Source organism: Amblyraja radiata, chromosome 13, assembly GCF_010909765.2.
Source record: "Amblyraja radiata isolate CabotCenter1 chromosome 13, sAmbRad1.1.pri, whole genome shotgun sequence".
NCBI classification, from domain to species: Eukaryota; Metazoa; Chordata; class Chondrichthyes; order Rajiformes; family Rajidae; genus Amblyraja; species Amblyraja radiata.
Genome location: NC_045968.1, coordinates 18,111,563 through 18,231,815, shown reverse-complemented (window position 1 = coordinate 18,231,815; position 120,253 = coordinate 18,111,563). Strand labels below are relative to the sequence as shown.

General features: G+C 44.5%; 1 protein-coding gene across 2 annotated transcripts; it reads left to right on the top strand.

Annotated features, from left to right (window-relative positions):
• Positions 1-7,798: 7,798 nt before the first annotated feature.
• On the top strand, positions 7,799-113,002 carry LOC116979668 (solute carrier family 12 member 9-like). Of its 2 annotated transcripts, none has more exons than XM_033031341.1 (13): positions 7,799-8,033; positions 10,548-10,661; positions 15,500-15,637; positions 16,922-17,221; positions 18,364-18,471; positions 19,169-19,280; positions 50,737-50,894; positions 55,938-56,020; positions 73,293-73,417; positions 104,581-104,773; positions 105,788-105,962; positions 111,265-111,411; positions 111,545-113,002. In XM_033031341.1, the coding sequence occupies exons 1-13, from the start codon at positions 7,871-7,873 to the stop codon at positions 112,384-112,386; spliced, it is 2,658 nt and encodes an 885-aa protein (XP_032887232.1). In that variant the 5' UTR covers positions 7,799-7,870; the 3' UTR covers positions 112,387-113,002. The 2 variants fall into 2 exon arrangements, with proteins under 2 accessions (XP_032887232.1, XP_032887231.1); XM_033031340.1 differs by having other exon boundaries at positions 7,802-8,033; positions 10,527-10,661.
• The last annotated feature ends 7,251 nt before the right edge of the window (positions 113,003-120,253 follow it).

The following is a 120,253-nucleotide window of genomic DNA, read 5'->3' as shown; positions in this document are numbered from 1 at the left end:
TTAATTTTCTTTTTAAATGTTTTTTAAAACCTTTCTTTTTAATGGCTCATGTGCTATGTATGAGTTGATTTTGTATTACACTTGCACTGTAATTCATTCATTTAATCATACTGTTCACAACTTCAGTATTTGGGAAATGAATAGCAATATGAAGATTCCAGTTGCTCTACCCTTGGAATGTTTCTTAACGTTTTTGTGTCTATGCAGTTGTTTCTCAACAATAAAATGGGTCTGGTCTTCCCAATAGCCAGAGTGGAATGAGATCTGTCGGTAATGGTGGGGTTATCTAAATTAAGTTTTTCACAAAATTATTTTTTTTTTTAGCAAGATTTACAAATGATGTATAACTTAAGGATGGTTTTATTCAGCGAGCATACAACTGCTTAGATTGTGCTGGAAAGAACACACATACATGAGTGTGATATAATATAGAAACATAGAAAATAGGTGCAGGAGGAGGCCATTCGGCCCTTCGAGCCAGCACCGCCATTCATTGTGATCATGGCTGATCGTCCCCTATCAATAACCCGTGATATGCATATAATAATATAACACATTTCCATTTCTTCCGATTTTTATATCCAATGATGAACTTTATTTCAGACTAGACAAGGGACAACATTAAATAAAAAAACATTGTAAACCTCCCTGCAACTTCACTCTGGTGTCTCAGCGGTGCTGATCCGAGCCAGACTCCCCGCACGCTGTGGAAGGAACATCTTTCCGCTTTTATTGTGATTTATTTCTCTTTTTAACACTGAATATCTGATAATGACACATTAGCAGCATATGGCACCAATATTGCACCAACCCACTCAATTTTAATAATTCATAATAGAAATCCATTAACATGGTTAACACTTTATTTCTGACATGTATAGTAAGATTTACATAATTCACATTATTCTGTGCATGAGATATACAGGGTTGCAGTGTTCAGCATATCAGCTAACCAGTGAAAGTGATGTACAATTCAACGTATGTAACACAATGGTAGCCCCACCCCTGCTTACACCAAAGAGCAAAAAGTCCAATGTAGATACAATAATAAATAAATCGGCATTTGCATTGTTTTGTGCAGTTAACAAATCACAATTTCAATGTACATAAGACGGCAGTTATTTGACAAATACTTCGCAGTTCGGTGTAGGAGATCATGTCGGCGAGTATTCTGGACCCACTGTCGACATCTGAAATTACAGAAAATATCATGCAGTCAATATGTTCTTATTCTGCATTAAATAACAGAGAGGTAGAAAGAAAATGCTCTTGAGAAGATTTTTACAAGGATGTTGCCATGAGGCCTCGACTGTATCTGAGACAAAGGGGAGCACCCAGCTCTAAGATCTGAACTAAAGTGAAAGTTCGGGCAGACTTAATAAAATTCTCAGTACAAAACAGAGTCAATATATTCTTATTCTGCATTAAATAACAGAGAGGTAGAAAGAAAATGCTCTTGAGGAGAAGATTTTTACAAGGATGTTGCCATGAGGACTCGACTATCTGAGCTCAATGATCTAACTACAGTGAGAAATTGAACAGGCTAAATAAAATTTTCAATATGCTACAGAAGTAATAAGTGTTTTCTTACTTTTCCTCCTTAATGGGGAACCTGAAGAAAGACAAGTCGCATTGCCTACATTGCCGATTGTTTTTCGCAGGAGTGGTCCATCTTGCTCCGTTATAGGATCTTTGGATACGAGTGCGGAGGCGGAAGCAAAGATCCTATCTTTGGGCGGAAGCAAGATGGACGGAAGCTGGTTACGGAAATGGGTCCTATAATTACCCATGAATCTGCCCATGACTACGTGTTTTTTGCAGGAGTGATCCATCTTGCTCCGCTATAACAACGTTCAACGTAAAGTGTCGCAGTGCTGCCCCTCAGCCCGGGAGGGAAGGGAGAGCGGTACTAGCCCCTTCACGATGGGGGGGCTCGATACTAGCCCCATCATGAGGGGGGGGAGAGAGAGCGGTACTGGCCCCTTCATGGGGGGGACCGATACTAGCCCCTTCATGAGGGAGGGAGAGAGAGCGGTACTAGCCCCTTCATGAGGGAGGGAGAGCGGTACTAGCCCCTTCATGAGGGGGGGAGCAGTACTAGCCCCTTCATGAGGGGGTGAGAGAGAGCGGTACTAGCCCCTTCATGAGGGGATGAGAGAGCAGTACTAGCCCCTTCATGAGGGGGAAGTGGTACTAGCCCCTTCATGGGGGGGAGTGGTACTAGCCCCTTCATGAGGGGGGAATGGTACTAGCCCCTTCATGAGGGGGGGGGAGCAGTACTAGCCCCTTCATGAGGGGGGGAGAGAGAGCGGTACTAGCCCCATCATGAGGGGGGAGAGAGAGCGGTACTACCCCTGCATGAGGGGGTGAGAGAGAGAGCGGTATTACCCCTGCATGAGGGGGGGGAGAGAGAGCGGTACTAGCCCCATCATGAGGGGGTGAGAGAGAGAGCGGTATTACCCCTGCATGAGGGGGTGAGAGAGCGGTACTAGCCCCATCATGAGGGGGGGGGGGAGAGAGAGCGGTACTAGCCCCTTCATGGGGGAGAGAGAGCGGTACTGGCTCCTTCATGAGGGGGCGAGAGAGAGTGGTACTACCCCTTCATGAGGGGGCGACATAGAGCGGTACTACCCCTTCATGAGGTGGGGAGAGAGTGTGGTACTAGCCCGGTCATGAGGGGGGGGGAGAGAGAGAGTGGTACTAGCCCCTTCATGAGGGGGGGGGGAAAGAGAGAGAGCGGTACTAGCCCCTTCATGAGGGGGGGGAGAGCGGTACTAGCCCCTTCATGGGGGGGGGAGAGCGGTACTAGCCCCTTCATGAGGGGGGGGGAGCGGTACTAGCGCCTTCATGAGGGGGGGGGAAAGAGAGAGAGCGGTACTAGCCCCTTCATGAGGGGGGGAGAGCGGTACTAGCCCCTTCATGGGGGGGAGAGCAGTACTAGCCCCTTCATGAGGGGGGGAGAGAGAGCGGTACTAGCGCCTTCATGAGGGGGGAGAGCAGTATTGTCACGTGACAAGGCAGTGAAATTCTTTGCTTGCATACCCGTTATGCAAATAGCATCCACCTACGGTTCTGACAAAATTGCAAAAGTACCACCCCCCTCACGGTGGTTACCCCCCCCCCCCCTCATCAACCAGAGATCGATCCGCAAGGCTTCCCCATCACCGCGAGGCTCCACCATGCCGAGGCCCCACCACCGCCAGGGAGAGTTAGCTGGCAGGATAGAGAATTGGAAGCACGTAGAGGGTGGTGGTGGACAGTTGCTTATCGGACTAAAACCCAATGACTAGCGATGTGCTTTAATGATCAGTGCTGGGCTATTTATCCATTGCTATTTGTAGCTTATAGTTATGATTTAGAGGAGACTGTATAAGGTATGATCAGTAAGTTTGCAGATGATATTAAAGTGGTATCATAAACGATGAAGATGGTTATAAATAATTACAGCAAGATGTTGATCAGCAGCGCGTGAGCCGAGGAATAGATAACAGAGTTTAATGCAGGTAAGTGTGAGATGTTACATTTTGGGAAGTCAAACCAGGGCAGGGCCATTCAAGGTGAATGGTCTGGGTCTGGAGAGTGTTGTAGAGCAGAGGGATTTTGGATTACAGGTACATAGTTTCAGGCAATCGCCTCCCTCTGCGTGGGGAAAATGGACTTTGTCCCACACGTCCCCATTAAACTTTGCACCTCTCACGTTGTCCTTCATTGTCTGGAAGTTGAAAGCTTATAGTTGTACAAGACGTTTGTGAGGCCACATTTTGAGTATTGTGTCCCATTTTGAGTATAGGTCACGCAGTTATAAGAAGTATATCGTTAAGCTGGAATGAGTGCCGAGAAGATTTTCAAGGATTGTGCCAGGACTTAAGAGCCTGAGCTATAGGGAGAGATTTGGCTGGCTAGGACTTAATTCCTCAGAGCGCAGGAGGCTGAGGAATGATCTCATAAAATGTGTAGGAAACAACTGCAGATGCTGGTTTCGAAGGTAGACACAAAAGGTCTGAGGAAGGGTGTCGACCCGAAACGTCACTCATTCCTTCTCTCCAGAGATGCTGCCTGACCCACTGAGTTTCTCCAGCATTTCGCATCTACCGATGATCTTAGACAAAGATGTATAAAATCATGAGGGGAATAGAGAGGATGAATGCAGAATCTTTTACCCAGAGTTTCTTCAGTGTATGTGACTTTAAGAATAATAAATTGGTATGTTCAAGATATCCAACATTATTGATAATTCTTATTGCTCCTTTTTGTAATGTGCATAATGGCTATAGGTTGGTTTTGTAGGTCTTACCCCATATCTCCACACAGTAACTCAGATATGGCAATATGAGTGTATTATACAGAGTATGTAATGATTTGTGGTCCAGAATGTGTCCTGATTTTCCCAATATTGCTATAGACTTTGCCAGTTTTGCTTTGCCATGGTTTATATGTGGTTTCCAGCAGTTTAGGAAGAAACTGCAGATGCTGGTTTAAACCGAAGATAGACACAAAAAAACTGGAGTAAGGTCTGAAGAATGGTCTCGACCCGAAACGTCACCCATTTCTTCTCTCCAGAGATGCTTCCTGTCCCGTTTTGTGTCTATCTTATGGTTAAATGTTAACCGCCACCTCATTCAGGAGTGACTTTGAATATACAATATTGGCTTTACCAGTAACATCAACGTCCCTTGAATTAATACATGGAGAAAATGGTGATGGAGCAGGAATGCTGTATATCTTTTTCCATTTTATGCATAAACGTAAGAGCTTGTATAAACAGTACCTGAGTGATCAACATGCCTCAAAATGCTTTGTAGCCTTGATTCCCTTGTAAGCAATTGCAGGATCAAAATTGCACCCAATATCTTATAAGATGAAGTCCAAAACTGTACAATGGAGTTCATCATAAGTCTTGTTCGGTTGTATATTACCTTGTGGCATTTATGTACTGGTCCTTTTATAAAAAATCTAAAATTCCATTATTTTTGTTAATACAATCTCATCAATTTGAGATGGTGCCTCCAACCTTTTGTGAACATATATCCCCAAATCAGTCTTCTCTTTCCCAACAGAGCCTGTTTCCACAGCCAATACAGTTACTGCTGGCTTCCAATTATCAACATGCATTCCATCTAGGTCTGTTTCTAAATGGTCAATCTGCACGAAGAATGTAATCTGAGATGTTATCACCATTTACCAATCACACCAATGAATACAAGTAATCATTGTTTGTAATCCCTGCAATCAATATTTAATATAGTTTCCTATTCCCAATTCTATATCTTTGTTTGAAAACTCTTGTTCAAATAATTCTATTCCCATTTCCAATTAACTCCCAGTTCCAATCAACAACTAAAATCTTCCAGAAAGATCATTTCTTGAAAGTATCCAGAGAACTTTCCACCACCGCCCTCTGAGGCAGAGAATTCCTCTCTGTGTGAAAAAGGAGGAATCACAGAGAGAGTTCACAGTGCCACCCAGCTTTGTGTCATCTGCAAATTTGCTAATGTTACTTTGAATCCCTTCATCTATCAAGAGTCAAGTCAAGAGTTTATTGTCATGTGTCCCTGATAGGACAATGAAATTCTTGCTTTGCTTCAGCACAACAGAACATAGTAGGCATGAATACAGAACAGATCAGTTTGTCCATATACCATTATATAAATATATACACACATGAAAAAATAAACTGATAAATTGTAAATAAACAGATAATGGGCTATTAATGTTCAGAGTTTTGTCCGAGCCGAGTTTAATAGCCTGATGGCTGTGGGGAAGTGCTATTCCTGAACCTGGTCGTTGCAGTCTTCAGGCTCCTGTATCTTCTACCTAAGGGTAGCAAGGAGATGAGTGTGTGGCCAGGATGGTGTGGATCCTTGATGATGATGTTTTATTATGAACCTGAAGGGCAACATTTTCCACTCAGAGAGTGGTGAATATATGGAACGAGATACCACAAGAGGTTGTTAGGGAAGATAATATTAAGGCATTTAAAAGACATAGATACATGGATATGAAAGGTTCAGAAGGATATGGGCCAAAGATGGCCAAACCTTTGTCAGCATGGATGTGTTGGGCCAAAGGACCTGTTTCCCTGTTGTGTGACATCTAACATCAAACCATAAGAGTAGTTGCGTCGACATGGAACAAAGTGTCTTGTGCAGAGCTACAGCAAAAGAACCTGAAAAGACGTAGCTAGTATTACTCACCCCGAGAAAACCAAAGTGGATATGAAGCAGAATTTACCTCAAAGCATTATTGCAATAGCCAGGTTTCGCCATACGCTTGTGCTCTGTCTGCCATGGCTTGCTTGAGCTCCCAGCTGCTGTCATTTTTAACTCTTCATTCCCACAATTACCTTTCTGTTCTGGGTCTCCTCCATCGCCAAAGTGAGGTCACACAAACTGAAGGATTCTGTTTGGATAGACATAGAAACATAGAAAATAAGTGCAGGAGTAGGCCATTCGGCCCTTCGAGCCTGCACCACCATTCAATATGATCATGGCTGATCATCCAACTCAGTATCCCGTACCTGCCTTCTCTCCATACCCCCTGATCCCTTTAGCCACAAGGGCCACATCTAACTCCCTCTTAAATATAGCCAATGAACTGGCCTCAACTACCTTCTGTGGCAGAGAATTCCACAGATTCACCACTCTCTGTGTGAAAAATGTTTTTCTCATCTCGGTCCTAAAAGATTTCCCACTTATCCTTAAACTGTGGCCCCTTGTCCTGGACCTCCCCAACATCAGGAACAGGGTCTTGACCCGAAATATAATCTATACCTTTTCTCCAGAGATGCTGCCTGACCGCTGAGTTACTCCAGCACTCTGTGAAACGCCACCTATCCATATTCTCCAGAGATGCTGCCTGACCCACTGAGTTACTCCAGCACTCTGAGAAACGTCACCTATCCATGTTCTCCACAGATGCTGCCTGACCCACTGAGTTACTCCAGCACTTTTGTGTCTATTTTCCCTTCACCCATCTGCCCAAGCCCACCCTCCCCCCTCCTTTCCTATGTTCCTTTCCACCCATAAACCTCTCTCTGCCTTTACATTTCACTCCTCTTTCAAATCTGCTCTACTTATCGACATGCATTTTTCTTCTTAACTTTTTAGTCATAGAGTGTGGTGTGGAAACGCGCCCTTCAGCCCAACTTGCCCACACCGACCAACATGTCCCATCTACACTAATCCCACTCACACGCGTTTGGCCCATATCCATCTAAACCTGTCGTATCCATGTACGTGTCCAAATGTCTCTTAAACATTAGGATAGTCCCAGCCTTAATGACCTCCTCTGGCAGTTCGTTCCATCCACCCACCACTTTTTGTGCGAAAAAGCTACCTCTCAGATTCCTGTTAATTTCTGAAATATTGGTCATAAATTTGCTGCAAAAATGCTCCAAAATAAGGCTCAGAATGCAGCAGAGAGCATCTAAACCCCAGAACTTCCAGGACCCGCTTAAGGGCCCTGGACCCCGGCATCGAGGGACTTCACGCAGCGTGCACATTATTTCACATTAACATTTTTGTAATCCTGTCAAGCCACCCCCTTTTTGAAAAGCTTCGTGCGGGCCTGCCTTGTCCTGCTCTGCTCTGCTGTCTGTTCCTCCACAGACGCCGGCTGGCCCGCTGAGTTCCCACCGCACTAGAGTCTGTGTTTTGCTCCGTATTCCGCAGTTCCCTGTAACTCCGGTTAAACGCATCAAACTGCCGGTGTTGGTTGGCGGCCGGGCGCCGGTGTGAGAGGCCGGGACGGGGCGTGTGCGAGTGCGGGGAGTGACCGCTGGGGGCGACACCGGATGGGGCGGGGCTGGGGGGGGGTCACATGACAGGTCACATGACACGGCGTGGAGCGGGCTAGTCTGCAGGACGCCGCCATGGCCGAGCGGTCGCCGTTGCTCAACTACCGGCTGTTCGCGGCGCCTGAACCGGCCGGTAGCGGCCGGAGAAAAGCCTCGCCCCCCAAACTCTCCACCTTCCTCGGCGTCGTGGTGCCCACCCTGCTCTCCATGTTCAGTGTGGTGCTCTTCCTGCGCATCGGTGAGTGAGGGAGTGAGCCCGGCCCGGGAACCCCCAATCCCACCGCCCCCTCGCCGCCCCCACCCCCGGCCCGGGAACCCGCCTCCCGGTGACCAAACCCCTCCAAGGGCCGGGACCTTCCCCCGACCCGTCTGCTGGGGGTTCCCGTTGGGCGACGCCGCCCGGCTGCTGCACGAGTCCCTGTCAGTTTCTCTTCTTGTTCTTGTTCCGGGATTTTAATACTAACTCAAATACTCTCTCTTTTCGGGTAAAAGTTTACCTTTAAAAACTGTACGCCTTAAATATAAATAATTACCGAACCGTTGGCAGTTGTTTTAATATTCGGTCACGGTCCTGTCCACGTTGCTCCCGGTTATTCATTTAAAATGTCACTGGTCTCGTCCACAGCGCCAGTCTCTCCCTTGTCCTCGCCACTCTGTGTTCTTCAGCAGTCTGCGAGTTCACGTTACTTCACTCCTAGACCTACCCCCCGTTAAATCAATGTTACTATAAAATTTATCTGAGCTCTCTTACAGTAGCTCAACAACCAAAATAATAGTTTATTAAACAGTGTGTCCCTGGACTATTATGTTTACAACTACCCCATGTAAACAAAACAAAGAACAATTTCCTTAAACTTACTTGCAGTGATGGAAAGGAAATGTTAGTTTGCAGGCGGTGAACAATGAATGTCCTTTCCCCCATAATGATGTCAGTCCTTGAGCGTTATTGTCCATGCAGCGATTTATTTCAATCTTGCGGCCTGGGGAATATGCTGAATGTGTGTCTTTTGAGTAAATGTCAACCATAACAGACACAACGTCATTTTTGAATGCTGTATCCAATCCGATATTCTCTGGATACAGAGATGTGTCAGAATTTAGAATTATGCTTTTTGTCCCAGAGTTCCCTATTTTCTAAATGTCGGGCGGGTGCGAATAAATACAGAGGAAATGTTGCCTTAGCACAGATGCAATTAGTGGCCCACGTCTACTTTATGATTTGTTCAAGGACACAATTTTGAGTAGAAAGATGCAAATGCTGGTTTACACTGAAGACAGACACAAAATGCTGCAGTAACTCAGCATAAACGTCACCCACTTTCTCCCTCCAGAGATCCCAGTTTTGTGTATGAATTTGAGGGGGAGGGGAAAGAATTGTGCAGATGTTTAGTCATTGGCCTTATGACAGGTAAGCAAGTTATTTTAAGATTCTGCTTTGACTGGCAGCACTTCCTTGTTGAGAGGTGAAGTTGTGGGTTGAATTCCAACACAACATTAGCAGACATTTCAAGGTAATGTCATGGGGCCATTGCATCGTCAAGTTTAGACAGGTTGTCTGCCCTTGGAGCATTCCACAAAGCTGGAGACCCACCTGGTGATGGTCTACTTATGTTTTAGCGTTAAGTCAAGGATCCACATGGTGAGTGAGAGAATGTCACTCACTCATTGAAACATTTGTGACCAGGGACTTCCCTTCCCTTTAACCAGCCAGAATTTCCCCTTTCAATAAACTTCCCAAATCAAATGTTTTTGGTAATTTGTCAACAGTCGCTCATCTAACTTAGAAATATAGAAACATAGAAAATAGGTGCAGGAGGAGGCCATTCGGCCCTTCGAGCCAGCACCGCCATTCATTGCGATCATGGCTGATTGTCCCCAATCAATAACCCGTGTCTGCCTTCTCCCCATATCCCTTGATTCCACTAGCCTCTAGAGCTCTATCTAACTCTCTCTTAAATCCATCCAGTGATTTGGCCTCCACTGCCCTCTGTGGCAGGGAATTCCACAAATTCACAACTCTGGGTGGAAAAGTTTTTTCTCACTTCAGTCTTAAATGGCCTCCCATTTATTCTAAGACTGTGGCCCCTGGTTCTGGACTGGCCCACCATTGGGAACATTTTTCCTGCATCTAGCTTGTCCAGTTCTTTTATGATTTTATATGTTTCTATAAGATATCCCCTCATCCTTCTAAATTCCAGTGAATACAAGCCTAGTCTTTTCAATCTTTCCTCATATGACAGTCCTGCCATCCCAGGGATCAATCTCGTGAACCTACGCTGCACTGCCTCAATCACAAGGATGTCCTTCCTCAAATTAGGAGACCAAAACTGTACGCAATACTCCAGATGTGGTCTTACCAGAGCCTCTCCGTCTCTCTCCGCCTCCGTCCCTGTCCCTCTCCCTGTCCCTCTCCCTGGTGCTGGGACATAAGGGGAAATGAGCCGCCCCTGCGCAGTTGGGGGCTATGGGTGAGTGATGGAATATTGCGTTGGGGGAACGGGCTGTATTGGGGCCCAGGCCTCCAATGTGACAGGGACCCAACGGGTCCCACTTGGTGTAGTCTCCATTAAACTTTCCCCCTCTGGCCTTATAGTTATGCCCTCCAGTGTTGGACATTTCCACCCAGGGGAAAGGGTTCTGACTGTCTACCCTGTCTATGCCATATAATCAGGATGTTCATCTTAATAGTACATGTATTTTCTTGTTTAATAACTCAACTTTCTCATTGAAGGTTTCGTTGTTGGTCAAGCAGGACTGTACCAAACGATCCTTATGTTCATCGTGGCATATCTGATCATCAGCATGACGGTGCTGTCTGTGTGTGCCATCTCCACAAATGGTGCTCTGGACGCTGGTGGAGCCTACTGTATCTTTTGGTGTGATATTTGTAAATTAACATTGAATACTGATGTTTAATAATTTAACAAAATTATATTTTCATCTACATTTAGGAGGTTCAGTTGTGTCAACATTTAAAATAGAGAAATCAAATGTAATAATTATTTCAGAATTGATTAATGTTTACCAGCAACTATTAAATTTATACCAGTGACTTTTTCTGTTGCTTGTGTTAGCACTTATTTAGTGAGACTAATGAATTGTTGAATCTTTTTATTTTCCTGTTGTTTCACATCTACTCTGTCTCATCACCTACGACCTCTCTGTGCACTTGGAGAAACAGAAACGTTTAGAATTGGTAGAAAATTTGCCAATGAGAGAGGAGATTGCTACTGGGTCTTCTTCTCTTACAATACAATCAGTTTTATTCGTCACTTGCACATAAAGTGCAAGTGAAATGAATTTGCCAGCAGCGGTACAATGAAAAAGAACACACAAAAACACAATAAACATTTTAACACAAACATCCACCACAGCATTTATCACTGTGGTGGAAGGCACAAAATTTGGCCAGTCCTCCTCCATTCCCCCCCGTGGTCGGGACCTCAACCCTCTGCAGCCACCGCTGCAGGCATCCAGATGAGTGAAAGTCCCCGCTTCAGTTGGGGATGGCCGCAGGCCGGCGGTCAAAGATTTAAAGTTCCCGCCGCAACCAGAAGCACCACAGACTGCTGGGCTGGCGGTCGAAGCTCCCCTCCAGGGGGTCCCCGGCGAGGGACCCTGCTCCCGATGGTAAGTTGCCGCTGCGCCCGCGGTAGAAATAGACCGCGGGCCGGCGGTGGTGGCTTCTTCTTCTTCCGGGTCCCCAACGAGGGATCCCAGGCTGCGGACGCCACGCTAGCTGGAGCTCTGCGGACCGTGGCTTCAGGCTGCCGCGGGCTAGCGAAACGGAGCGCTCCCCTCCGGCGAACCCCGTAGAGGGCTCGCCCGCTCCACGCCAAGAGTCCGCGCTGCGCCCGCGGCTGAAGCCCCAGAGTGTCTCCGGGAAAGGCTGCACCGATCCTCGATGTTAGGCCACGGGGGAGGCGACATGGACAAAGTCGCCTCTCCGTGGAGGAGGCGACCGAAGCGGCTTCCCCCTTACCCCACACCACCCCCCACACAAGACACACAAAGAAACATTAAAAACATACATTAAAACATACTAAAAAAAACAGACACGCTGCTGACAGGGCTGCCAGCTTGCAGTGCCTCCGCCGTCTTGCAGCGCCCCCAACTGTCTTCTTGCGTATGGCGTGCACAGCCTAAAGTTGTAGGACGACCTGTTCTATTTGATCTTATTTGATTGTGCACATCAGGTTGATTGCATTCGTCGAAACAGGGCGGACCACGTGAAGGTTGCAATCTCCCACCCCACTGGGATTGGTGTAAATCTATATTACTAAATCTCTGATCTTGACAGCTTTTGGCCTACTGTGCTGCGATTTCCGACAGAACGCCACCACCTACGGCTGTCATTTTTGGCCACCTCGCCCAGAGCCCCCCTCCGCCTTACGGGTGCGGAGGATTTTTCCCATCAATGACAAATCAGAGCGATATTAATGTTTTTAAAAAATTCACCATTCTCTCTGCTGCCCCTGCTGAAGGGAGGGGGAGGGACTATAAAGCCAGGAAGTGGTGTGCCTCACTCAGTCTCTGCAAGATGGATGAAGCCAAGGGTCACGTCTCTCTGAGCTCTGAATAACACTGAACAAATGTCTACACAACTGTGAGTACCCTTAATGTGGTTTGAAAATGAAAATATGGTTTGTTTGAAGTAAAAACGCACTGCCTGCAAATGGTTGTTTGGATGCTTTGGCTTGAAGTTGAAAGGCACTACTTACTGCAAATGGTGGCATGAAGTTGAAAGGCACTACTTACTGCAAATGGTGGCTTGGGTGCTTTGGCTTGAAGTTGAAATCCACTATTTACTGCAAATGGTGGCTTGGGAGCTTTGGTTTAAAGTTCAAAAGGCACGACTTACTGCAAATGGTGGCTTGGGTGCTTTGGCTTGAATTTTAAAAAAATCACCATTCTCTCTGCTGCACCTGCTGGAGGGAGGGGGAGGGACTATAAAACCAGGAAGTGGTGTGCCTCACTCATTCTCTGCAAGATGGATGAAGCCATGGGTCACGTCTCTGAGCTCTGAATGACACTGAACAAATGTCTACACAACTGTGAGTACCCTTAATGTGGTTTGTTTGAAGTAAAAAGGCACTGCCTGCAAATGGTGGTTTGGGTGCTTTGGCTTGAAGTTGAAAGGTACTACTTACTGCAAATGGTGGCATGAGGTTGAAAGGCACTACTTACTGCAAATGGTGGCTTGGGTGCTTTGGCTTGAAGTTGAAATGCACTATTTACTGCAAATGGTGGCTTGGGAGTTTTGGTTTAAAGTTGAAAGGCACTACTTACTGCAAATGGTGGCTTGGGAGCTTTGGCTTGAAGTTGAAAGGCACTACTTACTGCAAATGGTGGCATGAGGTTGAAAGGCACTACTTACTGCAAATGGTGGCTTGGGTGCTTTGGCTTGAAGTTGAAATGCACTATTTACTGCAAATGGTGGCTTGGGAGCTTTGGTTTAAAGTTCAAAAGGCACTACTCACTGCAAATGGTGGCTTGGGAGCTTTGGTTTAAAGTTGAAAGGCACTACTTACTGCAAATGGTGGCTTGAGAGCTTTGGCTTGAAGTTGAAAGGCACCACTTACTGCAAATGGTGGCTTGGGTGCTTTGGTTTGAAGTTTTAAAAAAATCACAATTCTCTCTGCTGCCCCTGCTGGAGGGAGGGGGAGGGACTATAAAACCAGGAAGTGGTGTGCCTCACTCACTCTCTGCAAGATGGATGAAGCCAAGGGTCACGTCTCTTTGAGCTCTGAATAACACTGAACAAATGTCTACACAACTGTGAGTACCCTTAATGTGGTTTGAAAATGAAAATATGGTTTGTTTGAAGTAAAAAGGCATTACTGCAAATGGTGGCTTGGGTGCTTTGACTTGAGGTTGAAAGGCACTTGTTACTGCAATTGGTGGCTTGGGTGCTTTGGCTTGAAGTTAAAAGGCACTACTGCAAATGCACTTACTTCCTGTTTGCACTGTATATTGATTTTAGATAAAACGCTACACTTACGGCTGTGATTTTTGGCCATCTTACTCAGTCCCCCCTCCGCTGAGCAGATGCAGAGAATTCTTCCCATCAATGAAAAATAAAAGTGTTAGTAGTGTTTTAAAAATGTTGAGAATCTCTCTCCTGTCAATCATGCCCTGAAAGCCACACCTTTTCCGGTGGGAGGGGGAGGGGTTGTAAAACCCGGAAGTGTGGGTGTGGCTCAGTCTCTGCATGATGGGGGAGGGAGAGGTCATGACTGTCTGAGCTGTGAATCAACTGAACACACTGAATGTCTACTGAACTGTGAGTTTGGTGTGGTTTTATGGTGGTTTCACCCTGCATGAAATGGTATGAAGCTGCATTTGAATTTGGTGGCCTTGGACCCTGCTTGAAGTGGAATAAAACTGCACTGAATTTGGTGGCCTTGCATCCTGCTGAAAGTGGTATGAAACTGCACTTGAATTTGGTGGCCTTGCACCCTGCTTGAAGTGGTTGGAAACTGCACTTGAATTCGGTGGCCTTGCATCCTGCTTGAAGTGGTTGGAAACTGCACTTGAATTCGGTGGCCTTGCACCCTGCATGAAGTGGTTGGAAACTGCACTTGAATTCGGTGGCCTTGCATCCTGCTTGAAGTGGTTGGAAACTGCACTTGAATTCGGTGGCCTTGCACCCTGCTCATAGTGGTAAGAAACTGCACTTGAATTTGGTGGCCTTGAACCCTGCTTGAAATGGAATTTCAAGGAATAGTCATGAGTCAACTGCCAGCCCACCAGCCATGAGTGAGCTGGCAGCAGATCAGGCTTGAGCGACTGAGCTGCCACCCCAAGAACCCATACCAGCGCTCCAGAAAGCCCCCCCCCACTGGCCACCAATATTGGTGGAGAGGTGGAATATTGCGTCGGGGGACCAGCCCTCCCGTGTGAACATGGGACCCAACGGGTCCCACTTAGTCTAATATTTCAATAGAATGGGACTGTTCTTTCCTTTAAATGTGCGCTTATCATAAATGTGCGCTTATCATAAATGTCATAAAAATTGTGAAAGAGAATTATTTATTTCCTCTCTCTTTTGTGTGAAAAATGTATTTTTTCCCCCTCCTGAATGGACTGGCTGCAATTTTGAAATTGTGCCTCAACAGAGGAAATGGCAGGCTCTGCGTTTCCCCCTCCAGGCACAGGTAGGTCAGTATTTCACAGGACCAGGTCATGTTCCCCAGGGTGGGGGGGGGGGTCTGTCATCCCCAGGGTGGGGGGTCTGTGTTCCCCAGGTGTAGATAGAATAGAATAGAATAGCCTTTTATTGTCATCCAGACCGAAGTCTGAACGAAATTTAAGCAGTCATACATACAATACAATACAATAAAAAACAACAATAAACACATATTAACATCCACCACAGTGAGTCCACCCAACATCTCCTCACTGTGATGGAGGCAAAAGTCTTAGGGCTGCAGTCTCTTCCCTCCTCTTCTCCTTCTGCGCTGAGGCGATACCCCCCGGGCGATGTTAAAACCTGTCCTGCGGCTCAAACACCGCGGCCCGGGGTAGTCGAAGCTGCCTGGGGGAAGGTGGGCCCGGTGGCACGGGGTTCTGCAGGGGCAGGGAGGTGACCACATCCAACATTATCCAACCAGCCTTTTATCAATATAAATGCAAACTAGATTGCAAATAATGACTTTGTTTTAAAATGATTTAAAGTTTTCTTTCACGGATGCTTGTTGGCAGATATGATCAGTCGAGCCCTGGGACCGGAGTTTGGAGGCAGCCTTGGAGTATTGTTCTTCTTTGCAAATGTGTGCGGGAGTGCTCTCTATGTCCTGGGTCTTGTTGAATCCATAGTTGACACTTTTGGTTTGCCGCCAGGTAAAGTGATTGGAGGAATTCTGCAATTTTACATGTTTGCAAATGTTGTATTAATTTTTGGGGATGGTTATTCACTTCATTTGGCAGAAAAAGCAAACTGAAGAAGAGCAAGGGTAGGTGAACTGGTGTAAATGGAATGTACATTTAATGTGTTCACAAAACAACATGACAGTTTGATCAGGTCCATTGTACATCCGGCCGTCCGTAGCGGCGACTGTGGAGGTTATGGCCCTGACCATGGGGGAAAATGGAGGAGTACTGACTATACTTTGTCCCTTCCACCACAGTGAAAAATGCTGTGGTGGATGTTTGTGCTAAATCTTATTGTCTATTGTGTGTTCTTTTTCTTTGATTGTACCGCTGCTGGCAAATTCATTTCACTGCACTTATATGTGTATGTGATGAATAAAACTGATTGATTGATTGATTGATTGATTGATTGATTGATTGGTTGGTTGGTTGGTATATCAGGAGAGCTTGGTTCTTTGTGGCGATTGTCCCCACAAAACTGGCAAAAGGCAAAGCATGGGAATAAAGAGAGCCTTTTCTGGTTGGCTGCTGGTGATTAGTGGTGTTCCGCAGGGGTCAGTGTTGGGGCCCGCTACTTTTCACGTTATATATTAATGATGGAATTGATGGCTCTGTAATTCTAAGGTTTTAAAAGGTGCTGGTCAGGCCAGATTTGGAATATTGTGAGCAGTTTTGGGCCCTATATCTGAAGAAGGATGTACTGGCATTGGAGAGGGTCTAGAAGAGGTTTATGAGAATGATCCTGGGGATGATTGGGTTAATATAAGAGCGTTTGAAGGCTCTGAGTCTGTCCTTGCTGAAGTTTAGAATGATGATGGGAGGATCTCATTGAAACCTACTGAATAATGAAAGGCCTAGATAGAACGGATGTGGCGAGGATGTTTCCAGTAGTGGGAGAGTCTAGGAGCAGAGGCCACAGCCTCAGAATAAAAGGATGTCCCTTTAGAATGGAGATGAGGAGGAATTTCTAATTCTGCTCCCATATCTTATAGTCTTATTTAATGTCTTGAGGACAACTTTTTTTCCTGTACAAAAACAAAAGGCCTACAAGAGGAGTCGCACTCAATCATAGCAAGTGATCAATAATAACGAGAGAGAGAAATACTTTATCATGGACCTGGCATTGAGATTGACAGTGAAATAGAAATAAAATACTTAACAAAATGGAAGACTGTTGCAGTTGTACATTTCATACTTAAAATATGTTTGCTTTTGTGGAAAGATGTTTGCTAATTGAAGCACTGTTCTTTGCAGGGCAAACCACGAGCAGTGGCATTCAAGTCCTCCCACACTCCTACTGGTATGAAATTCTCTATGGCACCGTGATTCTCATCATCTGCCTCCTTGTCTGCTTGGTTGGAGCTGACATCTACGCCAAAGCCACCTTCATAATTTTTATCATCGTTATTGTGGTCATCAGCACAATATTTATCAGCTTCTTTGTAGTATCACCAAAATCTATTAATATTACAGTGACATCGGGGAATAATACGGAATTTCGAGAGGGCCTATATACTGGATTTAACCTGTCAACCCTAAAGAGCAATCTTCCATGTAAGTCGATCCGACAATTACCCACAATGTACATTCATAAAATATCTATAAGACAATGTTGAGAGGATCTCTGGATAGAAGGAATAGGTGAAGTTTCAGGTCGAGACACTTCTTCAGACTGAGAGTTAGTGGAGAAGGCAGGAGAATGGGGTTAGGTGGGAGAGATAGATCAGGCATGATTGAATGGCGGAGTAGACTTGGTGGGCCGAGTGGCCTAATTCTACTCCTATCATTATGACCCGAAACGTCACCCATTCCTTCTCTCCAGAGATGCTGCCTGTCCCAATGAATTACTCCAGCATTTTGTGCCTATCTTCGGTGTAAACCAGCATCTGCAGTTCTTTCCTACACAACGTTGAGAGGATATTTGATAAACAAATATGAATTACTACTTAATTGTATTGAATTTATTTATTGATATTAATTTTTAAATTGATCATTTAATAATCCATTGTTACAGAAACATTTTAATGAAGATAATTAATTCTCATTCAGGAAAGTTGGGGGTACAAGCTCATTATCATTTGCTGTTACCCTGATGTTTTTGTTCTTGCTCAGTCATGACACCACTTCCATGCAGTTGGGTCAATGTTACAAGGAAATCTTACTCTGTGGGGAAAGATTGCAGGAAATAGAATGCCAAGACAGACGATTCTTGTTCCACATACCCCAAACTCCAATTCACGTTCATGTGATTGGAGCAGAATTAGGCCATTTGGCCCATCAAGTCTACTCCGCCATTCAATCATGGCTGATCTATCTTTCCCTCCTAACCCCATTCTCCTGTCTTCTCCCCATGACCCCTGACAACCTTACAAATGAAGAGTCTTAACTAGCTCTGCCTTAAAAATATCTATTGACTTGGCCTCCACAGCCTTCCGAGGCAATGAATTCCACAGATTCACCACCTTCTGACCAAAGATGTTCCGCCTCATCTTCCTAAATGAATGTCTTTTTATTCTGAGGCTGTGACCTCTGGTCCTAGACTCTCCCACTAATGGAAACATCCTCTCCACATCCACTCTATCCAGGTCTTTCACTATTCAGTACGACCCCCTCATTGCTTTAAAGAGTTTATTTTCACACTATATCATCATTTTTTAAAACTGACTAGCTTTGTGTTTGTTTGTTTCTCTTTGCAGCTAAGTATGTTGCCGACTACACGACTGGCGTGGTGATGGATTTTGCTGCTGTTTTTGCCGTCATGTTCAATGGGTGCACTGGTATTATGGCTGGATCCAATATGTCAGGTAAACTCAACAGCAAATATCTGATGGATAAACCACATCCATAAAGTTAATAGTAATCCAATCATTGCCTTTGATTTCTGTTACGAGATAATATGCACATGCTTGTTACTATTGCTTGCACTATAGACAATAGGTGCAGGAGTAGGCCACTCGGCCCTTCGAGCCAGCACCGCCATTCAATGTGATCATGGCTGATCATCCCCAATCAGTACCCCGTTCCAGCCTTCTCCCCATATCCCCTGACTCTGCTATCTTTAAGAGCCCTATCTAGCTCTCTCTTGAAAGTATCCAGAGAACCGGCCTCCACCGCCCTCTGAGGCAGAGAATTCCACAGACTCACAACTCTCTGTGAGAAAAAGTGTTTCCTCGTCTCCATTCTAAATGGCTTACTCCTTATTCTTAAACTGTGGCCCCTGGTTCTGGACTCCCCCCAACATTGGGAACACTGATGCTTGCATTATGATATCAGTGAGATTTATGACATGATAGATTAACGACCAGTGTGTGTTTATTGGTATTAACACTGTAATCAACAAATTGTCATGTCTGTTGATAAATTATATTGTTTAATACAGTTTAGTTCAAATTATATTGGTTGTAAAAATCATTTTGTTGATGCATCTTGCAAGATTCAATGAAGTTTAGGGTGCAAAAAGTTAACTAAAATCACGAATCCTTGCCTTTCTATCGTTACCAGGTGATTTAAAGAACCCCAGCTATTCCATTCCCAGAGGCACTATAACAGCTGTAATTTTTACATACATCGTATACAATATTTTATCTCTCATGATCAGCTGTACATGTGACAGGTGAGTCTATCTTCCTTGTGTCCAATCTTGACAACTCCATCTGGTCACTTCCGCTTTTTGTATGATTACAAAAGGAACTTGTTGATCATGTGCTCATTTCAGTTCTGCTTCTCTGCATTTAGAAGTTGCATTAATTGCACTTTTCAATGCAATGCTTGCTTTCAGTGATATATAAATTACGTCAGGCATGTGAATTACTATTTCATTTTCACTGTGTTAATTCCCTCGGAGTTTAGTTGAAATTATTCCTCAGCAACAATCTCACATTAAATTTTAAAACAAAAATATTTCTCAACAAAAGAGTAAAGAAATGTGTCATGAATACAAATTGCCAATTGATAAATACTTGTGTTACAGATAACGTAACATGTTCACAAACACCTTGTGTTATTGGTGATGTTATTGTAATCAGAAACTGCAATGCAAGCAGTACTAATCAATGAGTTGTAATTAAACTTCTGTGAAGCACATGTCAAGGATGGCTTCTGCGCTCTGATCACAATGTAATGCTGTTTTGTAACCACTAAATGGTTTTCATTGAAATGTTACTCTTCAGATGAAGTTATTTTTATTAACTGCCTGCTACAATAATTTACTTTATTAATAAGCAGTTCAGGATGCAAAGTGCAAGGATCTAGTGGGAGGGGGGAACTGAAGGGAATCCACATTAGTCAGGTGTTAGGTAAACTGTTGGGACTGAAGGCAGATGGGTCCCCAGGGCCTGATAGTCTGCATCCCAGAGAACTCAAGGAGGTGGCCCTAGAAATCGTGGATGCATTGGCGATCATTTTCCAATGTTCTCTCGACTCTGGATCACTTCCTGTGGACTGGAGGATAGCCAATGTAACTCCACTTTTTAAGAAAGGAGGGAGATAGAAAACTGGGAATTATAGACCAGTTAGCCTTACATCGGTAGTTAGGAAGATCTGGAGTTGGTTATTAAAGATGTTATAGCAGCGCATTTGGAAAGCAGTGATGGGATAGGTCAAAGTCAGCATGGGTTTATGAAGGGGAAATCATGCGTGACTAATCTTCTGGAATTTTTTGAAGATGTAACAAGTAGAATGGATAAGGGAGAGCCAGTGGTTGTGGTGTATCTGGACTTACAGAAAGCCTATGACAAGGTCCCACACAAGAGATTAGTGTGCAAAATTAGAGCACATGGTATTGGGGGTCGGGTATTGACATGGATAGAGAACTGGTTGGCAGACAGGAAGCAAAGTGCAGGAATTAACAGGTCCTTTTCAGAATGGCAGACAGTGACTAGTGGGGTGCCACAAGGCTCGGTGCTGGAACCCCAATTATTTACAATATATATTAACGATTTAGACGAGGGAATTAAATGTTACCTCTCCAGGTTTGCAGATGACACAAAGCTGGGTGGCAATGTGGGCTGCAATGAGGATGCTATGAGGCTGCAGAGTGATTTGGATAGGTTGGGCGAGTGGGCAGATGTATGGCAGATACAGTTTAATGTGGATAAATGTGAGGATATCCACTTTGGTGGCAAGAACAGGAAGGCAGATTATTATCTGAATGGTGTCAGATTAGGAGAAGGGGAGGTACAACGAGACCTGGATTTGCTTGTACATCAGTCACTGAAAGTAAGCATGCAAGTACAGCAGGTAGTGAAGAAAGCTAATGGCATGTTGGCCTTCATTGCATGAGGATATGTTTAGGAGCAAGTAGGTCCTACTGCAGTTGTACAGGGTGCTGGTGAGACTACACCTGGAGTATTGTGTGCAATTTTGGTCTCCTAATTTGAGAAAGGACATTATTGCTATTGAGGGAGTGCAGCGCAGGTTCACCAGGTTAATTCCCGGGGTGGCGGGACTGACATATGATGAAAGAAGGGGTCAACTGGGCTTGTATTCACTGGAATTTAGGATGAGAGGCTATCTTATAGAAACACATGAAATTCTTAAGGGATTGGACAGGCTAGATGCGGGAAGATGTTCGCGATGTTGGGAGTCCAGAACCAGAGGTCACAGTTTAAGAATAAGGGGTAGGCCATTTAGGACTGAGATGAGGAAAAACTTCTTCACCCAGAGAGTTGAGAATCTGGAATTCGCTGCCACAGTAGGCAGTGGTGGCCAACTCGCTGGATGATTTCAAGAGAGAGTTAGATTTAGTTCCCAGGGCTAAAGGAATCAAGGGATATGGGGGAAAAAGCAGGAACGGGGTACTGATTTTAGATGAACAGCCATGATCATATTGAATGGCGGTGCTGGCTCAAAGGGCCGAATGGCCCACTCCTGGACCTATTTTCTATGTTTCTATGAAAGGCATTTCTCAAACATTAAGAAAAACTTGTTAATAAGATGGGCTTTTTTCAGAGGTTTTCAAGGCAGAGATCTCCTTGCCTCAGTTCTACAACCCCCCCCCCCCCTCCACTCTGCTGCCTCCCCTCCCCACCACTGTCCCCTCACTGCCCCCCCGCTGTCCCCCCCCCTCCCCACTGTGTCCCTCCTCAGCAACTCTACTGCTGCGCCACCGTGCCGCGCTTCCGTCACGCCGGGTTCCCATACCAGGGCTCTCGCTAAACTTTTTTTCCCTGTTGCCAGCCGGGCAACCTTGGCAGCTTTTTAGGTTGCCAAATGACAGCTTAGGTGGTCATTTCAGACGGTTTGCATGACACGTGCGATAATGTGCTCGGACGAAGTGAGTAGTTACCAGTCGGAATTATACTCAATGAAGCATTCACATATTATTTCTGCTTCAAATAAAGTCACAAACTAAACATATTCACCAATCAAGACATGATATATCCCACAATGACATGCAGCAAAATTACAATACAGTATCTCAACTCTTTTTACACATTGCAATTAATGCAATCTCTATTAGTTCTTTCCACTTCCAAACTAAAATGTGGTTGGTTTATTCAGCGTAAGATCAACCTGTGTCAATAAATCCTGGACCATGGTAACATATATGCTTAACCATGCACACTACAGATTGATGCAAGCATGTTTTCTGTGAAGGACCGAAAGTTACCATAACATGGCCATAGCATGGGCCGTTATTGCTATTGGTACAGAAACACTCTCGCTTCCCACATAATTTATCCACAACAAAATATACAGGTTGCAAGGAAGTTTCTATAGGCATTTTATGATAATAGCTGTTAAAACCGACTATACCCATCTGACAGGTTAAACATTACACTAACTGACAAGAGATGGCCAAAGGGCATAACTGCAGCAAATGTTCTTTTGGTAATATATTTAAAGGTGTCAAGACGCCACATTACTAGACATTCAGATTAGATGTACGTGTTGTGAACAGCAATGAAGATACCCAGTTTGTAAGCACCAGATTTAAATAAAATTATTGATAAACGCTTTTTCCATCATTCCCACTTCAGAATTAACGTTAAAATTTCAACTGAAATATCTCCTGACCAAATTTGTGATGTTTATGATCGACTGTCGAAGTAAAACCTGGATAAATCCAACGTATAGTTGTGAATGTTGCTCATTAAATAACTACAGTACTGATACTCCATATTAAGATAATTGATTTGCTGTTAAAATGAATTCTGTAATAATGTATCAACGGCAGCAGTGACAATCGAACACTGCGGTTTCAATATTTCCCGTGTTCACAATATAATTCATCCATCATTATGGACTAAAACAAACATTTCCAGCACAATAGGGTCTGGGAGGGGTGTGTATGTGAATCAGTGCGGGGTGGATAGATAGAAACATAGAAAATAGGTGCAGGAGTAGGCCATTCGGCCCTTCGAGCCTGCACCGCAATTCAATATGATCATGGCTGATCATCCAACTCAGTATCCCGTACCTGCCTTCTCTCCATACCCCCTGATCCCTGTAGCCACAAGGGCCACATCTAACTCCCTCTTAAATATAGCCAATTAACTGGCCTCAACTACCTTCTGTGGCAGAGAGTTCCAGAGATTCACCACTCTCTGTGTGAAAAATGTTTTTCTCATCTCGGTCCTAAAATAACCTCAATCCTTAAGCTGTGACCCCTTGTCCTGGACTTCCCCAACATCGGGAACAATCTTCCTGCACCTAGCCTGTCCAACCCCTTAAGAATTTTGTAAGTTTCTATAAGATCCCCCCTCAATCTCCTAAATTCTAGCGAGTACAAGCCGAGTCTATCCAGTCTTTCTTCATATGAAAGTCCTGACATCCCAGGAATCAGTCTGGTGGGGTGGGTGGGGGGTTAGAAGGCAGTCGGTGCAGAATGGATGGATTGAGGCAGGTGAATCAGTATGTGTTAGTTGGAGTAGGTAAAATTGTGAGGGGAGAGCACGGGGGATGTCAGTGGTGTTGAATGGGGGGGTTCAGTACGGGATGGATGGGGGTAGACAAAAGTGCTGGAGAAACTCAGCGGGTGAGGCAGCATCTATGGAGCGAAGGAAATAGGCAATGTTTCGGGTCGAGACCCTTCTTCAGACTGTTCCCCCCCATTCTTCTTGAATGGGAGGATCAGCACAGGATGAATGGGGGGAGGTGGGTCAGTACAGTGTGGATCGGAGGGTCTGTGCAGGGTGAATGGGGGATCACTACAGGATAAATGAGGGGAAGGTGCAGGGTAAATGGAAGTTGGGTTAGTACGGGATGAATACGTGGATTAGTACAGGATGGATGGGGATCAGTACAGGATGGATGGAGGAGAAGTGCAGGATGGATGGGAAGGGGGGTAAGTACAGTATGAATTGGGGGACCAGTGTAGGATGGATGGGGAATGCAGAATGGATGGCAGGAGAATCAATGCGAGGTGGATAGGGTGATCAGCGCAGGATGAATAGTTGGGTGGGGGGAGGGTAGATGGGGAGGGGAGCACAGGGGATGTCAGTGAGGACTGAATAGAGGCGGGAATGGGGATCAGTGCAGGATGGAGAGGAGGGGTCCCAGGATAAGGGGGGGGGGGTGGAGGGGGCGTACGAGAGAGAGAGAGAGAGAGGGGGGTGGCGAGGTGGGGAGGAAGGAAGGTCAGCGCTCCTCGGACAACATCGCCCCGCTGCCTTGGCCGTTGTGATTTCCTCGCCACCGCCTCCTTCCTCTGCCAGCCAACAGCAAGGTGCGGGGCCGAGCGGTGCAGCTCAAAGATCCTACAGCTATAGGACCTTTGGTGCAGCTGCTTCAGAAGGGTCGGAGCGAATGACGGGTTCCACACAGCGGCAGCAGAGACCGCGACAGCGGCTCCATCTCCTCCTCCCTGATAGCGGCCGCTGCTTGCAAATCCGCTAGCGGCGCTTTCATCACAAACCCTCCCGCATGCCGAGGGAGGGAGGGGGGAGGCCTCGGCGTGCGGGAGGGTTTGTTTTGAAAGCGCCGTTAGCAGGTCTGCAAGCAGCGGCCCTTATCAGGGCGGGCGGGGTGTGGGAGGAGGAGATGGTGCCGCTGTCGCGGCCGCTGCTGCCGCTGTACGGGGCCCGTCATTCACTCCGATCCTTTGTCACCACGCTCCTAGTATCTTTGCGCCGCACGACAGCCGTCGCCGACACGAAACGTCGCGTTCCTTTTCTCCAGAGATGCTGCCTGACCTGCGTAGTTACTCCAGTTTTTGTGTCTATCTTCGATATAAACCAAGTTGCCAAGCCGGGCAAAATGACTCGCCGTTTAGGTTGCCTGGCGGCACTTTGGGTGGTCAGTGGCACCCGGGCAACCGCTAATTTCGAGCCCTGCCATTGTCCATTGTACGCCCCTCCGTTCGCGGCAGTTCCACCACACCAGATCCTTTGGTCATTTGGCCCCCTGTGTGCTCGGCATATACATGTACATGTGCTTCCTATGTGCCGAGCATGTACATGGCCCCCTGTGTGCTCGGCATGTACATGTGCTTCCTGTGTGCTCGGCATTTACATGTACATGACCCCCTGTGTGCTCGGCATCTACATGGCCCCCTGTGTGCTTGCCATCTACATGGCCCCCTGTGTGCTTGCCATCTACATGGCCCCCTGTGTGCTGAGCATGTACATGTACATGGTCCCCTGTGTGCTTGGCATGTACATGGCCTGTTTAATTGTCATATGTACCGACCACAGAACCAGGGTCGGCCTTAGGAGGTGCGGGGCCCAATTGGGAACAATTTTGGTGAGCCCCAGGTTCCCAGCGAAGGTCTGTAGAATCAGAGAAATACAAATAAAGTCTATTATAGACTTTATATCTTTATGGTAGAATGGAAGGTAATCAAAATGCGTGCTTAAAAAGTGCCTGCGAGTTAATGGACCAAACAGATCTAAGCTACATTTCAATCTAAAATTGCATACATGTAAGCCTACAAGTAACAAACAAAATGTGTAGATCACCTCTGAAAAGTACATAGTATAATACCACTTGTTTTAGTGACTGTGAAATGAAAAAAAATAATTTAATTAACTAGATCCAGGAAAACCAATAATTATTGGCGAAAAACCAGTCCAGGCATTACATTTTGGGCTTCAGCCCCATCCTACCCTTTGGACTTCTACCCCATCCTAACTTAGTTGTGTGTGTGTGTGTGTTAGTTATGTGTATGTTAGTTGTCTGTGCGTGATGTGTGCGTGTTAGTTGTCTGTGTTGAGGCAGGTGAATTAGTATGTGTTGGTTGGAGTACGTAAAATTGTGAGGGGAGAGCACGGGGGATGTCAGTGGTGTTGAATGGGGGGGGTTCAGTACGGGATGGATGGGGGTAGACAAAAGTGCTGGAGAAACTCAGCGGGTGAGGCAGCATCTATGGAGCGAAGGAAATAGGCAATGTTTCGGGTCGAGACCCTTCTTCAGACTGTTCCCCCCCATTCTTCTTGAATGGGATCAGTACAGGATGGATGGGTGGGGGGGGGCGGGGATCAGCATTAAATGCACTAGAGCTACTGCGAACTCCCGAATATAGCGACGGTAGGGAATCCCCATTCGGAAGGGAATCCCCGACCTCGCAGAGGTGCGCAGGTACAGTAACACCGGGGAGGTCTTCATTTAGTCAGGAATCTAGGACGTCGGGCAGGATCTCCCAGCAGCAATGGAGCTGGAGGTGCCGACTGCAAGAGAATCCCCGATCTCAGGGAAATCCCCGACCTCGCGGAGACTCGCAAGTATTGTACCTTTAAACACTGAGTAGGGCTTCATGGAGTACGGAAATGTGGCCGTCGGGCAGGACTACAAGTAAGACGGAAGCATAGGGGACTTTGGCCGCCTCTCCCTACCATCCTACTGGCCAATGTACAGTCACTAGAAAACAAAGTGCAGGACTTAAGGTTAAAGGGAGCTGAGGGAATGCTCTGTGTTCTGTTTCACAGAGACATGGCTCACCCCCAGCTCCCCAGATTCAGTGGTCCAGCCTGAAGGGTTCTCCATTCACCATATGGACCGTACGCAGGCATCTGGGAAAGGGAGAGGAGGGGGCATCTGCCTCATGGTCAACCCTGCGTGGTGCTCAGACGTGGCAGTCCTGTCCAACTCCTGCTCTCCACACCTCGAACAGTGAAGTGTCGCCCCTTCTACTTTCCAAGGGAATCCACCTCCATCATCCTGACTGCGGTCTACATCCCACCCCAGGCAGACGTCCGTCTGGTACTGGAGGAGCTGCACGCCGTGGTCAACAAGCACCAGACGGCTTACCCCGCGGCATTTACCACCGTAGCTGGGGACTTCGACAAAGCCAACCTGAAGAAACCGCTCCCTAACTTCCACCAACATGTCTCCTGCAGCACCAGAGGATCAAACTCCCTTGACCACTGCTACACGACCATCAAAGACGCCTATCGCTTTATCCCTTGCCCTCACTTTGGAAAATCTGACCATTCAGCCAGCGGTGCTGCTTCTTCCTGCATACAGGCAGCAAGTGAAGAAAGCATCCCCAGAGGTGAGGACTGCACAGAGCTGGTCGGGAGTGGGGGGGGGGGGGCAGATGAACAACTCCAGGACTGCTTGGAGTCTGTAGACTGGGCAATCTTCAAGGACTCGGCAACAGACCTGAATGAATTCGCCACAGTCATTACCGACTCCATCAGGAAATGTGTGACTTCATAAACCTTCCAAGTGTTTCCTAACCAGAAGCCTTGGATGAACCATGAGATCCGCATTCTTCTGAAGGGAAGATCCTGGGCATTCAGGACTGGCGATGCAGAGGTCTATAGGAAGTCCAGATAAGACCTTGGTAAGGCCATCAAAAAGGCCAAAAGGGACCTGCTCTAAGCTGGAGGATGAGACTGATGTATGGCAACTGTGGCAGGGCTTGAATGCCATCACCTCCTACAAGGCAAAATCAGGAGGCGGCTCAAACAACAGCGAAGCATCACTCCCTGACGAGCTCAATGCGTTCTACGCACGGTTCGATAGGAGGAACACTGATGTGCCTTCCCGAGCCCCTATTCGTCCTGATGGTGTTACAGTCATAGTCACGGAGGCCGACGTCAGAAGATCATTCAGTGGGGGTGAACCCTCGGAAAGTGCCTGGACCTGATGGTATACCCGGCCGTGTTCTAAAAACCTGTGCGGACCAACTGGTTGGAGTTTTTGCAGACATTTTCAACCTCTCACTTCTGAGGTCTGAGGTTCCCACCTGCTTTAAGAGGGCATCAATAATACCGGTGCCCAAGAGTAAGGTGACGTGACTCAATGATTATCGACCAGTGGCACTAACGTCTGTGGTGATGAAGTGCTTTGAAAGGTTCGTTATGGTGCACATCAACTCCTACCTCGACAAGAACCTCGACCAACTACAGTTCGCATACCACCACAACAGGTCAACGGTAGATGCAATTTCACTGGCTCTCCACTCTGCACTGGACCACTTGGACAATAAAAAAACCTACGTCAGGCTGTTGTTTATAGACTACAGCTCGGCGTTTAATACCATCATCCCTCCCAAGCTGGTTACCAATTGCGGGCTGGAAGAGTCTGTGTACCACGTGTACATGGAGTGTGTGAGGCTGCAGCCACTGTTTGAATACCTAAAGGGGCTGCTCCTTGCCTTCTGGCTGCATTTTTCACCCACCATCCTCATCTTTGGACACCCTGTGCGTAGGGGAGAGGGTAGGGCTGAAGATGTTCTGGTTGGGTTGCTCCTGGGCCTGGCCAAGCTGGCCATCCGCGAGTCAAGGCACCAGACGGTGGAGGGCTCTACCCGAGCCGGCTGCCTGCCCCTTTTCCGGGGTTACGTCCGTGCCCGGGTGCGGATAGAAAGGGAATACGCCCTGTCTACGGGCACCCTGAGGGAGTTCCGCGACCGCTGGGCACCGAGGGGGGTTGAATGTATCCTGGACAAGGATTGCAATATAGTTGTTGAGCAGTTGCTTAGCATATTTGTTTGTCTTGTATTATGGTGGTGTTTTGTTTTATTGTATTGTAAATACTATTTTAATATTTGAATAAATATTTTTGATAAAATAAAAAAAAAGCTGGTTACCAAGCTCACGGAACTGGGCCTCTGCGCATCCCTCTGCAATTGGATCCTCGACTTCCTCATCCACAGACCAGTCTGTTCGAATTGGAGGAACCACTTCAGTACCAATTAGTACGGGAGCACCTCAAGGCTGCGTGCTCAGCCCCCTACTTTACTCACTCTATACTCATGACTGCGTAGCCGGTCATAGTGCGAACTCCATCATCATGTTCGCCGATGACACCACTGTGGTTGGGACGAATCACAGATGGGGACGAGTCAGAATAGAAAATGAGATCGACCGACTGACCAAATGGTGCCAGCACAACAACCTAGCTCTCAACATCAGTAAGACCAAGGAACTGATTGTGAATTTTAGTAGGGGAAGGATGAGGACCCACAATCCTGTTTATATGGTGGAGAGGGTCAATAACTTCAAATTCCTGGGCGTGCATATATCAGAAGATCTTTCCTGGACCCAGCACACCGATGCAATTGTAAAGAAGGCACATCAGCGACTCTACTTCCTGAGAAGATTCTGGAAATTCGGCATGTCAAAGAGGATTCTCCTAAACTTCTACAGGTGCACGGTAGAGAGCATTCTGACTGGTTGCATCGTGGCCTGGCTTGGCACCTTGAACGTCCAAGAGCAAAAAAGACTACAAAAAGTTGTGACCAGTCCATCTCCGGCTTTGACCTCCCCACAGTCGAAGGGATCTATCGTAGTCGCTGCCTCAAAAAGGCAAAATCATCAAGGACCCACACCATCCTGGCCACATACTTATCTCACCACTGCCATCAGGAAGAAGGTACAGGAGCCTGAAGACTGTAACGTCCAGGTTCAGGAACAGCTACTTCCCCACAGCCATTAGGCTATTAAACACAATGAATAAGCTATGAGCTCTGAACTGCAAAAGACTATTATTATTTGTTATTTGCACTATATTTGTTATTTATTGTATTTTTTCTTTTTTTTTCTCGTTATATACAATGTTTACATATTCACATATTCTGTTGTGCTGCAGCAAGTAAGAATTTCATTGTCCCGTACGGGACATATGACAATAAAACACTCTTGACTTGACCCTTGAGGTTAGGACCAGCATTTCCTGGTCAGTGTTGTTGCACAGTGCGGCAGCAAGTAGCAGAGGCAGTTGGAGCCAGATCCTGCGACTTTCACGGTTGCATCAATCCTAGTGAGCAAATTAATAGATGTAATATTGAATGATTTTGCATTATATGACTTAATACATTAGTCTTTTAATGAAACTGAATTGAAAAGCATTCTTTAAGGTGAATTCATTTAAAATATGTGACAAATATCATGTCATTTTAGCCAAGCTTGTGCCCATTAGTGAAGAAATGTTACTCTGACCACGCATTAGTCATTCTTGCACAATGCAGTCAGATCGTTATGCTCTCTTAAAAGAAAGCATTTAACCTCCTGTGCTTTTATACACCACCTTTCAGTGCAATTACATTCTGCTGTAGAAGTGCAGCATTCTCCAATTGATGAATGTATTTTATGTTTTTATCTAGTCTAACGCGCTTATGTAGGTCACCTTCACTTGTTCAGTGATAAATTCACAGCAATAAATCAATTATTGCGACGCTTACTGAATTAGATGCAAAAATGGAAATAGAGGAAGAACTTGGCCTTTCAAAAGGCATCTGTGAGACGGGCGATGTTTTGGGCTTCATTGGCCTGAGATGTTAACTGTTTTCCTTTCTACATATGCTGCTTGACTGGGTGCGTTCTTCCAGCTTTTGTATCATATTCCAACACCTGCCTTCTAATTTGCTTTCCATTATTGATTAGATAGTAGGTTTTAACTAAAGATAATGGAATGTTATTATGGAGGGCGAATAAACGAGCCACGAGTGGTGAAAACAAAGAGAACTTTATTGTTCAGGTAAAGAAATCAACACAAACGCGAATGGGGGAGGGCTGACCCAGGCCTCCATACTTATACCCTGGCACACCCCTAACCCTCGTGACAACTGCTTCCCACCATTACCCAGTCACATGACCCTACCCCCGACTGCCGAGGGTTCGAATACAGGTAGCCTAACCACCCGGTGGCCCACATTATACCTTTTAATAAAATTACATTGACATCCTTAAAATGTTTGGTAAAATGCATTTTTCCTTTCAAATTTGCAAAATATGAATGACATGTAAGGCAGGTTATTAAATTTATACAATGGTGATTCCTTTTGGAAAATTAAAAACAAAACTCGGTGCTACCTTCATGTTTATTGATCGATGTTAGATAGGCTTCATTTTCCGGTTCTGATTGACCAAGCTGTGGGTTGCACAGCAATATGCAGACACAAGGAGCTGCAGATGCTGGTTTACATAAAGAAGACCCAAGAGTGCTGGAGTGACTCAGCGGGTCAGGCACCATCTCTGGAGAACATGGGTTGGTGATGTTTTAGGTTGCCAAGTGTCCTGAACAGAAATGTCACCTATCCATGTTCTCCACAGATGGAACGACGACTGTCAGAGTAGAACACACACACACACAGTCTACTGCCATTTATTGCTGGTACTGGCTTTTCAACAACATTGCTTAGCCTACCTGCTCCACCAGTTCTAAGGGACTGTCCTTTGTAACCTTATGCTCCTTTCTTTTGTATTCTGCCCTTTAGAATGAGTTCTACAGTGTGAGCTCACTCTAACACAGATATCCCTTTGCATTCCCACACATGCAATCTCTCACTTCTTTCTCCATTTCCCTATTTTGATGCAAGATTGTTTCCCTGAAACATCAGCTCTGTTCCTCTTATCACAGATGCTGCCTAACCTGCTGAGTGAATCCTGCATTTTCTTTTTCATATTTAAGGTTTAGGCAGATTTCCTAACCATGCATTTGAGGCTCAAAATTGTTTTAAGACATTCTGATTGTTGGGTTTTTATGTGGTTTTTGGGGGAGGAGTTCAGAGATTTGATGCTCTAATTTACCAGATTACAAATATTTCAGATTGTTGCATAAAATTATTTTTGTTTTCGGAAGCAGACAGAAAACTGAAAGTTTTGTTGAAGGCTGTACTATTACTGTAATTTTTAACATTGTTTTGGAGAAGTTGTATCAGAATTACTTGGACTGACCAGAAGAGGGTGCATGGGATAAGTGTTTCTTCCTCTGCTTCCTGTTTTACCCAAGGCAACAACATTTCTTCTAACTATACAGACGTTATTGAAAAAAAATGTAAATGAGAAATGATAATTAGCGATCTGCTTTCTTGCCGCCTGTATCCCTGCACTGGACTGCTTTCTCGTTGCCACTCCAGCTTCTCTACAGACTTCTCTTCATTGCATCTGCATTTGGTTTGAGGCTGCAGTTTCCTGTTTAATCTGGGCATTCTGCATACACTCCTTCAGGTCACTGTTCAGTTGCAGCTTCACCTGACAGCAGTTGCCATCTTTATATAAACACATACACAGCAACATGAGCCAGATGGTTTCAGTTATCATCAAAGTCTGCTCATCTATTATACCTTAAGCACACATTCAGCACATATCTTCGAATGGGATCAATTCAATTCAATAAAGGATTCAATTCAATACTGAAATCAACTATATGATCATTAGCTGGTGTTGATTGTTAAACGTAAGAACCTAAGTTGTGACTGAGAGCAGCGATGTAATGGGTGGCAATCACTGGCCGTCCAGTCACAACGTTAACTCTGGATGGAGCTGTCATGCAAACAATTAGTAACCAATTTAGCAATTAGAGTTCTATTAGAGTGCCTGTACTTTGAATTGTTCAGCACTGTCTGAATTGTTTAAAGCAGAAACAAAATGCACAAGTGTGGGAATATGTTGGCACTATTAAAGGTCTTGGGGAGAAAGTAGCAATGTTACAAAATTTTGAGATAAAAAAATCAAGGCTGCAATTTATCCCATCAGATAAAGCATAAAAATAAGTTTAATTTGATACCTAATTCACCTAATATCTTCAGTATTAAAAATGTTATGGCCATTTTCATACTCGGAAATTAGCATTTTGTTCCCCATTGCTTTTCCATTGACTTAATACAAAAGCTGTGATCGAGGACAGTCAAAAGCCCATAACTTTCTTAAAAATTAAGAGAACTGAATGAAATGTTCAGTTATTATAGATTGAAGCATTCGGAAACAAATATAAAACATCTTACTTGGATGACCTGAAATTAAAGCATATAATTAGTTAGTTACCTAATTGTAGCTAATTACAAAATTGACTGTTGTGACGGAAATAGTAATAAACACCCAGATTGCCTAGAAAATTCAAAAATGTGATATTCTCAAGATCAGAACTTTAATATTATTGTATTTTACTTCGGAGTCACATGAGTGACTACGTGAAGAACCCGCTCAGTGCGCAGGCGCGGCATTACGCCAGCAGTGCAACAGCGGCTGCAGCGGGATTTAGGCGCTCCCGCTACAGAATGAAACGGACCGTCAGGTGAGTATCCTGAGGTCGGGTTTCTTTTACAGGGGAGCCTTTTTCTGCTTGTGTTTTACAGGCAGAGAAAAAGGCTCTGGAACAAAACTGTCCCCCGTTCGAGGAGGAACGGTTTCCGTCGGGGAGGGGGGGCAGCAACAGGCAGTAGGAGCGTTTACTCGGTATTCCGCTATTCCCCGACACCGTGCCGAGCCCAGCCCGCTAGTACCTGAGCAGCGGGCTGGATGCATAGCCACCCGAAGAGGCATCCGGCAGGTGTTTCCCGATTTCGGACGGGACGTCTCTCCACCCGCACGGGGGGAGAGAGAACCGCCTGAGCCACTGGAGCGGCTCTCGGAGCAGGTGCCTGCGAGACGCGCTGCTTGAGGGGCGCTCTCGCTACTACAAGGCACAAAAGCTCTAGAAGAAGGCGGTAGGAACAATTACCGGGCGCTCCGCTATCACCGCGCCGAGCCCAGTCCCGCTAGTGCCTGAGCTGCGGGCTGGATGTTTAGCCATCCGAAGAGGCATCTGGCCGGTGGCTTCCGACTTGTCGGAGGGGATGTCTCTCCACCCGCAGGGAGAGAGACAGCCACCTGAGCCGCTGGAGCGGCTCCTGGAGCAGGAGCTCCTGCGAGACACGCTACGTGAGGGGCAGTCTCGCTGGGGGTTCAGGCATACCCTCCACAGTGCCTAGGCACTGCCCATCGCTTCCTCCTTAGTGTGGTTAGCTTTGGGGTGACCAGGGGCTGGGCTGGTCATGAAGAGGGGTCACTGGCTGAACAACATCGGGAGTATGCTTGAGGTACAGGATCAGGAAGAGCTGCTGGGTGTGGCCGCTATGTGGCTCCACCACTAGCGAGATGGTTTTTCAGTCTCAACTGATGGCCAGCTTACTACCTGTTCTTTCAAAAATCTCCAAGACAGGTAGTCATGAGGCGTTGGAGTTCATCACGCTTCCCCTAAATTGCATTTACTCAAAGTGGCCACCATTATTGGAGGGTACATTGAGCATCGCTTTAAAAAAGCCAAAATATCAAAAAATGAATTTGATATCCCTGACGTCGGCTATCATTTTCGCATGCTCTTCCAGAGGGTTACGGTAGTATGGCAAAACACCTGACCTACTGTTCGCAGTGCTCCGCAACTTCTCAGGAAGTTAAAAAACCTGCCCTCAAAGAACGCCAACCTCACAAAAACTGGACGAAGTGTCCAAAATATCGGCGCAAGAGGGCAGGGTCTGGAATGAGCGCCACACGTAAACCAGTTAGCAGTACCTCTAATGCGTCCACCAGGAGGGTCCACCTCATGGTACTGGTGAAAGCTCGGGGCCTGCATGCCAAACCCGTAAGCCTTTCAGGCTAAGGCCCAGAGCAGGCCCCATGGAAAATGCGCCACCCCCCAACACCACCACCACGTCAGACAACGTGCAAGACTCGTTGGACCGGCAGGAAACAGAAGAATACCCATAATCATGGAGGTAGGTGGGTCTGGTTCCTACCAACGTATAGAAAATAGGGGCTTAATACTAACAGGGGAGATTACACCTGTTTTAAGAAGCACGGGAGTCTATCACAATTGATCAGTATATACTCAATGGCTTAGTGGATACAAAATACAATTCATACTAGAAAAATTGCCACCAGTTCAACATTTACCCCAGAGGGTACTTTCCCTCTCCGTTAAAGGAACGAGAGGGACAAGCTGTACTGGTGAGACTAATTACAAAGGGTATCATGGGAAACATGAACCCTTGGAATTCGTATCAAATATTCGTCACTAAACCGAAAAAGATGGTGGATGTCGCATCATCATTGACTTAACTTCACTAAATATGGTTGTTAAGTATATACATTTCAAAATGGAAACGGTTGTTACTGCCAAACAACTAATTTCCAAAGGATACTTCATGGCAAGCATTGATCTTAAAGATGTTTACTATTTTAGTACCATTCACAAGGATCATCGCAGATACCTGAAATTTACCTGGATGGGGCAGCTATGGCAATTTAAAGCGTTACCCAATGGGAAAATAGGCAAGACCATGGAATTGACTATGTTAGCTGTATCAGCTACCAAACAGTTATTCGAAACCCTAAGATTGTCTTACATCCAGATAAATCTAGGTTGAAGCCATCCACAATCATGGACTACTTGGGCTTCACAATTAATTCAGTCTACGTGACTGTAACTTTGCCAAGAGACAAAACAGTTGAATTGGCACAATTGGCTCTCGTCAGCAGCGGCCTCTGCAGTCCGTCTGCGTTTTTATTATTTTATGTCTATGTTTTTATGTGGTTTTTGTTATTTTTTGTTGGGTATGTGTGTGGGGGGGTGGGGGTGGGGTGGGGGGGTTGGGGGTAACTTTTAAATCTCTCCCTGCACGGGAGACCCGACCTTTTCTTTGTCGGGTCTCCGTTGTCGTTGGGGCTGCAACGAGGAGCGGCCTCCAACAGGAAGACCGGGGGCTCTGGTGCCGACTACTCACCTCACCGTCGCGGAGCTGGCCGAGTCCAGAGCGGGTGGAGCTGTGGTGGACGCTGCTGCGACCCGACCCCCGGAGATTCGGTGGCTGCAACTGCGGGTCTGGCGGACGGTAACACCGGGAGCCCGCGGGTCCCTGGAGGGAGACCGCTTTTCGGGGCTTCCGCAACGGCGACTTCTCCCGCCCGAGTTGCGGGGTTGAAGAGCTCCTGGAGCGGGGCCTTACACCATCGCCCCGCGCGACTTGGAATGGCGGCGGGACTCTGCGAGCGCACGCCGGGGGCTCTAACACCAAGACCCGGTGTGCGACCTTGCATCACCCGGCGTGGCTTTAATGGCCACGGGACAATTGCCATCGCCCGCCGGGGGCTTTGACTTTGACTTTGACTCTGACATGGGGGGGGGAGAGTGCAGTGGAGAGAGAAGTTTTTTTGGCCTTCCATCACAGCAATGTGATGGATGTTTATGTAAATTATGTTGTGTCTTGGGTCTATTTGTTTGTAATGTATGGCTGCAGAAACGGCATTTCGTTTGGACCTCAAGGGGTCCAAATGACAATAAATTGAATTGTAATCCCATTGTAATTGTAATCATGCAACAATTAATGGTCCACGTACTCCCAACTATTCGACAAGTAACAGAGTAATTGGGAATATGGTAGCAGCATTTCCGGCTACACAATTCAGACCTTTGCACTGTCAAAACTTACAAAGAGCAAAGGTACAGGCACCAAAACGACATACAGGTCATTATGATCGTGTCATTGAAGTCACCCACTGAAGCAATATCATAACTACAGTGGTGGGCAAAAAATGTTTGGCATAATTTTATGGTTTAAAAGCATATGCACAAATATGCATCACTTGCATTTATGGTCACAAATAGATAATACTATGGTGGCAGCCTACGTTAACCATATGGGCGGCATAAAATCGGTATCATGCGACAAGTTGGTCAACACAATTTGGCAATGGTGTGTCGAAAGACATATTTGGCTATCAGTAACTTACCTGCCAGGTAAGCTAAATACAGTGGCAGACACCAGGTCACGTAAATTTGATGACAATGGATGTTAAACCCCAAATAATTTGCAAAGTTATCATGCAATATGGCACGCCAGATATCGATTTATTTGCATCAAGGCTAAATCACCAGATACCTATGTATGTCGCTTGGGAACCAGACCCTGAGGCAGCAGCGGTAGATGCGTTCGCGCAGGATTGGGGAAATTCTTCTTCTATGCATTTCCTCCCTTCTGCCTCATCAGTTGGGGACTACGCACAATACAAATGGACTCTGCTTCAGGTATTTTGATAATACCCGACTGGCCTACACAGCCATGGTTCCCAAAACTCCATGACATGGTTGTTGAAACTCCGATGGTATCCCCAGTGACCCAGAGTTATTTACACCCAGTGTTGGGCACAAGCCACCCGTGCCATGAAAATCAAACTCCTGGGTTGCAGATTCTGCACAAACCACTTCTGGGACTGGGATTATCAGAACAAACCATCGACACCATGTCAGCATCCCTTCGAACATCCACTGAAAAATGACTTTGGGACTTTAAACTGTGTTGAGTGTTTGTTATTTATTCTATGTTATGACTGCAGGCTAAACCATATTGTTTGTTTTGTTTTTTGTTTTTGTCTTTTGTTTTTACCTTGTTTGGGATGTGTTTACCTTGTGTGGGACTAAAGATGGAAATTAGCTACTGGCTACAATCTTGCATATTACATGCAAATGTTTATTAATATGCACTGTCCCTAAAAATTTAAAAAAAAACAGCACTTGTCCAGCATCAAGAAATTGGAGAAGTACTGCTTGGATAAAGGGACCACCTACTCAACCGCTACAGTTACCAGCGTACTGGAATTCCTGGCGAACCTTCACCACGGTGAAGGACTCAGCTACAGAGCTATCAACATGGCTAGAAGAGCCATGCCTGTCTATGTAAAACCAGCTCCAGGACAACAGGCAATGGGGTCCCATCTGCTGGTGGTCAAACTAATGAAGGGTATTTACAACTCTAACCCCTAGACCAAGGTACACCCATACATGGGATGTCAGTGTGGTCCTGACATACCTCAGGGGATGGCCATCAGCCAGACCCCTTAACCTGGAACAATCTATGCTCAAAACACTCATGTTGATGGCACTTGTATCTGCACAGAGGGTCCAGTCACTACACCTATTGCGACTGGACAACATGATCACAGCTCCAGACCAGATCTGTCGTTATCCAGCGACTGATCAAACAGAGCAGACCAGGAACACCTAATCCAGTCGTGGAATTCCGGGCTTACCCACCAGAACCACGGTATTGTGCCATGACCCACCTACTATCCTACATAGACACAACCAAAATATTCGAGGGAGATGAAAAGCCTTGTGGGTCAGTCATAAAAACCTTATGGTCGAGTGACGAGCCAAACCATTGCGAGATGGCTCAAGCAGGTGCCAAAAACTGCTGGGATAAACACTAACATGTACAAATTTTATTCCACCAGGGCAGCATCCATGTCGACGGCTAAAAGAATGGACATGCCTATAGACCACATCCTGGCTACAGCAGGATGGTGGGGGGAAAAGACCGTTCAGAAATTTTATAATAAGCCGTTGGCAAAACCTGTTTTATTTGCAGTAAAGATTACGGACTGCAAATATTTAATTTAAGCCCAGGGGAGCAATTTAATTCTTTGTTGTTATTGTTTAAAAAATACCATTGTGTTTTTCTACAAATAGATTAATTGGTTGATTACGATAACACTTCCTCCCTCAAGAACTTCGGCAGTGAGTGAAATAAAACTGTTACACGGTTTGAAATCACAGAGCTTTGAAGTCTTCACGTAGTCACTCACGTGACTCCGAAGTAAAATAGTAAGATTAAACGAGAATTTACCAGTTTGAAGTTTGACCTGTATTTTATGAGGAGTTACGATGAGGGATTACGTGCCCTCCGCTCCCACCCTCATTATATGGATCAAACTAATAAATTGATGTCTCCTTATCTTTACTATGTTTACTTCAAATAACTGTGTCTATCTGTGATTCCACACCGCTGCTTGGAAGTATGCCGCGCCTGCGCACTGAGCGGGTTCTTCACGTAATCCCTCATCGTAACTCCTCATAAAATACAGATCAAACTTCAAACTGGTAAGTTCTCGTTTAATCTTACTATTTTATGCTGCGTCCGTAACAGATAGGTAAATAAATTACAATTTCTGGCAATAGACCAAGTCTTTATGGAGAAGATCAGTTGCTAGCTGGTACATTGGCATATCATAATCAGTAGCATCATCATACTCCTCAGATTGTAACCAATAAGCAACTCTGTACACCTTGTTTTATCTGAACCTTTCAATTTTGGCATTGTAAACTACAAGTTTTTGCTCTTCAAACCATGCATGACATGCCTTTCTGCCCACTACTTTCCCATTAAGAATGTCCTGTAGATTCCATTGCTTAAGAAAATATATATATTTTTTAAATAGCCTAAGTATCCAAATAACAAACTAATCCCATTCACACAAGAATTCACAATATAACATGATTTTTAAATCTCACTGTCATGAATTTATATGCCAGATGGAAGGAATTGAATGTTTAATTCCCATAAATTAATCTAGAAACATCCACTTTCTATATAATCAAAATATTTTTGTTTTGCCCAATATCCCTGTTGTGGATATTTTGTATAAAAAAATTGACTATGGATAGACAATTACACAAAATATAGACGATTTAGATGCTCTTATGACAGGATTGTCCAAAAAAAAAAGAGGATTTAAATCATCTTGCAAGTGGGTGTTTCTAGAATGTGATTGATTGGAACATTGCATTTGCTGTGAATTTGAACCCCATATCGGCAGGAAAGGCACTGCCGAATCATATGGGGCCCAAATAACATTGTCGCAACGTAAAATTAGATTAAAGCCACACACGAAGCAAGATTATATGTAAAATCCACGATTTACCCTTTGTTTTGTCCTGTTGTAGGCCTGTTAGAAGTCGTTTTACTTTAGTCCAACTATTAAATTGGCCAGCGATTTTTATTTATTTTTATTTTAATTTTTTTATTTAAAAAAACAATATTTTAAACCGGGAACGGAAGTCCGATCGATTTTTCTACATCGACTAGCAGTCCGAGGAAATCCCTCTCCGACAAGCGATACAAACCTGCATTTTAATCCCACCCCCCCCCCCTCAAAGGCACCAAAGTCGCGCACACGGCCCGTGACAGATCTGCAGCGCCGCTGAAGGTAGGTTTTATAACATCGCTAGAGAAAGAGGCTTGACTGACCTATTTTATTTATCTTCTGACTCTCAGTCTGAAGTAGGGTCTCGACCCAAAACGTCACATATTCCTTGTCTCCGGTGATGCTGTTGAGTTACTCCAGCATTTTATGTCTATCTATGAGACTTGGCATTTCAGGCCATTGACTATTCAATGGATTTTTTAAGAAGGAACTGCAGATGCTGAAAAATCGAAGGTAGACAAAAATGCTGGAGAAACTCAGCGGGTGAGGCTAAAGGCAAGTTGGATGAACATCATCTCATAGGTATGTTGCAAAACTTACCTTCAGCGGCGCTGCAGTTCTGTTGCTGCCCGTTTGCGCGACTTTGGCGCCTTTGAGAGGGGGGCGGGTTTAAAACGGCGTTTTCTCTAGGCTATTGAAATCGAGGTTGTTCAGCCTGCTTAGTTGCTGATGAAAAATCGCTGCGACATTCGTTCGCTGCAGTTAATTTTAAACTTAATTGGATTATTTAATTGCTGTAGTAGATTAAAAATCATCCTCTAAAGCCGCAAACCCCGACAACGGGACGGATCTCACGTAGGACACAAGGCAAGGTAGGCTGTTTATTTTTACATTAAAAAGTGCTTCTTAAGATCCCTTTATTCAAATTTTTAAGTTGCGAGAAGGTGACTTGGGGGCCCATCCGACCCAGCAGTGTTTTTCATGCCAACATGGGATTCAAAATCACTGCAACCGCAACGTTCCAAACCATCGCGTTCCAGAAAAACCCACTCGCAAGCTGATTTAAATGGCCATTAATTTACAGCAATTAAACTCTAAATTCCTTCCATTTGGCCTATAAATTAATGACAATGAGATTTAAAAATCATGTTTTATTGTGAATTCTTGTGTGAATGTTCTTTGGACACTTAGGCTATTTAAAAATGTTAATCTTTTCTTAAGAAATGGATAGATGTTTAGATCTAGTAATTGAATTTTGGAATTAGCTACAATTGGGTAACTAACTAATTATATGCTTTAATTTCAGGTCATCCAAGTAAGATTGTTTAATATTTGTTTCAGAATGTTTCAATCTATAATAACTGAAAATTTCTTTCAGTTCTCTTAATTTTTAATAAAGTTATGGCCATTTGACTGTCCTTGATCACAACTTTTGTGTTAAGTCAATGGAAAAGCAATAGGGAACAAGATGCTAATTTCCGAGTATGAAAATGGCCATAACCTTTTTAATACTGAAGATATGAAAGTGAATTAGGTATCAAAATAAACTTCTTTTTATGTTTTATCTGATGGGATAAATTGCAGACTTGATTTTTAAAATCTCAAAATTTTGTAACATTGCTACATCTCATATTTTGCTTGGGCAGCTTACAGCACAGTGGTATAAATATTGATTTCTCTCACTTCAGGTAGCCCCGGCAATCCCTCTCTCTCCATCCCTCCCCCACCCAAGTCGCACTAGCTTCTCGTTTTCACCCAACAAATAGCTAACAATGGCCTGTTTCCTTTATCATCATTACTTTTTTGCATCTCTTTCATTCATTGTTCTTTATTTCTCCACATCACCGTCTATATCTCTCGTTTCCCTTTCCCGTGACTTTCAGTCTGAAGAAGGGTCTTGACCCGAAATGTCACCCATTCCTTCTCTCCAGAGATGCTGCCTGTCCTGATGAGCTTTTTGTGTGAATGGAAGATTAATTAATATTGTGTTGAAAGTGCCTTAACTGCAGTGGGCTGGTTTCCACTGTTCAGCCGGCATGTTTCAGCAGATGAACAGTTAATTACCAGGTATCTACGTGTGTCTCCTGCCATCTCCTCTTGAACCAACTTTGCTTCCCTAGCACGACACAATGATGAATAAGAAAGGCCTTGGGTTTGCTCTGAGTGATGGGTATAGTTCTGTTGTTTATGATCCGCATCACTAATCACCACCTTTATGGTGGAATTAGGGGTGGGCAATAAATAACAGCCTTGCCCATAGATAGCACTTCATCCTTTCACGTCAACTTCCAGAACGTAGGCAATATTTAAAGTTATCTAATCCATGTCATTCTCTGAGGCATTTAAACATAGAAATGTTGACTTGAATTAACGTGTTATTGCTTGCCAATAGAAATAAAGTCATGGAGTTATAGTCACACAGCACGGACAGAGGACCTTCACCCCTACTTGTCCATGCTGACCAAGATGGCCCATCTACACTGGTTCCACCTGCCCACGTTTTGCCCATGTCCCTCTAAATCTTTCCATCCATGTACCTGTCCAAGTGCTTTTTAAATGCTGTTATAGTACCTGCCTCAAATACCCCCTCTGGCAGGTTGTTCCATATACGCATCTCCCTCTGTGGAAAAGGTTGCCCCTCAGGTTCTCAGTAAATCATTGCCTTCTCACCTTGAACCTCTATCTACTCTGGATAATAGACGGTTTATTCTCAAATAGTAAGTACACAAGCGGTTGACTACATTGTACTGCAGGTGTGTAAATGAGTGTGTAAATTAGTGTAAATTAGTGTAAATCAACTGCTTTGCTGCCAGCTGGTCTTGTATTCCTTGGCTGTGTAACATTACTAGCATGAAAAGACATTAACCAGCCGTGGGAATGGCAGTAAATTATACCAGCTTGATTTCGTCTTTAATCGACTGTAAAGGTTCTTCCCCAGAGTTCAAACCTGATGTGGCGCTTGGTCCTAGTGCTGCTGGTGGACTGCACTTGCAAACAAGTTCTTAAGAAAAATAAATTAAACAAGCAATCAATTCATCTTTGTCAGTTCAGGCAAACAGATATTGATTTAAATTGCAGAAATAAAATGAGATTTGCCTCATTTTGGATAGTTTGACCAGTGTTTTTTTCCATGCAGATATTTTGTTTTGGACTTGATGGGTTCATGTTAAAATGTAAGTAACATGTTTGCTGTAGTTTAGCATTTCACTTTGCTGAAAAGCTGATTTGATCCCTGCCTGTGGCTGCTCTCTCATCCCCACCTCCCTTCCAGCAGTTCCCAATGGCAATTTGCTTTGCTGTGCAACGTTAGTGATCGGTTGAGCTGCATGGCATTTTAGATTTTTTTTACATCCTCTTTGTGAGTCGCCTGGTGGGAGTTGTTTGATGATGGTTCTGAGTCAGAATGACTGTTTTCAGATCATCATAGCAGATGTATACATTTGAACTCAACTCCTCAAGAAGCTTGCTTGCATGAACCAATATTGGGAGAGTTCCTGGAGGAAGAGCCATAATTCTGTAGTCAATCACTGTGACGAGCTGCTGAATCATCACCAGGCATTGTGGTTATGTGTTTGGGTAAATAATTTCTGTTGGTATTTTTAACTGATTTCTTCATTTAAGATTGCAGTTAATTTCAAATCCTTGCATTGTAACCAATTTAAATAACGTTACCACTGTGGGTAAAAAGTAGTGAATTGATGCAAATCAGCTCAACCTGGTTTCAATAACCTGAGCTTTCATTTTTTTCTCAGGAAATGAAAGTTTGTACAAATGCATTTGGCTGAGTGACTAATTTCCCAAAGTTACAAATTTTCACAATTTAAACTGTAGCTGATCAAGCAGACAAATATTAATTTTCAGTAAACTGTGAGAAAAGCAAAGTTCATGACCCGATCTCTAAAATAATCAGACACATTCAGCTCATTCTATTGTACATTACAGAATGACTGCTCAATCTCAATACAATTTCTTATATACAAAGAAACATTTTTAATGGTCTGATTGTTAATATTTTTCCGATTCAGACGAATCCCGTCTGAAGAAGGGTCTCGACCTGAAACGTCACCCATCTCCAGTGATGCTGCCTGTCCCGCTGAGTTACTCTAGCATTTTGAGCTATCTCCGATTGGTAGATTGTGGCGTAGGAGCACAAAGGCTGCTGCTAGTTGGCAGGTTTTGAATATTTTTGAGCAATCAGTTCCAGTTCCTCGTGCTGGCGAGAGCAGGAACAGGGAGATACGGGACCTGAATGTGTGGCTGAGGAACTGGTGCACGGGGCAGGGATTTAGATTCTTAGATCACTGGGATCTGTTTTGGAGTAAGAGGGAACTGTACAAAAGGGACGGATTGCATCTTAACAGGTGGGGGACCAGCATTCTGGCAGGCAGGTTTGCCATTGCTACACGGGTGGTTTGAAACTGAATAAGGGGGGTGGGGTGTCGAATGGGATAGTTGAGGATGGAGTTAAAGGGAAAGGGTTTCTTAAATGTGTGAGCGTAGAGACAGAGGGGTGTAAAATGAGGGTAGAAGCAATAGGTAGCAAGGTGAAAATTAAAAGTGGCAGGCAGACAAATCCAGAGCAAAAATCAAAAAGGGCCACTTTTCAACATAATTGTATAAGGGGTAAGAGTGTTGTAAAAACAAGCCTGAAGGCTTTGTGTCTCAATGCAAGGAGCATTCGTAATAAGGTGGATGAGTTGAATGTGCAGATAGCTATTAATGACTATGATATAGTTGGGATCACGGAGACATGGCTCCAGGGTGACCAAGGCTGGGAGCTGAACATCCAGGGATATTCAATATTCAGGAGGGATAGACAGAAAGGGAAAGGAGGTGGGGTAGCGTTGCTGGTTAGAGAGCAGATTAACGCAATAGAAAGGAAGGACATTAGCTTGGAGGATGTGGAATCGATATGGGTAGAGCTGCGAAACACTAAAGGGCAGAAAACGCTAGTGGGAGTTGTGTACAGGCCACCTAACAGTAGTACTGGAGTTGGGGATGGCATCAAACAGGAAATTAGAAATGCGTGCAACAAAGGTAAAACAGTTATAATGGGTGACTTCAATCTACATATAGATTGGGTGAATCAAATTGGCATGGGTGCTGAGGAAGAGGATTTCTCGGAATGTATGCGGGATAGTTTTCTAAACCAACATGTAGAGGAACCAACGAGAGAGCAGGCTATTCTAGATTGGGTATTGAGTAATGAGGAAGGGTTAGTTAGCAGTCTTGTTGTGCGTGGCCCCTTGGGCAAGAGTGACCATAATATGGTTGAGTTCTTCATTAGGATGGAGAGTGACATTGTTAATTCAGAAACAAGGGTCCTGAACTTAAAGAAAGGTAACTTTGAGGGTATGAGAAGTGAATTGGCCAAGATAGACTGGCAATTGATTCTTAATGGGTTGACGGTGGATATGTAATGGAAGGCATTTAAAGACTGCATGGATGAACTACAACAATTGTTCATCCCAGTTTGGCAAAAAAATAAATCAGGGAAGGTAGTGCATCCGTGGATAACAAGGGAAATCAGGGATAGTATCAAAACAAAAGATAAAGCGTACAAATTAGCCAGAAAAAGCAGCCTACCAGAGGACTGGGAGGAATTCAGAGTCCAGCAGAGGAGGACAAAGGGCTTAATTAGGAAAGGGAAAATAGATTATGAAAGAAAACTGGCAGGGAACATAAAAACTGACTGCAAAAGCTTTTATAGATATGTGAAGAGAAAAAGATTAGTTAAAACAAATGTAGGTCCCTTGCAGTCAGAAACAGGTGAATTGATCATGGGGAACAAGGACATGGCAGACCAATTGAATAACTACTTTGGTTCTGTCTTCACTAAGGAAGACATAAATAATCTGCCGGAAATAGCAGGGGACCGGGGGTCAAATGAGATGGAGGAACTGAGTGAAATCCGGGTTAGCCGGGAAGTGGTGTTAGGTAAATTGAATGGATTAAAAGCCGACAAATCCCCAGGGCCAGATAGGCTGCATCCCAGAGCACTTAAGGAAGTAGCCCCAGAAATAGTGGATGCATTAATGATAATTTTTCAAAACTCTTTAGATTCTGGAGTAGTTCCTGAGGATTGGAGGGTAGCTAATGTAACCCCACTTTTTAAAAAGGGAGGGAGAGAGAAAACGGTGAATTACAGATCAGCTAGTCTAACGTCGGTAGTGGGGAAACTGCTAGAATCAGTTATTAAAGATGGGATAGCAGCACATTTGGAAAGTGGTGAAATCATTGGACAAGGCCAGCATGGATTTATGAAAGGTAAATCATGTCTGACGAATCTTATAGAATTTTTCGAGGATGTAACTAGTAGAGTGGATAAGGGAGAACCAGTGGATGTGTTATATCTGGACTTTCTGAAGGCTTTCGACAAGGTCCCACATAAGAGACTAGTATACAAACTTAAAGCACACGGTATTGGGGGTTTAGTATTGATGTGGATAGAGAACTGGCTGGCAGACAGGAAGCAAAGAGTAGGAGTAAACGGGTCCTTTTCATAATGGCAGGCAGTGACTAGTGGGGTACCGCAAGGCTTAGTGCTGGGACCCCAGCTATTTACGATATATATTAATGATTTGGACGAGGGAATTGAATGCAACATCTCCAAGTTTGTGGATGACACTAAGCTGGGGGGCAGTGTTAGCTGTGAGGAGGATGCTCGGAGGCTGCAAGGTGACTTGGATAGGCTGGGTGAGTGGGCAAATGCATGGCAGATGCAGTATAATGTGGATAAATGTGAGGTTATCCACTTTGGTGGCAAAAACAGGAAAGTAGACTATTATCTGAATGGTGGCCGATTAGGAAAAGGGGAGATGCAACGAGACCTGGGTGTCATGGTACACCAGTCATTAAAAGTAGGCATGCAGGTGCAATAGGCAGTGAAGAAGTCGAATGGTATGTTAGCAGTCATAGCAAAAGGATTTGAGTATAGGAGCAGGGGGGTTCTACTGCAGTTGTACAGGGTCTTGGTGAGACCACACCTGGAGTATTGCGTACAGTTTTGGTCTCCTAATCTGAGGAAAGACATTCTTGCCATAGAGGGAGTACAGAGAAGGTTCACCAGACTGATTCCTGAGATGTCAGGACTTTCATATGAAGAAAGACTGGATAGACTCGGTTTGTACTCGCTAGAATTTAGAAGATTGAGGGGGGATCTTATAGAAACGTACAAAATTCTTAAGGGGTTGGACAGGATAGATGCAGGAAGATTGTTCCCGATGTTGGGGAAGTCCAGAACAAGGGGTCACAGTTTAAGGATAAGGGGGAAATCTTTTAGGACCGAGATGAGGAAAACATTTTTCACACGGAGAGTGGTGAATCTCTGGAATTCTCTGCCACAGAAGGTAGTTGAGGCCAGTTCATTGGCTATATTTAAGAGGGAGTTAGATGTGGCCCTTGTGGCTAAAGGGATCAGGGGTTATGGAGAGAAGGCAGGTACAGGATACTGAGTTGGATGATCAGCCATGATCATATTGAATGGCGGTGCAGGCTCGAAGGGCCGAATCGCCTACTTCTGCACCTGTTTTCTATGTTTACCCATGTCCAAATTTGCTTATATTTCTAGTAATCTTTGATATAGTTACAGTTATAATAAATCTTCCGTTGAAACATTACTTTATAGGGAACATGTAAACAGTGTTCCAGTGAGTTTTAAGTAAATATGTCCGAGCAAGCAGAGAGGTTATTTCCTAGAATGGTTGAGATATGAAGATTGAGTACTCATCACAGCAAAGAAGATCTTGCTGAGACATCATTAATGGTGGATGTTGAAGGATGTTTCTCCACGTACAGTTATCTACAACTTGGAGGCACAGTTTCAGAATAAGAGGATGAAACTTTAAGATTGAATTAAAATGAGGAATTTCTTCTTCTAAATCTACTGTATTCTCTGTTCCAGAGAACTCCTGGGCAGAGGAATAGAAAACATGCAGGTGTTTGGTCCAGGACACCCACTCTGCTCCACAGCAGAGATGTGGCTAGGGTTTTCCTCTACTGTCAGTCATATTGTTAAAACAGTTTGGTTACATTTGCCATCCTCCAATCTGCACAAACTCCAAAGACTAAAGAATTTCAGAAGATGATCTTCAATGCATGTTATTTCCAAGGTCCCTTTTGTATTCTGGGATTGTCAGCCTATGGGTGTAGCACTAGCTCCGTATTCATCCCGATTTCCTTCAGTTTCTCCCTCTCTCCAGACCCCCAGCTTCCAAATGTCTAGGATGTTATTTGTTTCCTCCCTTTATGAAGATACAACCAAAGTATATGTTTTATTCTGCTCACATTTATTTGGTCCCAATTATTTCAACCATCTATGACTTTAACAAACCCATTTTTGTCATCACTCAACTATTTTCTCATTAACCATGAAAGTACCATAAATTAGTTGTTTACGGACAGATGCTGCCTGACTCGCTGAGTTACTCCAGCACTTTGTGAAACGTCACCTATCCATGTTCTCCAAAGATGCTGCCTGATCCGCTGAGTTACTCTAGCACTGTGTGAAACGTCACCTATCCATATTCTCCAGAGATGCTGCCTGACCCGCTGAGTTACTCCAGCACTCTGAAACGCCACCTATCCATGTTCTCCACAGATGCTGCCTGATCCGCTGAGTTACTCCAGCACTCTGTGGAACGTCACCTATCCATGTTCTCCAGAGATGCTGCCTGACCCACTGAGTTACTCCAGCACTCTGAAACGTTACCTATCCATATTCTCCAGAGATGCTGCCTGACCCGCTGAGTTACTCCAGCACTCTGTAAAACGGCACCTATCCATGTTCTCCACAGATGCTGCCTGACCCGCTGAGTTACTCCAGCACTCTGAAACGTTACCTAAGAGTATAGAATCAAGTAAATCACGCAGATATCTCATTTGGAGCATTTTATTAAATTAGCAGTCATCAGCTTAGTTTATTGTCTGTAATAATTATCCATTGGACCATAATTAAAAATATGTTTGTGTGTCGAAGTTTATTTACTTAAATAACCTATGGGCTCTGCGTTACCCTGTGAGAAAAGGATAAGAGTGAGGTAAAGGATAGTGAGAGCAAATTGCATTATGATATATGTGTTTTGGGGCCCAACTCTTACACAGTACAAATGATCGACCCAGTAGTCTGGTGGTGCTGAGCTCTGCAGTTGTAAACTAATGAGGCACGCAAGACCTGTCCAGCAAAGTGGAGTGTGCCATTCAATATTCATTATCCTATTTGTGCATCTAAAAATTCCTGTATCCAGCCTCCCATGTGGCTTGCAGACTTATGAACAAAGGTTCTGATGGCAGACCATCAGGATGACTCACAATCATGGTACACGTCTGTGCTGCATAGACTCTGGCAATTGGTTTTCAAATCAGCCTATTGCTTGAAGCAAGTTTGTAAAGTTTGGCCCAAAGAACTAACCATTTATCTCACCGGTTTGCTTTGCAACATTAAAACAGGAGACGGGGTTACTATTTTGCAGTATGTTTTGTACGGCAACGCACCATTGTATATTCTGAAGCTGAAATGAAGCGAATGCAATAATTAATTTGGACAGTTCTTCCACTTTTCTCCTGAAAATAAATGCTTAATTTATAATCAATTAATTACACAAAGCTTGAAAAGCATTTCTGAACATGATGTTTTTATTTTCCCGTCCCCGTTAGTGCAAACGACCTAGAAATGTTCTGAGGGGGTGATTGTTGTCTGCGGCCGGTACCAGTAGCAGGCTTTTATTTTCTGCAGGAAGCATAGTAACTGATAAATGTTGGGTAGAACAAATGAAATCACATTTATATGTTTAAATGTACACCAAATATATTTTGTGGGACAAAGGTTGTTGGGATTTGTGTTTGTTATAGCTTGCTGCAAGCAATAGGCCGATTTGAAAACCAATTACCAGAGTCTATGCAGCACAGACATGTACAATGATTGTGAGTCATCCTGATGGTCTGCCATCAAAACCTTTGTTCATAAGTATGCAAGCCACGTGGGAGGCTGGATACAGGAATTTTTAGATGCACAAATAGGATAATGAAAATTGAATGGCACACTCCACATTGTTAGATATGTCTTGCCTGCCTCATTAGTTTTATTAGCTGCACTTAGAAATGCTGACCTATAGCATTTTTAAACTGAAGTTGGAAGATGTAATTATATTAAGCTCTTTTGATAGATTGTTTTCTGATTAAGATTGGTATGTTTACTTTCCAAAAAGGTTATTCAAAATATCTCCCAGAGTATAGCAACTGAGCTCGGTTTACTAACCTAACCTTTACTAACTTTACTAACCTAACAATGTATAGAATCATTCTATACATTGCATTTACTTATTCTTTGAGATTTTTGTTGCCAAGGTTAAAACATTGTGTTCATGCAGTGTACATTATTACTGCATTATTTCAGTGCCTCCATTTTTATTACTATTTTAAGGTAACAAATTGTCATGATATTATGACAATGGCAGCTAGTTCATGGAAGTTCACATGTATTGTTGTCATGTACACATGTACTGATAGCAAAATGGAAGCAAAGGACCATTCCTGTTTCTGATTGCTGTCCGGTGATTTTTTTCCGGAAAGTGTATGTGTCCGTGAGGTGCAGGCGACGTAGTTCTTTGCACCTGCCATTGTGTGTCCGTAGCGGTGCTGGCAAGAAGGGCCGAGTGGCCTACTCCTGCACCTATTGTCTTTGCACCTGTCATTATGTGTCGGTTGGGTGCAGGCAACGTCGTTCTTTGCACCTGTCATGTAGGTGATGCTGTCCTTGCACAGTTTTTGCAGCAGATTGCACATGGTACGGGTGTTGGGTTATAGGGAGAAGGCAGGTGAATGGGGTTAGGAGGGAGAGAGAGATCAGCCATGGTTGAATGGCAGAGCAGAGTTGACGGGTGGAATGGACCAAATCTGCTATCACATGAATATGGGCAGGGGGAAGACAATGAAGATGATTGGTGATCATAAATTAGTGCTTAGAGAAGAGGGGAATTCCTTCTTGGGAATCATTGGGGCAGAATGCTAAATGTCTGCCTTTGTGAGCCTCCACGGCTTATTTCTATAAGTTCTCTTTATCTGGATTTTGATCAGTTGTCCAACTGCTAAATAACTACTTCTTTAAACTAATGCATCCTAGCAATGTTGGCAGGTGGTTTAGCAGTTTGTATTTTATGGGATAAACTAATTCTTTTGGTTTTCTGGATGTGTGCTCACCAAGTGTGATTTTTTTTCTCTTTAAAGATTTCTTCTCCAAAATAATTATGGCTTCCTGGAGGACATCAACGTCTGGCACCCTTTTGTCATAATCGGCATCTACTCTTCAACTCTGTCGGCTGCAATGAGCAATTTGATTGGAGCATCAAGAATTCTCTATGCACTTGCTAAGGACAATATATTTGGCAAGTTGTTTGAAGTTATTATGTTTATAAAATGACTGTTGGAATCAAAGTTGTGCAGAAACACTTGATGTTGACATTACATTTTGTGAAAGACTTTCTGCTTGTCACAACTGAACTAAATAACTTTCTAATGGGCACTTTGTTCAGGAAACTAATTCCATGTTGAAAGCAGCACATTGGCATTTTCCGCAAGGCTTATGCAGACAGTAAAAGGTTGGAGGAGATTATTGAGAGGTGGCAGATTCAGTTCTGGGTACAAACATGATGTCATATATTTGTAAGGATATGGGAATTGGAATGTTCTATAAATGTTGAAATTGTTTAACCCTGGTACTAAATTGTTTAACCATGGGCCAGATATATTTGCAGTAGAGGGAGGTTCAGTGGGTTGATTCCCAAAAGAGGCTTTGCTGTATGAAGAGAAATTAATTTACATACATAGATACATAAACAATAGGTGCAGGAGTCGGCCATTTGGCCCTTCGAGCCAGCATCGCCATTCAATGTGATCATGACTGATCACCCACAATCAGTCTCCGTTCCTGCCTTCTCCCCATACCCCTTAATTCCACTAGCCCTAAGAGCTCTATCTAACTCTCTTTTGAATGCATCCAGTGAATCGGCCTCCACTGCCTTCTCACGCAGAGAATTCCACAAATTCACAATTCTCTGGGTGAAAATGTTTTTCCTCATCTCAGTTGTAAATGGCCTACCTATTATTCTTAAACTGTGGCCCCTGGTTCTGGTCTCCCCCAACATCGGGCACATGTTTCCTGCATCTAGAGTATCCAATCCATTAATTATTTTATATGTTTCGATAAGACACCCTCTCATCCTTCTGAATTCCAGTGAATACAAGCCCATTCTTTCATCATATGTCAGTCCCGCCATCCTGGGAATTAACCTTGTGAACCCACACCACACTCCCTCAATAGCAAGAATGTCCTTCCTCAAATTAGGAGACCAAAACTGCACACAATCAGGGCCGACCTTAAGCCGATTTGACCGATTGCTCCCAATTGGGCCCCGCGCCTAATGGGGGCCCCGCACTAATGTTCCGTATTTCGTACGGAAATACGAATTCTCTTTGTTAAATAAAGATTTTTTTTTTAATTCGCCATCCGGATTTTTTTTTTAAACGAACATGTATAACAACCGCAGCAAGGCCATCAGACACAAATGATTTGTTAACTCGTACTGTTAGCACTTCTTAACATGAAGTAGTTAACAAGTTATTATACAAGGTAATCAATCTGCATCCATCCACATTCCTCAGTAAATGTTATTGTGTTTTGAATGAGTATTAATGATGCCGTGTTCCTTTGAATAAAATTCACGCGGCGTCAATAATACTTGTTTAAAACACAATTACATTTACTGAGGAATGTAGATCGATGACACATTGAGAATTTCTTTAAACTCACCATCATGAGTGAGGGCCCCGGACCGCGAGAAGGGGCTTCTTCCTGGTGTGTAGGTTAGTCATTCACCTACCGACCCACGTTGTGTCTCTCTGTGTTTTGCTCTCTCTCTCCCTCCCTCCCTCCCTCCCTCCCTCTCTCTCGCTCTCTCTCCCGCTCCCCATCTCGTCTCTCTCTAGCTCTCCCACTCCCTATCTATTACCCTGTCGCCTCAGCATTCCCGGAATCATTGACGTTTAGCGGTAGACAAAAATGCTGGAGAAACCCAGCGGGTGAGGCAGCCGCCTTGCCCGTTGAGTTCCTCCAGCACTCTGTGTTTTTTGTTTGGCTCTGAAGTTGAAGGTGGCTCAGCGGGACGGGTTGCGTTTCTGGTCGAGACCCTTCTTCAGACAATCACAAGTACTCTCACCGACGAGAGTTCAATTCAGTCTGAAGAAGGGTCTTCTCTCCAGAGTCGCTGCGCTGCCTGGCCTGCTGAGTTACTATAGCTTTATATCTATCTTCAATTTCAGAGAAATACAATTTCTCACGGGGGGCTTATAAAGTCTCTAAACCCCTCTGGGAACCTCTGAACACCTAAACCCCCTCTATTCCCCCTATTTTCCACTATAACACTTCTGAACACTTCTAAACCCATCTGAACCCATCTGAAGCCCTCTAAACATCTCTAAACCGTTTAAACCCCTCTAAATTAGGAGGCTACAAGGTGACTTGGATAGGCTGGGTGAGTGGGCAAATGCATGGCAGATGCAGTATAATGTGGATAAATGTGAGGTTACCCACTTTGGTGGCAAAAACAGGAAAGTAGACTATTATCTGAATGGTGGCCGATTAGGAAAAGGGGAAATGCAACGAGACCTGGGTGTCATGGTACACCAGTCATTGAAAGTAGGCACGCAGGTGCAGCAGGCCGTGAAGAAAGCGAATGGTATGTTAGCATTCATAGTAAAAGGATTTGAGTATAGGAGCAGGGAGGTTCTACTGCAGTTGGACAGGGTCTTGGTGAGACCACACCTGGAGTATTGCGTACAGTTTTGGGCTCTTAATCTGAGGAAGGACATTCTTGCCATAGAGGGAGTACAGAGAAGGTTCACCAGACTGATTCCTGGGATGTCAGGACTTTCATATGAAGAAAGACTGGATAGACTCGGCTTGTACTCGCTAAAATTTAGAAGATTGAGGGGGGATCTTATAGAAACGCACAAAATTCTTAAGGGGTTGGACAGGCTAAATGCAGGAAGATTGTTCCCGATGTTGGGGAAGTCCAGAACAAGGGGTCACAGTTTAAGGATAAAGGGGAAATCTTTTAGGACTGAGATGAGAAAAACACTTTATACACAGAGTGGTGAATCCCTGGAATTCTCTGCCACAGAATGTAGTTGAGGCCAGTTCGTTGGCTATATTTAAGAGGGAGTTAGATGTGGCCCTTGTGGCTAAAGGAATCAGGGGGTATGGAGAGAAAGCAGGTACAGGATACTGAGTTGGATGATCAGCCATGATCATATTGAATGGCTGTGCAAGCTCAAAGGGGCGAATGGCCTCCTCCTGCACCTTGTTTCTATGTTTCTATGACTGCGTCCAACTGCTGTCTGGTTCGTTGATCGGTTTGCTAGATATGAACTGTTTTGGGAGAGAAAAATGCTCACGGCAGACCAAACGTGTTAAACAGAAATTGGTCAGATATTGAGCTTTACACAGTGAGAAATCATGTGAAATAATCACTGAATTTAATTTTAAATTAATGTACCTGCATGTTATACTGTTTAGTTTGGAGATACAACCAGATAGTCCACTGAGTTCGCACAGACCAGCGATTTTTGTTTTCCTATTTGATAATATTATTTGGCGGCCAATCAATCGCTGTCTCTAAGGGGGTTGCATCCAATCACCAATCAGCTTGCCTTAAAATTTCCGTCCAATCAACAAATAGTTCTCCTCCCGTCCAATCAGCCGCTGTCTCCAAGGGCATTGTGTCCAATCACATAATGCAGTTTAATGGTAATTAGCTGCTACGGTAAATGTTGGAAGCCAGCGGAGCTACTGACAGTCAAACGGGAGGGAGCAGGAGAGATTCACACAGTGTATAATCCATAGCACCTAGTGTACAATTTCATGATATATACTAAATAACTGGGCTGACAGGCCTTGGCTAGGAATCTGGGGTTCACCAAAATTGTTCCCAATTGGGCCCCGCTCCCCCTAAGGCCGGCCCTGCACACAATACTCCGGGTGTGGTCTCACTAGGGCCCTGTACAACTGCAGAAGGACCTCTTTGCTCCTATACTCCTCTTTTTATGAAGGCCAACATGCCATTAGCATTCTTCACTGACTGTTGTACCTATATACTTACTTTCAGTGACTGATGTACAAGCACACCCAGGTCTCGTTGCACCTCCCCTTCTCCTAATCTGACACCATTCAGATAATAATCTGCCTTCCTGTTCTTGCCACCAAAGTAGATAACCTTACATTATACTGCATCTGCCATGCATCTGCCCACTCACCCAACCTATCCAAGTCACCCTGTAGCCTCATAGCATCCTACAGCTTTTTGTGTCTATATACGACCTTTCTGCTTGGACAGGGATGGTGAAGAATGAAAAGAACGGGGTTTCTGAGAATATTTTGGATGAGGATGATAAACCATGCGATTCTGCTTGGATTGATGCATGTTCCATTAAGCCATTACGTGCAATGACATATTACATTCCTACACACCTGGGGTGAGATTCTGGGCCAGCTGTGATTACTTTTGATTCCAATTCCAGTCATTATATGTGATTATTTGCACTGTAACCTTCTGAGAACACTCTTCATTAGCTTTTACCTTCGTGAGGTCCGTTGCCTTTCGCAATTAGTGGTTTAATCACTGATAATAAATAACCATGAGCCTTTCAAAAATGCTTTTAACATTTACAATAATGTTTCTAAATTAAAGAGTGAAATAAACATTGTTAATAACGAATGCAAAATTAATTCCGTGCAATCTACTTTTTTCCAAAATTCAGTGTTTAATCAATTTAACTCACCTTAAACCAAAGTAAATTCAGAACTCAAATTATTTAACTAATATACGATGTTAAAACTCCATTAATTCAACACAATTGCAATTCATTTTCTTTAAAGATATTACATGGTACAATAAACTTTTAATATTTCAAATCCATCTTGAATAAAGGGAAAAACTGTCTCTTGGTGACAGTTAAGGGATTTCAGTCTATATCATGATCAAGTAATAATTTTGATTAAATTACTGCCCTAATTAATATCCCCTGAAATTTTGTAATCTTCAACATCTGCTGATAAGTTTAGATTCTTTTTTCTGAAATCCTTCATTTGAATGTTAGCAGAAACATTCTTTTATTTTGCAATATTAATAGGTGAATGTGTCGGTGCACCTTATAATGTAACCATTACTGTTATTCTGCGTCTAACTTCTTTCAAAGTGAACCATGCTGGACCATGCCTGTCTAACAATGAGGTGAATTCCCAGGGGAATCGCTGTAGCTTGTTGCATTGTTTAAATTCTAATCTGAGAAAACACTTAAATATCTGGGAAATATTGGTAGCCTGTCTCTAATTAATCTGCTCAATAGATTAACTTTTCTTTTCCCCCTTTCAGGTAAGCTGCTCACACCTGCGAAGAAGACCTCTGCCAGTGGAAACCCCTGGGCTGCTGTTCTGATCTCCTGGGTCTTTGTCCAGGTGATTAAAGTCACCCTAACATTTGAATATCTCCTGCACTGTTTTGCTTTCTTCTATGTGAGAAATAATTTTGGTTTGCAGATTATTGAATTGTTTCAATATTTGGCAGTCTATGAAATGTTCTTTAGCTCATATGGGGTAATTTGTACAAGACTGATGTCACTCTGTGTTCCCTTTAAGTTTTATTTACTACTAGATTAAGTGAGACCCGTTGGGTCCCTGTCACACAGGCGTCTTGGTCCCCCAGTGCAATATTCTACCACTCACCCATAGCCCTCAACTGCATAGGCGCAGCTCATTTCCCCTCATCCCTGGCACTCTCTCCCCCTCCTCTTCACCCTCCCTCTTCTTTCCCCTCTCCTCCTCCCCTCCCCTAATCCCTCCCTCACCTCTCTCCCTCTCCTTTCCCCTACCCTTAGTTACTCCCTCCCTCCATCTCTCCCCTCCCTACCCCCCTCATATCCCTCTATCCCCTACCTCCCCCACTCCTCACCTCCCCCTATCCCCCCCACTATCCCTCATCTACTCCCCCACTGCCCCCTCCTCTACTCCCCCCTCCTCCCCCTCTATTCCCCATCCTCCCGCACTCTCCCTCCTCCCTCATCTTTCCCCTCTACTCCTACCCTCCCACAATCCCTCCCTCCCCTCCTTTCCCCTACCCTCAGTCACTCCCTCCCTCCCTCTATAACTCCTCTCCCCTCCCTACTCATCTCCTCTCCCTCAATCCCCTCTCCTCCCCCACTCTTCCTCCCCAGGATCTCGAGGTTGCCGCTCCTCTCCCTTCTTGCGTGCCCCAGAGGAGCATCAGCCGTCGGCGCGGATCCTTGGCTCGGCCTGGAAGCACCAGCAGCGCCGGCCGCGCTGGCGTGTGGGTGGGCGGGTGGGTGGGGGTGGGGGGGAGAGCTCGGAGATAAAACGGGGGAAGAGCCATGGCGGAGAGGGGGGTATCACGGGGAGGGGGGCAGGAACCAGCGAGGGGGACCAGAGGGGAAGGGGCTGGAGCTGCGGGATGTTGTGATGGCGGTGCGTTTGGGACTCACAGCGGGCGCTGGCCGCTCTCGACCGCCGGGATCAGATTCTCCACTTTCCGTTTGGCGATATCTCCCGCGCCAGGCTGGGCCACTTCCGGTCCCTCCGAAAATTGTGTCCGGTTGGAGACCTCCGCCGGCCACCCACAGCGTCCCTCAGCTCCAATAAATACGCGATGGCGCAGGAAGGGGCGGACCGTCCCGCGGAGTGACAGGAGAACAAACCAATCCACGCGGCGCTGACTGGCAGGAGAGGAGATCAATCCGCGCACGCATGGTTTTTAAGATTTTTAAACCTCGCTAACTTTTACAATATTTCACCGATCGGAATGAAACTTGGTACACTCGCAGCACAGAAGAACGGTGAGTAAGCTGGAAAATATTGTAGCGCTATCGCGTACCGTTTTTGCGCAAATAGAAAAACTGCGCAAACCGGAAGATAACAAGATCAGAGATTTAGTTATGTATAGATAAATAGATAGATAGATTACTATTTGAGCAACTTAAAAAGCAGTTGTACAATTTTACATAAACTTAATGAGAAACTTGAGTAACTTCCAGTATTTCAAGTTGCTTATCTAAAATCATCAGTAGGCTTGAAACATATTGGACAATACAGAACTGAATTAATCTGCAAGTTAATTATCTCTCTCAGCTAAATGGGAATTAAGTTGAAGGTTGCAATTGATAGACCCTTGAGCACCAGGCCACAGAATACTTTCTCTCTCAAGTCCTCTGACACACAGTTTTCCACAGTGATATTTGAGATATGAGTGACGACCATGTCTGAGTTTAAACTCAAAGAGATAATCTGCAATGATCTTGTCATTAAATTTGGATCAATGGTATGAAGATCTGAACAGGCTAATTCTATCTTTTTATATTTGCCATTATTTGAAAGTGGCATTTGTGGCTTTTGTGCCTTTCCTTGATTTATAATGAGATAAGTAATAGACAGGAACATGGGCAAATGGGAGCAGATGGTCACCTTTGTAGGAAGGAACTGCAGATGCTGGTTTAACCGAAAATAGACACAAAATGCCGGAGTAACTTGGCAGGTCAGGCAGCATCTCTAGAGAAAAGGAATAGGTGATGTTTTGGGTGGAGATCCTTCATCAGCCACATTGCACATGTTCACCTGGACCCTCCAATATTATCTGCTCCTGGCCTCAACACGTTGTATTTACGTTGTCCTTGTTTCCTTAATCTTTCAAAAATGCGTTTACTTTCTCGTGAATTAGCTCCAGTGATCTCACTGCCACAGACCTCTGGATTAGACTGTTCTAGAGATTCACTTTGCTCGACGAGGAATTTCCTCTGCTCCTTGGTTTTAAATCGACAGCTCCTTGTAACCATAATCCTGCTTTTGAGATTCCCATCAGTCAATATAATTCATCACTTTGTCTTGTCCCATGGAACAGAACACTGAAACAGGCCCTTTGGCCCACAATGTCTATGTCGAACATTTTGTCAGATTAACTGAATCCCTTGTTGCTGCACATGATGCACATCCCTTGCAAACTGGAGGAACTGCACCTTGTATTCTGCTTGGCTAACATGTAACCCAATGGTATGACCAATTAATTCTCCAATTTTAACCAGTACCTCCCCTTGCCCCTGACACTATCCCGTGCTCTCCACATCCATTTCTCTCACTGTCCTGCCCCTCTCTCTCTCCCCCGACTCCATCCTTTTCCATCTATATCTCTCCCTCTGCCTTTTTCACTCCTCTCTCTCGTCTCCTTTTCAACTCTGGCCTTTGATCTCCCATCTGCCAATCAATTCCCACCCCCTCATCTCTTCTGCAACTTTCTCCCCCCCCCTACTACATTCAGTCTGAAGAAAGGTCCCGACCCAAAACGCCATCTGTCCTTTCCTTCGAATGATGGTGCCTGACCCGCTAAGTTGCTCCAGCACTCTGTGCTTTGGTCAAGGCTCCATCTTCTATATGAAAGGAAATGTGGAACTTCAGCGCAAACGTATCAAGAGTGAGGTTAGGAGAGGTCTCCATGCAGGGGGTTTGGAGCAGGAAATGCGTGGTCACGGGGTGGCTGGAGCGGAGACCGTGGCTGCCGGTGGGAAATGCGAATAAGGAGGTAAAGTGGGAAAGATGCAGAGCCACACCGAGTGCAGTGCCGGGGATAATGTTTGGATTGTTGCTGCAAAAGGCTGAGCACCAACATGTGGGAGTTGGGCCAAAGGGCCTATTTCCACTCTGTATGAGCCTGTGACTAACATTGACATTGTGATTGAGCACCTTCTGATGTGTAAACCTCTACACTTCAGCAGGGGTGCAGTGCTGCCAGAGCTCACCGATGCCTGGTGCTGCGCCTAGAATTCTGGTGAGGTGATGGCTCTGGCCCGCTGGTGGCCGGTGGAGAGGCGAGCGTCGGTGGAGGCCCATGGGGGGCTGGAGTAGAGATACAGGCAGCAGCATCGGTGGCCTCAGGAAGACAGTGTAAGTCGGCGATAGAGGTGGTGGCCCTGCCCGGCAAGATGGTGAGAGTCGGCAGCCGTGGGCGGCAGTTTAGGTGGTCCTGGCCTAGGTTTGGCCAGGAAGGCGGTGAGGGTCGGAGTGGCGGTGGATGTTGTTACTGGTCCTCGTGGTGGCCACCTAATGGCAGGCGGGCAGTTGAGCCGAGGAGTGTCGGTGGAGGGACCAGTCTGGAGGCGGGCAAGCTTGTGTCCAGATAAGCGAGGAAGAGTTTGTTGAGGGTGTGGATCTGGCGTCGAATGAAGTAGAGTTGTGGTCCATTACAGGTGTTGGTGGATGGGCGGGTGAGCAGGTGGGTGAGCGGGCGGGTGGGTGAGCGGGTGGGTGAGCGGGCGGGTGGGTGAGCGGGCGGGTGGGTGAGCGGGCGGGTGGGTGAGCGGGCGGGTAAGCGGGCGGGTAGGCGGGCGAGTGGGCGGGTGCGTGTATGTGTAAAAGCACAGAACTGCGGGAGAGTCTGTGCGAATTGGTGCCGGGTCTGTAAAAAAAAGCTAAAATGATCAGCTGGGAATTTTAATTAGCGGGGAGTTTAACAGCGGCCGCATATTAAATCAAGCGGATTTTACAGAAGCGAAGGTTGAGGTAGATAAGATAATAATTTATGTAAAGATTCATCCTTCTTTAACTTTTTATATATCTAAAAACTAAACAGGATTTGTATTGGTCTAACCACGTAATATCCCACGTGTCAGGATATTGTGAGTATTATCGATACCCCTATGGCTTCTATGCAAACAACATTAACTTTCTTTCGGAAACAAGTGTAGGAGTGTAACAAGAATAACGTACAAGAGACTGATAATAGTAAAAGTGACAAAAGCTATGTTTCGTCTGCTTCTAGTTCACATTTTCTAACTGGGTCCAAATGTAGTTCTGAAAGTAATGATGTTTTGAAGTCAGGCTTGTATCCCTGCTCAGGTGTTTGCACTGAAGAAATGTAAGAAAAAGAAATAAGCTTATCCCTGGTTAGACTGCAGGAATGATAAATTTGGGTGTAAAGTTTGTGCAAACATAAGCAATCTGACACTATTCTCTTCTGAGGGTTTTGAGGCTGTCAAATGAATAGCAAATATCCTATTATGGAGCCGATCGATATATAAAAATTAAAGCAAAGATGTATAACGTAGCAAAGATGAGCGGGAAGCAAGAGGATTGGGTAATGTTTAAAGAACAACAGAAGATAACTAAAAAGACAATACGGGGAGAAAAGATGAGGTACGAAGGTAAGCTAGCCAAGAATATAAAGCAGGATAGTAAAAGCTTCTTTAGGTATGTGAAGAGGAAATAATTAGTTAAGACCAAAGTTGGACCCTTGAAGACCGAAAAAGTGAATTGATTATGGGGAACAAGGAAATGGCAGATGAGTTGAACAGGTACTTTGGATCTGTCTTCACTAAGGAGGACACAAACAATCTTCCTGATATAGTAGTGGCCAGAGGATCTGGGGTGACGGAGGAACTGAAGGAAATCCACATTAGGCAGGAAATGGTGTTGGATAGACTGATGGGACTGAAGGCTGATAAATCCCCAGGGCCTGATGGTCTGCATCCCAGGGTACTTAAGGAAGTGGCTCTAGAGATCGTGGATGCATTGGTGATCATTTTCCAATGTTCTATAAAATCAGTACCTATGGATTGGAGGGTAGCTAATGTTATCCCATTTTTTAAGAAAGGCAGGAGAGAGAAAACAGGGAATTAAAGACCAGTTAGCCTGACATCGGTGGTGGGGAAGATGCTGGAGTCAATTATAAAAGATGAAATAGCCGCACATTTGGATAGCAGTAACAGGATCGGTCCGAGTCAGCATGGACTTACGAAGGGGAAAAAATCATGCTTAACTAATCTTCTGGAATTTTTTGAAGATGTAACTAGGAAAATGGATAAGGGAGAGCCAGTGGATGTAGTGTACCTGGACTTTCAGAAAGCATTTGATAAGGTCTACTCCTGCACCTATTGTCTATTGTCTATCGAAGTACACACATAAAGTCTCTCAGAAAAAAATTTGTTGATCACAAACTATCAAAAGCTCACACTGCTGCTCTACGTGTTGTAAATACAGCTAGTGAAGATGCTCTTGGGAAATTACGTCACACCGTGATTGCTTCGCGTCTAAAGGCAACCTTCAGTTTTTCGTTCTGCATATTATTTAGCTCAGAATGACGGGCCATACTCTGATCACTTTGGCTTACTGGAACTTCAAAACAAAGATGGTATTGACATTGGAATTGGATTGCATTCCTGCACTAGTGCTACGGAGATCATTAACCATATCGCCATTAATATGAAAAAAAATTGCCAGCATATCCCGCAGATAAATGGCAACATTTCTGTTCTCATTGGTGAAACAACAAGCCTGAGCAGCAAGACTGCCCTAATAGTTTATTTGAAATGTGAAAGTGATAAGGAAGGTGACCCCAATTTTATGTTTCTAATTGAACTGCCTGATCAGAAAGCTGCAACTATTGCAAAGCATCAATGGAACTGTCTCAGTAACACCTCAGTCTGAAGAAGGGTTTCGGCCCGAAACGTCGCCTATTTCCTTCGCTCCATAGATGCTGCTGCACCCGCTGAGTTTCTCCAGCATTTTTGTGTACCTTCAGTAACCATGGGTTTGATGACTCTTACTTGAAACAGAACCTTGTAGCATTTGCTAGTGATGGGGCGAGTGTAATGCTTGGTGTCAAGTCTGGTGTTACAACAATTCTCAAGGGAAACTACCCTGATGTGATGATTTGGCACTGTCTTCATCACAGATTAGAACTTGCAGTTGGTGATTCGGTGAGAGAAGTTCATGGAATTAATCATTTTCAATCATTGATGGACAAATTGTACTCTGTTTACAGTAGATCACCTCGACATCAAAAGGAACTGTTTGAATGTGCCTCTTAACTAGAACAACAAATTTGCAAAATAGGCCGTGTTCTGGGCACCAGGGGGGTGGCTAGCTCGTTTCGAACAGTTTCAGCAGTGTGGCAAAATTATAAAGCACTGTGTCTTCATTTTGAAAAAGCAATGAAGGATGAAACAAGATCTGGGAGTGACAGAAAAACCTATGAAGGTCTGTTGACAAGACTCTCTTCAGAACAGTTTCTATTGGATTTAGCTCTAATGTATGACACGTTGCATGAACTTGGTTTACTGTCAGAGTGTTTACAGAAAGGCATTCCTACGATTGTTTATGCATGGATCACTGCATGGACTGAAAGAGCCACCTGGTACAAATACTCTAGCTCAAGAGGCAGTTGAAAAGGGGAAGTTTTGAGAAATTACCTTAACAAGCAATAACAAAATCATCTCCATTAATTATCAACAGTTTCTTGTTGGTCTTATAAACAATTTTCAGCACCGTATGTTCACCACAACATCCTTGAAAGGTTCTCATTCTTCTGAATCTTAGAGTATGTATAAATCCCTGCTAAATGAATTGTGTGTCCTTGATAAATGCTGTTGTCCTGCTGAAATACCACCTAATTATGGAGAAGCTGCAATATCATCTCTGCAAGAGGTTTAAGCTTTCTTCTTCCTCTGTAATAAATGCCTTCAGAGATTACGTGGAAGATTGTTGATGCCGCATCCCCCAAGATATACGCCCATTACTGAGCTATTCACGTTATTCCTATTAGTACTGCTGAGTGTGAGAGGGGATTCAGTCACATGAACAATAACACCAACACGCTCAAGAATTCTCATAAATCATGTATCAGCACTTATGTTTGTTAAACTACACGGACCTCGTCTGGTTCAGTGGAATCCTGAGCCCTATGTCACATCATGGCTGCGGTACCACAGACGAACAGAAGACAGACACCAGGACAAGGGTTGCTTCAGACCCCCAAACACATATTACGCCTGACCCTTTGTGGAAATTATTGTAAAACTTCTTATTGGTGGCATTTGGTAATTAGGTAATTACTCGTATATTGGTAAAATACATGATTACCGTCTTTTTCTTTACTTGCTTGATAATTATATTTCATGATAATTAGTGATGGCAATTTTGTGATATTAAATTAAGTTTTATTGTACTAGTTATAGACTAGGATATAGTGATAGGCTATTATCTTGTTTGACCCTCTTGAGAGACTAGCTTGCCCCCCCCCCCCCCCCCCCCCCCCCCCCCCCCCACCCCCAGCAAAACCTGAAATGTCGCCCCTGTTTGACAGCTCCGGCACCTAAAAAATTAGCACTGCAACACTGCACTTCAGGTAAAAACAAATACAACAGGCTGGCTATCTCATCAGGTATTTTATTGTGAAGCTGTTTTGATGAAGAATTGCTGGTCACCTGATTGCAGAGCCAGTCTTTGTTTCTGGCTGCAACAAATTAAATGAACGGGATCTTGTTATGCCTTGCCTGTTTTTCCAGAGTGGCTCATCTCTTTCAGTCACTTTCCCCTCATCATAGCTTTTTGTAGATACAAGAAATTGCAGGATCTAGAATCTTGAGTGAACGCAAAGTGCTGGAGGAACTCAGCGTGTCAGCCAGCATCTGTGGGGGAATGGACTGACAATGTTTCGGGTTGGGACCCTTCTTTAGTTTGACTCAAAACATCATCTGCCCATTCCTTCCACTGATGTTGCCTGACCCACTGAGTTCCTCCAGTACTTTGCTTTGCTGTCCTCTTGAGACGCAACAAAGCAAGGCCCATTTAGGGGATTGAATGGGGTGAAAAAAACACATGAAATCTTCAGCAGTGGAAGTTGAAGTAACTGTGGATTTGCAGATGTTCTGTGATTCTAGTGATAGCCAATAATTGTTTGCTGGAGAAAGGTCGCCCACTTTCATTGGTCAGAAATAATTGGCCGGAGCAGTTGGAAGTGGCAGTGCCCAGGGGCCTGGGTTTGAAGTCAAATCTCTCTTTTATCAAATGCTGCTACAGATTGGTGACAGCGTTGGTGATGATGTAATGAAAGCAGGAACGGCCCTGCAGAATGTTTATTTTAAAGTTTGATCTATTCTGGCCCTGAGATGGGTCTTGGGATCATTTCACGACCCAGAGAGCAGAGATAATCATCTTTTGCAGGATGCTGACCTCTTCATATACATACATACAAATGGTGAGAGTGTGTGAGATAGGCTGTAGAGCAAGAAACAACATGAACATTTCAGGCCAATGTCCTTTCTTCCAGAGCCAATGTGTACCTCCTGCCCGAGTGACCCTTGTATCACAGACACCATCTTACCACCATCAGCCTAGATCACCTCAGAGCTGATTCAACGTGGGAGAGCCTAGGACCAGAGGGCACAGCCTCAGAATAAAAGGACGTACCTTTAGAAGGAGATGACGAGGAATTTATTTAGTTAAAAGGTGGTGAATATGTGGAATTCAGTGCCACAGTCGGCTGTGGAGGCCAAATCATTGGGTATCTTTAAAGCAGAGATTGACAGGTTCTTGATTAGTAAAAGGGTGTCAAAGGTTATGGGGGAAGGGGTGGAGAATGGGGTTGAGAGAGAAAAATGGATCAGCCCCGATGAAAGGGCGGAGCAGACTCGATGGGTCGGGCTGAATTTTGAGACTGGCTGCTCCATTTTGCATCCTGAATATACTTTTGCTCAAAAATTTGAAGTGTCTTAACCAACAAATAACCTGTATCACGACCACCATGTTCTGGAACTACAGTTTAACCCCCCCCCCCCCCCCCCACCATTCACAAATTTAAACTTCTCATCCATGTGCTTAAATCATTCCATAGTCTCTCACTCAGCAGTGGCTGGCGTATATTGCCATTACATTAATTGTGAAGAACAAGAATGGTTCTCTTTGCCCGTGTGCTGGTCATAAAATAACCTTTCTTCTGTAAGTAACCACAGGACGACTCCTAACATTATAGCCAGGAGCTGCAGCAAAATACTTCAATAATTAACATTACAAAGTAATTTGTACATTTATATGCCTTTGGGTGTGAAGCAATCTACAGGGAAAATAGGAATAAAGTTTGAAGAGGAACAGTACATATGTAAGTTGAAGTGGAAGCATTTTCTGTCACTGCTTTCTCCAGAAAGAATTGAGAACATTTTGAAATATCAAAAGCTTTGAGGTCAGTTTTTTTCCACGGGAGAAGGCCGACAGAATAAAGTATGTTTCCCAGTGTTCATTCAGCTTCTGAGAGGGCCAACAGTAAAATCAGCCTTGCCCATTGGTGAAAGCAGTTTCATTCATTTGAATTTGACCTCGTTAAGACATCTGTGAGTTGCACCATCTGTTGGAATTGTTCAGTCCACCTTCACCCATCCTTTCCCACCGACCTCTCACTGTCTTCATATCCAGGTCAAACATAGAGGTGCCAGCATGGTGAGCTACCATTCCAGTAATACGACATTCCTAACTCTCCTTGCTACATACCCAGAACCTGAGTCTTTTTTCATATGTGAAAGAATTTTGGGCTTTAAAATGTAATAGTTCATACATTTTGCAATATTACTGATGCCACTTGAGTTATTACGTAGGTGAGGCTATTTTACTTTTGGATTAAATATAATTATCATCTTGGTCATCCATGAAAGAGTGCTCATAATTTAACACTAACAGGTTTAATTCCTTAGCCCCAGGGTCATTCTGTTCCAGGGATATATTTATACCTTCTGGAAAACGATATATTTATGTATGTACTAGACTAAGTGGGACCCGTTGGGTCCCATGTTCACACGGGAGGGCTGGTCCCCCAACGCAAAATTCCACCTCTCCACCAATTCCAATATTGGTGGCCAGTGGGGGGCGGTGGGGCTTTCTGGAGTGCTGGTATGGATGTTGTGGGCTGAAGGGACTGGTCTCCAGAGGGCTAGTATGGACATTGTGGGCCAAATGGATTCTTGGGGTGGCAGCTCAGTCCCTCAAGCCGGATGTGCTGGCAGCTCCCTCACGGCTGGTGGGCTGGCAGTTGACTCGCGGCTATTCCTTGAAATTCCATTTCAAGCAGGGTGCAAGGCCACCAAATTCAAATCCATTTTCCTACCATTTCAAGCAGGGTGCAAGATCACCAAATTCAAGTGCAGTTTCTTACCACTTCAAGCAGGGTGCAAGGGCACCAAATTCAAGTGCAGTTTCATACCACTTCAAGCAGGGTGCAAGATCACCAAATTCAGGTGCAGTATCCTATCACTTCAAGCAGGGTGCAAGGCCACCGAATTCAAGTGCAGTTTCATACCACTTCAAGCAGGGTGCAAGATCACCAAATTCAGGTGCAGTATCCTACCACTTCAAGCAGGGTGCAAGGCCACCGAATTCAAGTGCAGTTTCCTACCACTTCAAACAGGGTGCAAGGCCACCGAATTCAAGTGCAGTTTCATACCACTTCAAGCAGAGTGCAAGGGCACCAAATTCAAGTGCAGTTTCATACCACTTCAAGCAGGGTGCAAGACCACCAAATTCAGGTGCAGTATCCTACCACTTCAAGCAGGGTGCAAGGCCACCAAATTCAGGTGCAGTTTCATACCACTTCAAGCAGGGCGCAAGGCCACCAAATTCAAATACAGTTTCATACCATTTCATGCAGGGTGCAAGGCCACCAAATTCAAATGCAGTTTCATACCATTTCATGCAGGGTGCAAGGCCACCACATTCAAATGCAGTTTCATACCATTTCAAGCAGGGTGAAATCACCATAAAACCACACAAAACACCACACTCACAGTTCAGTAGACATTCAGTGTGTTCTGTTGATTCACAGCTCAGACAGAGTTGTGACCTCTCCCTCCCCCATCATGCAGAGACTGAGCCACACTCACACTTCCGGGTTTTATAATCCCTCCCGCCGGAAAAGGTGTGGCCTTCATGGCGTTATTGACGGGAGAGAGATTCTCAACATTTTTTAAACACTAATAACACTTTTATTTTTCATTGATGGGAAGAATCCTCTGCACTTGATGAGCGGAGGGGGACTGAGTAAGATGGCTAAAAATCACAGCCGTAAGTGGTAGCGTTTTATCTAAAATCAATATACAGCGCAAACAGGAAGTTGTCAAGTTTAGACCATCAGCCATTTGCAGTGCTTTTACTTCAACCCAAACTGCCACCAGCCATTTGCAGTGCTTTTACATCAACCCAAACCGCCACCAGCCGTTTGCAGTGCTTTTGCTTTGACCCAAAACACCACCAGCCATTTGCAGTGCTCTTACTTCAACCCAAAACGCCCAGCCATTTGCAGCGCTTTTACTTCAACCCAAAACGCCACCAGCCATTTGCAGTGCTTTTACTTCAACCCAAATCGCCACCAGCCACTTGCAGTGCTTTTACTTCAACTCAAAACGCCACCAGACATTTGCAGTGCTTTTACTTCAACCCAAAACGCCGCCAGTCATTTGCAGTGCTATTACTTCAACCCAAACCCCCACTTTCATTTTCAAACCAAATTAAGGGCACTCAAGGTCAGTAAAACCACACTCACTGTTTAGTAGACATGTGTTCAGTGTTATTCACAGCTCAGACTGAGAGACGTGACCCTCTCACTTCCCCCTTCTTGCAGAGACTGACTGAGGCACAACACTTCCGGGTTTTATAGTCCCTCCCCCTCCCACCAGCAGGGGCAACAGAGAGAATGTCAAAATGTTTTAAACATTAATAACTTTTATATTTAATCGACGGGAAAAATTCTCTTGTCCTGCGCAACGGAGGGGGTCTCTGTGTAAGCCGGCCAAAAATCACAGACGTAAGTGGCAGCGTTTTTTTCTAAAATCATGAAACAGAAAAACAGGAAGTGGTCAAGATCTTACTTTTAGTAATATATAGATAGATATCTTCAAGAAAGAACTGCAGATGCTGGTAAAATCGAAGGTAGACACAAAATGCTGGAAAAACTCAGCGGGTGAGGCAGCATCTATGGAGGGAAGGAATTGGCGATGTTTCGGGGCGCAACCTGAAGAAGGGTCTTGACCCGAAACGTCGCTAATTCCTCTCTCCATAGATGCTGCCGCACCCGCTGAGTTTCTCCAGCATTTTGTGTCTACCTATATCTTCTCTATATTTAATGCGCTGATAAGAGACTTTTGTGTAGCAAGGACAGAGACATTTATTTTGAAATGATTCAGGTTTACTCCAGTCAAGTAAAGAAAGAAGCTTCATGTAAAATGGGGTAGACACTGAGTTCTTCACAGGTTGCTATGGAGTGTATGAAAATCACAGCATGCCAGAGGATATTACCCAAGTGCATTTATGAAAAGCATTAAAAGGTAGAAGAGGAATGTGATGCAGGCAAAGATTTCTGTAATGTGGGATCATAATATTGAACAAATTATCCCTTATTAAAATCTTTGCCTCCATGAAAGAACATAATCTTTGTTTTCCTAACATTTTTATGGTTCTCTTTATAATTTTTATGTCATCTGATTAAAGAACAGACTAGCATATGTTAGGATAATAAATGTCAAGTATTTTGCTCAGTTTTATTTTGGTTAGAATTCCTGTGCTTCATTTAAATCCATATTGGTGTTTAGGGCTGCTATGTACAAAATGTTTATGGTTGTCCACGGGAAACCCATTTCAAATGCTTGTCAGCTTGCATGTTGTAAATACAGCCTCTGGTTGATCTGGATTTCAAAATGTTAGCCTGTTGTTAATTTCTAGAGGCAGAGAATACCATGTTAGAATGTAATTATTCACTTCCACACATCCGGATTAGCAACATTACAGCTTCTGCCATTAGGATGTTATATTTAGAGAGCATGATCTTACTGTAATTTTTCAAAGTCTGGAGATGTAAATGCTTTGCAGCAATATAAATGTGTCGCAGGTTTTAAAATCAAGAGACTTAGTTTTGCTTTGCATTTAAGCATATATTGTGCACTTTGAAGATTAAAATGAACTAAAAATTCCTCTTGTTTAAATGATGGAACAAAAAGCACTATAAGAAATTGCTCTTTGCAGCAGTGAATTGCCAATCATTTTCAGAACCTAATAAGTTGTTCTAAGCCACCAGAGATTTGAAAGCCTCGTGTCACTCATTTGGCCCTTACTCTGCGAGGAAATGAAATGAATGATAAATGTAGAACTGACGTGCAGAGTAAATGACATGGTCCAGTCAAGTAAAGATAACCATTCTCAATGTTACCGTCGGGTCTTGTGTAATTTCATTATGTTGCACTAATGATGAATGTGTCTGGTAATATTAATTTGTCTCTATTTTGACATCTCCAGGCATTCGTCCCAATTTAACACCTGCTTCACCAAGACATTTTTTGCCTCTCCACAGTGCAGTGGTTCAGATCACCACATTTACGTAGGAATTCTTTGACTGCCTGAATAAGTAGAGTCTGAGCCAATAGCCGGTATTGAAGCTTGCTATATCATTATTTTTCTCTGAACATTTTGCAAACTGAATTTGTAATTTAGAACCATTTACAAGAATCATCAGTGCACTGCATTTCTTTGATGGATTATATAACTTTCCCGTTAGGATGGTGGCATTCATTGGGGTAGAGTTACCCTACTCCAAAGCGTTGATCAGGTGAACACATAGTGGTTCTTGATTTCCCTACTCTGGGCAAGAGACAAAAACATAGGTTTTGGGTGGTGGGGGAGGGGGGTGCAAGATTTGGAAAGAACCTGAGGGGAAGCTTTTGGCACATGGGGTGATGGGTGTATAGATTGAGCTACTGGAGGAGGTACTTGAGGCAGGTACTGTGATTTGCATTTTAAATGCTGATTTACATTTCATCTAACTTGTCAATTAAAAGATCAGACAAAAATTGAGAGTTGGAGACACTTGCAGAAAAGCCAGAAGGGTTGGAGAACCGCTAAAGTCCAGACACATTGTCCAACTTGTTTTTGTTCAAATGTCAAATTAGTCTGAAGAAGGGTCCCAACCTGAAACATCCCCTATCCAGGTTCTCCACAGATGCTGCCTGACCCTGCTGAGTTACACCAGCACTTTGTGTGTTCTGTTCAGATGTCAACATTGCTTCAACTAAAGTGTTCACTTATATCTGAACTCTGATTCACTTCATGAGGAATTTGCTTCTCTGTATATGTTCAAACCTGTGCTGCTGCATCTGTTGGAAAGTAGGAAAAGTCTTCACGATTAGTCAACATCTAGAACGGGCTTGCAACTATATTTACCACCTGTGGACTCATGGAAAATAAATGCAATTTTAAACCTACAATTGTCAATCCAGAAGAAATTCCAATTTATTAGTTGCTGAAAATTGACACAGTTGCTGGCCTAAAACTGAAACGGTGGGAGATTTGATCTATAACTTTTTTTAAACGGCATGGAAGATCCAATTTTGAGCGTTTTAAAAATGATAAACTTAACATTCCATGTTTAAGAAAGAACTGCAGATGCTGGAAAAATCGAAGGTAGACAAAAATGCTGGAGAGACAGCGGGTGAGGCAGCATCTATGGCGAAAAGGAATAGGCGACATTTCGGGTCAACAACCTCTTCAGACAGGTCTCGACCCGAAACGCCGCCTATTCCTTCGCTCCATAGATGCTGCCTCACCCGACTTAACATTCCATGGTGCATTTCTTGTAGCAGGATTTGAAAAGCTGGAATAGCTCGAGATATAACCAAACGCCCTGCCCTGATTGAATTTTTGGATGATTACATTGTTAATTGCATTCTCAGAGTTGTCTACCAGAGGTGACCCTCATGCAAGCATTGAAAATGGATGCAAAATGCTATTAATATTCATAGCTCTAGTCCAGTTGATTAATTGAAGCCCCTGGAAAGGGTCACAAGTTGTTATTCCTGTCATGAATTCTAATAGCACCCTGCCCAGTGGCATGGAGTGCCACCAGCCATGAAATGTCTCAATCAATTAGATCCCAAGACAGTTGGAGAATGCAACATTCAAATCAGTGGTGGAAATACTTGTGCAAATGTTATTTTGTTTTTTGTTCTGCGCTTTGACTACAGTTTAAAATCATGTTAAAGTGGTGTCCCCCCCAAACCATGCCCCTTTTAACCTCATTCAACATGCACCACTGTCACCGGCTTTTCTACACCATCTGAAGGTTGTCGACACCAAAGATCATAGAGCTATAGTTCCTTCAGTTCCTCTCCTCTGATTCCCAGTTAATTCTCACGATAAAATCCACGGTGGTCTTTGTCTTCACCAACAACTGTATCACGTCAAAGTTCTCAACATTCTTTGCACTTGGCATAATGTAACTAATCCTGTGTAATCATTTTTAAAGAATTGGTGCCATAGTCACTATTTCTGTATAAAACAAATCAAGACCAGTATAAAACATCACCTAATTTCATTCATTTTGTAAAAGTAACAGCAATCAGAAGATTGCTGGGGGAAAAATCAACCATTATTATTGGTTTATTATTGTCACATGGACTGAGATACAGTGAAAAGCGTTGTTTTGCATGATATGCAAATAGATCATATCATACTGTACATAAATGCAATCAAGCCCAACTTAAGTACAATAGGTAGAGCAAAGGGGTAGAGTGCAGAATATAGTTCTCAGCATTGTAGGGCATCAGTTCCAGAGACAAAGTCCAATGTCCGCAATGGGGTAGAGGTGAATTGGACAGTACCCTAGCTTGTGGAATGACTGATAACAAAGGGGACAAAGTTGTTCCTGAATCTGGTTGATCTAATTGGTCCATGTTATTGGAATCTGTGCTAAAATAAATAAACATAATTTTAAGGCACAAATTCTCTGGTCCATTTCTAATCCAAATAAGAAGGGATCTTGGAGGTACTAATTCAAGAGATTGTCAATATTGGGATTACCAAAAGCAAGTATCATTCGGCTGACCACACTAAAGCTCACCAGGGAATTCAGACTTGATGTAGTGGGAATGAAGACAGTCAATCAGTGTGGAAAACACCCCTTTTTCAGTTCCATGATTAAGTCCTGTGCTGAAGGAAACTGAGGAGGTTGTTCTCATTGACTTCAGAAAAAAATTGAATCTAATCATTAGAGACTCATGAGAGAAGAATGCATTTTCCACCTCAGTTAACTTTCTAACTCTAGAATCATAATTTTCATACTACCACTGGGGGCAATTTTCAGAGGTGGGGTATTATTGGAAGTGAACTGGCTATAAATTTGTATGCTGGGACTCTTCAAATTAAAGCTACAAAGGCCAAGAGATAATCCTATGAGCTGTAATTAAATAATCAGTTGCTTGCAATAGTCGGTGAGTTGTCAAAGAGATAAACATTTAAGATGTTTACAAATGGAATTAAAAACTAGGTTAAAAAGATTGGAAGATAGACACAAAAAGCTGGTATAACTCAGCGGGACAGGCAGCATTTTAGAAGATTAGAAGGTGGGTGGGTGGGATGTGAAACTACTGCTGCAAACGGGTACTTAAAGGGTAACGATTGTTGCTCACAAAGGGAAATGTAACGTGTCATCAAGGTCATGTTTTGTGCAGGGATTGGCAGTGAGTTGGTGAGCAATGTTAGCATGGTTGCATCTCATGCAGTACTGCATGTGTCTGCATTGATACTCATTGGATTTTTTCTTTGTTGATAAACGTGGTTTGAACATCACCATAATATAAAATCTAATTTGTGGCCAGTGATGTATTTGTATAATGTACAATGACTCGCAGCAGTACTCCATCATTCGCCTTAATACCCAATGCCCTTTGGCACACAGTGTGTTATTAAGATTACAACTGAGAAAAGAATTCTTGACCTTTTTAAAATGTCTCCTTGTATAAGCCAGAGGCAAATCGTCTGTGCCATTTCATGGAAACACTTTCACAATTATTGTCATCGGATAATTATTTGGATGCACAATTTTGTGAATACTCACGTTGGTATTAAAATATATCTGTTGCTTTCACAGCTGGTGTTGTTTACGGGCAAACTGAATACAATTGCTGGAATCGTGACCATCTTCTTTCTGCTGGTCTATGCCGCCGTGGATCTCGCCTGCCTAGCTCTCGAATGGGCCTCCGCACCAAATTTCAGGTAGGGAATTGGGCACTGATCAATAAATAATACTTAGTGCGTCCTGAGGTTTTTATATTTCTCAACTAAAAATAATTTATGGGAAATAAGGTTCTGAGAATCAGATTTAATATGCAAAAGTGAAAGAAAGAAAAGCAAAATTCAAAATATGCTGGAAGCCTGAAAGCTAAAAAGAGTGTGATGCAAGTATTCTGCTGATTTCCAAGGATCTAGAGAGAGAGATTTAGACCAGAACTGTCCGCCTTTATTCTCAGAGGTAGGAAATTCCACAGTCGGAGGCAAGTTTGAGTGAAGTGTAACTCTGAATCCAGCTGTGTACTGCATGCTCAAACAAGATCACACTTTAAACAAATGTTTGTTTCAGATATAGTATTCATTTTGGACAGGCGTGTATAATTCTGCAGTTTTCGATCTGATCATAGATTGTGTAATTTAGAACATTTCTGTGGTTAAATAAAGCTGGTAATCAAAATGATGCAAACTTTATTTTTCAAATTTAAGATTCCTGGATAGCTGTGAAGCATTCTCTCTCTCCACTAACAAACCTACATGGCTCTATTTGCTGATCACTAACTGACTGTATTCATGCTGCTAACCTTCTTGGGTGAAGGAGCAGTGATGTTACGGACCAATGAAGAGCCACTGTTCAAGCCCAAAGGGCAGGAAGCCATAGTATTATTTTATAGGGACACAATGTGCTGGGTTATTTTAAGTGTCACTATGTTCAGTAGCAGCTCTAGTTGAATTTCTGGTCAAGGTTAACTCCCCAGATGCTATTGGTGTGGGCCTGTGCCACAGTAATGCCGTTGAGAAAGGGCGTGTGGTCAGAGGTTTTAGCTGGAAAGGGACATGGCCTGACCCTTGTGTGGCCTTTGTTTCAACTTGCCACGTACCAGCCAATGGTGTACAGGTGTTGAGAATCGAAACAAACTGCAGATGCAGGGAATCCGATATAAAAACAAAGTGCTTGGGGAAAAGTCAGTTGATCAGGCGGTGTGTGTAGAATCAAAAAGTGCCAATGTTCTGGATATGCCACCTTTCTTCAGGATGTTCCGACCTGATGGGTTTTCCAGCATTTAGTGTTTTTGTCTCTTGGGTGTGGTTGTTTGTGGCAAGGACTGCTTCATGCTCTGAACAGTTGCAAATGGAATTGAATGTTGTGCAATCTGTGGTCAAGATTCAACATTAAGGAATGTCAGCGATGAGGCCGTTGTGTATCGGACCCTGCCTTGAAGGACTCTTACATTTGTGACCATGTGCTGTGACTTCCCAACATCCTCAACCAACTTCCTTTCAATACGATTAGCCAGTGGAGAATTATGAGCTGGATTTGCATCGGTTTCACTCCTATTTCCTGAGGCCACAACTGCTGCCTTGGTGATAAAGTAGTTGGTCTTTCCTCTGCACATTTACGCAGTTCACCTCGTTGGTCATTGTTAGGACTGGGGTTGCCGTTCACTGCCAGGTGTTTCAGCTGAAGCCCAACATTGAGTGGAGGGTTTTGGTGAACATACCCATTTGATAACATTGTTAATGCCCCTCCGAATGTCTGGATAAGAACTGACGATGCAGTGAATAACACTGTTGGATTTGTCCATCTGTGTGGGCTTCATATAGCTGGCAATTTCTCTGCAGCATGGGGACAGTCTGGTGTTGTAATGTGGGGACAGTCTGGTGTTGTAATGTGGGGACAGTCTGGTGTTGTAATGTGGGGACAGTCTGGTGTTGTAATGTGGGGACAGTCTGGTGTTGTAATGTGGGGACAGTCTGGTGTTATAATGTGGGGACAGTCTGGTGTTATAATGTGGGGACAGTCTGGTGTTGTAATGTGGGGACAGTCTGGTGTTGTAATGTGGGGACAATCTGGTGTAATGTAGCGACAATCTGGTGTAATGTAGCGACAATCTGGTGTTGGGATGTGGGGAAGGTCCTGATTTTGAAATTGAAAAGCTTTGTTTTCCATAGATAGACACAAAAAGCCGGAGGAACTCAGTGGGTCAGGCAGCATTTCTGGAGAGAAGGATTTTAAAATTTTATTTATTCATTTATTTATTTATTTAAAAAATTTATTCGATTATTAAAAAATAATATTACACTACAATAAAACAAGCCAGAACCCACCACCATAATACAATACAAACATGTATCCATAATAAACTACTATACAACTATGATACAATCCTTATTGAGGATACATTCAACACCCTGCGGAGCCCAGCGGTCCCGGAACTCCCTCAGGGTGCGGAGAGAAGGATTGGCAGGGCTCTCACTTAACATTTTTTCCCTGTTGCCAGCAGGACAACCCTGGCAGCTTTTTAGGTTGCCAAATTACAGTTTATGTGGTCATTTAAGACAGCTTGCATGACGCGTGCGATAATGTGCTCGGACGAAGTGCGTAGTTACCAGTCGGAATTATGCTCAATGAAGCAATCACATCTTATTTCTGCTTCAAATAAAGTCACAAACTAAACATATTCACCAATCAAGGCATGATATATACCACAATGACATGCAGCAGAATTAGAAACATAGAAAATAGGTGCAGGAGGAGGTCATTCGGCCCTTCGAGCCAGCACCGCCATTCATTGTGATCATGGCGGATCGTCACCTATCAATACCCCGTGCCTGCCTTCTCCCCATATCCCTTGACTCCACTAGCCCCTAGAGCTCTATCTAATTCACTCTTAAATCCATCCAGTGACTTGGCCTCCACTGCCCATTGTGGCAGGGAATTCCATAAATTCACAACTCTCTGGGTGTAAAAGTTTTTTCTCACCTCAGTCTTAAATGACCTCCCCTTTATTCTAAGACTGGCCCCTGGTTCTGTAATTATAATACAGTATCTCAACTCCTTTTACACGTTGCAATGAATGCAATTCCTATTATTTCTTTCCACTTCCAAACGAAAATGTGGTTGGATTAGTCAGCGTATGATCAACCTGTGTCAATAAATCCTGGACCATGGTAACATATATGCTTAGCCATGCACACTACAGATTGATGCAAGCATCAATTGAGATTGATGTGAGGGACCGACAATTATCATGACATGACATGGGTTTTTTCCTCTTGAATCTTCAATCATCATTCTCTGTTGTACCCAGTCACAGCAAGGTAAGTTGATAAAGAATTGAATCGATCTGTTTGACACCTTTGAAGGTAGACACAGTAACAACATCAAGAGGGGAAAAATAGATATATAATAATAATAATATATCCCTTCTGCTCTAGGATTTTGTAATTTAAAAGAAAGCAAGAGAATGGAAGTGTACTTTGATTTTCTTTTCCTTGTAACATACTTGTTACTGTATTATTATTACCTGACCAGACCGATACCATACTTTTGAATGTACATAGTACCTCTTTTACTCTGTGCCCACTAAGAAGATGAGTCATGGAAGTAGGCTACTATATTGAATCAATCATGGAACTTGGCAAGTGAGATTGCCCGGAAGGGCAATAAAAATGGCTGAAGTGGTTATTTATTTATTTATTTTTTGCGGGGGATATCAACTTGAAATGAACAGAAACATTATATTTGTGAGAACGTGTAACTTTTCTGCTTGATATTTAAACCATCTCCTGAAAAGCAAAGTAAAGACAGAGCTGTTCAAATACATGTAAAAGTCACTTTAATTGTCATCTGAGTCGCTCTCGAGTAGAGCATCCTCATCAGACTTCTCACTGTCAGGGCAAGGTCCCGAGGCACATGCTGCAGCTGGGTCTTCTCCCGTGTCAGGACTCCTTGCCCTCATCCCTCCTGTATGCCACAAGTTGATGGCTGGCTGGAGATCAAGGTCCTTGATGTTACTGGCTTGCAGCATGGTGAGGAGCTGGTCTATCATCTGGTCGACCTGGAGGGAACTTCTGATGGTGGGCTTCAGCCGGCTGAAGCCTCGCTCAGCCTCAGCTGAACTTGCCTGTTTGGTAAGGATGAGGTGAAGGAGAGTGCAGATGTTGGGCAGCTCTTCTGGTGTGGGACTTCAGGAACACCATGCTGTATCACAACAGCCCTTTCAGCAACATGGCTGTTACTTGGCACTGCATTGGAGCATTAGGGGGAGCTTCAATGCCCAAATTTCAGGGTGTGTTTCTGATGAAAAAGTGGGGGAGGAATGGTAAGTGAGAGACAGAGACACAGACAGAGAGAGACAGAGATAGACAGAGATGGAGACAGAGACAGATAGAAAGACAGGGACAGATACAGGTACATGGATAGGACAGGTTTGGAGGAATATGGACCAAACACGGGCAGGTGGCTTTGCAGTTTCTCTCCCCCTCCCGTGGGATGAGGGATTTAAGGGCCCGTCCGACTTGGGCGACATTTTCGGCAACAGCCTGAAAAGAGGTTGTCGCGTAATAGTCGGATCGTGACGCATGTGGTGACGCGCGGTGTCTCCCTGTCGCCCCAGGATTTTGGAATGTTCAAAATCCAGGGGTGACATTTGGGTATCTCATCATGTTGTACGCCTTGTCACACACGGACGTATGCTGTCCTGCGGGGTTGGGGTTAGGGACCACAGACGGACTGTAAAATATTCTTCCTTCAATGCATGGATTTTAAACATATTTTAACATTTATACAATAAAATCAATTGTGCAAATGAAAAGATGTTTGAATCGTTCAGTTTTATTTTGTATTGGTCCGCTTCCAGATCCAAATCACCGTCTCTCACTTTTCACAGGGATGGATTCAGTGAGTGTAGACTGAACTCCCCTCTCCCCTCTACCCCCTCCCACCCTCATCCCTCCTTCTCCACTCCCCCCCACCCTTTTCCATTCCCGTCTCTCCCCTTCTTCCCTTCCCCCCTCTACCTCCTCCCCGCTCTACTCTTCTCCCCCTTCTACAAACCCCCCCTCCCCTCACATCCCCCTCTCCCTCCCTTCTCCCATTTTCCAACCCCCTCCCACTTTCCCCGATGCCCCCATTTGTGGACCCAGCCTGTGACAGCTAGATCCCACTAATAGTGCTGCACAAAGTCTACTCCACATCATCTTTTTTAGTAACATTGACTATTGGATAAATGCAGACATTGGGAACAACACCCCCCACCTCCAACCCCACCCCCTCGCCTTGCTTCAAAATGGGTGGTGGGTATTTAGACTCAGTGCCCGGAGTAGGTGGGTGGCACTGGTACATTGACAACATTGCCTGTATCCAGTTGAAAAGCAGCTGTCTCTAGAGTTTGGAGAGACCATTGGAAGAGAGATCTGCCTCTGGGACAACTCGTGACCAAAAGCTTAGTTCCCATGCAGAATATTGGGGGTCCGAGTCCAACCCCTGGGGCCCCTGTGTCACATTTAGTTTGGAGATACAGTGCCTTTCAGCCCACCAAGTCCGCACCGACCAGCTATCCCTCGCACACTATCCCACACACGCTCGGGACAATTTATAAATACCAAGCCTATCAACCGAGAGTTAGGGTTAGGGTTACCTCCCGCACTCCAGAGGTTTGTATAAATTGTCCCTAGCGTGTGTGGGATAGTGTGCGGTGGATCACTGGTCTCAGGCTGGGTCCACAAATGGGGCGCTTCGGGGAAAGTGGGAGAGGGTTGGAGAAGGGAGGGAGAGGGGAAGATGGGGGATGTGAGAGGAGTGGAGAAGGGGAAGAAGTGGAGCAGGATGAAGGGAGGAAGAGGGGGGAAGGGAAGAAAGGGCTCAAGTGTTCGACACCGCTGCAAATTGTTCTGTTGCTGTTGTTCCCTTAAAGGGCCTGTCCCATTTTGCGATTTTTTTTTTTTTGGCGGCTGTGGAGCGTCAGTGACTGACGCCTGTAAAACCGTCACTGACGATCCGCAGTCACCGAAAAAAATCACAAGCCCTTTAAGGGAACGACAGCAACAGAACAATTTGCAGCGGTGTCGAGCGGCAATCCGCTGCCCGAGTCACTGATTCACAAACAAGCAGCAACTCCACAGGGCAAGGCAGGAAGCAAGGATAGTTATTAATGACTATGATATAATTCAGATCACGGAGACATGGCTCCAGGGTGACCAAGGCTGGGAGCTGAACATCCAGGGATATTCAATATTCAGGAGGGATAGACAGAAAGGAAAAGGAGGTGGGGTAGAGTTGCCGGTTAGAGAGGAGATTAACGCAATAGAAAGGAAGGACATTAGCTTGGAGGATGTGGAATCGATATGGGTAGAGCTGCGAAACACTAAGGGGCAAAAAACGCTAGTGGGAGTTGTGTACAGGCCACCTAACAGTAGTAGTGGAGTTGGGGATGGCATCAAACAGGAAATTAGAAATGCGTGCAACAAAGGTAAAACAGTTATAATGGGTGACTTCAATCTGCATATAGATTGGGTGAATCAAATTGGCAGGGGTGCTGAGGAAGAGGATTTCTTGGAATGAATGCGGGATAGTTTTCTGAACCAACATGTAGAGGAACCAACGAGAGAGCAGGCTATTCTAGACTGGGTACACAAAATTGCTGGGGAAACTCAGCGGGTGCAGCAGCATCTATGTAGACTGGGTATTGAGTAATGAGGAAGGGTTAGTTAGCAGTCTTGTTGTGCTTGGCCCCTTGGGCAAGAGTGACCATAATATGGTTGAGTTCTTCATTAGGATGGAGAGTGACATTGTTAATTCAGAAACAAGGGTTCTGAACTTAAAGAAAGGTAACTTTGAGGGTATGAGATGTGAATTGGCCAAGATAGACTGGCAATTGATTCTTAAAGGGTTGACGGTGGATATGCAATGGAAGGCATTTAAAGGCTGCATGGATGAACTACGACAATTGTTCGTCCCAGTTTGGCAAAATAATAAATCAGGGAAGATAGTGCAACAAGGGTAATCAGGGATAGTATCAAAACAAAAGATGAAGCATGCAAATTAGCCAGAAAAAGCAGCCTACCAGAGGACTGGGAGAAATTCAGAGTCCAGCAGAGGAGGACAAAGGACTTAATTAGGAAAGGGAAAATAGATTATGAAAGAAAACTGGCAGGGAACATAAAAATTGACTGCAAAAGTTTTTATAGATATGTGAAGAGAAAAAGATTAGTTAAAACAAATGTAGGTGCCTTGCAGTCAGAAACAGGTGAATTGATCATGGGGAGCAAGGACATGGCAGACTAATTGAATAACTACTTTGGTTCTGTCTTCACTAAGGAAGACATAAATAATCTGCCGAAACAGCAGGGGACCGGGTGTCAAATGAGATGGAGGAACTGAGAGAAATCCAGGTTAGTCGGGAAGTGGTGTTAGGTAAATTGAATGGATTAAAGGCCGATAAATCCCCAGGGCCAGATAGGCTGCATCCCAGAATACTTAAGGAAGTAGCCCCAGAAATAGTGGATGCATTAGTGATAATTTTTCAAAACTCTTTAGATTCTGGAGTAGTTCCTGAGGATTGGAGGGTAGCTAATGTAACCCCACTTTTTAAAAAGGGAGGGAGAGAGAAAACGGGGAATTACAGACCAGTTAGTCTAACGTCGGTAGTGGGGAAACTGCTAGAATCAGTTATTAAAGATGGGATAGCAGCACATTTGGAAAGTGGTGAAATCATTGGACAAAGTCAGCATGGATTTATGAAAGGTAAATCATGTCTGACGAATCTTATAGAATTTTTCGAGGATGTAACTAGTAGAGTGGATAAGGGAGAACCAGTGGATGTGTTATATCTGGGCTTTCAGAAGGCTTTCGACAAGGTCCCACATAAGAGATTAGTATGCAAACTTAAAGCACACGGTATTGGGGGTTCAGTATTGATGTGGATGGAGAACTGGCTGGCAGACAGGAAGCAAAGAGTAGGAGTAAATGGGTCCTTTTCACAATGGCAGGCAGTGACTAGTGGGGTACCGCAAGGCTCAGTGCTGGGACCCCAGCTATTTACAATATATATTAATGATTTGGACAAGGGAATTGAATGCAACATCTCCAAGTTTGCGAATGACACGAAGCTGGGGGGCAGTTGCAGTATAATGTGGATAAATGTGAGGTTATCCACTTTGGTGGCAAGAACAGGAAAGTAGACTATTGTCTGAATGGTGGCCGATTAGGAAAAGGGGAGATGCAACGAGACCTGGGTGTTATGGTACACCAGTCATTGAAAGTAGGCATGCAGGTGCAGCAGGCAGTGAAGAAAGCGAATGGTATGTTAGCATTCATAGCAAAAGGATTTAGTATAGGAGCAGGGAGGTTCTACTGCAGTTGTACAGGGCCTTGGTGAGACCACACCTGGAGTATTGCGTACTGTTTTGGTCTCCTAATCTGAGGAAAGACATTCTTGCCATAGAGGGAGTACAGAGAAGATTCACCAGACTGATTCCTGGGATGTCAGGACTTTCATATGAAGAAAGACTGGATAGACTCGGCTTGTACTCGCTAGAATTTAGAAGATTGAGGGGGGATCTTATAGAAACTTACAAAATTCTTAGGGGGTTGGACAGGCTAGATGCAGGAAGATTGCTCCCAATGTTGTGGATGACCAGAACAAGGGGTCACAGTTTAAGGATAAGGGGGAAGTCTTTTAGGACCGAGATGAGAAAAACATTTTTCACACAGTGGAATCTGTGGAATTCTCTGCCACAGAAGGTAGTTGAGGCCAGTTCATTGGCTATATTTAAGAGGGAGTTAGATGTGGCCCTTGTGGCTAAAAGGATCAGGGGGTATGGAGAGAAGGCAGGTACAGGATACTGAGTTGGATGATCAGCCATGATCATATTGAATGGCGTTGCAGGCTCGAAAGGCCGAATCGCCTACTCCTGCACCTATTTTCTATTTCTGTGTCTATGATAAGGCAGGAGCTCTCTGAGAAACGCCGGCACAGTTTGCATCAGGTCGTCACTGTCCACATCAGTCAAGCTTTTCTTCACTTGCCAAGCCGGGCAAAATGACATGGCTTTTAGGTTGCCCGGCAGGGCTTTAGGTGGGCATTGGCTTCCGGGCAACCGTTAATTTCGAGCCCTGAATGGGTGATGTTTCGGGTCAAGACCCTTCTTCAGACTTGTTTTCCATGCTATCCAATCAGATCGGATAATATGATACATAAATACAAGCAAATCAAACTCAAGTACAATAGGTAGGGCAAAGGGGAAGATACAGAGTGCAGAATATAGTTCTCAGCATTGTCGCGCAATAGTTCCAGAGACAAAGTCCAATGTCCGCAATGGGATAGAGGTGAATTTTCAAAGTACCCTAGCTTATGGAAGGGTGGTTTGGAGAAGAAGTATTTTGCTTAATCCATTTTCGGCATGTTGCTGTCATACATATTCAGACTTCACTGCTTTTCGATTTATAAGATTTGTTGTAGTTTTAACCGTGTTCGATCAGACGCTGACCCTGAGACAACCTTGGGTTGTTGAGGGTTTATACAACAGCTGTTTTATCTCTCTCCTCCGCTGCTTCCTGCCGTTCATTTCCAAAACTCCTGTTTCTGCTCTTGACTTGCAAATTCTTCTCAGCTTTGAAGCCTGGAAATGTGAAATAGCATCACTTTTAATATATGAAACAGCATCCATTCCAGCTACACGTTGTTTTTGAAAAATCTATATTTTTGCTTTGATCCATTTTTTACTTGAATTTAAAATAAGAGGTTTGGCTGGTTATCTTTCTTCTCTCCTTCTCGCCTTCATGAGACCACATCTGGAGTATTGTGTGCAGTTTTAGTTTCCAATTTTGAGGAAGGACATTCTTGCTATTGAGGGAGTGCAGGGTAGGTTCACAAGGTTAATTCAGGGATGGCGGGACTGTCATATGTTAATAAAATGGAGCGGCTGGGCTTGTACACTCTGGAATTTAGAAGGACGAGAGGGGATCTTATTGAAAGATTTAAGATTATTAAGGGTTTGGACACGCTAGAGGCAGGAAACATGTTCCCGATGTTGGGGGAGTCCAGAACCAGGGACCACAGTTTAAGAATGAGGGGTAGGCTATTTAGAACAGAGATGAGGAAAAAAGTTTTCACCCAGAGAGTTGTGAGTCTGTGGAATTCTCTGCTTCAGAAGACGGTGGAGGCCGGTTCTCTGGATGCTTTCAAGAGAGAGTTAGATAGTGCTCTTAAAGATAGCGGAGTCAGGGAATATGAGGAGAAGGCAGGAAAGGGGTAACTGATTGGGGATAATCAGCAATGATCACATTGAATGGCGGTGCTGGCTCAAAGGGCCGAATGGCCTACTCCTGCACCTATTATCTATTGTCTATTTTCTATTGTCTATTCCTTCCCTCCAGAGATGCTTCCTGTCCAGCTAAGTTGCCCCAGCATTTTGTGACTATCCCCTATCTTTCTAACCAACTCTATTCCACAAATTTAATGCACCTGTTCTTGAATTGCCTCAAATTATTGTATTTTTCCTTATTTTGTTCACTGTTTAAAAATTCTTTCAACATTAATGTTTGTTTTCCAAATCCAAATTTCATTTATTTCATGGATTTCTTGTGCACCTTTAGTTATGAGCATAGTGTTGGTGTTGCCTGCACTCTGGACCTGGTGCTTACTTGGATTTGCATTCGTAGCCTGTGAGGTTGGACACAAGGGCCAAATAGAACCCTGGGGTGAAGTGCGTTTGGAAACGGGAGATTATTTGAATGTCATAATTTAATATTAATGTGCAATAATATTGTATTTTTGAAGCATTTATTTTGGGCCCTAGATTAGGCAAGGCATAGGAAGGTCCAAAACGGATGCAGGCAAATGGAATTAGTGTACATGGGCAATAAAGTTGGAATGGACTTGGTGGGCCGAATGGCCTGTTTTTGTGGTGTATCTGATTTGAACTCTGGAAAATAGGTATGATGTGATTATTGGACTTTGAATTCAAAGTTCTGGACTTATAATTTGGTGAATACAAATTCAGATCTGATTACAGCAGCTTTAGAATTTGTTTTATTCAATAAATTACTAATTATTCAATGAAGCACTCAGTATTTTTTTTAAAAACATCTGGTTTGCTAACTGGCTTCTGGCACAGTCCAGTAAGCTGCTGCATTAAAGCACTTTAAAGAAAAATAAAACTGGACAGATTATTGAGAAGGGGATGGGACCAGCTGACCTCAGGAAGTGTCACATTCACATCTGTTTGCTGCTGGATAATGTTATCACCCATCAGTCGTGCATCAACCTGACAGTTGTAATCACAGACTCACAGCTCATCAATGGCCACGACTATTCAGCACCTCCAGATGTGACTGTCCCAAAGGCAAGATAGTCACTGAAATTGGCTAGTTATTTATTGTCAGATGGGAATAATCCTGGGAATCACTAATATTGTCTGGGTTTTGTGGTCTCAAAGCTTCTGGTTGACGTGGATAGCAAAGAATTGTTTATTGTCACCTACGCATTCCCTCAGTGGTGAATCAGTACGTCTTCCGTGGGCTACCACAGAGATGAAACACAGGGTTGAAAAATATAACTTGCTTATTCTCATACTTGCCAATCTATTTGTCACAAGCGTGCATTCATGAACATTGTGGCATCAGTAACCAGCAAACCCAGTCTGTTTTTCACATATTATTAGGTGTTACCACTGTGCACAATAGGATAAATTGCAAGCGACGGTGGCTGAACATCCATAAGGTACAGTGCCAGCTATCTCATTGCAATCTAATCTCATGGCTAGGCACATCAATCATTACCTCAGTCCTTTTTCAATAACAAACTGATGTTGTTCAGTCATAAGTGAAGGAACATTCTAGTTCTGTCAGAGATCAAAGAGGAGACAGATTGATGAAGCTACATAAATGCAGAAGAGTTGTAACGAAGCTGATGCTTCAGGTCAGACCCAGGCTCCACATTCCTGTAGCCTGTTGCATGTAATCAAAACAAATATATTTTTTATCATTGTTGTGTTATGAATACCACAGAAAAGATTATGTACTCTCAAGATCACATTTAATAGAATAATATTGCTTAAATATATAGTTATTGGACTTTGCATTTTGGAAAAGTCCCAGCTGAGAGGAAGACAGCAAAATACTGAAAATATTGGGGGTGAAAATGACTTCAGGACAGTTTGTTAGGAAAATGAAGGAAATGGTAACAGAATACTTATACAGCTGAGTGAGTATAATTTTATGGATGAGAAATTGTGTTCAACCAATTGATGACTTATTTGACAAAGTAACTAGCATGTTAGATAACAAGGAAGCCAACAAGGATGTAGCAAATTTTATTATACAAAATTTGGTCTGTGAAGTGCCCCATAAAAGATTACCGCATTAGATAAGCACCTGTGGACTTGAATGTAAAAGGCTAAGTCCAGGGGGGTCAGATAAATGACTTTATGTATGGGCCAGATATATTGTCAGTGCAGAGGTGTTAGGAGCAAGGCCAAGTGCATCCAGTCAAGGTCTGGAATAGTACTAGGTGTGCAGTCAAAGCTGGGACAATGGGAGTGTTCAGCACTGGGAACCTAAGCAGGTAGGTAGCTATGATCAGGGTAGAATGGGGGGGCAGGTGTACGGCTGGACTCAGGGTCAGGAATGAAAGAAGGTATGAAACTGGAGTCAGGGTCAGGAGTAGTACCAGGTGTGCAGTGAGAGCCAGGTTAGTCAACATGGGCCAAGTGTTTGATTATAATCTGATTTCCATACATGAATATACTAAGATCATTCATGTGCTGCACCTGTTGCTCAGAGCCCGGCTCGACTGCGGAATTTAATTAGGAATGTAATTTAGCTTAACCTTAATCATAGCTAATCCAATTTAAAGCATAAATATTGCATTCAAGTGGCAGTTAAAAGACTCGCTACAGTATGCACGAGATTTGACAATTTCAAGCTGAAAAATGCAAATCCTCCGTTCCAATGGGAGGGGGGGAGGGCGCGCCCCCCCGCTTGGTCGCTCCGTGTCCGTGTGCTGGCGTCTGTGTCTGTGTGCTGGCGTCCGTGTCTGTGTGCTGGCGTCCGTGTCCGTGTCCGTGCGCTGGCACCCGTGTCCGTGTGCTGGTGCCCGTGTCCGCGCGCTGGGGCCCGTGTCCGCGCGCTGGGGCCCGTGCCCACGCGCTGGGGCCCGTGCCCGCATGCTGGGGTCCGTGCCCGCGCACTAGGGTCCGTGTCCGTGTCCACGTGCTCCACTGCACCCATGTGCTCTTTAAACACGCTGGAGTTTCTGCCTCACAGCCAGTGTGTTCCAAACCCCTGGCATCCTCTGTGGCAGAAACATTTGAATTGCCTTCTTATCTTTATACTAATTACTTAAAGCCTGTCCCTTGTTATTGACGCTTGTGATAAATAGGAAGAACTTGTATTTTCTTATCTAAGCCCTTCAGTTGTTACAATGATGTCCGGAGGACACAATTGGTCAGTTTAATGTTGGCAGTAGGGAAGGTTCCAGAAATAATAGGGACAGAATTGGAAATCACTTGGGCAAATGTGGAATGGTCAGGAACTGCCGGCGTGGACTTGTACAAAGGCACCACAGAGGGAAATACAGTTTATATGGAGTCCCGAAGGCATTTAATAAGATGCCACACATTAGGCTTGTCACAAGAATGAGGCCATGGGATGCAGGGGCTGGAGAGGTGTGGAGAGAACATGGCCTTTGTAACAGAGCTCAAATACTGAAAGGATTTTCTTCAGAGGGGAGGGGAATGTATAATTGAGTTCCACAAGGACAAGTGCTGTTCTTAAACGTATTAATGATTTGGCTGGAGTTCAACTTGCAAATTTGCACGTGTCAAATGTTGCAGGTGTCGTAAATTATGAGGATAGTAATTGATTACAGAGAGATCCACACCAGCCAATGGGATGAGTGATTGGGTAGGACATAAAACTTAACGCTGAGAGATTAGAGTGTATTATGTTATTGGACAGATGAGAAAAGGCAGTATAAATGAGTGGGCAACAAGTGAGATCTGGTAGTATGCTGTAGTTTGTGAGTAACTAGAATTGTAAAGCACAAGGAAGTCATAGAATCACAGAGAATAAAAAAGACACAGAGTGCTGGAGTACCTCAGCAGCTCAGCATCTGTGTAGAACATGGATAGGTGATGTTTCACAGAGTCCTGGAGTAACTCAGCGAGTCAGGCAGCATCTGTGGAGAAGGTAGACACAAAATGCTGGAGAAACTCAGCGGGTGAGGCAGCATCTATGGAGAGAAGGAATCGCCGACGTTTCGGGTCGAGACCCTTCTTCAGACTGATGTCAGGGGAGGGGGTAGGACAAAAAAAGAATATAGGTGGAGACATAGAAACATAGAAAATAGGTGCAGGAGGAGGCCATTCGGCCCTTCGAGCCAGCACCGCCATTCATTGCGATCATGGCTGATCGTTCCCAATCAATTACCTGTGCCTGCCTTCTCCCCATATCGCTTGATTCCACTAGCCCCTAGAGCTCTATCTAACTCTCTCTTGAATCCATCCAGTGATTTGGCCTCCACTGCCCACAAATTCACTACTCTCTGGGTGAAAAAGTTTTTTCTCACCTCAGTCTTAAATGGCCTCCCCTTTATTCTAAGACTGTGGCCCCTGGTTCTGGACTCGCCCAACATTGGGAACATTTTTCCTGCATCTAGCTTGTCCAGTCCTTTTATAATTTTATATATTTCTGTCCTGGGCCTCCTCCATGGCCAGAGTGAGTCCCACCGCAAATTGGAGGAGCAGCACCTCATATTTTGCTCGGGTAGTTTACACCCTAGCGATATGAACATTGACTTTCCCAATTTCAGATAGTCCTTGCTTTCTCCCTCCTTCCCCTCCCTTTCCCAGCTCTTCCTTTCTACTTCCCACCCCCACATCAGTCTGAAGAAGCGTCTCGACCCGAAACGTCACCTATTCCTTCGCTCCATAGATGCTGCCTCACACGCTGAGCTTCTCCAGCATTTTTGTCTCCCTTGCGTTCTTGATTGAAGTGTAACAGTGATCGAGTGTTCTCTCCCCTCTGGTGGGGCAAGTAACATGAAGTCTGTACTTTGGAAGGTCTCGGCTGAGGTTAGCCTTGTTAAAGTCCCCCAAAACAAGGACTATGGAATTCACTCTCTACCCTCACTACCTGATCAGCGAGTTGCGCTTGCGCCTCACGTACGCAGGCTTGGGAAGTGGGGGGGCGGTTGTAAACTCCAGCAAGAATAAAAGAGGTAAATTACCTTGGAGAATAAAAGGGTTTGCTGTTTATAAATCTAGGATTCTAGATTGGGAGAACAGAAGTCAGACAGTACAATAAACAAAAGGTGTAGGAGTAGATCATTCAGCCCTTCGAGCCAGCACCGCCATTCAATATGATCATGGCTGATCATCCACAATCAGTACCCCGCTCCTGCCTTTTCCCCATATCCCCTGACTCCGCTATCTTTAAGAGCCCTATCTAACTCTCTCTTGAAAGTATCCAGAGAACCGGCCTCTACTGCCTTCTGAGGCAGAGAATTCCACAGATTCATAACTGTCTGGGTGAAAAGGTTTTTCCTCATCTACTTTCTAAATGGCCTACCCATAATTCTTAAACTGTGGCCCTGGTTCTGGAATCTATGCTCATGAACCTACACTGCACTCCCTCAATAGCAAGAATGTCCTTTCTCAAATTGACCAAAACTTCACACATTACTTCAGGTGTGGTCTCACTAAGGCCCTGTACAACTGCAGAAGGACCTCTTTGCTCCTATACTCAACTCCTCTTGTTATGAGGGCCAACATGCCATTAGCTTTCTCCACTGCCTGCTGTACCTGCATGCTTACCGAGATGTAGCTGCACCAGCCCTGGTTAGTATTCCATCCACCGCCTCTTGATTTTCCCGCTGCCTCCGCTTCGCGGTCCGCTCTGACAGTTGCAGCGCATTGTCCGGAGTCGACTCACACAGCCAGGTCTCGGTGAAGCACAGGGCAGCGGCTTGAGAGAAGTCCTTGTTTGTTTGGCACAGGAGTTGAAGTTCATCCACTTTGTTGTTGTGAGAACGTACATTTCCCAGGAATATGCTTGGGAGTGGTGTGCCTGATCCACGTCGTCGGAGTCGGGCAAGTACTCCAGAGCGCTTCCCCCGGGTCCTCCTCTGTCTCAAGACCTTGAACGCAGCCACAGCTCTGCCGACGAGTATGTCCAAATAATCCAGCGAGTGAGAGAAATCTGGAACGATGTTTGGAGGTACCAGATGTCTGATGTTTAAGAGTACCTCTCTCATGAACAAACACATACAAAACAGCAAGGAGCAGTACACCGTGGCAGCCATTGTCAGCACCAGCCGGTGAGAACTTTATTGATATAGATCGTGTAGAGAAGTTACAGTTCTCATTTGGAACAAAGGAGGTGTGAAGGGACCTGTAAAGAATGGTATTTAAAGTTGTCTGGGCAGAATGGATAAAGATTGTTTACAGTGACAAAGGAATCAGGAACGAGAGTACAGGTGATTGGCAGTGATATTGTGTAGTCGGGTGTCCAGTCAGAGATGGCCCCAGATATGGGCACGGGAGACAACAGGTGTGTCCAGGTATGTGCGTGTTACACCCACACAAGGGCAGCTTCCACCATCGTGTGAATGTCGGGACACTCATGGGTAATTGCCCGGTGACCAAGATGAACTCCACTCCATGGTAATATCCTGGGAACTCAAACACTGAGCGCAGGTGTGGGGGACAGGAGATGGTCAGTTTAAACCACAAGTCTGGGAGGGCAAACTGCAGGGTGGGAAGGGACAGAGCGGGGAAGACTAAATCCAGCCACATCCTTCTCTTAACAAAATGCTTGAAGTACAGTCACTTCGTAACAACGATACTACTTCTTCAGAGAAATGGCACCAGCTCCCCTCCTGCCTGTGTCTTTGGCCAGACTTGTACTGCCTCTGGAAGATTCTGCACTTCATCCACTTCGCAGCCACTTAACCCGGAGAGAACAGAAGGCATCTTTCATCCCAAAACACAGCCTAATAGGCCATTCTCACGTTACGAGCCGACGCAAGAGGTAACCCGAGTGAAGGGGTCGTGGTTGAGCACGATATAACAAGTAAAAGATCAAGAGGTTAACCGAGTTCCCACGGGTAGACGGCAGTTTCCCGTTTACTTGTCATTTCTGTGATGTTCCCAGTTCGTCTCCCGAGTTACTCTTGAGCCAATCCTGATTGAAGTTTTGTTTTAATAAGCAACCGTGTTATGTTTTAATAAGCAACAGTGTTAAAGAAGACCTCTCCATCCTGTGGCTTTGTTTTAAAGATATAATTCAGAGCGGCCGCATCTATTGATGTGACCTACAAAGGGAAAATGCGCACCATCCAGTGCCAGAGCAGTTATACTTATGATTTGTTTGAAACACACAGGTTTGATATGTTTTAATTGAATTTACTGCCATGTCCACACACTGCGGGGAGACGGGAGATTAAATCTTTGAATGTGGACGGATGTGCACATCAGATTGTTGTGAGACGGAGCTCAAGGTACGCCTCCTGAGTTGCTTTGGTGCCCAGGCGTGAGTTGAGATGGAGAGAGGTTGGGGGGGGGGGGGATGTCATTAATCTGTCTGGGGTGACATGGCTCTTGGGTTAGGCTGGGATCATTCTCTGCGGGGTGATCTTAGTGCGGGAGACAAGTGTAGGAGAGGTGTACTGACTGTGTGGGCAGAACTTTGGAAGTGATTGCCCACCAGTCTCAAAAGTCGCTGTGTCTCCCTGTCCCTGGGATAGCAGGGGGCGATCAAACAGCACAATACCCCCCTCCCCCTCCAACTCCAGAGGAATCCACTCCCCGATGGGCCGCTACGGCGACAAGTGGCAGTTCGCCCACAGCCCGAGCTGCGCCCCCTCATCCGCAACCCGGGTTCCTCTGGAGTTGGAGCGGGGCTGGGCTGGAGTTGCTGTTGGCTGTGGGTCTCTGGGTTCTCCGTGCTTGCAGTGGGCCTGGTGGGCCTGGGGTCGATGTCCCATCGGTCCTGACGTCTCCGGTGACTGGCACGGACCTGCTGGCATCGCCGACGTGAAGACAGTGCAAAGCCCCCGCGCCGGTGCAATGGGCGGGGAGCTGGAGAGGGGAGGGAAGGGGTCACACACATGGCCGGGAAGCAGAGGGGTGTAGGTGGGGGTGGTGACAGATGGGGCCAACAATGAGTGGAGAAAGACAGAAACACCGACGTGCAAAGGAGACCTACAACAGTGCATGATCTCTCTCGCGTGGCAGGTGACTGTCGCTGGGAAACTGAAGGGAGCGACAATCTGCTGCTGCCTGCCCGCTGAGTTAAAGAGTTCCCACGGTAGACTCACGATACACTAAGGTAAACGCACGGGCCACTACGTTCTTAAATCGAGTTTAAATGTTTCAATTATTAACCACAAGAGTAAAATTGACTCGTGGAAAATTTCAAACATGTTTGATTTTTTGCAAGAGTAGACATGTTACACGAGAACCTGCTGTTAGCGCCACGATGCACTACGTTGTGTCCACGAATGCCGTACGTTAATCGTACGTTATTACCACGAGGTTTAACTCGGGTTACCTCTTGTGTCAGCTCGTAACGTGAGAATGGCCTTTAAGAATTCTGCATTTGATGCAAAAGTGACACGTTATCACGCATCGATGCAAGGATCTGGAACGATCTGATTAGTGGCTTGTCATCATACCTAGATCATATGTTCTCTGGCTGAAGTTATCTTGAAGCATTTGAATGTGTGTTCAATGTTCAGGTATATGGAGGAGGAGGAGGAGGAGGAGGAGGAGGAGAACAGTAGCAGGAGTGGGCCAACCAGCCTTTGGGTCTGATTTATGCCACACTCCTCGTTCACCGTTCCCTCACTCTCTGTCATCACTGAGCAGCTTTTCCAACGTTGATGTTTGCTGAACGTCCCCACATTCAAGGAGCTCTATCATCATGTGGAGTGTGAGAGCACGTCATGTAAGATCCATGCATGTATTTACATGGCAGATCAAGCAGCAGTGAGCAACCAGTTGCAATAAATCCACCCATGCAGACAGTTTTGCGAGTTGCAATAACTCTATCCCCCGTGCAGTGACCACAAGTTGCAATACCTCCACCCCCATGCAAGCAGCATGACTGAGTTCAAAAGTTAATTTTAATAAAAACAGGATGATTTCCATGATACCAAATTTCCTTTTAAACCGAATTTTCGAGTCAGAGCACAAAATAAAATAAACTATTTATGTCTGTGCAATATAACAATAAAATAATACCTGTAGTCATTAAATAGTGGCATAAAAATGTGGTTTTAATTGACAAAATGTTCTAGTCTTGGCGTCTCGTGACAGATTAAAACATAATTGGATCATTCCAGGTTAATTGGCAATGCCTCTCAGAAACCGACAACACAAATAGAAATGTTTTCAGTGCAACAATAATGATCATCTCCTGAAAACAACCACCATTTGCGTCACTAGTATAAATTCAACTACTTAAATATGTTGAAGAATGTGAAATATTCATTGCGAAGCAATGTATAAAATGTGTGTTTAAAGCATGCATAAATTAACTGTAAATGTAATGTTCCATTTAACGTAAACGCAGCATAGATACCTACAGTGTGATGCTTCACACCCACACCTGTGCCCCACACACCCACACCTGTGCCCCACACACACACACACACACCTGTGCCCCCCACACACACACACACACCTGTGCCCCACACACCCACACCTGTGCCCCACAAACCCACACCTGTGCCCCACACACACACACACACACGTGCCCCACATCTGTGCCCCACAGACCCACACCTGTGCCCCACATGCCCACACCTGTGCCCCCCCCCCACACACACACACACACACACCTGTGCCCCACACACCCACACCTGTGCCCCCCACACACACACACCTGTGCCCCCCCCACACACACACCTGTGCCCCACACACCTGTGCCCCACAAACCCACACCTGTGCCCCACACACACACACACACACGTGCCCCACAGACCCACACCTGTGCCCCACATGCCCACACCTGTGCTCCACACACACACACACGTGCCCCAGACACACACGTGCCCCACACACACACACACCTGTGCCCCACAGACCACCATCTTCCATAAACAGGAACCGACCAACCAGGCTCTTTAAGTGGCTCTCTCAATAATTGTTTTTTGCTCGTGTGGATAATATCCTTGAAGAACAAATCAACAGCAAATAACTATTAATTCCGTTTGAATGCACTAAGCATTTTGTTTAAACTGGCTGCTGTAAACGTTCTTAAAAGACACGTTAATGATACCAGGGCTTTGTGTGAGGAAGCACCTCAGAGCCCTTCTCATCTCTCCATTTTGCTGCAATGTTCTCGTCTGGATGCTCTGATTATGTCAAGTAGATTGTAAGATAATGACTTCAAGCAAGATTTCATTTTGAGGCATCACTATATTGGAGGAAATATAAGACTGATGTACTATAGGATTGGATAGAAAACAGAATCATGCATTATTTTATTAAAACTGATGATTTAGTAACGTTTTTAAAAATGCATTACACTAAGGAGATTTGGTGACAACCTCAGAATAAATTGTTATGCTTATTATTCGTCTGTCAAAGCTGCCCAAAGTTAACATCAGTGTTGCAAATACAGGAAACTATTGCTTTACTTTGACAGTATCTGAGAAATACAAGTTAACAGGATCATGGATTCCTTGTGGTATATTGTTGCTCTTCTGTATTCCAAGCACCTTACTAATCCCGATACTTTAAATCACGTATGCTACAAATCCATTGGTTTTTGTTTTCTAAGTGAGTTATTATCCTCAGCAAGGCACGACCATATCTTAAACTCACAACCATATCTTAAACTTTAAGATTGATTTTTAAGAGGTCTTTATTTTTGATTTGTGAAAGCATAGAGCACATGAGGAGTGGAGTTGTCCATCTCACTCTATCCAGGAATTCAACTTCCATGCACAGGTTCCATTTCAGTCTTGTATGAGACCTAATCTTTCCTACCATATATTTATGGTATAAATATTTTTCCACTGTCCATTTCTGTAAGTACGATTACACCTAGACCAAAAGGGCCTATTTCCATGCTATTTGACCTCAATCTTTGGAGTGTAAACTCTTTAACCAGCAATGTTCAGTTTCAATCTTCCATGTAAACCAGTTTCTGCAGCTCCTACACATTCAGCTGCCGTTGGAGTTTTATTGTCACGTGTGCGGTCTTGGACAGCACTGCTGCCCCCTATAGGGTGCTCTCTACAGTGCATCTAGAGAAGTTGATCAGGATTGTTGGAGACATGCTGAACCTGAGCAAGCTGAGGTGATGGTTTGCTCTCCTGGCCGAGCGTGAGTATGGTTGGACGAGGACAGGTTGTTGGTGATTTTGTGCTCGTCTTTAAACTGCCTCTCAGTAAGGTCTGGTACTATGGACACCTGCTCAGTTTATTGGTTTTACTTCCAAGATCCTTCACATTAAAGTATATTCAATTAACCACGGCCAAACCTTACCTGTTTTCTGGTATTTTTGTTTCCTTTGTTATCTAAACATTCTGCTGTCTTCGAGACTTATTTACTAAACCTCTGCTTGATCACTTCCACATCCATCTTTGCAACTCAGCTTATGCAATGACTCTCAGATTTCCATAACTCCTGCCAAATCAGTTTAAAACATAGCAAGCCTCCTTTACTAACCCCAACCCAACCTGCTTTTGCTTCAGGCCTTGCATCAACACTCTGAGGTCCAACCTACCTGGGGACCAGTCTTGGTATCACCTGCACAATCTCTTAAATCCGGCATTCATGTAGAATGTCCCACTTCTCTCTGCATCCCTGCAAAGTCCCTGGTAATCTCCAATTTGTCGTTGATGTCATTATGAACCTTAACCTCAGACAGAGCGCCTCTCCACCCCCCGACCCAAAGAATACTCAGCTTTAATGATGTGCTGCAGAGCTTGTTTAGAGCAAGGTGTGAGAGCTAGATCCTGAGCTCTTCCAGTGATGCTGGTTTTGGACCTGTGCAGTGCATTGTACCAACACACTGGGGCCAATATTTAGCAGCTGATTAAATTGTTTTTCCTCAATTTAACCCTTTTTGTATTTTTAATACCAAGCTGAAACATTTCCCCTTAATTGAATTCCCACACTTACCAAATTCCCAACCATTTCACTATGAAACTGCATCCACTGAGTCAGTAAAATCTTCCATCTTCCTGTAAGCAGAGACTCAGCCTTGAGCTGACAGTTAACGACCTTAATGCAAGTGACGAGTTATCTCCTACATTCCAGAATCAAAGTGAACCAAACCTTGGTAATAAAGGTGCAGGCAGCACTTGTGTTTGCACAAACTCAAAGGTGATCTCCAAGCCTGATGTATCATGAAAGGTGGGCCTTGCATTCAATGTCCGAAAGCCCAAGGTCTACCCCGCGCCCCTCTACCCTGCGCCACTCTCCCCTGTGCCACTCTCCCCTGCGCCACACATCTACCCAGCACCACTCTCCCCTCTACCCTGCGCTACTCTACCCTGCGCCACTCTCCCCTGCGCCACACATCTACCCAGGACCACCCTCCCACCCTGCGCTACTCTACCCTGCGCTACTCTACCCTGCGCTACTCTACCCCGCGCTACTCTACCCCGCGCTACTCTACCCCGCGCTATTCAACCCCGCGCTACTCTACCCCGCGCAACTCTCCCCCGCGCCACTCTCCCCCGCGCCACTCTCCCCCGCGCCACTCTCCCCCGCGCCACTCTCCCCCGCGCCACTCTCCCCCGCGCCACTCTCCCCCGCGCCACTCTCCCCCTGCGCCACTCTCCCCTGCGCCACTCTCTCCCTGCGCCACTCTCCCCTGCGCCACTCTCCCCCTGCGCCACTCTCCCCCTGCGCCACTCTCCCCTGCGCCACTCTCCCCTGCGCCACTCTCCCCCTGCGCCACTCTCCCCCTGCGCCACTCTCCCCCGCGCCACTCTCCCCCGCGCCACTCTCCCCCGCGCCACTCTCCCCCGCGCCACTCTCCCCCGCGCCACTCTCCCCCTGCGCCACTCTCCCCCTGCGCCACTCTCCCCCTGCGCCACTCTCCCCCTGCGCCACTCTCCCCCTGCGCCACTCTCCCCCTGCGCCACTCTCCCCCTGCGCCACTCTCTCCCAGCGCCACTCTCCCCCGCGCCACTCTCCCCCGCGCCACTCTCCCCCGCGCCACTCTCCCCCGCGCCACTCTCCCCCGCGCCACTCTCCCCCGCGCCACTCTCCCCCGCGCCACTCTCCCCCGCGCCACTCTCCCCCTGCGCCACTCTCCCCCTGCGCCACTCTCTCCCTGCGCCACTCTCTCCCTGCGCCACTCTCCCCCTGCGCCACTCTCCCATGCGCCACTCTCCCCCAGCGCCACTCTCCCCCGCGGTCACTCTCCCCCGCGCCACTCTCCCCCGCGCCACTCTCCCCCTGCGCCACTCTCCCCCTGCGCCACTCTCCCCCTGCGCCACTCTCCCCCTGCGCCACTCTCCCCCTGCGCCACTCTCCCCCTGCGCCACTGTCTCCCTGCGCCACTCTCCCCCTGCGCCACTCTCCCCCTGCGCCACTCTCCCCCGCGCCACTCTCCCCCGCGCCACTCTCCCCCTGCGCCACTCTCCCCTGCGCCACTCTCCCCTGCGCCACTCTCCCCGGCGCCACTCTCCCCCGCGCCACTCTCCCCCGCGCCAGTCTACTCTTCTACAAGGGTTCACAACTAGACCTGCACAATGTGAACCTCTTTACATATCTCGGGATCATCCTCCTCGGAGAAGTCTGACATCGGGGTTAAATTAACCATGGCCTTTGTTCCCCAAGCACATCTGTGGGTAGATTGGGGAAAGTCTACATGGAGTTATAACTTACTGCTTAATGAACAGTCCTGGGTAATCGTGCGCCGACACTGTAATCAGAACATGTTTGTGTACAAACCAATTAAAAAACACTTTCTTACCTGTTTGTGGGTTTGCCAAATTGCTAACGTTCCTTTTCTTCTCAAACATTGAGAGTGTGTTGTTGCCGCGAACCAGGACACAACACGGCCACAGTCTCCTGTGGTGCAACTATCCACATCAGTGCACACATGGCAAACCATCAATGGTCTTTACATGCATATCGGGCCACTAAAGCCCCTGTCCCGTTTATGCGATTTTTTGGCGACTACAGGCGATTAGTCTGTCGCCACATGGTCGCGGGATGACGCCTGTATGGTAGTGAGTTGTCTCCTCAAGTCGCCTAAAGAGTCGTAACGTTTTTCTGGTCGCCGCTTGATTTTGAAATGTTCAAAACTTTTCAGCTGCTGTGGGCTTGACGTAGCTTGTCTTCTCCTGTCGGAGGTGCTGTCGTAGGTTGTTGCCAGGTGACGTTGGTTGTCGCCGGGTGCTGACTTCGGTGAATTCCATTGGCGACTACCTATGTCAACCGGCGACAGGTACTGCCGACTGAATTTTCTTCAGTTGTCGCCGACAGGGTCGTAGCTTGTCGCGGGTGGACGCAGGTTGAATTTGGTTGTCGCCTGTGTGGTCGTAGGTTGTTGTAGGTGTGGTCATAGGTGGATGTCCTAATGGGTCGCCGGTTGTCGGTAGCTTGCCGTAGCCTGACGTCGACTAGGTGGTAGGTTGTTGTAGCTTGTCATAGACATTGCCGTAGGAGAGGTCCAGTCGCCGCATTTTCGGCGACCTCAGATTCAGATTCAGATTAAACTTTAATTGTCATTGTTAGTGTACAGTACAGAGACAACAAAATGGACCTGCTATGACTGTGACAGTTGCCGAAAAAATTGCCTAAGTGGGACAGGCCCTTAACCCTCTTTGCAGCTGGTATTTAAGTAAACTGGCTACAGTGTGGAAATGGAAAATGGTGACACAACTGTCCATTAGAACCTTGAGCTGCAAGATCAGGATAAAGTTTATTTGGGTTATTTCTGTTTTGGTTATGAGGTCAGATCGCCTATCTCATTTCACTTTATTCTTCCAATTGGGAAGCTGCTCCCAAAAATGATCAGAAGCCTGATCAATAATGGGTAAATATTCGGTACTTCATGCAGGTGTACATCCAGTTTTAGACGTCCATAATACATTTGGTACTCATCTCAGTTTTCTGATTAATTGTGCTTCCTTAATATCAACAACTCAAGCTGTCATTTTCCCAACACCTCTAATGTTAAATTCTCATTTTTGTTCTGATTTATTAATGAATCCAATCACTAGTTCTGCAATCTGCTCTGCCTTACTGACACTCGCTGAACAAATTTTCCATTACTCAACTCCTAATTCTTAACACCCTGTCACCCCGTCGCCTGCTTTCACTCAGCAATTGCTGGCTCTATTTCCAGGTGTGGTCCCACTCTGCTGCCTTCTCTCCATCTATGAAATTAGAAAAAGGACTACTCGGGGAGCCAGACTGTACCACTCAATGACCAGCCTCCCCTTACACCACCAGGTCAGCAGCTCACGGCTGCTCACTATCACACCCACATACTTTATAAATGTGGTGAAGGTTCCTACTTCAACGCCCAATCAGGTAATGAGTTCCCGTTCCCCCACTGATGGAAACTTTCCCCCTCATCCTTTCACCATTTACTTCCAGCCTGTGCCCCATGGTTTTGTCCCTTCTGCCAACGTTAATTGTTCCTTCATGTTTACTTTCTCTAAGCCCTCAATTAACTGCCTTTGTTTTTCTTTTCCAAAAGAAATAAGTGCATCTTATGCAGCTTGACATATAACTAAAATGTTCCAATCCTGGCAATATCATCTCAAATCTCTTCTGCACCCTGTCCACTTCTTCCTTGGGCTTTTATACAACTTATTGAAACTTGTAGAGCAAAACTGGTCACTTAATATTTTGCAAATATACATTATATGAGCCAATAACTCCCACTCTTTACAGTGCTTCCACGAGGAGCCCTGAGATACTTTATATATTAAAACACATTATTTATATATTAAAGATTCTATATATTGGTAAATTGTAGTGGCGGGCAGATTTTGAAGCAATCATTCATTGAAATCCTCTGCTGTAACTGAATTGTTATTAAAATGTCTGGATGCTGAGTTTTTTGTTGGCTTTCTTCAGGATATACGAAATGTGCATTCTCTGTCTAGTTGATAAACAACTGTCCTCTTGGTCTCTCCTTGTGCTGTTCACTTCTATGATAGCATTACATTACACAGCATTATACCATTACATTTTCTTTGCTATATCTGGCATCTCTATTGGATTTATATTTTATGGTGATTTGACTTAGCTGGGATTACTTCAGCACAGAGCATTCAGAAAGAAAACCATATGAACTACTTGTAACCCAACTGTCATTACTCTGGTGTAGAACTGAACCTTGCTGGGGAATAAATTTGTTCATATTTACTTTAAAAAAATTGGTACCTCTGGCGCGCTATATATAACGTGGTGAAGTCTACTACCTAAATGTCTGACTGAACTATAAGCTATTGAGTTTGGTGACAATACATAAGTTAGGCTCAGCACTTCAACTCCTCCTCACATTCCGAATCCGACCTTTCTATCCTGAGCCTCCTCTATGGCCAGAGTGAGGACCACCGTAAATTGGAGGAGCAGCACCTCATATTTCGCTTGGGCAGTTTGCACCCCAGCGGTATGAACATTGACTTCTCTAATTTCAGGTAGTCCCTACTTTCTCCTCCCCTTCTCAGCTCTCCCTCAGCCCACTGGCTCCACCTCATCCTTTCTTCTCCCCCCCCCTCACATCAGTCTGAAGAAAGGTCTTGACCCGAAACGTTGCCTATTTCCTTCGCTCCATAGATGCTGCCTCACCCGCTGTGTTTCTCCAGCATTTTTGTCTACATACATTAAGTTATTTTTGTTTATAAAGATTAAAATGTACAATCCAAAGTGATGGCTATATAGAAACATAGAAAATAGGTGTAGGAGGAGGCCATTCGGCCCTTCGAGCCAGCACCGCCATTCATTGTGATCATGGCTGATCGTCCCCAATCAATAACCCGTGCCTGCCTTCTCCCCATATCCCTTGATTCCACTAGCCCCTAACTCTCTCTTAAATCCATCCAGTGATTTGGCCTCCACTGCCCTCTGTGGCAGGGAATTCCACAAATTCACAAATCTCTGCGTGAAAACGTTTTTTCTCACCTCACTTAAATGGCCTCTCCTTTATTCTAAGACTGTGGCCCCTGGTTCTGGACTCGCACAACATTGGGAACATTTTTCCTGCATCTAGCTCGTCCAGTCCTTTTATAATTCTATGTGTTTCTATAAGATACCCCCTCATCCTTCTAAACTCCAGTGAATACAAGCCTAGTCTTTTCAATCTTTCCTCATGTGACAGTCCCGCCATCCCAGGGATCAATCTTGTGAACCTACGCTGCACTGCCTCAATCACAAGGATGTCCTTCCTCAAATTTGGAGAACCAAACTGTACGCAATACTCCAGATGTGGTCTTACCAGAGCCCTATACAACTGCAGAAGAACCTCTCTACTCCTATACTGAAATCCTCTAGTTATGAAGGCCAACATTCCATTAGCTTTCTTCACTGCCTGGTGTACCTGCACACCAACTTTCAGTGACCAGTGTACAAGGACACCCAGGTCTCGCTGTACCTCTCCCTTACCTAATCTAACCCCATTGAGATAATAATCTGCCCCCTTGTTTTTGCCACCAAAGTGGATAACCTCACATTTATCTATATTATACTGCATCTGCCATGCGTCTGCCCACTCACTCAACCTGTCCAGGTCACTCTGCAACCTCCTAACATCCTCTTCACCGTTCACACTGCCACCCAGCTTTGTGTCATCCGCAAACCTGCTAGTATTGCTCCTAATTCCCACTTCCAAATCATTAATATATATGGTAAACGGTTGCGGCCCCAACACCGAGCCTAGTGGCACTCCACTCGCCACTGCCTGCCATTCTGAAAAGGACCCGTTCACAATAGACAATAGACAATAGGTGCAGGAGTAGGCCATTTGACCCTTTGAGCCAGCACCGCCATTCAATGTGATCATGGCTGATCATCCCCAATCAGTACCCCGTTCCTGCCTTCTCCCCATATCCCCCGACTCCGCTATTTTTAAGAGCCCTATCTAGCTCTCTCTTGAAAGCATCCAGAGAACCTAGCCTCCACCGCCCTCTGAGGCAGCGAATTCCACAGACACTCCTACTCTTTGCTTCCTGTCTGCCAACCAATTTTCTATCCACGTCAACACCCTACCCCCAATACCATGTGCTCTAATTTTAGTCACCAGTCTCCCGTGCGGGACCTTATCAAAGGCTTCCTGAAAGTCTAGATACAATGCATCCACTGGCTCCCCTTCATCCATTTTACTTGTCACATCCTCAAAAAATTCCAGAAGATTAGTCAAGCATGATTTTCCTTTCATAAATCCATGCTGACTTGGACTAATCCTTTTACTGCTACCCAAATGCCCCATTATTACCTCTTTAATAATTGACTCCAACATCTTTCCCACCACCAAAGTCAGGCTAACTGGTCTGTAAATACCCGTTTTCTCTCTCACTCCTTTCTTGAAAAGTGAGATAACATTAGCTATCCTCCAATCCACAGGAACTGATCCTGAATTTATTGAACATTGGAAAATGATCATCAATGCGTCCACTATTTCTAGAGCCACCTCCCTGAGGACCCTGGGATGTAGGGTGTAAGTTGCAGCAGGCGTTAAAATTGGCATGTAACAAAGGTAATGCCACTGTGGTGATGGAGGATTTCAATATGCAGGTAGACTGGGAAAATCAGGTTGGTTCAGGACCCCAAGAAAGAGAGTTTGTAGAGTGCCTCCGAGATAGATTCTTAGAGCAGCTTGTAATGGAGCCGACCAGAGAAATTCTGGACTAGCATCAGGCCCCGGGGATTTATCATCCTTCAGTCCGATTAGCACCCCTAATACTATCTCTCGCCTAATGACAATTTATTTCAGTTCCTCGACCCCCTTAGATCCTCTGTCCTCCAGTACTTCTAGGAGATTGTTTGTGTCTTCCTTAGTGAAGACAGATCCGAAGTACTTATTCAACTCTTCTGCCATTTCCTTGGTCCCCATAATAATTTCACCCGTGTCTGCCTTCAAGGGACCCACATTTGACTTTGCTATTCTTTTTCACTTAACATATCTAAAAAAGCTTTTACTGTCCTTCTTTATATTCCTGGCTAGCTTCCCTTCGTACTTCATCTTTTCAGCCCGTATTGCCCGTTTTGTTTCCTTCTGTTGTCCTATGAAAGTTTCTATGAAATCCTATGAAAGTTTCCCAATCCTCTGGCTTCCGGCTACTCTTTGCTGTGTTATACATCTTTTCTTTTAGTTTTATACTATCCTTAACTTCTCTTGTCTGCCACGATTGCCTCCTACTCCCCTTAGAATCTTTCTTCCTTTTTGGAATGAAATGATCCTGTGTCTTCCGGATTATGCCCAGAAATTCCTTCCATTGCTGTTCCACCGTCATTCCTGCTCGTATCCCTTTCTAGTCTACCTTGGCCAGCTCCTCTCTCATGCCTTCATAATCCCCTTTGTTCAACTGCATCACTGCCACTTCCGATTTAACCTACTTCTTCTCAAATTGCAGATTAAAACTAATCATATTATGATCACTACCTCCAAGCGGTTCCTTTACCTGGAGTTCTCTTATCAAATCTGGTTCATTGGACAACACTAAATCCAGAATTGCCTTTTCGCTGGTCGGCTCCATTACAAGCTGCTCTAAGAATTTATCTCGGAGGCACTCAACAAACTCTCTTTCTTGGGGTCCTGAACCAACCTGCATATTGAAATCCCCCATCACCACAGTGGCATTACCTTTGTTACATGCCAGTTTTAACTCCTGCTGCAAGTTACACCCTACATTCGGGCTACTATTTAGGGGTCTGTAGATAACACCAATTAGTGTCTTCTTGCCTTTACAATTCCTCAACTCCATCCACAGTGACTCTACCTCCTCAGTCCCTACGTCTTCCCTCGCAAGGGGCTGAATTCCATCCATCACCAGCAGAGCTACACCCCCTCCTCTGCCCACCTGCCTGTCCTTTCTATAGGATGTATAACCCTGAATATTAAGTTCCCAGGTCCGATCTTCCTGCAGCCACGTCTCGGTAACCCCTACAATGTCAAATCTACCAACCTCTAACTGAGCCTCAAGCTCATCTACTTTACTTCTTATACTTCGCGCATTGAAATACAATACTTTTAATTCCTTTCGCATCTCATCTTTCACATTGATCGCTATTACACTTGGCCATACTCTCCTATCCCTTTGTGAGCTTTCTTTCCCGTTAATTCTGGGGTAATTAACTATCCCTTTACTCCCTTTCCCTTTAACTCCGTCCTTGACTATCCCATTGACACCCCCCCCCCCCCCCCCCCCCCCCCCCCTATTTAGTTTTAAACCATCTGTATCGCAGTGGCAAACCTGCCTGCCAGAATGCCGGTCCCCCACCTGTTAAGGTGCAATCCGTCCCTTTTATACAGTTCCCCCTTACTCCAAAACAAATCCCAGTGATCTAAGAATCTAAATCCCTGCTCCCTGCACCAGTTCCTCAGCCACACATTCAGGTCCTGTATCTCCCTGTTCTTGCTCTCACCAGCACGAGGAACTGGAAGCAAACCAGAGATAACCACCCTGACGGTCCTGCTTTTCAGCACTTTTCCAAGCTCTCTAAAATCACGCTTCAGAATATTCATTCATTCAAATTAAAATAATGATTTTAATTTTCCTAATATTCAAAGTGCCTGCATAGCCTTTCCTTTATAACACTTCCCACCGTGGGTTTATGCATCTTTGTAGAGCCTGTTTCTAGTTAATGATGACTTGCAGATTATACAGTAACTTGTATTAACACAATTTAAATCAAACGGCACTGGGGGCTGTTTATGCTTGAAAGGAATTCAAATTAACAGATAATTCAAAAGAAGTGACTTTGAATTAAAGGAATAAACTATTTGCTGTACATCTGAAATGTCAATCAATTACCATTCTCTGCCAGTAATGTGGAATAAATAATTTTCTTGCAAAACAGAAGGCTGATAAAAAGTGTTTTATACGTCGATATGAAACTTACCCCTTGTATTTCCCACCTTGTATCTGCAACTGGGGGGGTGGGCAACCTGCCTCCAGGTAAGTATTGATATGTTTGAGAAGCAGAACAGAACAAGGTGCTGTTGATTGTTCCTCTGTTGCTGTGGGACCGTTAACATGGTGGGGGATGGATGGAGAGGATAGGTTAAGATACAACATTTCATAGAACAAATAGTTTTTGCTCAGGTTGATATAATTCTGCTGCCCCTTACACAATGCAGTTAATTTGTACAACACATTATAATAGGTGCTCTTAAGCTTATTTGTTAGTTTTTAAATGATTATTTTTTCTCTTCTCAGGCCAACGTTTCGTTACTTCACCTGGCACACTTGTGTGCTGGGCATTATTGGTTGTGCAATTATGATGTTCCTGATCAGCCCCATCTATGCTTCATGCAGCATTGCATTCATGCTGATACTGCTGCTGGTACTACACTATGTCTCACCCTCTAGCAGCTGGGGTTACATCAGTCAAGCTCTAATCTTCCATCAGGTACAGTTAAAGATGAAGACATCTTCTGAAATGGTGATGTGCATTCTGAGCATCTGGGGAGTAGATTCATATACAAATCATCCAATGTACAACTGTATCTGTGATGAAATCGACTTTTAACCAAGTTAGCTGAAATCTATTGAACCTGAAACTTTTTATCGCTAAAGTCACTTATTGATGTAAAAATGTGGGCAGATTTGCTGCAGTAAGCTCCGACATATTGCAGGTGGTAGGAGTCTGAAACAAAAGCACTGTGTAAACAGGCAGCAAGTCGGTCCATACTGGTTGAGAAACCTTTCAGAGGAGATTTAATCATTGGTATGTTGATAGATTGCCATTGACCTGTGTAGTGTAGAAGGGACATGTTGGTCGGCGTGGGCAAGTTGGGCGGAAGGGCCCCACTCTATCACCTGGAATGGTAGTGCAAAAATAAACTGAATTTTTGAAAGTTTTGCAAGATTTCACTATACATGAATCCTGAGAATATATTTGCAGATGTACAGCAAGAAGATTTTCTGTTGAAATAAAAATAATATAAGCAAGTGTTCAGTTCCTGATAAGAGTTGGATCTCATTGTTTGCTAATTTGGGGAAATAAGTCAGTTTTGTTTTACAGTAATAACTATTTCAGGCTTCTGTCTCCAATCTAGATGTCAGATTAATAGTAACATTCAGAGGCTTAGACAAAGTTAAATGTTGTTTCATAAATGCTTATTATTGATCTAACAATCCTCTTCTACAGATCATTGGCAGTGACCATATTGATTCTCACCAAATAAATGCAAATCTCAATGAGATCCTGTTATGTCAAGGTCACTGAGGAAATGGCATCTAAATGCAAAGTATAAAGATGAGAACTTCTTCATAATTGAATGAAGAAATGTCTTGTGATCATTTTGATTTGCATTTCACTCTTATTTTGCAGTTTCCTCACTGGTAAATCAATTCATGCTATCATTTGTGCAGTAAAATTCTGCGTATAATTCTGAATTCTGTAATGTGTTTGTATTTTTAGGTTAGAAAGTATCTTCTCATGCTAGATGTCCGTAAAGATCATGTCAAGTTCTGGCGTCCACAAGTTCTGCTCATGGTTGCCAATCCTAGGACAAGCACTCAACTCATTTGTTTCTCAAATGATCTGAAAAAAAGTGGATTGTATGTGCTTGGCCACGTCCAGACTGGAGACCTAGGTAGGCAATGTTTCAATGTTTGAAGAAGAATTTCCTTCTCTCAGCAGATGCCGCTTAACCCGCTGAATTACTCCAGCATTTTGTGTGCTGGAGTAATTACACCTAGGCAAAGTTTCTCTTCATTTTCTCAATGTGTGTTCTGGAATTGTTCCGTTTGAAAATGTCAATGAAATGTTTTTATTGAATATTTATAGGGCAAGGAAGAGAGAATTTCATGTAATCTTCCCACAGTCTGTTTCCCCCTTATCCCTGATTATCCAAAACAAAATTGAATTTTACAGGGTTTTTCTGTGTATTCCAAGACATCATATACCCCATTGTGTAACAAATGTCAAATCCCTTCTCATCTGAACACTGAATAATCTGATCTGTCCTAATAGAAGAAATTTCTCCCGATTTGAATTTTATCTTAATTTTGAATACCTGGATTAAGTCTCTGCTTCATGCTGAACTAGTTTTATGATCTTTCAAATTATTGCAAAATGGTACTTCTCATTTCAGTCAGATTTTGACAGAGGAACTGCTAGTGTGGATTGAATGTCGATGAGAGACAGATTAATGTTGCAGCAGCTATATTTTGACTCTGCTCCACTTGGATGATGTTTTCTAAAATTGATTTTGTTCTCTTTATGATAGACAATAGGTGCAGAAGAAGGCCATTCGGCCCTTCGAGCCAGCACCGTGATCATGGCTGATCATCCACAATCAGTACTCCGTTCCTGCCTTCTTCCCATATCCCTTGAATCCACTATCATTAAGAGCTCTATGTAATTCTCTCTAGAAAGCATCCAGAGAATTGGCCTCCACTGCTTTCTGAGGCAGAGAATTCCACAGATTCACAACTCTCTGGGTGAAAAAGTTTTTCCTCATCTCTGTTCTAAATGGCCTACCCCTTATTCTTAAACTGTGGCCCCTGGTTCTGGACTCCCCCAATATTGCGAACATGTTTCCTGCCTTTAGCGTGTCCAATCCTTTAATAATTTTATATGTTTCAATAAGATTCCCTCTCATCCTTCTAAATTCCAGTGTGTACAAGCCCAGTCGCTCCATTCTCTCAACATATGACAGTCCCGCCATCCCGGGAATTAACCTCGTGAACCCACACTGCACTCCCTCAATAGCAAGAATGTCCTCCCTCAAATTTGGAGATCAAAACTGCGCACAATACTCCAGGTGTGGTCTCACCAGGGCCCTGTACAACTGCAGAAGGACCTCTTTGCTCCAATACAACTCATCTTGTTATGAAGGCCAACATGCCATTCGCTTTCTTTCCTGCCTACTGTACTTGCATGCTTACTTTCAGTGGCTGATAAACAAGGATCCCCAGATCTCGTTGTATTTCCCCTTTTCCCAACTTGACACCATTCAGATAATAATCTGGCTTCCTGTTTTTGCCACCAAAGTGGATAACCTTACATTTATCCACATTAAACTGCATCTGCCATCCATCTGCCCACTCACCCAACCTGTTCAAGTCACCCTGCATCCTGATAGCAACCTCCTTACAGTTCATCCTCATAGCATCCTCCTCACTTCAAATACACATTGAACTATTTCAGTAACAAGAGAGGCATTTTTAATCTGGACTGTGCTGTTCTATCGTCACTGCTTAATCTATTGTGTTACCCAGAGACCTGTTTTCCTTAGATTGTCATTTAAACCAACAAACAATCCTCATTTGCGGACAATGTACAGATTCACGTATATTACAACATTTTCAACAGTATTTTTTATCGATTCACTTTAAATAAATTATACTGTCATTAACATCTTGCATCACCAAAGGAAACTATTCAACACATATCAGTCTGAAGAAGGGTCTCGACCCGAAACGTCACCCGTTCCTTCTCTCCAGAGATGCTACTTGTCCCTCTGAGTTACTCCAGCATTTTGTGTCTACCAACACATATCCAACGTGTTTTTCTGAAAATGCTAAACTTAATTGGTTTTTGTTAATCTTTTCCTGTACCCCCCCATTCAAATATTTATCAGGATCCCAAAAACGTTCCAATGGATTTTGTTTCTATCCTTTAAAAATGTTTAGTAATAACACAAAGTAACAGGCCATTAAATACAAGCCATTGAGCACAATTTCAGTGTTTATTCTCCATTCAAGCAAATTGCACTCATTATCTTTGCCCGCTGTGATCTTGTATCCCTTTAATTCCTTTTTTCAATCATCTCTGTATCCAATTTCACTTTGTTTCACTGGGAACAACAAACATGAAAGGAAATTCCATGACCTCACTATCCTGTTTCTGAATGAAAATTCTGCACCTTTTTTACTTTAACTACCTGCTAATCAGGAACAATAATGTTTCCATGCTTACTTCAATTATACCTGCATTTTGAAGCCTGCTACCTTATCTCTCTGACCTTCTCTGATCAAATGAACTGCCAAAATCCTCCCATGTTTATATTATAATCTGAGCCTCTCCTCATACCTTCATTGGTTTATTTCTTTATTTCCCACTGGTCTAACTTTCCTTCTAAAGTAGGCATTCAAAACTGATCATAATATTTATTCTGTAGCCAATCTATGAAAATCTAGCATCTTTGTCGTGATACTTTATGCTGACATTAATATAAGACTATGTCCTATTTTACACAGCCATATCATTTAGTGATCCTTTTCAATGCCAGCCTTGGGTAGGAATGCCAATGATTCTGTATTGTATAGGATTTGTTCCATCTACAAAGAATCTTGGCTGTCTGTATAGTTTCTTCTGAGTGGCCAAAGGACAAGCTGGGATCCCTTGGGTGACAAACACCATGAAACTATAAGAGTGATGTCCTAGTAGCAAAGTCATGCCAGAGGGCCAGGCTGCTTCGAATGGGGCATGGATACACCTCTGGTCATTCAGCAAACCAAATGGCGCTGACGGGAGGTGACAACAAAGACCAGCTGCCAGGTGAGAGTTATATGCATATGGACCAGAAACAGGCCCTTTGGTCCAACTTGGCCATGCTGTCCAAGATCCCCCATCCACACTATTCCAGAGAATGTTGAGAGATATCTTTAACCCATAGAGCTCAACAAGATTCTTGGTTCTTGGTTTCTGGTCCTCCAAAATATTCCAAATGGAATTTAAACTGGAGGTGGTGAAGGGAGTGGGATTCTGGCCAAACTTGGCAGAGGAAAGCAGTCAAGTCCCTGCTGCCACACAAACAACCTGTAGTTAGAAAACCACTTCAGTACTGGCCACCCATGGACCTTTGAGACATAGCTCTGCCCATAAGCCTATGCTTGGGATACATTATTCACCTGTTGCTATTTGGTGTGGGTGTAGGAAATATAATCCAAACATATATCTTATTTAGCAAATTGTTATAATATTATGTATATATTTGCACTGAACAATTCGCACATAGAACCTTCAAAGTTATGTTTTGCCCATTTTTAGCAGGTAAATATTAAGCCTCCGTTCATGAGTCTAGGTGAGGAAATCACCAGTCCCAGCATTGGGTTTATTTTCAGTCATCTGTTTATGTTTCTTTGTTGAGAACCATTGTTGAGGCAAATTATTTCCTCTTAATGAATGAAAGTGACACTCATGATGAGCAGGTAGACAAAAGTGCTGGAGAAACTCAGCGGGTGAGGCAGCATCTATGGAGTGATGGAATAGCCCGAAACGTTGCTTATTTCCTTCGCTCCATAGATGCTGCCGCACCCGCTGAGTTTCTCCAGCACTTTTGTCTACCTTCGATTATGCAGCATCTCAAGTTCCTTCTTAAACACTCATGATGAGCAACTAGTTTAAAATCCAAATGCTTTGCTTGCATTTCCTTTACTTATGACCTTTTAGTTCTTGATTCCAACAAGCTTTTCACTGTAACCCAGTGCACGTGACAATAAACTAAACTGATCTCATTGTTCCCTTTGTATCCATGATCTCTTGAGCTACTACTTCTCAGGAATTCCTTCTGTGTATCTGTTCTGCTTTTATTGGGACTATTGACTTAATTGAAGTCCTCTCCCCCCGCTCACACCTCCAGGACCACCATTCTCTTGCTTTATTGTCTGAAGCAGTAAGGCCTTCTGCCTCTCCCACAGCTAGTGCTGTACCCTCTACATCGAGCTGGTGCTGTACCCTCCACATCCAACTGGTAGAGGGCTACATCGAGTAATGGCTCCACAGCTGGTGCTGTACCATCTACATCGAGTAATGGCCCCACAGTTTTAACCAAATAGAATCTTTGCACCCTCCCTTCCATTTCTCCCTTGCCCCCTGTCACACCAACCCTCTCAGCAATAACCATAATGGAAGTAAGTAACCATTAAAAATAAGCATTTGTTTATCTGAAACAACCATGGGGCAAATAATAATCATTTCAAAAATCAGAAATGTATTTTTATTAGCACTGCAATTTACAGCACATGAAACTGCCTGCCACATACAGTGACAGCATGATGGATACCAGTTTTATTGCTGAGCCAGGTTTTACTAAATTGAATTTGTTTAAAATGCCTTTCATCATGCAGCTGACATTTGATAACTTAGATTTATATCTATTCACAAATCAAGTACTTTTGCTATGCATATATAATTCAGAAAATTACATTGATGGTGGTCATTCTGACTGGACAAATTTCTCTCAAAGGCTGACCACAGTGTGAAGAAGGGTTTCCACCCGAAACGTCACCCATTCCTTCTCTCCAGAGATGCTGCCTGACCCGCTGAGTTAATCCAGCACTTTGTTTCTATCTTCAGTATAAACCCAGCATCTGCAGTTCTTTCCTACACAGACAATTCAGCTTCCAGGACCTTTTTAGTTGACAAACATTCAGTGTGTGGTTGGGAGACTGAGGTTGTTGAGGTTTGGGTGGGAGGTGCGAATCTTGAAGATTAAACACTCATCATTGATTTAGGAACTTGAGTAACAGCCATTCAGAGAACCTACATTTAAGCCTGTGTTGAACATTTACCACCATTGCATAAAAAAGCAACAAATTATGTTGCAAGATTTGGCCAATATATTGAAACTCTGCTGTTGTCAGTTCTGTGCCTGGAGCAGCCGGTAAATGTGACCATTAATCACCAGGACACGACAGGTAATCCAACGACAGCCAGGAGGAAGCAGCAATTCCACCACAAGTTTTCTCATTTATTATAAAACTTTGCATCTTTCCAAAAGTATTTATTAGATTGTCTGTTGTATTCATATAAAATGACTGGTGTTATTTTAGTTTGCATTGTATTCGTAGTCAAAAGATTTTTGTCATTATCAGTATTTGGATAAATAACAGTATGCATCAAAGCAAGTGAAATTAACTTAAATGCCCCACTGTTCTGCTTTCCAGATGAGATGCCGTCTGATCCTCTCCAAACACAGTATGATTCCTGGTTAAGTCTGGTTGATGCACTGAATGTTAAATCATTTGTCAGCCTTACTCTCTCTGACTCAGTCCGTCATGGAGTTCAGCATCTTTTATTCATCTCTGGTCTAGGTAAATAACAAAAGTATCACCTCATTTTAAACAATGTCCATTGGAATTGTATTTACTTGTGGGTGATCAGTTAAGACAAATGTATTTTCATCTGCATTCAGTAAGTTGCTGTCCTTGTTATTGTGTTTTGCAGGTGGAATGAGACCCAATACCCTAATCCTGGGGTTCTACGATGACTCTGTTCCTGAGGATGGTCTGCAGCAAATCCCAGCTTTTTCAGAAAGTAGTCTTTCAATCAGCAGTGATCAAGGTTCCAGCCTTCTGCCTCATTTCCCTCCAGCCAGACATCGTTCCGCTGCCAAGGCGCTGTCAGGCAGGGAGTATGTTGGCATTATCTCCGATTCCATCAAAATGTTAAAAAATGTTTGCTTAGCCCGATACTTCAACCAGCTAAACAAAGCTGACCTGTTCAGTCGGAAGAACTACGAGGTCTCCATAGATGTGTGGCCACTCAATCCACTCCGTCCAGACAGCGCCAGTTATGTAGATACATGCAGCCTGTTCCTGTTACAAATGGCGTGCATTCTCAACATGGTGCGTTCCTGGAGGAAAGCCAGGCTGCGCATCTTTCTGTGTGTGGAATCTGGGAACAGTGCTGGGGAGCACGAGAAGAAACTGAAACAACTTCTAGGTCAGCTTCGCATCAAAGGTTCAATTAAAACTCTCCACTGGGATAGTGTTGCTGCTCTACACTGGCACAAGCAGGTGCCTGACCACAGTAATAACGAAGGGAACTTTGTCAATAATTTCCCTTCAAATGCAATGAAAATCTCTAACGACTATTTGATAGCTGTAAATAGAATGATTCTGGAGCAGGACACCCACCCAGCAATCCGCTTCCTCTATCTGCCTCGACCACCAGCAGACCTTGCTCTGCATGAAAGGTATCTGGAGCAGCTGGAGATCTTGACCAGAGACCTGGGACCTACGCTGCTAATTCATGGAATTAGTGCAGTCACCAGTTTTGATATTTAGATAGTGCACTTTAAACCATTGGCTGCATTGGTTAAGCACAGAGCTGTTAGTATGTTGCTAGGTTGTTAGTAAAGGTGCAAGGTTGGGAAAAGCTCCAATTGGACAGTAGATTACATTTTTTGAACCTAAATAGAAAGGTTGGGGTCGTTGGCTCTGCGACTTATAGTCCTTTAGGTGCTCCTGATCTTTCTCCTTTGAAAATTAAGCAGCGATGTTCCCCCGAGTCTATCCACACATTCAGCACTTCAATCTGATAAAGTCTCGGGAAGTTGAATTATTCTGCAAAAGGGCTTTTAAAGCTTGCATCAAATCTGTCCTATCATAGACAATAGGTGCACGAGTAGGCCATTCAGCCCTTCGAGCCAGCACCGCCATTCAATGTGATCATGGCTGATCATTCTGCTTCTATAACATGCAATGAAAATAGTTATGAATACTAAGGGTTCACAACCAGCTTCCTCTGTTAGGTATGATTAACCTGTTTCATAGAAATCAGAAGTGATACTCTATTTCAGCAGCAATAATGCAATACTTTTAGTCAGATTTAGTTTAGTTTAGAGATACAGCTTGGAAACAGGCCCTTTGGCCCACTGAGTCCACACCGACCATCAATCAACAGTTCTCCCCAAAATCCACAAACCCGGCTCTCCCGGCAGACCCATTGTCTCTGCGTGTTCGTGCCCCACCGAACTCATCTCCACATACCTTGACTCCATCCTATCCCCCTTGGTCAAATCCCTCCCCACCTATGTTCTAGACACCTCAGACACTCTCCGCCGCCTCCACACATTCCACTCTCTGGGCCCTCACCCCCTCATCTTCACCATGGATGTCCGGTCACTCTACACCTCCATCCCCCACCAGGATGGCCTCAGAGCCCTCCGGTTCTTCCTCGACCAGAGGAGCAACCTATACCCAGCCACTGACACTCTCCTCCGCTTAGCGGAGTTGGTCCTCACCCTCAATAACTTTACATTTGACTCCTCCCATTTCCTCCAAACACAAGGCGTAGCTATGGGCACACGCATGGGCCCCAGCTACGCCTGCCTCTTTGTCGGGTACGTTGAACAATCCTTGTTCGATGCGTACCAGGGCCCCATCCCCGACCTCTACCTCCGCTACATTGACGACTGCTTTGGTGCCACCTCCTGCACCCACACACAACTGACTGACTTCATCCACTTCACCACCAACTTCCATCCGGCACTCCAATACACCTGGACGATTTCCGACACTTCCCTACCATTCCTTGACCTCACCATCTCCATCGCAGGGGACAGACTCCTGACCGACATACATTACAAACCCACTGACTCACATGGCTATCTGGACTACACGTCTTCCCACCCTGCCCCCTGTAAAGACTCCATCCCCTACTCCCAATTCCTCCGCCTACGCCGCATCTGTTCCCAGGATGAGACATTTCATACCAGGGCATCGGAAATGTCCTCGTTCTTCAGGGAACGGGGATTCCCCTCCGCCACCATAGATGAGGCTCACACCAGGGTCTCATCCATACCCCGTAACACTGCTCTCTCTCCCCATCCCCGCACACGCAACAAGGGCAGAGTCCCTCTGGTCCTCACCTTTCACCCCACCAGCCGGCAAATACAACACATAATCCTCCGCCATTTCCGCCACCTCCAACGTGACCCCACCACTCGCCACATCTTCCCATCTCCCCCCATGTCTGCCTTCCGCAAAGACCGCTCCCTCCGCAACTCCCTCGTCAATTCTTCCCTTCCCTCCCGCACCACCCCCTCCCCGGGCACTTTCCGTTGCAACCGCAAGAAATGCAACACCTGTCCCTTCACCTCCCCCCTCGACTCCATTCAAGGTCCCAAGCAGTCGTTCCAGGTGCTACAAAGATTCACCTGTATCTCCTCCAGCCTCATCTACTGCATCCGCTGCTCTAGATGTCAGCTGATTTACATCGGTGAGACCAAGCGTAGGTTGGGCGACCGTTTCGCCGAACACCTCCGCTCAGTCCGCAATAACCTACCTGACCTCCTGGTGGCTCAGCACTTCAACTCCCCCTCCCATTCCCAATCCGACCTCTCTGTCCTGGGTCTCCTCCATTGCCAGAGTGAGCAACAGCGGAAATTGGAGGAACAGCACCTCATATTCCGTCTGGGGTCCTTGCGTCCTTATGGCATCAACATTGAATTCCCCCAATTTGGCTAGCCTGTGCTGTCTCCTCCCCTTCCTTCACCCTCTAGCTGTCTCCTCCCACCCTCCCATCCGCCCGCCCTCGGGCTCCTCCTCCTCCTCCCCTTTTTCCTTCTTTCTTTCCCCACCCCCCATCAGTCTGAAGAAGGGTTTTGGCCCGAAACGTCGCCTATTTCCTTCGCTCCATAGATGCTGCTGCACCCGCTGAATTTCCCCAGCAATTTTGTGTACCAACAGTTCACACTAGTTCTATGTTATCCCACTTTCTCATCCATTCCCTACACCCAGGGGCCAATTTACAGAGGGCCAACTAGCCTACAAACCTGCATGTCTTTGGTATGTGGGAGGAAACCGGAGCACCCGGAGGAAACCCACGCGTTCACAGGGAAAACGTGCAAACTCCACACAGACAGTACCCAAGGCCAGATTTGAAACCGGGTCCCAGGTGCTACAAGGCCACTCCTCTGCCAGCTGAGCCAATGTTGATTCTGAATTTTCTTTTTTTTCCCATGGTTTGTGGCTGCCTCATGAGTGTTTCCAGTAACTACTGGTTTTATTTTGGGTTTTCTTGGGTGTGTCAAAATGGTGATATTGGAAATTATTATATTAAGATCAAATAAAAATTGATCATAAGACTCAAGGAACTGCAGATGCTAGAATCTTGAGCAGAACACAAAGTGCTGGAGTAACTCAACGGGTCAGGCAGCATCTGTGAAGGGACTGGACAGGTGATGTTTTGGGTCAGGACCCTTCCTCAAACAGAAGACAGCCTGAAGAAGGGTCCTGACCTGAAAGATTGTCAAGTCATTGGACGGATTGGTGAAACCAATGAATAATATACTAGGTTTATGACCAATGCCTATTTGATATGGTTAAAACTCATTCACACTTTTCAGTGTAAATTGTGTGGTTGAAGTCAAGCTGTGCAAAGTCCCGGGTGTCCCACTTATGGAACCAGGGAGCTGGTGCAAAAGGAATAATCCCTTGTCGGAGAGAAGGGTCTTGACCCAATACTTCACCCATTCCTGCTGTCCAGAGATGCTGCCTGTCCCGTTGAGTTACTCCAGCACTTTGTGTCTATTTTAGGAATAATCTGTCTCTAGCTGGGCAGTCTGTTCGGAAGAGGCATTAATTGAAGATCATAGCTGAGATTTGAAACTTCGGGAAGTAAATTGGACATGGAGTGTTCTGCGAAAGGGAATAATTGAGAGCCAGATCATTGCATATTTTAATAAACTGGTGGATAAATCTTTGAAGCTGGGTGAGTTTACTGGAAATAGCAGATTAGTTGCTTAGTTTTGGATTGTTCTGGCAAAAGTTAGGGGTCTATTGAATGGTATTTAATGGTGCTGTGACCTCTGGAATGAATTGAGAAATTACTGCCAAATATTTCTGTCATCCTGTGGTGATATATTGCTTGACCTTAAGTTTCACAAGCTTTTAGAACCAAAATAACTTGGCTTGTTTAAACTGAGGAGGACCATGTGTATTAGTGAATCGGGCTGTTTCTGCCAAAGGGAAAGCTGAGCAGTGGCGGTGTAGCTTGTAGTTGGCGCTGGTAACAAACACCAATCTTCATGACATTGCTAACTCCCGCTGGAGGATAATAGATTCTCTCTCAACCCGAACATGGAACAGTAGAAAAAAATTCCATTAACTACCAAAATCTCATAACCAAGTGTTAAAATATAGTCTTTCTTAAAATGATTTGAAATAATAGTCTAGACTGTCACTTTCAACAAAGCGATATTGCTCAGTATAATAAAAGTGTATTTTTTCATGGAAAAACTCCTTGCCTGCGCTGTGCTTTGTTCCGAGAGCTTGCATTTGATATTTTTGAATTAAAAAAAAAATACTGTGTGTATTTGGAAACAGCTGAAGTGACAAATTCAGATTAGTTTATTCTCCTATCCACCTATGCCAGCTTTACATAAATAACCTGTGAGATACTGAGTCCAAAATACAGTGCCCTCCATAATGTTTGGAACAAAGACCCATCATTTATTTATTTGCCTCTGTACTCCGCAATTTCAGATTTGTAATAGAATAAATCACATGTGGTTAAAATGCACATTGTCAGATTTTATTAAAGTGTGTTTTTATACATTTTGATTTCACCATGTAGAAATTACAGCTGTGTTTATAGATAGCCCCCCCTCCACTCCCCCCCCCCCCCCCCCCCCCCCCCCCTCCCATTTCAGGGCACCATAATGTTTGGGACACATGGCTTCACAGGTGTTTGTAATTGCTCAGGTGTGTTTAATTACCTCCTAATGCAGGTATAAGAGAGCTCTCAGCATCTAGTCTTTCCTCCATAGGGAAGAGGATCAATAATGAGGTCTCAGTATACACAGGTGAAATGATTGCAATATTGTTAGCGGTACAGTGGGTCGAGGATACCAGGCCTTTAAGGACAGTTATTTGTTCAGATTCAAGTTTAGCAATAAAGAGTTTACAGCACAGCCATTCAGACAGTAGACCAGACATTTTGATTGAAATACAACAAACACTATTCAGAATTCAAATGATGGGGCTTACAGTCATATTTTTATGGGTACCAGCACACATTGGCATTAGAGGAAACAAAATGGCAGATAAGGTAGCAAAAGAGGTAACAAAAAGAAGATTGATTTAAGTAATAACATAGGTAAAACTGAAATCAAAGACATTATTAAGCAAAGACTGAAGGAAAGATGGCAAAAGCAATGGGAGGAAGAGCGGAAAGGACGGTGGTTCTACAGAGTCCAGAGGAAAGTGGGAGAAATGAGATGTGCAGGAAAAACAGAAAAGAGGAGACAGTAATTTCAAGAATCAGATTTGGACACACTGGTCTGAACAGTACACTTTTTATAATAGGCAAGCATAATACAGGCAGATGTGAATACTGTGGGCAAGAAGAGACAATAGAGCATATCATTATACATTGTGAGAGGTATGAGGAAGAAAGAAGACTAATGAGTGAACGATTCAGAAAAGAAAAAGTACAATTTGATTTAATAGATATTTTACAAAAGAATTCATACAAGTGCTATCAAATCCTATTGCTTTTTCTCAGGGTAACCAATTTGTTCGGAAAGATATAGGTTATTAGTATATAAGTTATAATGTTATTTGATCCACACTCCATACCAGTTGGTGGCGGTAATGCACTAAAACGTTGTTTGCCAGCCGCCAAAAAAAACTACATAGAAGAAGAAGAAGTCTTTCCTCCAGTTTTTCCATCACCTTTGGAAACTTTTATTGCTGTTTACCAACATGACCAAAGTTGCGCCAATGCAAGTCAAAGAAGCCATTATGAGACTGAGAAACAAGAATAAAACTGTTTGAGACATCAGCCAAACCTTAGGCTTACCAAAATCAACTGTTTGGAACATCATTAAGAAGAAAGAGAGCACTGGTGAGCTTACTAATTGCAAAGGGACTGGCAGGCCAAGGAAGACCTCCACAGCTGATGACAGAAGAATTCTCTCTGTAATAAAGAAAAATCCCCAAACACCTATCCGACAGATAAGAAACACTCTTCAGGAGTCAGGTGTGGATTTGTCAATAACCACTGTCCGCAGAAGACTTAATGAACAGAAATACAGAGGCTACACTGCAAGATGCAAACCACTGGTTAGCCGCTAAAATAGGTTGGCCAGGTTACAGTTTGCCAAGAAGTACTTAAAAGAGCATCCACAATTCTGGAAAAAGGTCTTGTGGACAGATGAGACGAAGATTAATGTATATCAGAGTGATGGAAGGAACTGCCCAAGATCCAAAGCATACCACCTCATCTGTGAAACACGGTGGTAGGGGTGTTATGTCCTGGGCATGTATGGCTGCTGAAGGTACTGGCTCACTTATCTTCATTGATGATGCAACTGCTGATGGTAGTAACATAATGAAATCTGAAGTGTATAGACACATCCTATCTGCTCAAGTTCAAACAAATGCCTCAAAACTCATTGGCCGGCGGTTCATTCTGCAGCAAGACAATGATCCCAAACATACTGCTAAAGCAACAAAGGAGTTTTTCAAAGCTGAAAACTGGTAATTTCTTGAGTGGCCAAGTCAATCACCCGATCTGAACCAAATTGAGCATGCCTTTTATATGCTGAAGAGAAATCTGAAGGGGACTAGCTCCCAAAACAAGCATAAGCTAAAGATGGCTGCAATACAGACCTGGCAGAGCATCACCAGAGAAGATATCCAGCAACTGGTGATGTCCATGAATTGCAGACTTCAAGCAGTCATTGCATGCAAAGGATATGCAACAAAATACTAAACGTGACTACTTTCATTTACATGACAATGCTGTGTCTCAAACATTATGGTTCCCGTGAAATGGGGGTTATTTTTGTGGGAAAATGTACAAATATCTTTAAAACTATCTGACATAGCTTGTTAAAAATGTGAAGATTAAGGATTCTTGGTGAAGAGAGAATGCATGTAATATTTTGTTGTATCCCATCATTATTAAACAGGAGGCTCTTAACACATTAACTTTAATCAGTTGCCAACAGTGCCTGTCATTCGGATACTAATGTAAAAGACGATTAAGAATGAATGCTAATGTCACCGTACAAGTTATTGATCGTGATCTTTGCCTCGGGTTATCTTGTTTGGTTTCAAAGTTGTGTACATGTTAATAATTCAGTTGCTGATATATTATACTGAAGCAGCCACTCTGTGGTAAGATTTTTTAATTGTCTTTTTTGAAGCAGCATAATTCAACATTTTATTACCGTTTAATATTCTGTGACAGTCTGGGATTGTTATCAAAATTTGAATTTAAATTCTGAAATCTGAAATCTCTGAATTTAAGAAGTGTTAAATGTCAGCAGGTTACGTACCAAAACCCGAGCCCAACTCACACTCAATAACGAAGCTTAATATTACGAGGATGTTGTCAGGACTTGAGGGCCTGAGCTACAGGAGAGGTTGGGCAGGCTAGGATTTTATTCCTTGGAGCGCAGGAGGATGAGGGGTGATCTTATAGAGATGCATAAAATCACGAGGGGGAATTGATACGGTGAATGCATGGAGACAGGTCAACATGCAACAAAAGCTTTTCATTACACCTTGGTACACGTGATAATAAACTAGACTCTTACCCAGCAGGAGAATAAAAGGAAAGGGCATACATTTAAACTGAGATTGGTAAGATTTAATAGGAACCTGATGTGCAACCTATTCAGCAAGAGGGTGGTGGATATATGGAACGGGCTGAGGCTGGTACTATCACTGTACTTTAAAGACAGTTGGACAGGTACATGGATAGGAAAGATTCAGAGGGATATGGGTCAAACACTGGCAAATAGGATTAGTTTAGATAGGGCATCTTGGTCAGTCTGGGTGTGTTGGGCTGAAGGGCCTTTTTCCTGCCGTGTGACAAAGTATTTCTACAAGTTCACAAAGTCTGTTTCATGATTAATATCCCAACAACTTGCCTTTGAGTAGTGGGAGGAAGCTGGAGACCGTGTGTGCGAGACCCCGCGTGTGGAAGGAGGGCAGGGTGGAGGGTGGAAAGGAGGGGAGAGAGAGGGGGGGGGGGGAAGAGACAGACCCCGCGCACATGGGGGGGGGGGGGGGGGGGGGGGAGGGAGGAGACAGTCCACCGCCACAGAGACCCCATGCAGTCACAGGTAGCACCTAGAAACTCGCTCAAACAGCACCCATCAATAGAAAGGTGACATTTAACCTGGGCACCCTAGGC

Excerpts from the sequence above, each read along its gene's own strand:
- LOC116979668 (XM_033031340.1), top strand. The coding sequence starts at position 7,871 with ATGGCCGAGCGGTCGCCGTTGCTCAACTACCGGCTGTTCGCGGCGCCT. Across the intron at positions 50,895-55,937 it reads TGCTAAGGACAATATATTTG|GTAAGCTGCTCACACCTGCG; the intron begins GCAAGTTGTTTG and ends TCCCCCTTTCAG. Across the intron at positions 73,418-104,580 it reads GCCTCCGCACCAAATTTCAG|GCCAACGTTTCGTTACTTCA; the intron begins GTAGGGAATTGG and ends TTCTCTTCTCAG.